The 106,783-nt window shown below is 39.8% G+C and overlaps 1 protein-coding gene across 1 annotated transcript; it reads right to left on the bottom strand.

Moving 5' to 3' along the window:
* Positions 1-4,528: 4,528 nt before the first annotated feature.
* Positions 4,529-64,847, bottom strand: grin3a (glutamate receptor, ionotropic, N-methyl-D-aspartate 3A; the record flags this gene model as incomplete). The annotated part of the gene is made up of 10 exons (XM_080509933.1): positions 4,529-5,093; positions 15,088-15,158; positions 16,474-16,635; positions 22,468-22,619; positions 24,083-24,198; positions 28,654-28,799; positions 29,278-29,661; positions 30,256-30,925; positions 51,565-52,292; positions 64,107-64,847. 10 exons carry the CDS (start codon positions 64,845-64,847, stop codon positions 4,529-4,531), a joined length of 3,735 nt encoding a protein of 1,244 aa, XP_080366059.1.
* Between the last annotated feature and the right edge of the window lie 41,936 nt (positions 64,848-106,783).

The raw sequence follows: 106,783 nt of genomic DNA, 5'->3' as shown, positions 1-106,783 counted from the left end.
CTGGCGCACACTGGAATAGCTTTTAACCATTTATCCTATCTATATATATTGAAAGTTAAACAAAAGTGTTTTTATTTATTTTTTTTGCTTTTCAGTATTCAACAAGGTACAGAAACTGAAGATACTTATTTAAAACGTATTCATTTAAAAGTTGGAGCAAAAACATTATAGAAATACATCAATTGGATTGCAAATGTCTCCGTTATGTCTGTTTACTAATGTGCATCCAGCTGTATTATTGGGATGTGGCGGGGGAAGATTAGCTGGAGCCCGGTGTCGCTCAGTCTGATGTCTCCAATGATTTACTTATTAGTTCCGTCAAAGTTCACTTATTCATGTGAAGATGCTCTATAATCCACTTATCAACATGCAGACAGCTGTCATGATGGTAAAACAAAGTTTATTTAGAGCCACAGCGGCGCTACAGTGGATACAGACTAATGTGAACGTCTCAAAGAGGATGACATCTGTCGTGGTTGCTACGATTAATGTGAGGCTCCTCCATTGAACTGGAGTTTTAGTGAAACGACCATCTTTGAAACTACAGTGAAAATGAAACAAGACTTGAGCTTGAATAATGTTGTGACCTCAATGCCACGTTTCGGTTTCCACCATCACTTCGGTTTAGTATTAAGTTTGTGAGGGCATCCTGATTTCTGACCACTTGCCAGAAAAATCTAAACCACCCGGGTGTATGGGCCAAATCTTTTCCCTTTTAGGACACCTGAGGTAATTTTATCCACTGAATGGTTATTTGTCTTAACATATGTATAGTTTCATGCTTCAGCACATTTAAAATGGTGTTAGTCACATTGATTCTTTGAGGCACACTCGGCATGGCTCTGTTGGTATAGCAGTTGTCTCCCAATGGGAAGGTTGCAGGTTTGATTCCCATCTCCACCTCTACATGCCAATGTGTCTTTGGACACTGAAATCCAAAGTGCTCCCATTGGAGTGACAGTGCCTTGCATGCAGCCTTCATTGGTGTGTGTGAATGTTTGAGTGAATTGGTGTATGTGATGAACCATGTAAAGCTTTGGGGCTGCTCATGCAGCTGAAAGGCACTGTACAAGTGAAGTCCATTTTTACCATTTAGAACATATCAGTGGAGACAACGCATGCCCTGCAAGATGCTCATCCACCATTTAGGGACAGTTTTGAGGTTGAGTATTTGAAACCTCCAACCTTGGGATTAGATGACACTCTGCTCTACCAACTAAACCACAGTCGTATGGGCAATATATAAACTTTAGTGTTTAGAGTGGGGTGGTTTCCTCGAGGTTGGAGAAGGGAGCTTGTGAGCAGAAGCTTGTAGTTTAATCTGCCGGCACATTTTCACTGTTCCCTTGAAAAAGATCATATCCGACTTGTACCTGACAACAGCACTGCTGCAATGTCTTCTAACCATCTGAGTAGGGGTCCACCAATACCAATATTGAGTCCGATACTGCACTGAGTACTTGTAACAGATCCCCGATACAACCCATCGAGTAGTACAGGATGTAATCTGTCGTTAATGTCAGCAGCAGGTCGACGAGAGCATGAGCAATGTCCCTGGTTTGGGTGTAGATTACTGGAGCCTTCAAGGAGGAAGAGCACAAGGCGTTGACGCAGAGGCTGTGCCGAGGTGGTTCACCGTAACGTACAACCTTTGCATTTGCGTATGTAGCATGAACTAGGTTCAATGGCATTTTTGATCAGTACTCGTATCGGCACTCCGCAAGTAGATAAAGGTTAGTACTTGTACTCGCCCTATAAAAAAAAGTGGTATCCGTGCATCCCTACTTATGAGCATGGGAGTGGTGGACCTGGTAAAAGATTTCAGTGGGGAAGGTGAAATCCACCACTTATCCACACACTAATCGGAGGCTGTCCACTACTCCTCAGTGAAGGCTTGGAATTCACAAGCCAAGTCGGGTATTTGACAAATAAAGAAGAACGTTCTTTTTAAATGGTTACAAACAAGGTGTCCGAAATTCAAATTTATATTCTTGCACCTGCTAAACAAGTCAAGAGAAAAACAAAATATTCTTTTGTAAACCTGTTCTACGGTACACCTCCAAAAAGTAAATATGATAATGACAGTGTTGTTTTTTTTGTTTTGCATTCAGTGAGGCAGTCCGTTCCACTCTATATCACACCCCCGTCTGCCTGCACATGCCGCACAGATGCGTGATTAGGCCGGGCACAGATGTGGTAAAAACCAGGTTGTTATTTAGGTCTTCTGTTGATTCATCTCGCATCGACTCCGGTGATGTTTGTGTCACCGCCGAGCGAGGCGTACACGCGCGGAGACACAAAGGAAGCTGACAGCTCAGCCAGTGCACTTGCTCTTTTGCTCTGTCAGGTATTCATTTCAGCTGTGACAGCCTGCGCTTACCCTGCAGACACACTCACTAAATAGATAGGGCCTGTTTGTATTTGTGTGTGTGAGTGTGTGCGCGGCAGTATTTGACCATGCCGCGTGTTCATAAAATATCATCGCTGGCTGCTCTGAGTACGCCTCCCTGTCCAAATTGCTGTCCCCTAGCAGTATGAGTGAAGAATAGCACAACAAGCAACCATCAATTCACGGTGCAGAGCAGGTCTCTGAGTGGTTTCCTTATTTCTGTAGCTGCGGGATGTTTCATAATGGAATCTATTAAGATGGGTGGACATAAGTAACAGAAGGTGGATCTCAATGAATCTCAACTTGGGGAAAAAAAACAAATTCAACAAATGAGTCCTCGATACGGTTTGATTGGTGTACCCTGGATGTCAGCCCATTGTTCTCCAGGTCTTATTGACTCTGCTTTGTCTCCATTACAAGAGGTGAGAACTTGTTAGCGATCTGTGACAGGAAATCCCTTAAATCCTGTTGAAATCGGCAAGCTTCCAGTCTTCATTTCTGTCACTTGGCAGAAAACTCATTTCGTTGATTGGAACAAATGGCGTTAAGGCTTTTAGAGAAAACCCTGTTTGAGAAAAACTGCTTTGTGTGACTAAAGGTGTCAAGGCTGGAAAAACACTGCAATTAAAAATTGAATTGAGTTGCAACAGTGCACAGCACTCCTATGGTGGCTCTCTCTATATATGTATATATAAAAAAATATCGTGCAAAGAAAAGAGGTAACATTTTTTTAATTAAAAAAACATGTCCAAATTAAAAAAACTAAAAGATGTAAGTAAACAGGTCTCATCACAGAGGAGCTGTTTTAGTGTGTTTATCTAATTAATTAACATACCAGAGTTAGATAATGGTCTCGGTTCAGGTTTGCGTTCACTTCAACGGTATTCCTATGTTTGGTGTATTTTAGAACCAGCATATTCTCAAGAGGCTGGGCAATAAAAAGAGTTCCGTTTTGGTTCCCTGACTAAAAGACAGTGAAGTCTCTTGGATTGATTATCATTTTATGCATTACTTCTTCAGCGTGTTTGTTGTTGTAAGTGCAGGATGAAAACCCCTTTGGACCATTACTCAAGCTCTGACAAGTTAAACAATGACACCCCAAGTGCATCAGTGAAGTGAAGGACAAAGTGATACAGTGAATCGTATGATCGTAAAATTGTGTATTGTCCTATAACCCACCACACGAAGACAACCAGGTGTTCTTTGTGAATGTAAAGGTGTCTTGCGAAAGCTTTATATCTTTGTGGTGTTGCTGAATTATTATTATTATTTTATTGTGTTGTTGTTATGAAAGCAGCCCCACCAACCTTTCAAGGCTCATTTGAAAGAAAAACAAAAAGCCCCAAGCCAAAGCAAATGCATTCGCAATAGCCAGAAACATAGGGGTATCTATGGTAAGTTCAACCGATCACCCGCAGGTCTAGGATTTTTCTTTCAGTTGAGAAATCTAGTCAAAAAGGTACAAGGTTTCTGCAAGACCCAAGGACATGATAATTGAACTGGCCAGGTTCAACCTCAGGTCACTTTACACTCGCAATGAGTCTCAACAGACTCAGGTAATTTAGTCCAGTAAGCTTAAATACCAAAGAGTCCTGGTGTCTATGATCAAGCTTATCGTCATGGCAAGCAAATCTGTACCCTTGAAGCGACGAGGCTTAGAGGAAAGGTATGAGAGGGGCAAAAGGAAGCGGTAAGCAGAAAAGGAATGCAAAAAGAGAGAAAAAAATTAAGGGATCCAAATGGGATGGGAAAGCGAAAGAAAATGGAAGAAGAGAAGTGGAGAAGGGAAAAAAGGTTGCACGGCTCTTCAGTGACTCAATAAGCTAGCAAGGGTCTCAGAACTGATTTGGGTTGAAATCTCAGGTTCACCCGAGTCCGGAAATTCGCATCTATTTAAAAGTGACCTCATAAGAAAATGTCCATCTTGGAGGTACAGAGCAGGATCTGATTTCTGTAGAACATTTCGTTCCAGCATTCACAGTGAATCCTGAGTCTAAAGGAGATCCTGCTGCCGGACATCTGTGAGAGCTCCAATCCCGAACTCATTCGAAGGTCCCTTCTTTCAGGATCCAGAGGAGGTTTTGGAAGCTCGTTCCAAGTCTTGGCAGGTTCCTCCAAACATAACAGTGGACACGAGCTTCAGAACTCTGGGAGTGTGTTTATATGTTGGTTAGTCTGCTGGTGGGGCTGAGTATACTGAGCAAACTGGTTGGACTGGTGTGTGGTGGGCTGACTGGGTGCAGTCTGGTTTGCTTGCTGGTTTTCTGATTGGTACTGTTCTAGCTCTCTCTTCCGTCTTATGGCTGACTGCAGCTGCTGCTTGATTGCCACGATTTGACCCTCCAGTTCTGACAGTTCCTGAACCAGGGTGTTGTTTCCCAAACTCAGGCCAGGACCACAGTCACCAACTCCCAGAGCCCGGCACTGTGCTACACTCTGTCCAGGACCCCCCTGTCCTTGGCCCAACGCCCGTCCCAGTAGGTCAGAGCGACCGTTGGAGGTGGTCACCGTGGGTAAATGTTTCTCCAACATGGGAAGAGAATAAGGATGAGGGAGGGGTGACGGGGGCGGTGGAGGTGGGAGGTCCTGGGAGGAAGGATGTTCCAGGTCATTCTGCATCTCCTGTGGTACCACCCTTCGCCTGTTACAGTGGGACGATTCTGCAGGATTCCACGACGTGGACTGGTTGTTTCCCTCATTGCACCTGATGAGATGAGACAATTCAACAAATATTATGAGTAGTTCCACTTCATCGGCCAGAGAACAAACAAACCAAGGATTTGGACTAACACTGCATGTTTGAAAATAAAGCATTTAAAATGTAGATTCTTTCAAATCACATGAAATGACTCGAGGACTTTTATTCATTATTAGTGCACATATTTTACATACAGCAGAGTTGATGTTTTTCAGGACTGAAAAAGCTTCACACAACACTGCTTTTATTATCTGCCACCAACAACATGCCACTCAGTCGCTGATGATCTGAGCTTAACTGCATTTGCATTATGACAGACAAGCAGCAGTACTTCCCTGTCAACCTTGGGGATTCAACACTGTGAATGGCATCATGTATTTTTTGTGTGGTAAATAAAACCAAATTATCCTAAAAATTATATGTAAAGTGTGAATATTAGGCAAACTGCACTTGATATTGCAAATACATGTAGTGCACAACTACTCCTGTATATTCGCTCACTGACATGTATTTTTGCAACATCCACAGGCTACAGATTGAGCACACAAGGCAACATGTAATTTCAAGGGAAGCAAGCAAGTGACCAGCACTATGATTGACCTCAAACAACATTGTGCCAGATTATTACTGGTACTAACTCCTCTCGAGATCCATAGACAAACTCTTTATCATGCTTGTTATTTCAGTATTCATATGTATATATTTTTAAATCTGTTAGATATACTTTTAGAAATATTATTGTTTTACGATTTCAGGTGACTCAACTGTAAAAGTACCAATTCCCAGGAGAATATGGACTGGGAGTCATGTCAGGGTTCATGTTGTTTGTTGTGTCTTGTTTGTGAACTCTGCCTCTCATTTCAGGCTCCTTGGTTTTCCTTCCTAGTGTTTGATTGCTGTTTCCCGCCCTGATTTCTTTCACCTGTGCCTGATTGTGTGATTGCCATCACCTGGCGGCTTGAGTATAAAGTGGGCTTTTCTTGTCTGCTCTGGTTGTCAGGCCGTCTGTGTGTCTCTGTGCTCCTGAGCTTTAGTCCTCCTGTCTCTGTGTTCCATTAGTTTATGCTCCCTTACTCCCTCATCTGGAAGATCTTGGATTTTTTTGGTTTCTGGATTCTTCTTTTTCGCCTGGCAATAAAATAACTTTAACCATCAACAACGGCAGTGTCTGTCATTCTGAGTCCTCATCCCCCGACCCAAACGTAACAACTCATGACACTCTGGAAGCCACTGTTGTTTTTAGTCTATTTGTAAATGTGCAGAAGAACTATTTGGTGGTGCACATGCGTAGTAGCAGTCGTTTTCAAAAAGTAGTCTTTTCCACCATTTCCAAGGAGTGGGAGCATTTTTGAAAAGTTCCAATTCACAAGTGGTTTTTTTTTTAAAACAATACATACAACCACCTTTATGGTGGAAATGTACACCCAAAATGTAATGAAGCGTCTCCATTTTTCACTGTTTTTATTTAAACGGGTCTGAAATGAAGCCAAGTTCAACCCTGTAATGATTTCTTTTAATCAGGATTTTGTCTGAGAAAATAATCTGAAAAACCATTTCCCAGTTTGTTTGTTGTACTGGTCACCTTTATCAAATATCAGCAGAATATTAAACCTACAGTTGACAGTCAGCTCATTATTCTTCCTTTCTTGTTTATCAATTGGCTGTAAGAATATATTTTAGACTTAAAAAAGAAAAAGAAAAAACTCAAACCATTTGTAGACTTTGTTTGAATTTCACCCAGTCAATGGGAAAGCTTGTTTCTTCAATGTTCAACTGTGAAGTTGCTAATATGATTCATTTCTCCAGGCTTATTATCCAATCAACACCACAGGAAAATCACCAGCAAAGAAAAGATTTTGTTGGTATAACCCACCTACTCAGGTCTGCTGCTCATTCCACAAATGTGTGTTGCTCAGAAATTAAGCACCATTTAAACAACTTTCTTTCCAAATGTATCAGATGTATTGACAAGAAGTGTTGTTTCAATAATGAAACGGATATTTCCTTAGTATTTGATTTTGAACACACTGGTCAAAACAAGACATTTGTCTTAGCATAGCAATCGTCTCCAAAACTTGTAACTTTTGTTCCGGGCCAGCCACTTGGTTCATAAGACACCGAACACCAAGTAAGTTTCATTAAAATTTTAATTATTGGACCTCCAGTACATGCAGGTCAGAGACAAAAATGAAGAGGGGTATAAGAAGCCCACAGTAGAAATCACATTTCTGTCCAATTACTTCCCTCAGGCACCAGCACTGAACTTTGTAACCCTGTCCCATGTAGCCAGGAGTCCTACCTTCACCTTCAAGCTAATGAGTGCCAGGAGCAGGATCATGGATTTTACACAGCGAAGTTGCCGTTTCACCCACCATCACCAATATCACATCACCAATGTTATGTCCATTTCTCTCGTCATTTGAGAAATCTTTTTTTTCTCTCTTTATGTATCCGTCTCCACCAATTAGTGATGAATAAGCTGCATGATCCACAATCAAGGCCATTTTACAGCGTATGCAAACCACATATAAAAAAATATGGATTCAAAGCTGCTTCACAAAAGGTTTCATGATCGTGTGTGTGTGAGTGTGTGTGTGTGTGTGTGTGTGTGTGTGTGTTATGAACAATGGCCAAGCACTGAATATGGTAATAAAGTGGTTTTGCACGGGAGAGGTTTATTGAAAACCAACCTGCATATATATCAATGTGTTGGAGGACGGGCAAACAAATTCAACCAAATTTCTATTGGATGCAGAGTTGTTGAACAACCATGTGTGATCTTTGATTAACCCTCTTCGGCAATAAACCACATTTTTGGCCCCCGAGACTGACTTTTTATTTATTAATTTTTTTTTTTTATGTTGCAGGACATGTTTCTGCTCAAAATGATCCAGGTTTGAATGAAGTCTGACCCATTTCAGGAAGCAAAGCTGCATGTGACATGATGACCACACCTGCTGCCTAATAAGCATATTGATATGCTACACCTGTGAGGGGGATGGATTATCTCAGCAAAGGAGAAGCGTTCACTCACACGGCTACGCTTATAAGTAGCCGGGTTTTTCCAAAAAGGGATTTTTTTCCCCCCTTCTACGTTTACAAAAAAAAAATCTTAATTTACACAGACCTGCATGTACACCTGGCTCAGTGCTCCTATGAGCATCCCAAACCTGTAAGTGGCAAGCAAGAAGCATGAAGCCATGATAGCCAATCAGAATCCTGGAAAGAAAAAACAGGACATCATGAATTGTGACATAAATATCCGCCTACCCGCCTTTAGATGCAACCAGAGACATGGATTTTATACAGATCTCCATTGTGGCTGGAGCTTTCAGGAATCATCATTTGTGGTGAGTCGTAGCTGTGTTTATATGTAAATGTGTGGCCCAAACGTAGAGAAATATCACAGTTTTTTCAGATACCCAGGTACGTGTAAACGTGGCGTTAGACACATTTCTCAAGATAAATAAGTCTTCTTTGTACACAGAAAAAGTCTCAGATCTTTGAGTTCAGTTCGTGAAAAACAGGAGCAAAAACGATAATGTTGCATTCATGTTTGCAAAACAACACAATATGTTTTCTTTTCCTTCCTGAAACAGAAACTTCTCAAATCCACAGGCACAAATCTACAGGCCGAGAAATAGCCAGGAATCTATTAAAGAAGCCAAGAAGAGGAATTCCCATCATATGAAGTGAAGATTGTAACCGAGGAGCTTTCCGAATCAAAGGTATTTTCACTGGTGATGAAAAAAGAAATGACAAGACGACTCCATTGACATCCTCCAGACATCAAAAGAGACTTAAGACTAAAGGGTGACGCGTCAGAATATAGAAACCTAAAAAAAAAAAGAGTTTAAAGTGATACGCGCATTTGACAAGAGGGCACCTGTGCTTGCATCATGGCTGCAGTGAAATGGAGAGCGCTTTGAAATGCGGTTAACGTTATCAGATCTCTTAAGCCTCGAGGCTGGAGATCATCACTCCAGCTTTCACCGAGTGCAGGAGTGCTGCCCGTTAGTGGAGCGGCTGACTCAGACTGACTCAGGCTCTGTGACTAAGACGAGGCTTCGTTACAGGAGTAAGATGATCTCAGGTAGGTTCCAAGGAGGTGTCGCATAATCCAGATTGAAAAGGAAGTGCTGGCTGGGAGTTTTGTGTGTATTTCTGGGAGAGTAAAGCTTTTTTTTAAAACACATTCCAAATACAAGTGTGCAGACTTTAACCTTCAACTAATGATAGTACTTGTGTTGTTTTTCATTTTGTGGCGGCTCTCAGAAGTGTCACGCAAATAAACTATTCCTGTTATTAGGGCTTCACAGATTTAACTCCCTCAGTTCCAGTTAAAAATTACCACAAACCTTCATAACTGACATTTGTACATCAAGGCTTTTTTGTTCTGAATGCCATTTTCCATAAACATGATGCACATGATCCAATATTGACTCAATTACACGACTGATTTGAAATCCATATCTCGACATCCCTCTGTCAATCTGAAGATAGTGAGAAGAAGCATACAAACACAGTTTAATAATATATGTAACCTAAAAATAGGTGTGATGATAATAAGGACCCATTTACATGACATGAATGGATACGTATTGATTTTGCGTTATTGTTTCGGAAAGGTTTCACAAATACACAGCAACATTTTGAAAATGGTGTCTGCTTCCAAGTAAATGGTAGAAATGCTGAAAATGATGTAGTTTTCATGCAGGGCCCGAGTGGGCGCTGTTAGTTGCTTTAGTAATGCAACAACACACACATGCGCACAGACTACAACACACTATATACATTAACAATAATGAGTACACAGACATTTGAATGGACAGACCGTGAAGTTGGATTTACTGGTGACACTCAACTATAACTGTAAAACTACCAAGTCCCTTGACAATATGGACCGTGGTGTGCATGTGCAGTAGCTGCGTTTTCGCTGTGGAGATGGAGCCCAAGCATCTTCAAAAACTTGTTATCTTCCGACAACCATCGTTGTATAAACAGACATCCAAAACGCAACCAAAATTTTTTGCTTTTACTTGATAAAGTTATTTTAAACAGTGCCCAAGAGCATGTTGTTTGTTTTATGTTCAGGCTCAAGTGGACATTTCTGAGTATTTAGCAGAATCACTTTTGACCTTCTTGGTGGAGTTGAGTTGGACTCCTAATAAATATTTTTTGTGTTCCCTAAATGCCATCAGCCCTCAAGCTTAACTGAAATTAGTCTAATTTCTAACTAAAACTGATGTCCTTTCTCCCATCAGGCATTCATACTTTAAATGGCAAATGTACTTGAGCACACTCAAGCACTCATGGGCACGTTTGGTCTTAAAATGACATGTTGGCTCTTAACTTCTGTTTTTTTCTAGTTAAAGTGATGAGGATGCATCATCCCTTATGTACATAGATGTGTTGCTTGGTAACAACAAGAGGTTTTGCTTTATCAGAAGCTGAAAAGAAACCAATCCGATTGGGTTCTTTCTTACACAATGTATTCAGCCGTGAGCCAAACTTTGCACAAAAGAGAACAATTTTTTGTGGAAAAGAGATAGAAAAATATCTCTTTACCTCCTGTGTTTTAACTTTACTTTAATAATAAAGATCAGGTCCGGGCGCTTTTATTTTCTATTTTCTGAATGTGACGTTGATAATGTAAAAAAAAAAAACCAAAAAACATTTGACATCTGCCAGTGGTACCTGCAGTGCATTGGCCCATGAGAGATAATGATGTCAAAGTCAGAGAGAGAAATATGAGTCGTGATGATGTTAAAAACACCCAAATATAAATAATTTTTACCTTCCAATGTTAGCACGTCCTTCATCATTATTTACCCAAACAGTGACGTTTTTTTCACGACACTAAAGAACGTATGGTGCTGCGTGGTATTTGTGTGAACTGGATAGAAATCTCATTACTGTGCTCGTTTCACTGACTTGAAGAGGTTTCTCTGTTTTCACCACAAAAACAAACACACCCCTTTGATTCCCACTTTGTGTGAGTCAATACACACAGCTGCAGGACAGCCTCTGTTGTTTCCTCGTCATGGACAGGGAGGTAATTTAGTTTTCTGCTGTGGGTTAGATACGTACCTCTGCTCCTTTTATTCAGAGAAATCAGATCCTGGCTCACCCTGTCAATTACAGCTTTCAGATTCTTCTGTACAATTTCCAGTTCCTCACATTTCAGGGTCACTGGATTCCTCTCATTACGATGTTCCCAATCCCTCAGTCAAATATTAATAAACATTGATTTCCTTCATACGCAGTGATTTGACAGATGTCCTTGCAACACCTTGCACTCAACAAACATCAAATCCAGCTCTAATAAAAGTCAGAACTTCCAATAATTACGGCAACTTTTTGGGCCTCGTGTCAACAACTGCACCTTCTAACTACTATTTCCCAGTCCATCTGTCAGTACAGATGTTAATTTCAGCAGTGACAACAAGGCCAAGAAGCAGCGAGCAGCACAGTGGGCCCTTCAGCACCAGCGCACCTCGTTCAAGTGTCATTGAACAGGATGTTGAACTGCACCAGCTCCGGGACTCACTCCTGTACTCCTCTGAATGACCTCTTCACCACAGAGAGAGAAACTCATTGAGGTATCCAATTACAGTACTGGACTTTGGTATTTTGAAAAGATTCACTTAGAAATTCCAGGTTTAATTAGAATTGGCTTTTTGTTGAGATTGTGGTCATATCTTTTAGTAATTGTTTTGTGTGGAAATATAGACATTTTCATAATGCACACTTTCCACCACGACAAAGAAACATACGTTAAAGTTTCAGTTTAAAAGATATTATGGCACGAGTTTACTGAGTTTATGTACACCAAGAATATCACCAAAGTCAGTCAGTGAATCGACCACATTATACTTTGCACAGTGATGTTTATCATTTGTGACATGCACACATGATCATTCAACTTCATCATTAGCATCCAATGGACTGAATTAGTCACATTTGCAACCCTCATGTTTATTGAGCATTTAGACTCTTCCATAGTCTTTTAATATGTTTAATAATAGATTTGTTTCTTGTATCAACCAGATGTGCCTTGCCATTGTGATTTTTCTCAAAAGTCTGTGCCTGAAGTATCACCTGATGATATTATATGAGACAGAGTTCAGACAGAGGGGAGCAATACAACATTCCATTTACATGAACTCTGATCAGATCATAAACTTCATGAAACTACATCCTCAAAGCTTCAATCAGATAGCAGATGGTAGAGTGGCTGTCTCCCAATAGGAAGGAAGGTACGATTCGCATCTCCACCTGTCCACATGTGAAAGTATTCTTGAGCAAGACATCCCCAAACCGCTCCCAATTGATGGAGTAGGTACCTTACACAGGAGCCGCCTCCATTGGTGTGTGTCTGTGTGAATGAGTGAATGTGACTAACAACATGAACTGTTTTGGGAATGCACTATAGAAGTTAAATTTATTCACCATTTCCATCAACCTTAATCTCCATGACTTGTGGTTCATGTCACCACAACCTCTGATTGGGAAAGAGTTCGCTGACAGGTTGACATCATTGCTTAGCATCTCCATTCATCTGAACCATGTCGCAATACAACACAAATGTGTACTGGAGAAACATATTGAGGAAATAACTTTTCCTTACATCTAGCATTTTGTCAGGGTAATGAAGAATATAATCAATCATTACTAATTATCAAAGCTTCAAAGTGATCAGTATTAAGAAAAGAAATCATTGGACTTGTATCCATTTCTCCATCAAATAGACCACCACCGCTGAATTATAGCTGCTATTATTGATCTACTGGATGTGACAGACAATGTCCTCCTCCCATACATGTGTGTCTCTTCCAGAGCTTCATGAGGGGAAAACACTCTATCCTAAATGACTTGATCCTAATTGGCCATCCAAGAGAGTTTCCAGGGTTTTGCAGACTGTGCTCTTAATTCTCACAGACAGACACTTCTCTGATGCCTTTAGGTTTTTCTTTTTCTAAGTCCTCGTTAACACAGCTCGTAGAAGAAATAAGCTGTGGCTCCATCCTCAGTAGTTGCTGCAGATTTAATTTTCTGTTTGGCGACAAACTGCTGACATTCTAACACAGTAAATGTACCGCAGTGGCAGGGACTGATATAGGTACTTTTTGGTACAATTTATGGTTAAAAGCTTGAGTTGCAAGATCCTGTTTGTACCAAAGGGGAGATCGGGCCATTTCAGTGAAAGCCTTGCAAACTGACACTTTTTGACTCCTGATGTTCCTGTTGACAATGGCACGGTAATAATTTGTGACTCTGAGGCATGGAGCACAGGCATGACGCAGAGGAGCTCGACTGAATGAGCATAATTATACAAAAAGAGGCAATCTATCCTCATTACCAAAGGTATCCCTCAGCAGGACTGTGTGTGATCTCCACGCACTGCTTCACCTGAGCAAAGCAGGGATGGAAGTGAAATTACGACAGAATTTTTCATTCAGCATCGGGAAGCAAAAAAGGTTTAGTTGCTCAGCAAATGCTTGGAGTTTGTTTTGATTTTCCTTTTGCCCTTCTGCTCTTCGACTCTGCTTACCAGATATGGCATGTGTTCTTGTTATGACCACAACTGAGATAATTTATGATCATTAGAGTGTTGCACCCATATGAGCCAATTCAGTGGTCCTTAGGTCTTTTGCAATAACTTCCTGTTTTATTGTGTACCTGGACACTCTTCACATGTTGTTGTGATTCACTTCCTGTTTTCTCTGTCACCACAGCTGCAGCTCATTACTGATCAGTCTGCTCTTTACACTCACCCGGCTTTTGTTGTTTGATGTCATTCCAGCATCTCCCCTTGTGGAGTTGAGATTCTCTGTTTTGTTGCTTGCCCTTTGGATTTTGACTGAGTTGTGGATTTTTGTACCTTTGTTTCATGCACAAATCCCTGTGTATTTCCCTTGAGTCAAATAACTACTGGGTCGTATGGCGATACAGTGGTAAGTGGTCCTGCCTTGCTTATACCTTCACAAGATGTCACATGTTTTTAACGTACACACTCGAAACTTTCTTTGAATAAAAGGAAAAATCACTCTCTCATTGTACATTTTGGACAATCCCACACCCTTAAAATCAATATAAATCTACTAAATGAGGGTTAAACCAAAGGAAAAGCATGGTATCTAAAGTGTGCAAAAAAGTGGAGCTTCACAGTGAACTATCATCGTGACTATGAAGGTTTATGTAACTGATCTGGACAAAGGGCACCCTCGAAACTTTTGGAGCGCTCATGATATACTGAATCTCCCGCTGCTCCCAACAATGCTCCGTGACGTCAGGGCGAGATTATACTCTTAATTTCTCTCACTGATAATTGGCTTCCATCAGGATGACCGTCCTATTTAGTTTCTGATTAAAAGAAAAAAAGAAAAAAAAATGTTCCCTGACTGCCACGCGGATGTTAATTGGTGTCACTTTTTCCTCAACCTAATAATTTAGCCAATGGGCCATTTATGGCTGGAAAATTGGCTTCCAGCTAGAACAACTTCAGTGCATTTTAAATGTGGACGAATGTTACACCGCATGCACTCAGGAGTGATCCGTAACCATACTCAAGAATTCAGCATGACTTCTTTCTTAAATGGAGGCAGTAGTCGTTGGATGAAACTTGTAATGCGGTTATATGAAGGTGTATAATTTCATTAAAAGGGCTCATTGGTATTTTATCCCACTTTAAGGAGTAAGCCTCTAAAACTATTACCTCAAGCAGTCAGAAATGAGAAGCAAAGCTGTTCCTTGTGTGTCTTTGCATGACAAAAGTTGTAATGAGCCTAAAGTCTGGAGTCAGATGTAGTAAAGCATGGACTTGAATTACAACACATATAAGCTCAGTTCACATTCAGTTCAGACAATGAGGGATGGGATTTTGCTTCAACTCCTAATCCTAAAAAGGATAACATCACGTGTTAATGGTTTACACTGAGAGACTGCTCTGCTTGATTTTCTGGTACTGAAGGCAGCAAATGACAAGAAAGAACAATACCTTTTATCAGGTTTGGTAACAGTCGGTAGTTTGTCGTCGTTGAAGACTGAGTTGAGGGCTCGATGTAATCTCTGGAAAACAAACAACACACCATTTTGCATATGATAGATATTTGCTTTATAACATAAGCAAAATTAACAAACACAAATGAATGTTCAAAACCTTCAATATTTGATTTTAACCTGAAATTTTGTCTTTTAATCCACATTGTCTTTGTAATTTTAACTGCTGAGACAGAGAAAGCTTTATTCATTGATCTGCTTCATGCGCTGCTTTGTGATTAGCACGTTGACACCAATAATAACAGCTTCTGCATCTACTTCAATGTTCTATAGTCTATATGTCTGATCCAATTGAAAATGCATGAATTTGTGAGACAAGTGCAGGCACGACAGAAGAATTGCTGACAGAGTGAGCAGTAATCATAAACGGCATGGGAGTCAAATGAAGCACTGGTACAGTGACAGATATGCAGTGTGAGGATCTCAGACTTAAGTCAACAAGCAGCCTCATATTTGAGAATTACCTCTCTCTGCTTAATCCTTTCCAGGACAACAAGGTCTGCAAGAAGGCAGCCAGTCCATAAACTCTGCTTTATGGAGTAGTTGTGAGTTTGGCCACCAACAATATGAATTATCATTTAGGAAATCAACTTCACAATACTCCGAGGGTGCATCTTATTTGGAATAATTTGATAAGAATTTAAGTTATTTTGAATACCGACAGCGAGTTAGAAATATAGTACATTGAGAAGTGAGGCTCTGTGTTGGCTTAAAATGCAACTGATCCTCAGTAAGTGACCAACTTCTATTGGTTTTCAATTAATCATGGTTACATGTGACAAGTCAGTTTATAATTCATTTAAAAATTTAAGATAAATCCAAGTTGTGATTTTATAGGTCATTTTTATGAATAGTCACTGGTCAGAGAGGATCTTTGATGTGTTCCTTGGAAACAACAGTTTGTCACTTACTAATAAGTTGTAAAACAATATGGACATGTTTAGTAAAATAAAGTTCTTTGCAGTAAATAATTCTTTTGCACATGTGTGAGTAAATGGACAATAACAACAATGTTTGCCTCCAGAGGGTCAAGACTCTGAGTCCATATGGTCCTGGGACTTGGGAATTTTATAGTTGAGTCACCTAGAATAGTAATCCAACTTTGTCATCTGATTATAAAAAGGTTTGTGTACTTAATAACAGGTTTGTTGATAGTTATAGTTTGTTTTCTGTGTGCACGTGTGGTTTCATTACAAAAACCAACAACAGCACATACTAGTGGTCCAACATGAAAACTACATTGTTTTTAGTGTGCGTGTGCGTGTGCGTGTGCGTGTGTGTGCGCGTGTGTGTGTGTGCGTGTCAGCGTCAGCTGGGTGAGTACCTGGCTGGTGTGCAGCCAGTATTTGAAGCGTGGCTCTTTGACTCTCGGGATCACCAGCTTGTACACGATGTGTTCTGCTATTGTGGTCAGCAGAGATAAGGCCACTCCCACACACAGCATCACAAATAGTCCGGAGAAATGCTTTATTCCCATCTGCAGCGTCTGGAAACACAAACAGCCGGTGAATGACAGAACAAAGTGAAGAATGGAGAGACTGAAGGAAAAAAAAGAGCAGAGTGATACAAAGACTTAAGAAATAAGATATGCATATTATTGGCTTCGAATTAGGAGTAGATGCATTAAAAAAAAAAAAAAATCTGTTTCTGAAGTGTAGAGCTCCTGACATTGTACTGCGTGGTTAGGGTGAGCTACTTAATAACAGGTTTGTTTTTTCTTGTTTTTATTCAAATTGCCATGGGTCTTTTTATGTTGCACAATCCCCACAACACAATATTTTTTTTTTGTTTATTTGATAGAAACCCAATTCAAAAAAGGTTGGAACAGTGTGTTAATGAATTCAAATAGAAAGATATGATTTGCAAATCTTATTTACAGAAGATCAACAAAACACCGTCATTGATGAAAGATATACAATGAACAATATTGGCTCATTTCGAATTTGATGACCGTGACAAAAAAGTTGGAAAGGGTTAAAAAAAGTTCCAAAAATATGTGTTGTTAATGGGGGGGAAATACAGCTGCAGGAAAGTTTTTCACCTGGATAGGTTAATGTGCAAAAGGTGAGGGCATTTTCAAGACTGGAGGTCTCTCACAAGGAAAGAATTTTATGAATTTATAAACTGTTTGAGAAACATTTTTGAAAATCATGAGAATAAAGTGAAATCAAAGGAACTGACAGATCCCACCAACTACATAATTTTATATTAATGATCTAAAACGAACAATTTTGGATCTGTCTAGGAGTAACCAGGTTAAGGTTATTATTGATCAAAGGGCTTTTGGAAGACATAAGGATGATTTTGGTCTAAAAACCAGTGCATTGGCTTGTATTACATCCAGTCATCATTGTTTCTGAACACAATTCATTGTACAATCCAGTACTGCAGATTAAAGCAATATCATGTCAAGCACAGCAGCACCCCCCCCCCCCCCCCCCCCCCCCCAAAAAAAAGGTGTGTTTGTGCCAAAGCTTGTTTAAAATGGACTGATGCCAAATAGGAAAATGCTGAGATTACCTACAATTTTTAATTGCCTTTTGTTTTCACATGCACTCGGTTTGGTGGACTAAAGAAGTAAGGGAGCATTCAGTTTGTCATCAGCACAAAGTTCAAAATGCTGCACCCATGAGTATGGCATTGCATTGGTGAATACGGCTCGTCCATCTTAAACATCAGCAAAAGAAACATCAAGGCCTGAAAATATATCAAGGGTTAACAACAGTTTCTCCTTTCCACGAGTCTCTTTCAGTGGCGGTTTCATGAATTATAGAAAGAGATTGCTCGAGCACACAGTGCATCCTTCCTTGAGCCAGTGCATTTATGATTAGTGTCACTTTATAATTCTCTCATTTCGTTATTATTATCCATGAATTGCGTGTACCCACTGTTGCACTGGCCACAGACAGAAGTTCTTACTCTCTATTATATCAGATAATTTGGCTGACCTCCCAGGAATTATTGGCTCCCATTGTTTTTCAAATAAAAACAGCTGTCACAGAAGCGGCACTCAGAAATGAATTACAGATATATTATATGAATATTCTGCTAATGCTGGAGATCTTTCCTTTAATTGGTGATTTCCCATTGATTGATGGAAATGAAAATAATCGGCATACAGAGGCTGAAGTGACAGACTAATGAGGCGGCAGGAGAATCCATTGTACAGGAAACTTTATCGTAACAATTCAGAATGGTGCTCAGTATTTAACGTGGTCTCCCCATGCTTGTTGCCTGAGGTGATGAATGGGGTCCTGGGGGATCTCCTCTCCAACCCAGACCACGACTTCTCTGAGCTCCACAACGGCCTGAGATGCAACCTTGCAGCACCATATGGACTGAAACATAAAGTCTCAGCGATGTTCTGTTAGATTTGGCTTCATCATTATCAATTCTATCGTCCTGCAGGAGCTGCCTTCATACTCTCTCCACATGAGGCTGCGAACCAGGAGGAACCTGGGCCACTAAGCTACAGGACGTTGGGGCTCTCAGACAACCTTGATGATGACTGTGTGGTCAGAGACACTGGTTTGGCCGGCTGGAGGTAAGTCTCTGAGCCTCTGTCAATGCTTCTTTTCTTCCTCTTTGCACAAATGCAAAAACACGGATGCTGACCATGAGTAAAGCATCTTGTATGCATGTCCAGCTCTCCTATGATCTCGTTCAGATACTTGTGCATGCTCTGTAAGGTCCAGGTACAGCAACCTAGTGCCATCCAACCCCACGCCCCTCCTGTTACCATTTCAACAATTGTGAATGAGAGTGAAGTTTCATTTGAAGAATAAAGGTTCACATTTATTTATGTTTTGCATGGGGGAAAAAACAAGTTGCCGTTTTACTAAATTAAAAAGCTGCAGGACCAAATATTGGTTTGCTAATGGCTAAAATGGAAGTGGAACTAAGTAGATATAAAGGACTCACTCTACAGGGATAGAAAAAAACAATACTATTTTGTTGTTTGGTGAAGATATAACATTGCTGTTCATCGTGTTACATTTCTGCTTACAGACCCCCTATATACTCCATAATTGTTCAAGTCTGATTGAATCAAAGCCCTATTGACAACATTTCAAGTGAAATGTTTTGAAAACAATGTCCATTTACGCGGAAATAGCAGAAATGCTAAAAAAATAAAATAAATAAATCATATAGGGCCACGAGTGAGTGCTGTTGTTTATTTTCTACTCTACTCACGCATGTGCAGAAGAAATATTTCTTATAGCCATGGTGTGCATGTGCAGTCGCAGCGTTTCAGAAAAGTGTTTTTTTTCCTTCTACACAGAGATAGACTTGGAGTGCTTTCAAAAAGTCCTGTTTTCCACAAAGATAGTGCCACATTGCGAGCATTTTTTGTCTGTTGTTTAATTGTGCTTTCAGCATAACTGGTCCCCCAAATCCTATTGAATGTTTTTCTATTTTCACTTGAAACTGATGAAACTGTTGAAACTGGTGTCCAACAAATACCATTATATTCAAAGTGATTGAAGTGAAGCCTGCACTGTTGTCTGAACGACCATTGTCAGCTCTGTCACTCAGTGGAAATGAGAAACTTTTTTTTCCCCACCTCCTAGACTTGAAAAGTGCAATACCCTCACTTACATCTTAATTTGGACTTGTTCCTGCTCTGAATGTGTCTGTTAAAAAAAAAAAAAAAAAGAAGATACAATTTTTTCCCCAGTACTGGATGATGATCTGCATGAGTGCCAATCTACAAGTTTGATGTGATGCTTTTCTTAAATGACCACTTGTTGCCGTAACTGCAGATGTTGCCTCTTCTCTCACGAGGATCTATTTACTGCTGCGTACGGGACGGCCTGGGATGCAGGAGCAGCTGCAGTGATTGCATTATAAAGTCATGCTGAAAAAGAATACATGATGGATTCAATTTATCACCGGAACTTGGCAGGCGAGCCATAATGACATTTTCGGTAGTGTTGTTAGGGGTGAGGACCCGGGATTTCTGGAAAGTCTGACAATGGCAACAGGAGTTTTCATATTTTGTGGGAATTTACTGAGATAGCAGGGGGGGGGGGATGAAAATTCCAGTGGCATTATCCTTTTATAGTCAAGCTTACTGAAACTACATGACGTTAATCTAATCTAATTCTGCAGCTCCTGCTCCAGTGCATAAAAAGTAGCTTGTGTGCATGAGCCCATAGCGGCGTTCATTACTTTAAGGACTTTACCTTTCCTGAGCACAACGAACCAGTGCCACCAATTTCACTTTCAGTAATTTCTCAGAGCTTTTACATTTCACAATGCAACTATGTACATTTGCAACAAAAATGTATGAATAGCCTCTTTGTAGCCTCTTCCGCTCATGACATTCATCCATTTTTTTCAAACAATTTCTTTAATGTTAAGTGTGGCTGGCTTAATGTGAGCTAATTGAATAATGTGTATTGACTTTATCACATAAAATAGGATCAACTTCTCTTTGGGGGGCTGACAGAGAGCCGGCCACATGCCAGAGAGTTTGGCCGCCTCTCCAAAACCAATCCATCAGATTTTTCATCTTTTCTGAATCGCCGGGCTCGCTGCTGGTAGTGTAGCAGTCATTCATCGGAATAAAAGATTGCTTAAAAAATGCTGAGCCGGACCTAACTGAGTCAGCCTTAAAGGCAATTCATAAAGCTTCCGTCACATGCTTTCTTGCTTGTACGCAGTGTGATGATGCTGGGGAATGCAAATGTCTTCACACATGTAACATTTTAATATCAGATTAGCCCAATGCAGTTAAATCAATAGCTGAGGAAGTAAATTAATTATTAGCGTCCAAAAGTTAAAGATAAACTGAACAAAAATGACTCTTTTCATATTTCTATTATGTAATTATTCACTTTTTTTATGCTTCAGTTTATGTTTCAATAAACATTTTTTATGTTTCCTTTGTTAATTTTTTTCTCTATTGACAGATTGATCTTTATTTGTAAGCCGGAAAGGAATTGCTCCATTTGGGATGAATTATGTGTGTGAACTGAAAATACCCTCCACAGTGGAGGGAAGGGTAAAACGAGCCACCACACTCTGTCCCGCTAACCATAAATAAAAAAAGTGATACTGTGGCCACAAACCAAGAAAGTATAGTTCATGCCACTCAATCCATCTTGGACAAAAGCACTTGGAAAAACTGGGAGGCAAAGCCAGTGTTTGTCACGCTCGATGAAATAACCACAGTCCTGAATTCATAATCTTGCATCTTAATTAAAATAACAATGCTTTGAACATTCTTTCATTTCAATTAAAAAAAAAAAAAAAAGGTTATACATTTTAAAAATGTGATCTTCATGCATACAGTGCAAGTACCTTCAACAGGTCATTTCTAAAAGGTTTAAACATGCTAGTATTTGAAACTTTTATTTTGCAGTGACATAAACAAATATAAATTACACAGTTCCCTCCATCTACCAACAATATCTCTGATAAGGGACTTAGAAGGGCATGCATGGTCATTACGCCGGTTTCGACAAGAAGCTTGAATATTTCCAGACTCACTGCAGGCAGAGCATGGCATGATGCCGCAAAATGAAATGTACCTGGAGCAATTTAAATGTCGGCGGTGGCAGATAGCATCTATAACACGTCTGGGTTGCTGCACATTGGAAAACGATTCGCTTCGCTGACACTGATTCTGCAGCGCGGCAATGTAACCACTTGTGCTCATGTCATGGAGACTCATAAGATGGTAATTTACATTTATGATTAGACACCGAGGTGACGCTGTCATTCAAAGGCACACACCATGACTGCTTATTAATTAGACATCATCATGAGGGGTTATGTTGCCTGTCACATGGCAGCTAAGACAGTAAATAAAAGAAATTAGTGATCTACAAATGTTAAGAGGAGCGGAGGGATGAAGGTGCAGTCTGGCCTTATTCAGAAGCAGCTTTTAGGAGTTTCTAAAGTCACAGCTAGAAGGAGAGAAAGCCAGGTCGGTAAAAGCACTAAGTGCTCTGTAATGGCAGGAACGACTGGACCACAGGGGGTCTGGACTGGCTAGGACAGAAGTTATGGGGGGCACGGCTTCAGCAGGTAGGGTCAGAGGTCAGGGTTTGAATTAGAAAGCAGCAATTACTGTACATGGAGGTTGTAAAGGGCAGGAAAATCATTTCCAGAGGAGAAATGGTGGCCCAAGAAGCTATATCTATAGCGCTCGCTGAGCTTTGGAGAAGAGAAATATCTTCCCTTCTTGTTAAGTGACAGTAAAGCTATCAGGCAGGTTCAGTAATGAATTTTTAACAACAATTATTTCCAGGCTATAATCAGAAATGGCATAATAAGACGAACCTTCCACCCAGGCGCACTCTGCTCTTACCTCAGTCACAGCAAAGCTGCGCTTCCCGCAGGGTACAACCTTGTACCATTTGTCATGCAGCATGTCCATGAAGCCATCTGACTTGTACTGACTAACAAGCTCTGAGATGTTGGATGTGAGCGGAGAGTTCTGAGGGAGGCCAATGCCATAGCCTGTCAAACAGAAAACACACACAAACATGCAAATGAGAATCTATGGAGTGATTATTCTTCTGTCATGACAGCAGAGAGATTCTTGTTTTGTTTTTTTGTTTTTTCACTTCACCTTCATGCTGCTACTATAATCTTTTCCCGGCTCATAGCTGTGGGGGGAAAAAGGCTGCCGAGCAAAAACACGGTAGTCTTGACAGTTTAGCTGTTTCCTTTAAAAAAAAAAAAAAAACCAAGATTCCTTTTAAGACAAAGTAGACACTTTACGTTGTCAGTATATTGTATATACCCCAGAATGTCTTGCCAGGAAAGTGTGACAAATTCTGCAATAGCCAATTACAAGAGTACCTCGCCTTGGTAGGAAGCACACTGATTGATTTGTATTGTATCCAGGAGGCTTAAGGGTGCATTAAGTAATTAACAACAACGCAGGAATCTGGGGGCTACGGTGGCCTGTAATGGAAGCAACCACCATGGGAACATTTTCCCAGTGGGAGGAAGAGGCCCGCTAAATGGACCAGAGATTAACAGTAGACGGTGGCGAATGTAAGCTTTTGAAAGCCAAAAAGATTAGTGACAGCAGAAGCGATGAGTGATTGATATTGTTAAAATTTAGGGCCGTGCTAAAACCGCTTATGGTCAGTCTAGAAAGGAGCTATTATTAAAAACCAAAACATAACCTTTGTGTTAATACTACTGTAACACTAGAGTGATGTGAAATAAGGCTGATGTTTCCGTTACTTGATCTGGAAAAGAAAAAAAACGAAACGAAACAAACAAAAGTTGGAGATTTGGCACCCTGTGCTTCATTCTTTAAAAAAACAAACAAACAAACAAAAAACTATTCCTGATCACAAACTGACAAAACTTGCTGAAAGCATCAAATGGCAGTCTTTGCTGGACTATTGATTCTGACCAAATGATCAGAGAAGACTTTTAATATCAAGAGGTCATAATATATTGACAACAATCAAAGCAGCAAAAAATATCACTGCACATACAAACTGCAAAAAAGCAGTGGTCCATTGAATTGTTTAGGAGATTACTCAATGGAGATTTCACTTTTAAAGGGAGCTCCCGTATACCACCTTGCAAGTATTACATGACGTCGCCCATGATGGGGCAGTGCATCGTTTGAGAGTATGTGCTGCCCTCTGGGTACTGTAGACTGGAGAAGCTTCATTTATTTACTTCCTGAAAACATTGTTGGCATAGAAAGATGATGTGCAGTTAAACTTCTGTCAAACTCAGTCATACCCAAGTTCATGAAGTCCATGAGGCTCAGAGATGCGGATATTAATATAAAACGAGTATCTTTTACACCAGACCTCACTCCTCGTCTGAGAGTTTACATTACACCGCCATTTAAAAAGTAACTTGTTTGTTTACTTAGCCTCTAGTCCTTTTTCACCATGACTCACTTTTTTAGTCGGTTTATTTTGGCATGCAGTTTGCATTTGTCTTACCTTCTATTGCAAAGGGTTTTCCAACTGTCAGCGTTTTACAGTCGGCATCTATGGAGACCTCATAGTCCAGCAGAGCTTTGTCCATGATGAATGCATCCAGTTTCTGAGGATCAGCCCTGTAAACGGCAACAGTAACAACAACAGAAAGATGACAGCTGCAAATGTAGCAGGAAGAAGTCACCCCAGTTCAGGGACTTGTGGTAATGGCAAACTGTGGTTTTATAACTTAAGTGTTGTGTTCAGCTGAAACGCGGTGAAGGGTTCTTGACCTTGCCAGTGAGAGCTCATCTGTTTTGTTCACAGGCCTTTGTAGCATTCATCTCAAACAGCATGCCGCACTAATTAAACATTTTCCTGTGCGCACAATTTTGCAAGCACTCCTCAGGCTAATCAGAATGGAATAAATACTCTACACTGCATAACTGAGTAAAACTTAATGAAAATCAACTGTATGGTATTCCATATTGTCTATAGGATGTTCAAACAATTGACTCTAAATCCTGAAACTGGACGGGTGAAGAGAAAAGAACAAACTAATACTAATCCAGGTCATTGTGGTCACCAAAAGCATTTCATTTTGTTTTACTGTTTTAGCTAGCCATCTGTTTGACATAAAATATTAACCTCCACAACCCAGAGAGACTGCACTGGACTTCATTTTGGCTCATAACTCGTGATTTCTTTTGCTGAGGCTTATTTCTTCTGCTTCTGTCCTCAGGGCACTTATGTGACCTTCAAGAGTGAGCACAAACGGGAAAAAGTTTAGTTTAAGTCCATCTCGGGTGTGTCGGCATTGAGTCTAGACTTGAGAGGAGTAATCTGGAATCGGAAGTAAATATACCCCCCTTTATCTAACTTAAGGTGCTGGGGGCAAATCCTTTCTGACAATGTGACGATGGCAGAATACATTGCCAGTCAATCACAGGGCAAACACAGAGAGACAGTGATGGATTCACACCCGCATTCAGGACCCAATTACACAACATTTCAAGTGAAAACTCATCACTTTTGCATTTTTGTTTCAGAAATGTTTTGCGTTTACATGGCAACATTTTGAAAACGATGTCGATTTACATGGAAACCACAGAAACGCTGAAAACGATGTTGTTTTCATGTTGTGCCACTCATTGGTTGCCGGTGATTGTTTTGTCATGACACCACACACACGCGCAGAGAAAACTATACACAATAAACAACAATGGTGAGCACACAGACATTCCTATGGACAGATGACACGGTTGGATTGAAGTCCGAAGAGACTATGGACTGGGAGTCATGACACTCTGGAGGCCGTTGTGTTTGTTAATGTCCATCAACTCGCACATGTGCAGAACTTTTTATATTATAGCACACAAATGGTGTGTCCACTCTATGCGGAGACGGAACCGGAGTGTTTTCAGAGAGTTGCCTCTACCCGGTAACGGAGTCAGTGAAAAGTTGTGTTCTCAGTGGCGCTGAGCACTGTTGTTTGCATGGAAGTTTTGCAATTTCACTTTTTGTGAATTTGTCCTGTCAACAGAGCCTATAAGACAATAAACTTCATGTGTTCGGACTGTGGGAGGGGGAGCACTTGGAGAAACATTCAAAGTCCACCAAAAAAAAGTCTTTGCTGTGAGGCAAGTCAGGCTAAAAATGACACCCATTAGTGATTTATCATTTAGATTTAAATTTTCAAAGCAAAGACTAGCACATAGTTTAACTTTTCAGCCATTTAAAAGTCACGTTGACACCAGCAGCATATAACCAAGGTGGAATGAATATCTTTGCTTTTAGCTTCGAGGCAATTTTACAGAGCTCCTCACAGTCACTGCAGTGGGATGTCAATGATTCAACAAATTCCCCCACCAACCTCTTTGCCTTGCCTGAACCTCATATTTCTCATGCTGGCCCTCTCTGTGTATTCCACTGGCCACCAGCCAGTGGAATTAACGCCTGCCCTCCCAGCATTTGCCAATTTATTCGTATTCCTCACGAGTCAGTTATATGGAGGTGAGATAGGAAGTGCAACACTCTCAGTGAAGCTTTTACAAATCAACTCTAAAACATCTTTCATCTCAACAAAAGCCTACTGGGATACAAATGCTACAAAGGCCATCTCTAGATATGCTTTCTCCCTCTTAACTTGCGATCAAGGACAGTTTTTGAAATCTATCAGTCTTCTACACACTGACTGTGTTCCTTACCACTGCTTGAATTAAGGCTGCAGTGCATAACCTTGGACTATCCACACGGCCGTATGTATTTAACCACGTAATAACTAAATACTGTATGATTAAAACATGATGCATTTTTTATTTTTTTGCATCAACTGCCTTAAATAATACATTAAAAAACAAGTATTTTCATCCCAATGGTGTGAATTGCAAACATGATGTGGCTATTTTTAATTGATGACTTTCTGATGGAGTCAAGAGCACAGAGTGGGCACACAGGTGAAAAACCATTGTGGAGGAACAACATGAATTGATCATGACATCGGATCTGCAAATTGTTGCCAAAGATGTGGTTCACCTGATATCGTACAGTCAAGGAGATTATTTTATCTCTGTAATGACCACAACGCTCTGATTCTCAGTTTTTTGCTTGGAATGGTAATTGAACCCTCGAGCTGATGGCAAAGAAAAGTAAAACCAATTATTCGTGGCTGGAGATGATTAGATATTTAGATTACTTGATTTTGGTTACCCTCACTAAAACTGGGCCCCTCACACATTTGACTCACAAGGCACAACGCAGAATGCCACAAGTAACAGCTTTCAGCATTTAACATTTAGTCTAAAACAAATTGACATATGTGAACCACTCAACATGTAAAATAAATGTTGAATGTTTAGCATACTTCAATTTGTCCAGCACTCGAGGAGGGAGTCACCTGCCAAAAAAAAAAAAAGTATCTCTATACTACGTGAGCCCCTTGAGATTTCACACTGCTGCTGAGGAATTGTTTTGTGGATAGAGGCTGAATTTTTCCTAAAGAACCTGTGGCACAATATATACTGAGAAAAGACGGTCGCAGCCTTGTCTCCACATCGACGGAAGGCGAAGGGAGCTTCAGCACTACTCTCCTGCCTCGTGGTGAGAAGTTGCTTGTTATTAGTCAGGAAGATAAAGCTCCATGAGTTTCATTGTATCACACATGGCAACATCATGGGTACAGTCCACAAGCTGATGCTCAGAAGACGCTCACTGATGCAACGATGACTTTGAACAATTAATTAAAAGTCTATTACAGATTGACCTCCAAAGGCCAGTCAAAGTGGGTTTACTAAGGTCCTGTTTTCGCAATGGTTTTAAGTGAAAACGCAAAAACCTTTGTTGCATTTTGTCTGTTTACGCAACAGTGCTCAGAGTCCCTGAAAATGGAGTGTTTTGAAAATGGCTCCCAAAGTGGAACTTTGCAAAAAGGCTGCAACTCTGTGGAAACGAGGAAAAATGTAACTATAAAAACAATGGCATCCTCCATAGTGTCATGACTCGTAGTCCATATTCAAATGGGACTCAATAGTTTTATTGTTGAGTCACCTGGAATAGCAATCCAATGTGGTCATCATATGAATGTCCTTGTACCCACTATTGTTAATGTTTATGGTAGATTGTTCTCTGTGCATCATTTCAAAATGCTGCCATGTAAACGGGAAACCAATTTGAAACGAAAACACAAAAACAATGCATTTTTTGTTTGTAAACGTCATGTAAATGGTGTCAAAAAATGTAAATATGCTGGTACTGAAATGGCAATAAGGATTTCTTGCAATGACCTCAATCAAATCTGTACTTTTCATAGTTTTGTGAAGGGTTCACAAAATCCTCCAAATATCCTAGTGCCACCGGTGAACTATGCAGTGGTGTCATAATGTAAAAATCTAATGTCAATATAATGTCATAATATAAAAGTGACCAATGGGCATATGGTTTTTTGTAAAATCATGGAAGTGATCTTTAATGCCTGGTCCCTAATAGAGTAAATCATCATCACGCTTGAATACTCTCTGGTTGCCAAGTTGTTACTTTTCTAAAGATTAAGTTTTGTCCTTTCAACTTCACTGTGTTTACATCAGTGTTTATGAGCTCAGTAAAAAGAAGAAAAAAAAATCTTGTTTTATCCATTTCAAATATGTCCTACCAGACTAGGCCTGCATTCCAGCTGCCTTTTCGCACTATATTCTGCTATGCTCCGCGGGGATGCCAGTTGAATGTTGAAGCGGCTTAGGATGACAGCAGTGGCAGGGTAAAGAGGAGGGTGAGATCTGAATGCGAACAGGCATGCTTGTGGTGGGGAATGACAGCAGCAGGGATATATATATTTTTTTTTCTTTCTTTCTTTCACCCCCTTAAATTTTTGACTTTCCTTTGGTACACCCCTTCGCATTTCTTCTCCCCCTTATGTACACACAAAGAAGCTGATTTTCAGGAATCATCATACCAAGAGAAAGCAAATATCTGGGTCAATATGAGGAGAAAAAACCAACATGAATCAGTAAAGAGTGTTGGGTGTACAAAATGTGTTTCATGCATACCTACATGTTTTTCCACATGGCTACATGTGAACCGTAAACGTTGTACTAGCTTACTTGAGATTATTTATCCCATCCGGTGTTGCAGGGACATTGTATCTCCTCATGTACTCGTGCATTTCGGGGAAACTCTTCTTGACGTAGTCCTCTGCACTGCTTTCTCTCACTGTAGCAAATCTGAATCCCTGAGAGGGATGGTGCAACTGCAGGAAAGCAGAATGAAAACCCAGACGTTACCTTTACCTTCTGCATTACAGAGCTATATTATTGATACCAACATTTCAGCTTATTGCTTCTCATTTCCTTCAGTCCTGAACTCTACTTTGTTTCCTTTCTTTACTTTAGCCTCGTGATTCATTATTTCTCATTATACAATGATTTGGGTGACTTGGCATCAATATCAATTAGCCTTATCCAATTTACAAATTCAAAAGTAGTTTGATTAAAGATTGCTGAATAGATGTTTTAAAGAAAACAACGATTTGTAGGAACTACACAAACAGCTAAAACCTGAGCACTAATTTGTTGTTTGTAAACTGCGACAAGCAAATTGAACACTGATGAAATTCAAGCCCCCAAAGCCACATATTTACATCACACTGTATATTTATAATTCAATCAGCAAGTTTTTAACTTCAAACCACATGTTTGTCCAGCGTTGCATCTTTCTGCCTGTACTACCTTTGGATCATGTATCCCTGACAGCTGTTCATAGGTCTTTTCCCCGACCATGACAGCAGCCAGGTTGGCGGTGTAGGTGGACAGACAGAACAGACAGAAGATGGCCCAAAGGTTCATCAGCAGACGACCCGTCCAGCACTTTGGGGGCTTGATGGCGACCGTTCTCCCAAAGAGGATGGCATAGCAGACGTTGAGTGCAGAGGAGAAAGAGAAGACCCGATCCCGATTGCGTCCGCGCGGCGTCATGCCGAACGGGCTGTGCCACTCGTACAGGGTGAGGAAGACGGCGGTGACGTGGAGGGAGACGAAGATGCCGAGCCACATGGACCAGTGGAGAGGCCACATGAAGGCACCAATGGGGGCAGCTGTGTCTCGAGTGCGGACCTAATCAGCAGAGGATAAAAGATCAGAAAACTTGTATGCTGCCAAGCACAGGGCATGGAATCTTTAATAAATTAAATTGTTGTTCTGGACATTTTGCAATTCAAAAAAAAAAATTTCAACCAGGTAAATTCCTTATATTATTTTCTATTACATTGCTCCTAAAAAGGGTGCTGATGCTGTACCTATGTTGTTAAAGGTAAAAAAAAAAAAAACATTAAATAAGAAAAAAATGGATGTCTAATAAAGTATCAAGTAAAATCTACTGCCATAAGAAGCTGGAAGAAAAAGACAAGGAAAACTACAATCACTATGCAGTGACATTACCTTTAGCAATTGTGGGTTGCCCCATAAAGCTGTATTTTCACCTGGCCAATCCCACATTTGGAAATTGCATCAGAATTCAATAACTTAGGGGCTTGCAGTAATAAAACGCTGCAATATTGACACTGACCACCTGAATACCAGGAGAAGAGAGGGGAGTTGAGGCTAGTGACACACAGTGCACTTCACTGGACCACAGAGTGACATAAATTGGGAGTAAGAAGTACATGGAAGAAACTCTAATGAGGTTTGCAAGAGAAGAGCAATACTGACCAGGATTCCCAGGCTGGTGGAGAAGAAGGGTGAGGTGAAGTCAATGACTTGACTTCGGGCTGAATTAATGCTAAAGGAAGTCACTGCCAGATGTGCGGCACCACTGAGCAGATCACCCACCAATCCTGTCCAGCGCCCATTCTTGAACCCTCCATATTTCCCATCTCCAACAATGTAGAGGTCAAAAGAAAAGCCCATGTCCTCTGCCAGTTTCTCCAACAGGTCAACGCAGTACCCATAGCAACATTTCTTAAGTTCTGTGGGGACGGATCCATTAGATCCTCCCAAGTTCTGGAACAGTCCTTCCAAAACTGAAGAGTCGTTGGTGAGCGGATCGAGGCACAGCTGGCCCGCGGGACACATACCATCTCCGTCCACCTCGCGAGTGAATACAAACGGGTGCTCCACCAGTGTTACCACTCGCATGTGCAACCGGGTGGGTCGGCGCCAGTCCCCTCCGCCCCCAGATCCAATATGGCTTGGCCAGGCCCCTTGGTCCATCAGAACTCTGCCTCTGCGCCAGCGTCCAAGGCGGGTCCAGGTTGGCTGGCCCAGAGGATCCAGCTGGAGGGACCAGATGTAGTGATGGGACTCGGAGATGACGTTCTGGCCACGACTGTCTCTGGATATAAAACCACTCTGGCCCTCAAAGGACGTGTTGGCTAGAAATCTGAGGGAGACGAGGGGAAAGAGAAAACAAGACATGTCAGGAGTAAAAGAGATGAGAGCGGCAGTTCCTCATAAGCTATATCTTGTGAATTCATGAGAAAGACCAAACATTATTGTTGAGGAGGGAGTTAGGTCTGGGAAGTAGCGTAGTGACAGCCAAAACAAGGCGATTTGGTAAAGGTTACTGAAACACCGAGTCTGGGTTGTGATCCTTTCAGAAATGCTCTAAGTTGCTCTTTGCAAAGTTCTGTTTTTTTTTTTTTTTTTTTTTTTTTTTAAATCACTTATGGGGCACGGCCCAGCTTCAAGGGTTTGTTGGTAGAGTGGCCATCTCTCAATAGGAAAGTTGCAGGTTCAATTCCCTGTCTCCCCCTGTCCACACAGAACCCCAAACGGCACACACTGGATGGACTGAGAACCTTGCATGGCAGCTGCTTTCACTGGTGTGTGAATGTGATTAACAGTGCAAAGCTTTTTGGGGACCATTCAAACAGTATTACATCCCTATATAAGTGAAAGCATGTGGTCTTCATATATATATATATATATATATATATATATATATATATATATATATATATATATATATATATATATATATATATATATATATATATATATATATATATATATTTGCTAGTTTAAGTTGGTGGGGTTTTTTTCTTTGTAAGAGTCACATTAATCAACTAAACTTTTCTAAGTTGATGTTGAAGTCAAAAGTTAACTTTATGCTTACATTGATGAATTTGATACTGAAGTTCGCATCAGTAAACTTTCAAAAACTGTTGACTTTTCAGTAGTGTCTATTATTGCTTAAATGTAAAGTTATTACTTCAAATAATTACTTTAATGTTAAAAGCAACTTTTGGCTATTGCCTGAATTCATTATCTTGTTGACAAACTTTCTTAATGCATCCTCTAAACTGTAAATGGATTTCACTTACGTTGCACTATTTCCCTGCTTCAGCAGTCCCTGATGCACTTTACACTGAAAGTCACATTCACCCATTCACACACACACTAATCGTGACAGCTGGCCTGCGAGGCACTCAGTCCGTTCATTGGGAACAAATTGGTGTTCAGTTTCCTGGACAAGGGCATTTTGCAAAGTCGACGTGGGGATCAAACCTGCGACTTGGTGACTGAGAGAAGCCACTCTTCCACGTGACCCACATGAAGAGAATGAAGAATGAAGTAGTGCGGACCCACCACGAGTTCAACACCTTTGTCACAACTTAGACCCATATTTGAGACGTACAAGCTTGATTGCTGGCAATTGAACTTCTTGTTTATTATTTCAGACAAAAATTCTGAATATATAACCCCCCCAAAAAATCAAATAAATGCTTTATCTTTGTAGACACAGAAGAAGCTTATAGTACATGCGGGTGTCCGTGTGTCTGTGACGGCATAAGACGGATCACAATTCAGTGATCAGGCCTGCTCTCTCACTGAGCCATGCTACTGGCTGGCTGAGAGAGTCAGATACCAGGGCAGATGCACACACTCGCCCCTCCACGCACACACTGAAACGGGCTCACACTTCAATGGGATAGGTTCCGTTTGGAAGTGAGACGGAGCTCAGGCACTCGCTCTGTGCAGGTAGACACACACACGTCTTCGATATGCCCTCAGGAGGTAACGATGTAACTGATGTGACCTTTTTCCAAAACTGCTCCATCGTGTCACCTTGCTCACTGGAAAATTCCATTTTGCACAAGCTTGTCGACTTTCCAACATCTTTAACAGTCTTTAAGCCAAGCTGACAGCCCTAGCATGCAGTCTGAAGGTCAATGTCTTCAGTATAGCTTGTAAACGTTACAGTACCTGGAGAACGTGTCTCTCTCCTTCAATTGCAGAGTGTAAGTGACTCGAACTCGCACTCTCCTGACAGTACACAGCTCGCTCCGTTTTAATGGTGAAATGTCACGTTTCAGTAAAAGGTCACATATAAGCTTGAACATATGGTTCGCGAATTGTTGAAATTCTAAGACAGTCATACACGAACAAAGTGCATCAGAAATCAGCTGAATTCTGTAAGTGTCTGTGTTTAACCTAATGTTTTTTTTTCCTTCATATATCCCATTTTTCATACTGAAGCTGGAGGCAGGCAGGAAACAGCGAGTAGAAAACTCAGAGTTAGACTGCTGCTTCTCCGATCAGCTAATCAGAGGTCCAAGGACACTCATCACATCTGGGCTCGATCCTGATTGGCTCTGCTCATTAATGCACTTTTCAGTCCAGGTTATAGTAGTTGAACTCACTCGGCCTGTTTTGTGGGAACGTTCAATATCTTTGAAACCGAGAGTTCTGAGCTTATTTGCGTTTCTCTCTGTCTGGCAAAAAGTACAGCAGCCTGGACACGTTTCACAAAGCACAAGTCACCATAATAAATGAAGTATCCATAATATACGAGCAAGTAGTGATGCAATGTGATGACAAAAGCCAAAGTATAGGAGCTGTAAAGGCTGAAGCAATAATACAAAAGCTGCAGCACTGATGCTAAATCTTTCAACACAAATGTTTTACCATCACAAAAAATACACAATCCACAGAGACAGAGAGGGCTGTTAGAGTGGACAGGCTTCAGAATGATTGGTTTATCTTAAGAACATTATTTATTTGTATAAAGTACATGTAATATTCAGTGACATTGTACATTTGTATGATTCATGTATTTATGAAACCTTTTGTCAGTCATCTTGTCAGCCTTTATTCATGACTTCATGTTGGAGCACTTTTACCTTGTTTTTACATGTTTTTACATATATTATATATGCTGTTGCTGTTTTAGCTTGTATTACTTTTGAGGTTTGTGTATAGTTGGTAGTAACTGATGTTCTCTTCTGTTTTCTTAGGTTAAACACAATTTATAATTTATGTACCACTGAGCACAGAGCAACAAACATGACATTGAACTTTGAATTGTGGCCACAAATGAATATTTTGTGAACTTGAATTAGTATTTACTGTCAACACAAAACGTATGCCCTTGGATACTCCTGCATATCCAGAAATTACATCTAAAATTCAACTTTAAATTGTGGCCACAAAGAACTAGTTCGTATTCTCAAATTAGCACTTACTGGCCAAAGATTAATATTTAATGCCCTCAAAATACGATTTTGTGGCCACAAAATATGCATTTTTGGCCACGATTTAAACTTTGATTTCAGATGTGATGTCTGGGGCTCCATATGAAGGAGTATCCAGGGGTACAAGTTTTTGTCTTGACAGTAGATGTGTTTTCATGCAGTTTCAGTTGTGAACTAAGTGAGCAATGTTTGGCCCTCTGCAGTGGAATGTCAACATCACTGCCGCTTCACATTAGTCATACTGATTATGATTCAGTATTGCAAGAAGGCCTTTACAGATTTAATTGAAATTCAACTCAAAGGTCCATTTGAGTTCAATTATAATGTGATTGATTGGGATATCATTGTGGCTTGAGATTCTTGCTCATGTACGATATGAAAAATATCTCAAAGAATTACCTGTAGCCTCATGTGGAAAGCATTGGTGTAAAGCTCAATCAGTTGGCATTGTACTCGCGTTATTTTATCTAAAAACCTTTTTTTTACTATCACATCAAAAGATGTAAACAAAATGCTTAAATCCTCTGTGATTTATATTCTGCCATATAATTTCCACAACAATGCTGTTGGCTGGGCTCTGTGCCATTCCATGTGGGAACATTGTGCTGGCTTTATTCCACAGTCAAAAATAGCTTATAAAATGTATATAGAGGTCAAAACGGCAACAAGGGCTGCTCCTCCATTGTGCACATCGAAGAGTGCGTTGCTTCTGCGTCCCGACATGTGGGGTTTTTGGTTTGTTTTGAGCAGGTCTGTCAATCTAATAGTAATTCATGGGGCCACATACCTTTTAATTCGATCTCAAATGGGTAGGACCAGTAAAATGAAAGCTTAATAAACTATAAATAAACACTATTGGATTTTTTGCCACATTTAAATGCAACAGTGAAAAAAGTGAATTTGATGTTTGTCCAAAAACTGACCAAATGGAAATGTGTAAATCCAACCTCATGCTACTTTTGTCCCTTACAATGTAAAAAGATTGTCCTCTATTTACTGCTGGCATATTTTGAAATCATGTTTGTCATATAGTTACTCTTCATGTTTGACATAACACAGCTGGCCTCTCCGGGTGCACAGTTTCTGCAGCCTTCAACACAACTTTACAAATTTAGACTTGCACTATGGTTTTGATGTCGATGCAACATCAACTAACAACAAGGTCAATTTTACTGTTGAATATGACCTCTTGAATTACATACTCAGTATGTGAATACTCGGTAAATAAATTGGAAACAGGGAAAATATGCATTTTCACATATGAAGGGACTCGTGATGACATTATTTTGGACTCCAGGCTACATATTTGACACTCTGTGCTGTATCTGGAGTTCAAACAGCAATTAGTTGATCAAAACTTGCTTGTTTAGCGTATGCAGAGCTGGGGTGTCAAACATGAGACCTGAACCACGTTCAAATCTCTCATCAAGACCCACCTGTTCAGAACTGCTTTAGAGGTATGCGACAAATTTCTTTTTATGATGTGTTTTATGACTTGTTTTATGATCTTTGTCTGTTTTAATGTTTGCTAATAAAGTAACTCTGTGTGTTTTGAAAAGTGCTCTATAAATGAAAAGTGTTGTTATTATGAAGCCCGTGTGCCAAAATTGGCCTGCAAGAGGTTCCGATCCAGCCCGCCAAACCACCAAGAAAATTGTAAAGAATTAAAATAAAACATTGATTTTTATAAATTCTTTTTACAACAAACGCAACACTGAGAACCTGAGATCATCGTGTCCAAACTAGAATTAGCTTTAAAACCACCGTTAGGGAAAAAAACATGCAAGAGTTTTTTTTTTAGGGAATTTCTTTGTTTTGCACCTGAATCATATCATTTAAAATGGTTTCATGTTGACATTGTATTCCGTGGTTATTGTTTAGTTTTGCAAAAATCTAGACATTTTCTTCACATATACGCTGTGCCACAACAAATAAATGCTTTTAATTTAGACGTTGTTCTGACACTATTTTACTGGTCTGGCCCACTTGACGTGGCCCCTGAACTGAAATGCATTTGACACCCCTGCTGCTGAGAACTTGATTAACTTTCTCATACATGACCTGCGGTAATGTTAAAAGCTAAATTCTGACTTAATTTTATCAGGATCAAATGTAACCTGTACACTATAACACATTACCATTAATGATTGACTTAAATTGGGACCACTGATAAGTGAAGTGACCAACACTGATGACCTATTTTTGATTGAATTTTTTCACATGTAAATGGGTATTATGGGTTTTCTTTCTTTTCTTTTCTTTTCTTTGCTTTAGAGGGAGGGTATTAATGTCAGGATTTGAGGTCTAAATTGTAACTACTGGGTAAAACTGTCTCAAACTGCAGCTCTCATGGGAAGTTATGGGTCTACTGTGGTCAGTATCGATCACAAGTTGTCCGAGGGAGAAAAGGCAGTGAACCGGGGAAAGATGACGACATGGAAGGCCACGGCTCATTCATGCATGGTGGAAGTGTAGACTAAACCGTCTGGACGATCTGACACACTCAAATATCTGCCTGGATTCATACTCAAGACATTGAAAACAACAAACTTTTTGAAAACGACTTCAGAAGTGGAACTTCTCAAAATGGCTTTTTTGAAATGCTGTGACTGCACATGCTCACCATGGCTGTAGTTTTTCCTCAAATGCACAAGTAGATGGACAATAACAACCATCGCAGAATCCATGGTGGCACAACTCCCAGTCCCTATTTTCCTGGTAGTTCTACAGTTGAGTCACTGTAATAGCAAACTAACTTGGTTGTCTGTCCATACGAATGTCCGTGAACTCTACATTGTTACTGCTTATAGTGCATTGTTTTCTTCACATGTGTGTGGTTTCATTAAAAAAAACTAACAGCACCATCTTTCCTTGTGTATTTGTCAAAAATGACCTTGGGAACGACCCCAAAATGCTAAAGATGTTTTGGTCTGTTTAAAAAGTACCAGATAGGGTGAAATCCATTTTGACTGATAGAAATGTTGGTTTAAAATCATAAACGGCGAGATGTTCAAAGTTTTGAAATGGCCTAATGCCTCAACAGTTTATTCATTGACTCGTCACAAAAACTACACACAGCTCAGCTGTCACACAGGTTCGGTCCACTTTGAATTAATAGTTTGAAATTGCTTCAGAGGAGCTCGAATGTCGCTTTTGTCCAGCATACTGATGACTCGTCCAAGGCCGGGGGCCTGTTGATGTATATGCGATCTTGGCAGGGTCACTAAACATCCGTGGCTCTAAAGTAAAAAGTGAGAGTTGAACTTTTTATACAATACGACATGATTCATTTCCACCTCGTGGAATGATAAAATGATGGCATTTTGAAGCAGAGGAGTCTTGAAGGTATTTTAAGGCGGGGAATGACGTTTGGATGAATCACATCTTTTACACAGCGATACTAACTCAATGTCATGCCCGCCTTTTGTGTTCTCGCCTCATGCATCACCTAAACAAGGTTTGGAGCATAATATTGGGTAGAACCTCACAGATGTGTCTGTTTTCACATCGGCTCCTCGGCACGCAGAATGAAAGGGAACGGGAGTGCACTTAAATCATCATCTTATATTACTTTGAAAAAAATATTCATCAACAGCATTGCATGTTTTTAAGTTGGTATCAAAACATCATGTCCTTAAAAACCGAAATACAGAAAGAAGTGAATGCAGCTGCCTTTTAGGTGACATTAACGTGTCTGCCGAGAGCATTCGTCCTTGTTAAACCAATCCCCGCCTAAAGCAAACAGAACGTGTTTTACTTACTCTGGTTCAGGGACTATAAGCCTCAGTGGGGACATTTATCATATAGCATTTTCTATCTTATTATAGCTCATCTTCCTGGCACATCAGGGTACTCTCCTTTACTTTGATGGGCATGCATCACTTTAAAATGATTTTTATCGAGAGGGATTGTCTCCAGTGGAGTAAAAAAAAAAGAAAAAAGAATTGGATAACCAGGTGAAATGTGCCCCTGCCAGCACATCTTATCTGCTCATACAGGACTTTTACCCCCTAAAGTTTATCTCTGTATTTGTGTCTACAAAGGTTACATATAGTGTTGATGTGAAAAATCCTTAAAAACATCTCAGATTTTGCTTTCTGCTTTATTTCCGCCTCCATCTCCTTCCTTCTCCCCTCTGCCTCTTTGCTGTTCTATCTGCTGCCAGGAGTGTAATTATATGGTACACTCATCACATGTAGGTGCAGGTTTGATGTCTGCAGAATGCATCCAAATCCCAGATTTATATAAAGTGGACCCTTTAGTCACAGTATGTGAAATACTCAAACATGTGCCACCTGGTTTTGTGCTTATTGAGTCAAATGTGAGCCTTACCTGCGTCTTAGTCTTTTGAAATGCACCTGCTTGTGTGACATTCCGGTGGAAATGTTTAGTTCTTGCAGCTTAGTGACTGAATTCAAAAATAAAAAATGACTCTCTAATCCAATTAATTACTATGAAATGAAGGCAGTGTGTCACTTTTCTGCTCACAAAATCTACCCTCCAAACCACAGCTTTTACAATCGTAGTGACTAGAATTAGGTGAGGCAAGCCTGGGAAACTCTGGCTTCCTGTGCACGTGGAGGTGTGTGCATGAAGCTTAGGAGCAGACTTTACCTGATGATTCATCCTAAAAGTGCATGAAATAAGTCCAACTATGTGTCTGTCTGCCTTGACGTACGATGAACAGCAAGCTGTCTGTCCTGCAGTGAACCTCCTGACCAATCCTACTGTACTGATGCTGCCGGCTTGGAAGAGACTGTAAATGTTGGGAGTCACATCATTGATTTTGTCACGCTCTCTTTGATTCAGGGATGTTTGCACATATGCACGCCCCCGTCAGACGCCGTACTGAAGCAGACCAACTTCTTCTTAAGAGCAGCAAGAAAAGTCTCACACGTGTGGCAGAGATGTGCTGTAACCCGTGGTGATTGAGGTATTGTACGGGGAAAGAAATGGGGTGATGTAATGTGCTATGTTGCCTAAAAGGAACGAGAAAGTCTATATTTCAGGGAAGGGATGATGCAATGGACGGATGGATCACACACTGGGCATTCATCCAAAAGGCTGAGGAAGGGTCCAGTAAGGATATTAACATGGAAATTCATTTAGAAGTAAAGCAAAGCGGGGGAAAAAAAAAATCTTAAATTGGTTATTAGCCTGAAACTAATTCCTTCAGTCATATTGGTTATGATAGTAAACCAGTGCTGCATTAAAAAGAGAACAAAATGTAAGATTATGAGCAAAGCTCAGATCTTCCACTTCTGTATTAAAACAGATTTTTCTGTTACACACTCCTATAAATATTCTTCTGATTATTTTCACACAGATATCTGTACTTTAACATTCTTTACATACTGTTTTACAGATGATGACTTTATATAACCAATCAGAGGGGAAGTGACATATAACTGAAAAGTCGAGAGTCCAGTCTGTGTCCATTTTCTTATACAGAGTATTAATTTAATTTAAATCGAGTGTAAAAAATGTAATTGCATAAAGTCAATTGTAGCCTCGGGTACATACTTCTCTACTTAAAAGGTTCAGTGCCGTATTTCATTTGAAATAAATGTTACTTACTTTTTACTTAAGCACACTGAACCAGCACCAGCATTTTATGCTTGTATTTGTACTTCTACTTAAGTGAAGAATGTTTTATTATGTTATGAGACAAAAACTACAAATCTGGGGTACAATCTTCATGAAAGACAATACTGCCACCTCAAAAAAAGATCACAAAGGCCTCATTTACACAACTATCTTTCAAGTAAAAATGTATTGTTTGGGTTTTTGTTTCGGTAAGGATTGGCATTTCCACTGCCATTGTTTTGAAAACAATGTCTGTTTACACATAAATGACAGTTGCGAGTACGCCAAGCCACTACTGGGTGCTGTTGGCTGTTTTTGTAATGAAACCACACACAGAGATCGATAGGCTATAAACATTTACATTGATAAACACAAAGACATTCTTATGGACAGACAATGAAATTGGTTTGTGACTAATGGTGACAGTGAAAATTATTAAATGATCAAGTCCCAGGAGAATATGGACTGGGAGTCATGACACACTCGAAGCCACCATTTGTTGTGATTGTCCATATACTCACACATGGGCAGAATAACTATTTACTATGGCCATGGTGCACATGTACAGTAGCAGCATTTCAGAAAAGTTGTATTATGCCCCATTTACATGTGGTTGGAAAGTTTTCAAAAAGTTTTCAGTAGGTCCGAGCTCCATTGTCATGTAAACAGACACCCAAAACACAACTTTTTCAGTTGGATTATGACTTTGACATAATGGAGACCTTGTGTTTTTTGCAGAAAAAATGGCTCAATGTGACACTGTTGAGTTAAAATGTCTGAAAACTAAGTAGCTCCTAATTTAACCTAACTTACTCAAGCGAAGCTTTAAATGGGTGCCAACATGCTCGCTGGCTGCTACAATATATGCTGTAACCTAAAATAGTTTTCAGGCTAAAGTGTCAAAATGTAATGCAATTACACACAAAAACAAGCAGCTGCACTTTCAAGAGCAAACTTGTGAGAGTTATCATTAGTTAGCATGTATTTGTCAGCATGAGCTTTGTCAAGTTAGCAATTAGAAGGAAAAAAAAACTTGGAGTTTGTCATTTTTCTTAATTCAAAAATTTTTTGCCACTCAAATCAAACTTGACTCGTGACTTAGACGGCACACAAATAAAAACATGTTTAGTTTGTTCATTTGTTGTCCAACTTTGTCAAATTATCCATTTACGTCAGTGTCAACTAACAACCCACCTAGTAGAAAACGGAAACTTGTGTTACTGTGATATGGATTTGAAAGAATTCTGGAAACTCTCAGCCCCATTATGATTTTTTTTTGCTATAAGAGAAAGTGCATTAATGTTACGACATACAGTATTTCCTCGCAATACTCAATACAGTGTGGCTCACAGTTTTCCAGTATAATACAAAACCTGGGCCGTTTGTTTGCATGTGTCCAGCAACATTTACCAAAGTGGTTTCTCTACTGATTAAAAACTGGTGAAGATATCAACTTGTGCCGAGGACACATCCTTTAGCACTACACAAAAGTGTTTGTGTCATCAAGTGCTTTAAAATGCCTCTGTCAATGGTTCATTTCCTAATGTGCGTCGGCCGCTAATATTTTCCAGACAACTTTGCTATTTGAGACAAACGCACAGGCTGTTGGCTTAAAATGAGGCCACTTTTGTCAACCACCGTTTGAAATAAATCACCCGCTGTTTGGAAAATGACTACGAACGTGGAGTGGTAATTCTGCCCCTGTCATTATTGTAAACTGTGAACGTGCAGTTTTGCAAATTACAAATGAGGGGATGAAACAACAGAATTGTGGGGCTTTTCAGAGTTAAGCAAACCATTCCAAAAAGGAAAAAATAGCATGTAATATTTGATTTCAGCATTAATTCACATATCGTAACATGAACATGGTGCCAAGGCTGTGTGGTGCTCTGCACAGTTTTCTCGAGTGTCTCTGTCGCACTGTTAGTTTCTCATAATGCTCAGTGATGAGCCTTAGAAGACTATTCTCAAAGGACTGAATGGATGACAGAAGAATAAAAAAGCACAGATCATTGAAGACTCGGTAAACCAAACTCAGTGGTAAGCAGAGGAAAACAAGATCTGAGACGAGGAGTTTATCCACAAGCCTGATCTCTGCTTGATCTTTCTCGGTTCAAAGCAAACGCACAGAGAAACGAGGAATTCAAGTAATAATGAATAAATCAACTACACAGCCGAGCTGAATATCCAGCAGCAACCGATTAGGGCTATTTAAAACAGAGAATATGTAATCATCTGTCGTCTCATAATGCAATGCTAATCTTTCCACGTTATTAGATAATCTTTGGTTCATTTTCATCGATACATTATTCATGTCCGTACATTCAGTCTCAATATATTCTGAAATTTTAATTTTCCTTGGTGTTGAGAATCGGCAAGGACTTTCTTCAAACGAGAACCGAATGAATCCGGCTTCCACACACTCACGCCTGTTTCACTCCACTTTCCAACGCAACTGGATAAGTAGTTTAACATCTCCTGAGCAAATTAAGTGAATCGTTCACAGAGAAGAAACACATCCCATGGCCAGTGTTGACTTTTTAGGCATATTGGAACAAACACAAAACAGCGCCTATGGATAATGGTGGTATTATCAAACAAATGACACGTGGAATTTGACATTTTGTGATCATTTTAAGTTGGATAAATGAAGGAGGAAAAAAAAAAACACAGATCAGTCACGCAGGAAAAGTAGCATCAGGGATTACATCAGGTGATTTTAATGAGTTGAAACTTCTTCTCAAATCTCCGGTCTTTGCTCTTCGTGTTCAGTGTCATCAAGCTGGTATCCAAAGAGCTTGTCAGGGTCTTAACATATAAGACGTGATTGATGCCTGTAAGTCTGTCGAAGGATTTTAAAATAACTCCAAACTTCCAATCTCCACTGAGCTTTATAAGTTGCAAGTGAAAGTTGGATAAGTCGAGTGCATTTGAGGTGTATTTTTGCATTCAAATATAAAACTGGGTGCATTTTGATTAATGAGTTGGATTTTCCTCTCACCTCATGTATTCTGTATTTTCTGTCCCTATGGACCCGGGGCATCTGAAACCTGATCGGTACCTTTTTAATCAGCCTTAAAGGAGGGGGTCTGTCACAACTCTGGAGCTGCACGATGTACTTTTGCCCCTCTGCAGTGTCTCTGTGCCGCTTTAAAAAACTATGTAGAAAATACACTTTTGGATCAACATCTAAAATGAAATAAACTCTTATCTCGCAATGTAAGGACACAAACGTAACTTGAATAAAACAAAAGTTTAATTATTTGTGAATTAAATCAGAAGTAGTAGTAAAACGGTAGTTTTATTTCATCCCACACTGAATTTAATGCAAACACAAGTGTAATGGTCAACAATAAACTGGCCAGTAAATGGACAATCACTTCAATTACCACAGCTTTTTTTATTTTTTTTTGAGCATTCTAGTATCGTACCGGATATTGCTTTTAGTGTCGGTGCACCGTAGTTCAATTGTCACATGAGTCTTCATCCTTCTGCCTGTCAACACTTTTCCTCGTTTGTCCTCAATTTAACAAAACTCATATCTCATATTCTGCATTGTTTGTTTACGCATGCTTATTGATTATTGAGAGCTATGGACAAGTGTGAATAGATGATGCTAGAATGATTTTTATCTTGCATTTTTTTTTGCCAACTGAAAATTCACCACGATCCACTTTTGGGTTTCAATCCACCAGTTAAAAATCGTCTTAATTTTTCCACTTCTCTGTTTGCTGCTCGCCATGAATAAATTCAAATAAAGAAAAAGTCCACAGAACAGCTGTATGTAGTGGGAGTTGGGTTTTTTTTGCATTCACTGCTAAAAATGTTGGTTTTTCTGTACTTTTGATTCAAACAACAAAAGATCATTTTGGCACACTTCTGAGCTAAAACAGCTTAAGGGTTCAAAAATAGATAAAAAGAAAAGGATGTCAGCAATTCTCAGTTCTCAGAATCCATATATGCAGGATAAGCTACAGTTTGGTAAATAATTCAAAACTGTATAATCATTACTTTAATGGTTGAGTCCAAAATAAAATGAGAAATAATTACAGAAAATGTCTCTTTCAGTCATAAAGTTGCTCATCTCGAGACTAGGTTATGTTAATACGTTCATATTTTGTTCTTGATTTCCTCCATTTGACAATCACAAATTCTGATGGTATTTTCACAAAATAAACCATTTCCCTACCCCATTCATGATTTGTCTATTTTTAATGTCATTGATATTTTTTTCCTGAATCTCATCCAGTAGTTTCAGAGCTTTAATTATTGTGAACAGCAGCTTTCTTTAAAGTAGGCTTCCTCTTTCTTGGTCATTGCACTGGAACTCGCTTAGCATCAAGCGATTTTATTCTGTGTTGACTCACATGAACCACTGAGTCAGCATAAGTCCCCGCCCCTGTGAATGGTTGATGGTTTTGATGGCCCACGACTCGGCTGCAGCCCAGTCCATAATAATCTTGCAATACATTCCCTGGAGGGCGGTTAACCTGCCCAGTCTGAGAACGGCCGCAGCCTCTCCATGGCTCATCTGTCACTTGGTCTCTGGCTTTAACACGACATCAGTCTCCCTCCAGGTTGATTCATCAGCAGGGACCTGATCCTACGATCTGACAAATATCTCACCGTACCAGATCTCTCTAAAAATGACAGAAAATGGCAACAGGTTTTATATAGAAAAAAAGAAAACGCCACTGGGTGTGTAAGCTGTAGGGCGGGGATTTAGAAAATGGGCTGAAATGCTTGGACTGATGACCGCAGTGGCTGTCAAACCTGATTCCAGAGTTTCCCTGGACCAATGTGCACTTTCAAGCCCCGTTTACTTAAGTTTTCATTTCAGAAATAAATTGCATTTACATTGAAATGTTTTGGAAATGATGTAAATGGCAGACACACTAAAAAATACTGTAATTTGCATTGTGAGTTCACAGACATTCGTATGGACAGACGACAAACTCGGATTATTACCAAGTCCCAGAAGGTTAAGTTTTTCCTTGTCATGTCAACTGAATTTCAGCTTCATCCAGAAGTCAGACAAGAGGTGGTGGATCACATTTTAGAGGAGATAATCGTCCTTTTGTTTCATGAATGTGTTCAGATTGAAAATATCTACACATGAATAGTTCCTGTGTTAACTCGGTACCGCTGTCACACTGGCATTTGTATGTAATGGTGGACTTTGGCCGAGTGCTTTTCACACTTGCACATATTTAATGTGAGAAATCCATGTTGGTTGTAAGAGACCTGATTTTGAGTTTGTCATGAAGTCACAGCGTTTGCCAGTTTTGTCAGACGTGCTTGCATGCTTGCTTTTCTGCTGTTCAGAGACATTTGTGAACTGTGTTTCAAGGCTTTTAGGCTGGCATTTAAATTATTGTCTGACTTTAAGAATATAATCCTCTCAATTCACATGTTTTACATGTCATCCTGTTGTAACACGCCTGATTCAGTTAAGTGGATATTTTTTTTATTGAACTCTGCATAACCCGATTCAATTAAATGAGGTGCAATGGAGCAGGAAGGCACCTAAATGATGCAAGGCAGGGATCCTCCAGGAAAATGGCTGAGAAACATTGCATTGGACTATTGTCTTTTGAGGAGGAAAAGAACTCTGCCAAGATGCTAAATTTCTCCTCTTTTCCATTTAACCCCAAAAAGGAGAAAATCTTCACTTGCCAAGTGTTTAAAATTTTTTGTCTTCCTGTATAAGCAGGTCATAAATAATCTTTTTACATTTTCATATGCAAGAACCCATAACGCTTGTGAACGAGCAAACAAGGCCAAAAGAAAGTTAATTGATTCACGCTGCACAACACCAGCTCTTTATTAGTTAGAAATGAGTGACACAGCGGATATCTTTACAATTGGAACATCTCGCTATTAATTACACCAGACCTCTAATGGTGCCTGGTCCGTTATTCCTATTCTTCATGTGTTTAAAGCCTCCCAACAAATTCGGACTCGTCCCACGCTCTCATTTGGAAAAATTATGATAATTTCATGTGAGCATATGTCAAACCTCATTCACCTTAATTCTGGTAATTATGATAATAATGACCTGGATAAGGTGCGTTTGTATGATTGCTGTATCAGTGATGGCTTCCGAATTGCAGTTTCTCCTCAGCTTAGTGATTTTCATGACTGTATCTGCACTGTGCCATTTAAGGAGGGTGAGTTTGAGATTTTTTTTAAATCAGAGCCGCTTAACAGAATTTTGTCCACCAAAGGAATAAACATCGGTGTGGTCTTCATCCTAATAAAGACAATTGTCACAATAGTTTTTCAGCCTAAGAGCCACCTGACGGAGCGCAACGAGCTTCATGCCAGCTTGAATCAGCCTCGCCACCTTTACACAAAGTGTCAGCAGTGAGAGCGCAGTGTGAAGTTTGCATGCAAGCTGAGAAGTCAAAATGAATAATCAAAAGTGAGGGATGACTGGCCACTTTAAGAAGCAAAATCAATGAAAGCACCATCAAACTTGATTAAATAAGCAAGTGACAGTCACTGCCACTAAGTTGACACCAATTTGTTTAATTGCTTGTGTTGAGAATATGTTTTGGAAAAAAAAGGTGTAGCTCCCTTGAACAAGTCAAAGTAACACAAACGTGAAGAAAAGGGGCCATTTTGAGTCACGAGTTGATTTGTCTGGCATGTTACTGGATTATGGGAGGAATAGACTACCTGGAGAAACTGTGCAGGCAGAAGCCCCCTTTAATTATAATATTTTACAGTGAGGAACATCTGTTATTTGGGGGGGGGGGGGGGGTGTCTGTTCACATGACAACGGTGATCGCAGCCACTGAAAACACAATGTTTAGTTGTAGTTTTAACCTTTAGCCTGTATTTTTATAGTTGAGTCACCCTGACTTGCAATCCAGCTTTGTTGTCTGTCCATACAAATGTCTGTGCACTCACCGTCGCTAATGTTCATAGTTTAATGTTGTCTGCACGCAATTGTGTAGAAGAACAGGTGGTGGAAATAAAGCCTCGACATGTCCTTGATCTATGAAATACACAGAGGGGAAAACCAACCCCAAAATGCATTTAGTCTACAATTACTACTTTTTTCACCAGGTTTCACTTTGATTGCTCAGATATATTTTGAAGAAATTGGTAGAATTAAACTTCCAAGTATTCCACTTTCATTTGCAGCAGGGGTGACAAATTAACTTTGCTTCAGGAGTCGCATACAGCACAATTTTGAACAAGTGGGATGGACCAGTAAATAATGGCATTATAATCTCCATGTGCTTAATAACTTACAAATCGCACTGGATTTTTGTTTTATTTATTTGACCTTCATTTACTCAAGTAAGAATTTATTCTTATTAACAACTATTTACATTTTCAAAGGCATGGAACATTTGATCGCGTGTTGCTAGAACTGAAAAATATATCTGACCAGATCATATTAGATGGATGAATGAATGATGATGAATGAATGATTTATTTCTGGGCAAACGTAAAGATTCTTTGTGCATTCAGGTCATAGTGCTTTTTAGTTAACACATACATAATTTTTTGTTCTGTAACCAAAATGAGCTCTTTCCTTTTCTCCTCAATAGAGATTTTTACCACCAAAATACAACTGGGCACTGTAACTGCTTTTCGACAAGGCTGCAGGAGCAACCGATCAATTTATCCTCCAACTGTGCGGGGGAGATGACGCACACACACACAAATAGTACAACTCAGCTGCAATACAGACAGGAAAAATTATGATTTTGGGACAATAGGCACTCAGCAAATGGTTAGTGTCTGGTTCTGCCGACTTGTTGTGAAATGACTGTCTCAGTTTCGACCAGGTTTAATGTGCACAGTCGTCTGATTGCAGCTGCGGCCACAGACACTTCCAGGACTGTCAAAATGTTGAGTGACGTACAGGCTCAGGTGTCTCATTAGAGACAGAATCATCTTTGGTTGGTTAACAAATCATTACTGTTGTAAAATTAATTTGTCTTGTGTGTTGTTGATTCGTGCTGACCTGGCCTGTAGTGGTACACCTCACACCTGCCATACATAAGACACAATACACAGAATGTGCCTACTGGCAATAACTTCTAACACCATTTACACACCATGAGCAGAAAACTTCATAAATGTAAAACTATCTGATGATAAAAGTGAGAGAACAGCTTTTAGAAATAATGATTTCACACCTTTACAACAATAAACTGAGAGCACTGCTGATGGATCAGTGGAAGAGTGTCAGAGGAATCTGACCTCCAATAAGAAGTAACACTGCAAGGGTTGACTTTAGCCAAAAGATTCGTCAGCCATTTTCATTTAACCTATACTTTAGAAATGAATAAACCCTTTTAATACCGAATCAATATGGACTTTTCAGACAGTTTAAATCTGGGGTGTCAAACACATTTAAGTCCAGATGTCACATACAGCCCAAATGTATCTTAAGTGGGCCAGACCGGTAAAAAATAGTGCTGTGATAACCTTTAAAATTAAATGTTAAAGTTTTTCTTCATTGTTGAGGAGAGTAAATATGATGAGTGTCTATATTTTCATAAAATTAAACATTGACCACCAAAAATTATGACTCATCATAAAGTCCATTTTAATGATCAATGCAAAATAAAGCGTAATTTAAAAAAAAAAAAAAACCAAAAAATACCCCTCTCCTGCAGCTGTTGCATACAACATGACTTTGATCCTACATTGCATTTTATCAGCGCACGCCTCAGTGTTGTGTTGTGTCCACAAGAAATGCATACAAAAAATAACAATAAATGCTTGAGGTCCAGATTTGGCCCAACGCCCTTATGGAAACACCTCGGAATTAAGTTGTTGCAATTTCTAGAAACCCATTACCAAAGCTGAGTAAATGTTTCTTAAAATACTTTTCTTAATTTATACATCAAAACTATAATATTTTTATAATATTCAATATTGGTATTGGGCCGTTGAGTCTCAAATATATTTTTGTTGTACTACTTTGTTGCTCTCTTTCATAGATGTGTTGGTAGAACCCCGTATATACCTTTTTTTTTTACTGTTGCAATCATCCAACAATGAAGTGTAATTTCTATTCTTGCTTATTTTCAAAAGACAGCTGGCTTTTATTTCTTTATTTGTTTTTTTGTTTTTTTTTGGTTTGCTGGAGGAAAATTGAATTTTTGATTCATTCCGCTTCCTCCATCTGCCTCCAATTGTGGCCTTAGTTTAGTTCTGAGCAAGAATATGAGCATTTACACTGTTCAATTACTCTCGATTTGTTTCCTTGCAGTGAGCTGTTTTTACATTTGTCACATAAGGATAGTTTGAACATTCAATATGCTGTCATTTCTCCCATAACCTTTTTGGAGAGTGCAGGGCTTTCTGCTTATTTGCGTTGTATATTTTTATTTCAGAGAACCTATTGCAGAAAAAGAAAAGTCGCTGTAATTTTAGACCCGTCATGTCTGAGTGAAATAATTTTGTTGCAGATATACATCATAACCCATGTCCAATTACTTTTGGCCTATTGATTTGCATGTTAGAAATTCATAGAACAGGTCAATTTGATAAAATAAACTTTTAACTGATTTTGTTCTTCATAGCTGATGGCTATTCTTGTCTAAGTTTTTGCCTTCTTGACTTCTTCCCTTGTATTTGGAGACATTATTTTACCACTGACATAGAAAACTTTATGGATCGTAACAAACTTTACAGTATCAGGGCACTTTTCCATAACCAAAATATCCAACAGCAGTCAGGCAAACAGTCCTGATATTGCTTTATTTTTGCCACACCCGCTGTTCAACCATACATCACACCCACCCCCAGGCCACCTCTAGCCCCCGAGCCCTCCATCATTGTGTGGAATATTTTGACCAAATGGATGTTTTGTACTTTGCCAATGTTGTTTGCTGCCAAAGAAAATGTGTTTAGTAGATAACAACGAAAGGGCGTGGAGAGAAATGGGAAAAAAAAGCACAAGCAGACAAATGATCATTTGCAGAATCTTGAAAAGCATTAGAAAACATTAATATTGTCTCAGTTTGTAAACTAAAAACTCAAGAGAAGAAACCGTACAACAGATGCTCACAGGTGATGCTGCATTTGAAATCCACAGAAAGGATGGACCAGGTACATGAAACAAATAGAAAAGGTGAGCAGTGTTCTTTCAAAATCCGATTAAAGATATATGTTTTTGAAAAGTAGACGTGAACTGACACAATTGTGGGGCAGCACAGATAACCACATTTCATTCTGTGTGGAACAGAAGTTAATAGTAACAGATGATGATGACCGTGACTCCATTTATCTTTAATCTTTGTAACCTGATGAGACATGCGGAAATTGGAGAAAGAACAATAAGTCAGCATCTATTAACCTCTGTAACATTAATGTGTTAAGGCAGGTCAAATCTTGCTAAAGCTTTTCCGGAAAAAAAGAAAGTGAATTACAAATACGGGGAATGACATTTCCGAAAAGAAAACTTAATCTTGTCCGGATACATACAAACATTTGTGCTTATCTCTCCTCCAGCCTCCACAGCTGATTCTAGTTTACCATATTCCACTTCCTTTTCAGATTTTCCTGAGCCAGGTATGTGGCAGACTTTTTCCAAATCCCCTGCATGTAACAGCTCGGATTAGCGGTCGGGAATTAAACCCCATCAGGTAAATCCTCTGCCTTCACAGGGTCAGTGACGGGGCACTAGTAGAACAAAAGGTCATGCACAAGAAAGGCTTTTTTTGTTCACCGCATGTCAAACAGTCCCAAAATATCCCTCACTAGCCCTCCTTTTTTGTGTGTCAAAACCTGAAGTAGTAATAAGGCTTTTGACAGCCTCTCTGAACACACCCTGCTGTAATGATCATTTTCACTTTGCTGATTCAGGTTTTTGAAGAGATTCTCAGTAGGAAAGGTCAAACTCTGCTTGTAAGGCAGCGGTGTGTGATATCACACACCTCTTGTTGCTCATATCTGAGCAGCAGCATCGTTTGGCAGCAGATTACAGCACTGGTGCTACACTCACTTTATCACACATGATCATTCCACCACTCTGCTGTAGGTATTGGGTATGTATAAAACACTGGTTACTTGTGCATGAACAGTCCAAGAAGGATGTATATGAATGGCTTGTCTCTTTGGAAATCCTCGTACTCATTCCAATGGGATTGTGATCGAACATGTAAGTGAAGGTAAGATTTATAGAAATGGTAAAAGCTGATAGTTATATATTTATAACTATCAGTTTTTTTGCTGACTATTTAAATCCATATTTGATTCATTGAATTTGAAAGTGGCTCTAATCACTAAGGTGCCCTTGAGCAAGGTCTATAACTCCTACCTAACAGTTCCTTAATGACAAGCGGATCAAATATAATTGTTTAAAATGTCCAAGTAGGCTGATTTTGAAAGAGGCAGAGATTATCTCTTTGCTATCGTATTGTAATCTATTGTGGAGAATAAAATATGTGATTTCTATGAAGAGGAGATTGTGGTGGATGGATGGCTCAGATAAAGATGCAATAACTGAAACGCAATGAAAATAATAACATGAAAAATTGCTTCAAACATCTTAAATCCAACAAAAATGGTTTTCATCTTATTTTGTCCAAACATCAACTCCTGGCGTAAGTGACTTATTATTTCAGTACCTATGACAACGAACCATGTCTAGATGTTGACAGTCAGCCAAATCCTCATCAGCTTGATCATTAGGCTGTTTTTTTTTTTTTTATGGAAATTAAATGGTGATGTTAGAAGGATTGATGTAAGTGAACTTGAATGAAAACCCTTTTCTCAATTACAAACTTGAAAGTTGTTCCTGGAATGTTTTGGTGAATGTGGCACTAAATTCTAAAACTAAAAGTGCTTTGAAATTCAAACATATGCAAAACTGGTAACTTAAACAAAGTATGCAGAAAAAAGCAACTCAAGTTGAGGTGCTGAAGCATTCAAAATGCACAGTTTGCAAAATGGTGTCAGAATAATAATTTTCTTCATTCCTTACCTTGCCAAGTACTCCCCCGAGCTGCCGTTGCTGTGTTGTACATCCATACAGTTGGTCGTCCCAGGTATGAGTGCCAACGCAGGATTCTCCTGGGCTGCACTGCCCACCGCTCGTGCAACCACCTCCAGTGAGTCATGAACATACTGATCCAGAGACGGGGATCCCATCACCCCGTGAGCCAGTAGCCCCAGAGGTAACCCCTCTGTTCTCAGCTCCGCCACATTCTGGCTGTCCCCCAAGACCCAGTGAAACTCCGGCAGCGCCATTCGCGCGGCCACCGTCCACAAGCGCCGCACCTCGCGGATGTCGCACCCAAAAGTTACCACTCCCGTTGTGGAAGAAGGTTCTCTCAGACCCTCCAGCTGCCGCATCAGGGCTTGCTGCTGGTCCGATTTTGCGGCGGAGGTGGGCGAAGATGAAGAAGATGAAGCAACGGGGGATGAATAGCCTGAAGGGGACAATGATCCCTGAGCGCCCACTGGGATACCTGTTGCCGAGGTGAGTAATGAAGACAAAGGCGAGGCTGAGACGTTGGCCGTCAGATTGACGAGGGAGCCCAGATGGAAGCGGGTGTTGTTCTTGATGAGGAGGAGGAAGTCGCTAATGTTCCATTCTTGGCAGAGGAGCACACTGATGTCCCACCAGCCGTTCATCATCAGCAGGGAGTAGAGGAGACGGGATGGCGGGGCCTCCACGGTTCGCATCGCCATTTGGAAATGGAGGTTATTCTGAGAGGAGAACAGGTGCAGTTGAATAGGTGGAAGTGATGGAAGACACAGGGTGGAAGGTTTGACAATCACAGGACAAGAAAAGAAAAAGACGAGTGGGGAACGTGAAAGGAAACAATACAGAAAAGAGAAAAATGAGTTGAGGATATCAAATGGATGGGAAACATTTTAGGAAAGCGTATTGGACAAATGGGCAGTGAAACAAAGAGGCGATGTGGAGGGTGAAGAGTTGGTGAGGGTCAGTAGAATTTCATAGAGGGCAGGGAGATAGAAGGGGAGATGAAACATTAGAGAATAGATTTTATAGTGAAGGATATTGTGAGAAATGGCAAAATAATGGTAACCGAGGAGTGTGGGGGTCGGGGTGTAATAGTGAGGAAGACAATGGAAGGTTGGGAATGAATAAAAATAAGTTTGGACACCAGGGAGGCAATAGAGGGAGGAAAATATGGAAAGGACAGAAGGAAAGAAAAAGAGGTTTATAAATCTAACTGTATTACTTTCTGTCTTAGAATTCAATTTGTTCCTGGAGAACAAACACCGTCTGCTGGATATAATGGATTTCAAACTCCATTTACCCTCTTCCATGAATATCATTATTCACATCATGAGAAATACTCTACATCTATTTTGATGTGTAGTCACTTTCTTTCTTTTTTTCATTTAGCATTATCTTGAACCTAAATGTGGCTCAACAGGCTATTTGACATACTCAGTTCCATGTAGTTAAATTCACATTTGTGATTCATAAATTCATGACCTGATTGATGAGTCCTGGACAGTTCAATGAAGCATCACACTGGTGTGTGGGATTCCCACTCAGACGAGCAGTAATGGAAGTGTGGGTAAAAGTGTAGGTAATTGATGAATAACAGGCATCATTTTGCTTAATTTGGACCCTTTTGTTACCATTTCAATTGCGTTTTTTTGGCGGTTTTTTTTTTCCAGTACAGCCGATGTTTTCACTTGGTTGACTGCAAAAGAATTGCACTGAAAATTGGGCCTTTCAGATTGTATTACCTCATGATTACATCTTATCAGGGTATCTTTGCAAAGATGTCTGACTACAAATGCCACCGCTATGGTGTTTCCTCTTGTATTTTTCTCGTATTTCTCTGATGCCTGATTCAGTCATTGGAAGAAGATGCTGAAAACTTTGAGAATTGTAGCAGTCAATGTCCGGGAACACTGTCGTCCAGTGATTCTGAGAAACTACTGGTGATACACATACAAATCTTCAAACATCGTTTCACCAAGAAACACTTTATAGTTACTGTCTGACCAGCTGGAGGGTATGAATTGGGTTGGCTGTAGAAACATTTCTGGTTGTTCTCCACTTAAAAGTTAAATTGCGATACCTCATTTACATAAGCTGCTTGGGGGCAAAAGTCTTGGGGACGCCATATAAACCATCTCTGCTGAGATTAAAGCGTGTGTATTACCTTGAGCAGCACTCTGTCTTTAAGTGATCAAATTCAAAATATTCCCGTCTGCCTTTTTCCATCTCTTCAGAATTTACAGGTTATGCCTACATTTAACACAACACTCAATAAAATACTTTTCAATGCCATTTTCACATCAAGTCTGAGAACAGTAGTTCACTTCTTGTTTTTCAGCTGCATTCACTCATAGTGAAAAGTGTCCAGTCTCCAGTTTATCTTAACAATATAATGAAGCCATATAAATCCTCCAATCTTCATCAACAGACACCTGAATCATCCCACCATAAACCCTCAGCGCTATGAGTACTAGAACCTCCCCGTCTTCGCCAAAACTCTGGAATAACTTCAATTATAAAATTTGGTGAATTTGACTGCGAGTAGTTTCAATTCCAGTTTTAATTATGGTTGAACTTTTTGATATTTCTCTGCGGTAGGATGACCTTGATTGTCTTTGACAGGCAGCTTATAACAACATTCACATATTGTAATAATCTGCTGCATTTTGTAGTAAATGGCAGTTGATGTACAGTACTATACAGTAGTGATGGATGAACATTTAGAGCAGGGGTGTCAGATATAAGGCTCATGGGCCACTAAACTGGTCCACCAAACCACCAAGCAAATTGTAAAAAAAAAACATAAGCAGTAGCAGACGCAACACAACACTGAGAGCTGAGCTAAGATATTGGTGATGCTGCCATGAAAGCATCAAAGTCATGTTGTGAGGGTGACTTTCTCAGCAAATGCATAATAAGACACCTACAGGAGAGGTCTTTTGGGACATTTCATTGTATTTTACAGCAGAAGGTTTCATTGAAATTGGCTTTATGTTGAGAGTGTAGTAATTGTTGGTATTAGTTGTGTCCTTCTGCAGGAATAAAGATATCTTCATTATATACATAGCAAATAAAGACCCTGAAGTTTAAACTTAAAGGATATTATGACAATATTATGACAATATATAACAAAACTACATCAGAATTAGGTGAAAAAGTTTACATATTAGCTCCATCGGGTGAAACTACCAATATACTTTACAGATTACTTCCAGTAGCTCTTTAATCAAGTGTTACATACAGAATTCTTCACTCCACTGTAAATGATCGGAAATCTAAAGCTTCCTGTATGTGAGGACATAAACCTGTCACGCCATAAAAGTGGCTGGCAGTAATGGCAGATTGGTGTGCTGACTCTCTCTCAGTGCCAACGTAATAACACAAGTGCAAACGACACGTATTATCATGCATCACGCTCAGCATCTTAGTAAGCCACAAGATCAGAGCAGATATGTTTCAAAGTTGACACAATTGTCGCTGTAACACTTTAGATAAAACCAAATAAGACACATTTGTCTGACTCTGTATACCTTGTCATATCCAGTTCTGTACTGGCTCTAAATGCTATCAATCAGTTTCTGTTTGTTTGTTGCATGCACACACACAAAAAAAAATTACACACACCTAAAAGCCTCAGAGCAACTCATTTTAATTGACTTTATAACTATTACACAAGCTTTGTACTTAAAGTCCATTAGATTAATATACTGGCTAATTTCATTTATCCCATTAATCACTTTGCCCAATAGCCATGCAAATACCACATTATTCATCTGCTTATTGCACATGCGTGGGTGGATTATTGTTGCGGCAAACGCACCAACAAAAGCAAAAGTGCATGTTTTATTTCGGATTTAGAAGTCCTGTGTCAGGGAAGGGAATGCTAATGCGGTCCACAGGGCATCAGGCCCTCACCTCCGCTCATCCCCAAAGCAGGATTGGAGGATTTATTCTCCACTGCAGCCCCTCTTGCACTGTGATCTCCATAAATCTTTAACCCTCTCTTTGTTCCTCAAGTAAATAAACATGAACAGAAATCAGTAGGAAGTGTAGCTGCCTTCTCTCGAACACGAGGCATTTCGCTGTTGGCACGTAGGGGAAATCCCAGCTCTGTTGTCACCACGCTCTTTCATCACTCCACTCCCTTCAAAAATCACTCTCCCCCCCCTTGTGATTTGCACATCCAGAAAGCCTTTGCTGTCGATTGTTGTGCGAAGGAAATACCTGCAATGCATACTGTATGGTAAAACTGCAGATGCCATCGGAATCGGTGGGAATGAGCCGGTGGAGAAATCAAATAAACCCTTAATGGCCTGGTTATTGATTGCACTTTGATTAGATGATTCATTGTGGGGGACAGTGTGAAAACTGATTAAAATGAGTTTCTCTTTTTACTTTAGTTGATTACAGAAGTTTTCCTCACTGAACAGCAGCCAGCTTGCAGATTACTGTGTGTCCTGAGGGGTGTCGCTATCACTCTGTTTATTGTAAAAAGTCCCTGAACCCCTAAGTCCATAAAAACACAAGGCCCCATTTCCATAACAACAATGACAGTGAAAATACTTTTGCATTTTTGTTTCAGAAAGTTTTGCTTTTACATGGCAATGTTTTGGAAATGGCAGAAACATTGAAAACAATGTAGTTGTCAAGTGACTGCTCTTGTTTCAATGGAACCGCTGTATACATGAACAATGGCGAGTACATGGACATTCGTATGGACAGATCACCAAGTTGGATAACTATTTCAGGTGACTCTCAACTATAAAACTGCCAAGGCCGAAGAGAATATGGACTGGGAGTCTGCAAATATTGTTGTTATTGTCCATCTGCTGCATGTGCAGAATAATTATTTACTATGGTCATGGTGCAAATGCCTAGTAGCAGAGTTTTTTAAAAGTTGCATTTTCAGCCCTCTACATAGTTGTGTTATTCCCCTGTTGCCACGGAGATGGATTTGGAAAAGTTTCACATTGTCGTGTCGGACATCAAAAACTCAATAAAAGATTTCCTTTGTCACTTGAAATTGTAAATGGGGCCAAACACGACCTCCTCATGTCATTACCACTGATGAAATAAGTAAGCCAGTAACGAGCAGCAGACCACCACAACTAGAACCAGAAATAAAACATTGGTTTTTTTTGCGAAAATAGTTGTAATTTCATGTTTCATACAAAAAAATTGTGAAAATAAGCCAGGCACTTGACGGCACATGGTAAAAGATATAACTACCATCAGCTTAGTATTTAGTGTCAGTTAGTATTTTGGAAGCATTTCGATGACAAGTTCAATTGAAAACTAGAACAGGAACTCGGAACAGAGCACATTCCCTAACCAGCACCACAATTGTTTGTGGAACTGAGTTGGAGTCGCTTGCATGTTAGCTGTTATCACATAACAATGCTAACTTGCCTGTCGGATAGTAACATCAATGTGCGAAAAGCTGAGAGGGGGTACATAGATAAACCACTACCTGAGTCAAGGTGCTCACACCGATAACTGTAACACGAGGAGAGGTACAGAGTTAGTACTGCAGCTCCCGTGCCGAACTCCTTACTGACGGCGCACTGTGGAATTCCAGTGTCCACAATGGAGTAAATATCATACCTGGTTGATCCCAAAATGTAATTGATTGATCTTTAGATAATGACAAATCATCTCTGAAGATTTAATTCAATTAGGGTCAGTAGCATTTTGGGGTTCAGCATCTTGCTCAAGGACACTTGATTGGCTCTACTAACTGAGCCATGCAGCCCAAAATAAAAACACACAGACAAAAATATAACGTTTGCCCCGTTTGTTGGCGAAGGTAATAATCTCCCTGGGCTGGACCCTACAGCCTTCAGACCCCCAAAGACCACAAGCCAGTAGGACCACTAATCTAACCCCCCTGAAAGCCCGACTATAATTATGGAAGGTCAATGAGAAACTCCAATAATATCCAAGAAAAAGTCATTCTATTGCTGTTTTCTATTTGCCATCAACCTTGTAATTCCTGGTTGTTTTTTCTATGGCTGAAGATTTAAGTGATTAAAAGTTACATTTTCAAGATGGCTGCACACAGTGTAACATTCTCGCTCCCGGATTGTTCTATTCTTGTGTTTACTGCAAGTTCATTTTCTTGCAAACGCATACAAACAGATCTGGACACGGTTTCTGTTTACAGCTGCTTTTTCAGAGGAACTCATTCCCTCCTTTAAAATATCTGCATACTGATGGGAATTTGAAAGTAATATATGTGAGGAAATATCTACTGATTAGTGTGTTCTACAAGGGATCTTATGAGTGTAGAAGAAATTCCTTTTGTGTGTATCCTTGTACTCACAAGTGTTTTATTTTTATTTTATTATTGTCATTTCCTTCCAAATATCCTCAAAAAATATTTCTTCTGAGCTTCTGCTTTCATCCTTCATTCCCACAGCTCTCTGCCCTTTGGACAGAACTCATCGTAAGGTGTGAAGAATCAAAGAAGTCTGAGCTATTTGTGTGTTTTGAGAAAACACAGCGAGTATCTCATACACTCGGATATATCTGCTATGTGGAGCATCTTGATGGTTAAAATGCCAACTGTGTGAAATACACAACTAGAAACAACATGGTAAAATACTCAAATCACTCCTGGGAAATACTACACATTGAACTTGCTATAAATCAATCGGAACCTGTCTTTTTTTTAATGTGTGATCTGCAGGTCGTCATTTAAAGCATGCAAATTAGACAAATTCTGCTCAGTGGTATTTATTGTGACCCAATTCTGAGGACGACTTTGCTGCTGTGATGAAGTTGTGTGAAAGCCAATAACGGATTAACACTTTTTTTTTTTTTACTTAATTCTAAACGCACTGCAAAATAAGTCACTTTGTGTGTTGAAAAATGTGACCAGACAGCCACACTTCATGCATCATTGGTGACACTGATGTTAGTTATACTTGTTAAAGCCTGTGTGTTTCTGCATTCAAACATTCTTATTATCATTGAAATATAAATACCTGTTGTACTCTAAAAAAGCGACAGAAAAAAACTTCAAGGTTTGCAAGAATAACATCCAGTGCCTGGTGTTACATAAGATAACCTTGAATCCAGTTTTTTACTTAAGTAGAACAAAACACAATTCTACGGCTCTCGAGGATTTTCAATTGTTTTTACTTCCTCCTTATCGCATTTCAGAGGGAATTCTTTTGTTTTACGTTTCCTGGATTGACCTCTTTTATGGTTTATGATAGTTTGAGAGCTGCTGTCTCTCTATATTGGCTCAGCTGTTAAGGTCTTTCACTAATATCTTATTGATTTTGAATCAATTCCTATCTATCTATCTATCTATCTATCTATCTATCTATCTATCTATCTATCTATCTATCTATCTATCTATCTATCTATCTATCTATCTATCTATCTATCTATCTATCTATCTATCTATCTATCTATCTATCTATCTATCTATCTATCTATCTATCTATCTATCTATCTATCTATCTATCTATCTATCTATCATTTTTGCTCACTTATGGATATTGAAAGCTTTTATTGATTTTTTTTAATTCATAATTTCTTTATAAAGATTGATTAACTCAGTGTTATTGTGCTGTGTTCATGCTTTGTTGGCAGCCTTAAAGGGCATAATATAGTCATGCCTCTGCTGTCTGGTGGCAGTTTAGTCAGTTTAATTAAACTTTCAGTTTTTAATTTTCTCTTTGATTTCTCGTTCCTCTTGCTCAGAACTTTTCCGGTCTGTAAAACATTCCAACTGGTCATAATTACAACACTGTGTCGCAGCCAAGTGCTTCAGCCATTTACATGCAATCTATTTCCTCTGGTAGCTTCTTTCAGTTTCTCAATGCACCATCTTGTGGTCCACATTTGTATTGCAACACTAATTTTGCTAGTGCAAGTTGTAAAACTTGCTGATTTCAAGATATAAAGTAAATTTGGCTTATGACATGAGATGAGATGACATCAGCATTATTATAGTATTTTGTCTTACTCAGTTTCTGATTATTTGAGTATGTATTAATCAACATTTAATAATGATTTTAAATGTTGCAGCTTTGAATGAAAAATTAAGGCTCAGTCTGGTTTTGTCTATATTTTGGTAGTTAATCTCAGCTATTCACAATTTATTCCTTTAGAAAAGCACAATAATGCAGATTTTTGAGTATCTTTTTCCAACTATCTGATGTTCTGCATAATGAGAGAATTAGTTATAAAACTGACATACAGACAGCTCCACTAATGTGTAACAGAAGTATTTTAATAATACAGATAGGTGCATATCATATTAAAACCCTAACTTCCTCTAAAACTGCAATTAGAAAGTAGCTTCATTGCAACACACACTATAATAGGCTTCTACAATACAACACGTTAAAAATTACACCAGGGATTTCTAACAGTACAGGTTTCTGCCATTGCAATCAATACAATGTAAAGTCAGGGTCACTTTTCTGACAATTAAGAGTTGTTAACAGCCCCAACAAATATTGACCATATTTGTTTGAAGGACCTAATACGTCACATTAAAATCAAAGATTAAAATAAAATCAGAAAACATTCCTGTCCTTTCAAATGAACCTGTATAAAAAGTGATTCACAAGTGAGACACTGTGTAAAATACACAAACAATTACGTTTAGCTGTTAATACATCCATCTATCTTCTATATGCAGAGTGTTTTATATTGTGGTACTTTAATCAATTAATCTACAAAACTATCAAAACACCTTGTTTATTTAAACCTTTACCAAATGACTCACAACCTGCAGGGTAACTTGTGAGGGGGGCGAGTTGCAAGCAGAGATAGTTGCTTTTGATTGTTTCCCGCACACCCCCAGGACAGCCTTCACTGGTTCTGCACCAATATATGTATTGTGTATGTTTGGAGAACATGCAAACTCCTCAAAGCCCAGAGTTCAACTCAGGATATTCCAAAAGTGCGAATTACTGCACAGCCAGTACACCTCCTCTGGTTGCAGACACTCTGGCCCTTTCTTCCCCTGCTGGATGATGTTTGCCACATTTTTCTGTCTGCGATGACACTCCCCATTTACTTGTGTCACAAATAGCCCAGTGCATATACCCTGTGACATAATGAGGATATTTGCAGCACGTTTAATGCAAAGAGCATACGTTTGCACATAATTGGATTAGGGAGCAACAGATATTTGCATATACGCTTCGAGCTGTTACTGAAGATGCTCTATCTTAATTTTCCACAAGCTCCAGCGTCATCAGCCGGCACACGGGACAGATTTCCACTAAAAACTAAGTCCTCATATCAGAAACCAGCTGGCCCTTCCTTTCTCCAAGTTCTCCTCAGTTCTCGCTCTTTTATATGTAAAATTCTCGACCCTGCTCCGCTATCACCAGCAACTCCCAGTCCAGCTCCTTTACTCTGAGGTCACTTTATCCTTCACTCCATTAGCTCCGTGTTCTCGCGCAGCCTCATCATTTTGACACTTGCATAACAAACTGCGGGAAGATCACATTATCAAAGGTTTCTCGACGATTCGCCGAATTAAACAAATTTTCACTTTGCCTAATCTTGACCATGAACTCCGAGGAATTATGAAATGAGCCAAAGGTCAAATAAAGTTAGCAGAAATAAGGACTAATGAGATCCTCTCAAAACATTCAGAAACTTCTGACATTTTGAAAACTCTGTTTTGGAGAAATTGCTGTCAGCCTTCAGTCGGGATTTGCTTGTGAAACGAGATTGAGTCAGACGAGAGTCAAGCCATTTCTGTAAAACGTCTCACGAGCGCTGCACACTATAGGGCTGTTTGCCAGCCCCCCTTTCACGACCTTACATCCACCCATCCGCCAGTCATTCGTTCTTTATCTGTTTCTTTGTCTGCTCTGTTTATACCCATTATTTTGCTTCAAGGGACTGATTCTGACTTTAAACACCTGCTAACTGCTTACGAGGAAATGCCTCCTCGTGCGTTGTGGAGGAAATTAGACATTACCCTGAAAACACACACAAACACTCCTATAGCCCAGCAGGTGGCAAGGATCCCAGAAACCTTCAGTCCAACTAATAGATTTGGACGTGTTTGGACGTGTGTGTTTGTGTGTGTGTGTGTGTGTTTGTGTGTGTGTGTGTGTGTGTGTGTTGGGGGGGGTGTTGGATGGAAGTTCTTAAACACAAAACCTATGAGATTATAGCTGTGTATCACATGAAACACGTCGCTCTCATTGATATCTAAAACTGCCTTGTTAGTGCCACCCAATTACAGAGGTTCACAGTGTATAGTTGCACTAAATCATCTTGTTGTGAGAGCAATTTCTACCTGCGCACACATAAACTCAGCAGGTGTTCCCTCCACAGACTGAATATTTATGAACCATCTCACTTACAAATTTAGAGTGTTTACATTTTAAACTAATTCTGTAATTCCTGCTACAAAACTTCTCCAATAACCTTTATCGGTTCATTTAGTACAAGAGTCAATTTTCCAGCTCATATTGGTTGATTTCTATTGCATAACATTACCATAACAGCTGCCTTGACTTAAAAACAACCCACATTAGAGCTCCAAGATTGTTTTTTGAAGGCACTATCAATAATTTATACTGTATCTGGAAGCTTTACATCGGTTCTACAGTCTGTCTGTCCAACACATTTCAAAATGCAGCATGAAATGGAAAGATAGAGGGCTGTAAATGAAACACTCCACTTACATTCTCGAAACACACCTATACAGGTTGTCAATAAAAGGTTAGATATTAGAAAAATCTAACCTTTTCAATGTTTTCATGCCTAGCAGGTACTTTTAGCACGAGGGGAGGAAATGTTTCAACCTTATTGTAAATGCAGAGACTCCTATTGTTCATTCTTTCAATGAGGATTCTCTTCCTCAACTGGCCGAATGACACACGTGTTATCCTGGTTGCCGCATTTCTGCCTGGATGGCTTTTTTTCTGTACATTGCAGATATATAGTGAGTCAGAGAAGAGCAGACATTTCACTGGAGAAACAGAGTGCTGCTCACTCACAGCGTCCCTGAAGTCTCCTAATGAGCATCAGAATATACAGCATAGTTCATTAAATCCATCTGAGGGAGCAGGTAATAGACCTATTTATTTTTTCTTTGTTTAATGGCACTGTTATGTCACTGTCACATATCAACATAACTCTCCGAGTTGAGGTATGTTGATCCATCTCATTTATTCCAATTTGAAATGTTTCAAAAGTCCATGCCACATTGACGGACAAATTCAATGCTCACTATGGCATTAGTACATAAAAAATATTCTCATGAGGCAAATATTGATGCCAGGCGAACAGAATGGAATCAAATGATTGAAATGTTTACAACACACATACTGTACTGCTGTGAGAATGGAGTTATCAATATTAGGACCAAATTGTAAATCAAACAGCAAATTAAGTGCCTTAAAGTGTAGATGTTTGTAGATGTTAGAGTCAGTAGGATATGGATGAACTTCAAACTAAATGTTTACATAATTACAAGGGAATGGTTGTGAATGTCCAGTATATACAAGAAGGCAAGGCTTGATTTGTTTTTGCAGTCCTGAGGATAAAATCTGATTGGGGATCTTTAAGTTAACCAAGACATGGAACGACTATTTTTTTTTTTTTTTAATACTGACAGTCCTACATGGGAAAGAATGGGTAAAGGTAAGGCCTTCTCTCCAACTTCTCTTCAATTTACCCCACCTTCAGGTGAAAACCTAATGTGTAAATAGCTTCCACACCTCATATTATACAATGATTGTAAGCCAGATTTACTTAAACGGTTGATATCCAAACTATGACTCCTTCTGATGACTCTTGAAGTCTTTTCCTCTCCACGGGACTGAACTATGGCCTCATTCACACTCATTGGTGAGCTGATAATCCACAAAGCAATTGTTTATGCAGATAACCCTTGGGCCACGTGCTGCTGGGTGTTTTAAATCGTCAATCAAACATGTCACCTTGATGCAAAAGAAGAAAACGCTACACCCCTGTTCCTGCTCCGACTCCCCGTTCACAATTCAGCACCATGGACAGAGGCAGCTTCCCCTCTGCTCTTCCCATGGTTCATTTTTGTTTTTGTTTTTTGTTTTTGTTTGGGTTTTTTTTTGTGGGGGGTGGGGGGGGGGGGGGGGGGGGGGCTGTTTAGATGCAATTCAAGCGTTTGTCAAGTTTCATATTTCTTTGGTTTCCTTTCTGATGAAAAGCAAACCCTGCTTGGGTCACGGATGGTGCTGCACTTTAATTTGGGCAGTTTAAAGCAGAAGTGATTGAATCGATGTTGAACTTGAAACAAAGGATTTCCACTTTCATCTCGATGAAATCGAAACCCACACATGAGCAAATGGGTTTGACATCCAGGCCTCCATCTAAACTATTAGCTTCTTGAATTAATTGATTCTTATCAATAGTTAGGAATGGATCAGAGCTCAGGGCATTTTGCGGAAATTAAAGTGATCGATGTTGACGCTCGCCCACCTGCACAAACTGAGTCCAGTAAAGTGATCAACAGTTAACAAAAGTCCACATGTAGCTGGGAAATAACTTTTTTCTTTCATATTTACCTTACTCTGACGTGAGAACTCCCTCTGCACGACGCTTACAACCGGCACCTGAAGCGCAAACGAGACGAATTCCAACTTGACAAACTCGTCCCGGTTCCGTGGGAAGGCGATCATTGCGGAAACCCCCTGCACGACCACCGTGTGACACACGCTCTCCACGAATGACAACGGGTCCTCGTTTTCGGGGATGCCCGTAGAGGAGAAGGAAAAGGCGGGCAGCTCCCCCAGCGCGGACCCGACCGCCATGATGAGCTCCAGAGTTAGATTGTAAGGGAGCAAACCGGCCCGGTTCAGAGCCTCGGCTGCGAGCAGGACCGAGTCCCGGGGAGCAAACACGCGGTTCTCCCTGGACGTGTTGTCCTCGCGCTGTCTCGCCTGGCTTCTGCTCCGGTTTGCGCCCCGCTGACTGTTCGCGGCGACCCGCGTCCTCAGGCTGCCGTGTCCTGGCGCACCGGCACTTGTTTTAACCTGCTTTACAAACTCCGGCTGCGGCTCCCCTGCCAAAGCCCCCTCCGCGTCCCAGTCCTTAGAACCGCTGCCAGCAGTGGGGGGGATCAGACGAGGCTGTACGTGCAAAGCCCCTACCCGAACCGTGTGGCCGATCCGTTTCAGCACCTGGCACGGCTGTGGGTGTGGGGAGGCGCACGGCGCGAGGAACACCAGGGCGCACAGCAGGAAACACATCGGCGGCGAGGCACCGGTGCCTGGTCGGGCTGCCGTGACATCCGTTATCACCACCATCATCCCCACCGACCTCAACAGCCCCGCTCCAGAACTGTGCCGGATGCCCCGTCCGACCGCGCCAAACACTGGGGCCGCTCCGTAGGTCCCCTTTCTGGCCCCGCGCCTGTGGCCCTGCTGTGCTGCTCAGACCGGCTGCAGCCCCAGCTCCCGGTCCCGGTCCCGGTCCTCCTTCCCCTGCTCCAGCCCCGGATCCGGATCCAGCTCGCGGCAAAGTTGTGCGTTTCTGCTCGGACGCGGACAACAGGCTGCTGAGGCGCAAGATCGGGCACGAGCCGCGCACAAGCAAACAATGATCCCCAAAAGTGCTGCTTTTCATCTCAAAAGATTTTCATCATTCAAACCTTTCGATTACTAAAACAAACCTTGAATCAAAGGAGTGGAAAAAAAATCCACATATTCCAGTGGTAGAAGGAATACCAGGCACAGTGAAGGCATTGGCAAACCCAGAGGAAGGAAATGTCGGGAAAAATGGTTAATGCGCATCAAACACATTCCAAAACAGTGCAATCCACCTCTGGAAGGAAGAAAAAAATGTGATGGCTTTTAAGGCTTCGAACAAAACAAAACCATCCCATTATCATCCATGGCGCACGAACCAAGAAAACACTTCTTCCCGGTGCTGAAGATTTTTTTTTTTTTTAAGAAAAAAAAAATGTTTTCCCCCTTGTTAAAACACCCAAGTCAAAGCTTCCCAAAGCGCACGCGCTGCTTGGCTCAAGCCAACCTGTGTACTGAAACTTGTAGTGGAGAGACCTCCGGCACGAGAGCGCACTGTGTCCGCACACGTTCCAAGGAGATTTAACCCCGTCCTCACCTCGCCCACAACTTACCCCGGTTTACACTGTGAGGGGGCATATTTTAAGACGTCATCAAGAGTCAGACACCCACATTTAAAGCACAATCAGTCAGAGGGTGCTTGAGATGCATATAGGTGGAAATATAGCGGAGGTGGTTAACCTGTAACTTGCAACAATAATTAGATTTCAATTTTTTCGCCTAAATGGCAGCTTATCGCCACATTGTTTTGATTTAAATACAGGAAATCCAGAATTGAACTAAAGTACATGGTTTATGACTGAGGCACATGGGCACCACGTGTGTATGGGCGAACAATGAACAGCCAACATGGGGTCCTGATGGGCAAACCAAGAGTGCCCCATATGGGTTTGCTTATGTGGGCTTCCTTTATGGTCCTTGTTAGGTCAATAATGGGAAATGTTTCCAAATTGGTCAACCTACCACATAGCTACCTGCAATGGAAAAGTGGAAGTTCCTCTATGGCATTGAGTCTGAGGCCATTATGGCACCCAAGGACAAACCAACTGTTTCTGCCCATGTACTACTAACATAGGTCCAATGCACAAATGTTGGCAGATCAAAAACAAAATTAATGTTATTATGGCTTTGTTCTATTTAAAATTGTTACATGTTGTCACATTATTGGCCATATTAGTTGGGTTCAGCACCTTGCTTAGCAGAACTACTAAATGTTACCCTACAAAATGAATGTTTCAAAGTGGAAAATGAGAAAGACTGGGACTCTGAGAAAAATGTACACAGAGCAACCGTTGTTCGTAATTCTTACTGAGCAAACTCAAATGAACCTATGCCTTTTCCCTCAATATTTGTGCTAATTTTGCATGTGGCCCTCTGGGAAAATTCGTTGTCCACACCCTGAGTTAATGTGTGTCAGTCTTACTGGTAAGAGGTGTCAGCTGTCACCATTTCTATAGCTTAAAAAGAGATATGAAATTACTTTCTCGATTTATAAATAACGACGTTTATAGGGACCAGCATCCAAAAACATGCATGTGAGGCTAACTAATGATTGCAAATTGCCCCTAAGTGTGAATGTGTGTGGTTGTCTGATCCTGCGATGGGCTGATCACCTGTTCAAAGTGTTTCGGGTATTTTTATAATTGCAGTACTTGCGTGTTTAGTGTCCTCATTGGGACAATACTGTGAATGATAAGATCAGTATAGCATTGTATCATATTATATTTTCTGTATGTCTCTGGTTGGTGTTTCGTCATGCCCACGGACAACAGTTATTGCTGTGTGCTTCAGTAAGCATTGACGACAACAGAAAAGTTTGCACAACTTGCATCAACACGAGAGGAAAGATGTTAAACGAAAACAAAAAGCTCCCTTGACGTGAATAGTGTCGACATCACATCCTGATACAAAAAACCCACCCTAAACCAATCATCATCACTGTATTTTCTAACTTACCATGCCTTTAATTAACCAGTTTTCTTGGAACCCGCACATTCAGATGAACATTTATTCCAACAATAACCAATTCATAATTGTACTCGGACGTCTTCATCTTATCTGAATAACACTGTTCCATCCTTCCCTGATGCCAGATTGCTGAAAGATTCTCCAACATTTTGTGTATTGAAGGCTTTTAGCTGCTCTCGCCAATGACAAAGCCTTGATAGTTTGGCATGATAAATAGTGTTGCTATCTGAAATGCTCAAACCAATTGCTATTTAATAGTTTTGCAAGAAAAATAACTTGTATTTAAAAGAGCTAATGGATATAAAAAGAAAATTGTGAATTTATTGTCTTCAGCAGCATAATATGTCTTCTCTGTACATAGTGTGTGTATTGAAGCTGTTGCATGAATCATTTTTACTCTGTCTACCCTCGGTTTTTTTTTTTTTTTTACAACATCACTGGCACATTTTTGCACCGGAAAAATGATGAAAATGTTTCACACAACTGCTCCCATCTTTAATTCTACAAAATTTGGCAGCCCAATGTATTTGGATTACACTGACTCAAATCACCATGAACTGTTTCTGATATCAAAATTAAGTACGATGAGAAAATCACTTGACACAAGACAAATACCTCTTTAGGTCTTTGCTCTCTGTGTGACTGAATCCTCAGTGGACTGAATGAATCGCGGGGACTTGAAGCTTAAACTTAAAGCTTGTTTTCACCGCTTCAGCAATCTCAAAGCATTTCATATGTCCCATAATATTCACCCATTCATACACATACACTTTCACCCTCATGATGACAAATGCTCTTCAAGGTACTCGGGTGTTCTCCAACTTGTTTTTTTTTTTTTAATCTTGCCTGAAGACAACAGAAGTAGAAGTGGAGATGTGAATAAAATCTTGGGATTGAGGAACAACATACCAGTGGTTAGACATGAACTCTGTAAGTTTGGATCACATTTGATCACTTTTGTTTCTCGTAATCTTTTAGAAAAGGTTGGATAATTTCATCGACTGTTTTGACTTGCCTCATCCGACCTTACCAGTCCATATCTTTTGTTGAAGATGAAGGATTTGTTTTGGTTGTGTGTTTATGTACCTAAGGTAAATAAAATGCATTTGTATTGCGCTATTCAGCCACAAGGCAATACACAGTGTTATATCAGGAAATGAAGGAAATGCTGTAAAACAAGGTGTTTAAAAATCTTAATAAAGAATCTTAAACTGAAGTGATGAATATGATGAAATCATTTGTACAAAGACATAGAAAAAGCCATATGGAGAATAAATAAATTAAATACTCACTTCAATTTAGAGATTTTGCAGCTTGTAAAAATATACCAGAAAAAAAGAATCATCGAGTTAGCCAACGCCAGTTGGCAACATGCTTGAGTTTTTTTTTTTCTCTACCGTGAAAGAAAAGACAAAGCCAACATTTAGCTGAAAAGAGAGAAAGTATGATGGACAAAGCGGGCCTTGTTAAAGAACCAGAGCAGTAGATTATTTGACTTAATTTCAGTATGTTTCCATGAGAAATCATGATTTAAAAAAAAACAAGAATACTTGGAATGTATAAATGGATTATTATACTAATGAATTAAGATGACAGCTTAAGCCATATTGACCAACCATATGTGTGACAGTTGCAGGTCTTTATATAAAGACTTATTAATGTGACAGTGTTAACCTTAAATGCAGTAAATCCTTCCCAATTCCCCAAAGCATGCTCCACCCAGATGATGATAATTAATTCAGGGCTCCTATGGGGTGGTGTTTGGAGCTCATCATCATGATGTGACACCGTGCACATGTTGTTGTCACTTTGAGGCAACCACAGTGTCACGTTGCACATGCTCATACATTTCAAAGGCAAGTAACCTTTAATGTAATGTGGTTCAAGCTTTTTTTTATCATGGAGTTTCATCCCCCTGCACTTTGAAAACTTTTTTTTCTTTTCCAGATGATATCAGACAGCTACCGGCTCCTAATTGAGTTGGTCATTCCCCCCACGGGCACCACGTCGTGAAACTACTTCACTACTGAAGGAGTGAATGTGTTACTGATGTATGTCCTGTTCCTGTGACCACCCAAAGGTCGGAGGTCTCCGGCGAGCCAATTGGCAGCCACATTTTAAACGGCGACCTGGATTAATGATTGGTTAATAGTCTGATTTAGATTGATGATTGGCTAATGGTCCGGCTTGAAAATGAGCAGCGCGCCTTCCGGGATATTGGAAGATCAATGACCCAGATTGATCCCAAATGGGCTGACCTCAAAGGCTTGGAGTGGGAAGGAAAGAGAGGGTGAGAGAGAGGGATGGAAGAGAGAGGGAGGAGGAGGTGAAATGTGATAAGAGGGATTTTGACAGGAAGAGAGCATGAGGTGGTGACTGTGGGGGACAGGAGGGGAAAGAAGCAGAGGTTATGATGAGAGAGGCAGCAGTAGGTGGGAGAGATGGATAAGAGGAGATTGATAGGAGAGTGAGAAGTGCATGCTGTAAGGACTGCAGGAGAGAGACAAAAACAGGTAAATAACAAAAGAATATGAGACAGTGCAAAACACATCAGCTGCAGCCTTTTTTTTTGGTTTTGCGACTAGAAATGAAAGAAAAAGACATTTTTATCAAGGATGATGGAAAAACTAACAGAGGAGGTAAAAAGACCCTAAATTGCACTGAGAGATACATTCAAGGTGAGATTTAATAGTGTATTTAAAAGGCATCACCGCCGTGGCATTCTGTATTGCGCGTTGAAGGAGGGTATCAGACAGCCATATGCTGTGTGGGGCTTTCTAAAAGGCTTCGGTCGGAGCGTTAATTCTAATTCCAGCTCCTGATGAAAAGACAGTTCAATCACACAAACGCTGGAGATTACCTCCGCCACTTGAACTCAGCTCAGTGGAGGAAATTCCCACTTTTAAAATTTTCAGCACACTCGATTGGCCTGGTTTCCTCACCAGTCAGCCACTGGAATAGATTTCTTTTTTTCCTTTTTTTTTTTTTTTTTTTTTTTTTACATTTTATGAGTGATGAGAGTAGTGCAGCTCAAATTCACAAGTGCTGAGTCCAGAGGGTTTCTCCATTTCATGACCGTACAAATCTTAAAAATAATCCAATAATAAAACACCTGGTCACTGTCACCGAAGTAGTTTTGTAACAAAACAAACCACTTTACTGGAGTGAGGCCGACAGGCTTTTTGCATTAGCATGCTGTGATGTTTTATTTTTTACCTCATCCAGGTTGCATTAGCATTATTGAGGTTGATACAGCATATTTCCAGAAATTATCCCTGTGAAACGATAACAAATATGTACAATTGGATTATTATTTTACATATTGTGTGTGACAATGAACACAGTGAAGTCACTGCAGATCCATTTATGGAGGATGTTTGCTACCAGCCTTATTGAAGATCCACAAAGTACACAGTCTTATCTTAATGCGAGGTTTTACTCATGTAGCCTGATACATTTCAACTCCAAATCCTTAACACCTTTTGGAATTCAATAAAGTGACTTTGCCGTACCTGCTAGTAATTCAAAGTTAGATTGCATTCTAGCTTGATAAAATTAACATGTTATGCTCTCCACTTATTCATTTTTCTATCACCATTTCATCTTGAAAAAAAATACAATTAATTCCAATAAGAAAGAATGTGTACAAGGAGAATCCCTGATTCCCCTTTATAAGTTTGACTTCCTTTGGATGAAGAAATAGTGATAGATCAGTGGATCTATGACGACTGGGTTGTCAAACACATTTTGATTCAGGGGCCACATGCAGTCCAATTTTATCTTGAGTGAGCTGGACCAGCAGAATAGTGCCAAAACAACCTTTACATTTCAAATTTAAGAAAAAGAAAGAGGGAAAAAAAGGTTTCTTGACATGGCGTGTATGTGAAGAATGTGTCTATATTTGTGCGAAACCAAATAATTACAGTAGAACACTATTACAATTCTTGCACATGAGTGCAATTTTAATGATACCCCCTGGTGCAACATAAAGCGAAATGACCAAGAGCCTTCTCCTATCACAGTTGCATGTTTTTTTGAACAGGCAGTCCCTTTTCTTTTTGAGAGATTAAACAATTTTATTGAGACTAGATTGTGAAGCATATTGAGGCTCTCTGGGGAGGTGCTCCTCTAACCTACCTACTTATCTACATCCTTTCTTCTCTACTGTCAGTTTTTGTTTTCCTTTCCCCTTCAGGCTCCTCTGATCTCACATGCTCGTCCACCTGCCTGCTCGGTACACTTGTAATCCTGCCCTCTCTTTTGTCCCTGTCTGAATTTCTACTTGACCCCCCCCATTCCCTCTGTCTGGTTGAATATTCATCCACATTCCCACATCTGCTTTGGTTGTCTGATTTTCTGACCATGTCCCTCACCTGTCTGCCCTCCTCCTGATGGGTCCACTTGTCTTTCTTCCTGTCTGTCTGTCTGTCTCCTCTGTCAGCACCAGCGCACAGCCTGTCTCTCGCTCTGCTTCCCCACCCATCTGCCTGTCTGATCCTCCGCGACTCCACCTGCTCTACGGCGGACTCTGTTGACCCTTACACCTGCCAACCGAATTCCTCCTCGGTTCAGTACTCCCTTCTGTAGCAGGACACATGCATAGATGAAACACGAACTCAAGGAAGGAAAAGAAGCACAGAAACGTCTGGCTCATTGATTTACAAGTCATGGGATTTACATTTAATATTCAATTCTGAAAACTGTAATATAGCCCAACACTTGGTTTTGTAATCCTGCAGGTTGGTGTAATGAGTTTGTTCATGCACCCAAAAGTGCTCCAAGTCATATATAAAAAAAAAAAAAAATGCAGTATTTCAGAGCCAGCACAATGTTTTACCTTTGTAATGTCGGTATACATAATTTATAAATGTATTTTATGATTCGCCAAATGCAATTGCTTTGTCTGTCTGAACAAACTAAGCTATACTTAAAACAACACCAATGCTACCACCAACATCACCACCAACTTGAACATTTTCGTAGTCTGTTCTGGGAGAGAAAATGTGACTTAATAATAATTAGCAATAAATAGCAATCATATATTAAAAAAAAAAAGTGGCACCCCGCCAATAAAAGTTTGTGTGTATTCTTCAGATGTGTTTAATGATGAGTTGGAACAATCCCCTCCTGTGAGTCAGCGAGATTTACAGTACATTAGGATAAACAACATCAGGGTTACTGAAAGGAAGCACGTAATACCAACTTGGCGCTGCACAATCGCTACAGCACAGTCCACATTTTCCGTCCCACTCCATTGTGACTCCATCCCTCAATGTCCTGCGGTAATGTCCTCCGCTTTGCTTCATGGTCCTGTGACTTAAAGTCCCTTCAGACAAGCCAAACAGGGGAAAGTACTTGATTTCTCTGTTTACAGTGCCGCCTGACACGTTTAGCACTCTTTGAGCTTCAGAAGGGTACGGAGGTCTGGGTACATCATCATTAGTGTTCAGGTGGGGTGATTGCAGCCTTTTCTGCTGGGGCATTAAAGAACAACCTGCCCTTGGAGTCTGACTAAGACATAACTGTTTGTATTACCTGGCTTCAAGTGGGGAAGCTCAGTTGAGCAGAGATGGCGCGTGCAAATGCCTCATTTTAATTATTTAACCCCGTCATCGGTCGGCTGTCTCATCTTCAAACTGTTGTCATAACTTCAGAGGTTTTTTTCTGCTTACTCAATCTTTTATTTTTAAACATATAAAACTCCCTTGCTGTTCGTAAGAATTTTTTTGTTTTCCGTCATGCCATTACTGATCACACGTTGAGCCACAGATGTGCAAACTTAACTGAATGGATTTTGTCAAGCAAGACTGATGGTGTTAGAAGGCTCAACCAAAATGACACAAAAATCCATAATTATGTGAAGCCATGAAGTGAATATTAAAGGTAATTCAGTCGAAATATGACTTGTAATCTGGATTAGAAGAGGTGAGACTCTTTTTCGCTTGCGCATCCTCAGTTCAAAATAAAAATAAAGGGTAGAATTAAATACATTCCCCAAATTGTTCACAGCGACAAAGCGGTGCAATTTCAAAAAGCAACCTCCAGCTTGGTAACAAGCACAATGGGGAGTGTGTTAAAATACACCAGGGTTTCGTTCACATTCCCAGTGAAGTGGAATGTGCAAAGGTGGGAGAAGTCAACATTCATACTTCCTGAAGTGGATGTCCCGATGATTAATGTAATAGATTTCGAGGAAACTAGCTGCTGTTCAGCTATCATGTAGTGTAATATCATAGTAGGGAAGAGCGACCCAGCTGAAAACTGTCATTGTTTTCACCAGGAGTAGGCTGGTTAGAGGGATATTGCAGTGTGTTCTCAACATTTAGGCAGAATTTCTTTCTTGTTTTATGTCCAGTGACCTTTCTATGATTGGTCAGAAATTAGAATTGGGCATATTTACTGTGTCAAAGCAAATCCAACAACACCTAGGTTTACTCTTTTGTGCAGAAAATCTGTGTATTCTCGTGAGTATGAAAACTCCGGGCTACTTTTTGAGTGTCTCCACCTTTTTGCTCTTTTCACTCATGTCTCATTGGATCTTTGATCTGTGTCTACACTGGTGTTATTGAATCTATTGTCAAATTCTCAGCGAGAACACGACTGAGGTGACATAACGACTGTTTAAACACAGCAGCACAAAGTCCACTCTTCAAAGGTGCAACGCTCACGCAGAAGCTCCGGAGTCCAGGAGCATGTTTACATCTATATAAAGATAACTGTGTGGGAAATACAGCATTTATAGCAGACTGAAGTCAAAGTTTATGCATTCAGAAGTAACAAAAATGTGGCTTATATAAAATGTCTTTTGAATCTGACCTCCTGGGCCTCTAGGAAGTGTGATGCATGTTCAGTTGGACTGATAGCGAGACTGAGGTGACCGGTTCCAAAAGTCAAGCGTATTTCACTTTTTAAAAAAATGTCATTTTCCCCTTAAGATAACTCGCTTATCCAGCCAACCATTGTCCTGCTGGGTGAGAGAATGCTGTCCAGCATGTCTGGATGTGGCGTTTGGCTGAAAACAACTCTCTTTCATTAGAGACTGAAAATATTCAGGACTGCCAGTGTGGAGGTTCCAGTGGTAGCCATTACTGCCCGAGCCAAAGCCGTAACACCACCACCGCTGTGATTGACAGATGAGCTGGTGTGGTTTGGCCCATGAGCCGATCCCGTTGCCTCCACATGTCCTCATTTCTGTCATTGCAACAGAGGTTGTTTCAAGTTTACAGAACTATTTTCCAATGTGTGCAGGTTTCAAACTGTCTTTAGTAGCAGATCCTTTGAGATTATGATCAGGGGTTTTGCTTTTTGTTTTCTGAGCATCCACATCACTGTCTGTTTTGTCAACCGGGCTTTGATGATTCTCCGATAGATATTTGTGTTGTTCTGGCTGTTATCACCTCATAATGAGACGAAATACATCTCTGTCTAAATGGCAGCATTCATTCCACTGTAAAGTCTGATGTGACCCCTTTTGTGTGGATGTTAGCCGCTAAATATCACATAAACAAACATTTAGGGAGAAATTCAGCCTTTTAATCTAGACACAGCGTGTGCAAAACGCGACAGTGTCACATTGGGTCAATATCAACAGAAGCTTAGAAGATGAGGAAGCAGAGGTAGATGAAGGGAGAGGAGGATACAAAATGAAGAGGAGTAAAGTAGAGAATATAAAGAAAGAGGAAGATGGGGTCAAGAGGGAGAGGGTGAAGAAGAGGAAAAGGACAGAAATGTAGAAGAGGAATGAAAGGAAAGTAAGGAAGCAGTATGGAGGAAGAAAATCAAGCTAGAACAGGAAGAAAAAGAGGAGTAAAGAAGAGAAACAAAGGAAGAACGATCAGGAAAAGAAGAAAATGAGAAGGCATAAAGGAAGGCAAAGAAGGGAAATGACCTGAATACAAATAGAGATGGAACAAAAAAAGGAGGAAGAAGAGAAGGATAAAAAAGAAGACAAATAATGAGGAAGAGGAAAAAGGGATAGGAAGATGATGAAAAAATACAAAGAAAAGGGGGAAGGAAAGAAAAAAGGATGAATAAAGAAAGGAAGAAGATGTATTGAACAAAGAAGGGGTTGAGGAGGAGAGAAGAAGAGGACGAGTTAAGAGGAGGAAGAGGAAAGAAGGCAAAGTAAAGAAGGTGGTGAATAGAAGTGTAAGAAGAGAAAAAAAGGATAGGAGGAAGAAGACAGGATTTGGAGAGGAGGATGAAGAAAAAAATGCACAGAAGAGGATGATGGAAGAGAAGGAAAAAAGAGGTAGTGAGAGGAAGAAGAGAAGGATGAATTAATAATGAAAGAGAGTACACGAGTAACTAAGAAGAGGTAGAGAAAGAAGAGAAGAAAAATAGAGGTGTGAGAAACATCTATACAGTTTATGAATGCTCCTAATGACAGCTTCACAAATCGACCGGTTAGATCACAAACACAACAGCAAGACTATAATGTTAAATAAACCTTTTTTTTCCCCCCTGTCCTAACCTGATGCTTAATTTGTGCTCATTCTCCGATAAAAAAGGGCGATTGAGTAACGAGCGCACTTTTCAGTAAATGCCATTGAGCTGTCAATAAATTTAAGCAATCACTTAAGGGAAATAGTGAACGAATAGTAAATGAAGGTAAAAGAGAAGCTATTATTTTGAAACCAATACAGGAAATCAAAGGTGTGATTACCGCTCAACGTTTCCCACGTGAGGAAAATCAACAGCCACCTGCGGTGATAGTTTCAGGCCAGATTGACGGGATCCTACTGCACAGCATGGAATCGGAAAAGGGATTCTCAGAGGTTTATGAAAGGTAAATTCATCTTGTTTGCATTTCTCTTTGGATCCCCAGTTTGATCGTGGTGTTGCTTGAAGCCCAATTTATGTCTCACAGTTTAGTAGATAATAACACACAATAAGCATATATATATATTGTGTTAACACATTTAAGTGAAAAGTTGACCAACTTGTCTTTTATACACATTAAATATTCTATATTTTTACTTTCCCCCTGATTTTCTTTATTTAAATTCCCCATTTGGTTTCAGAGAGTCCACTACTTGGTATGAGGCAAACAGCTTCCAGTATTGGTTTTCGGTGTTAAGGGTTAATACACTGTAGATTCGTGAGAGATGAGATCTCTGCTTTACTTAAGATTTGAAAATCCATTTATTTTACGAGTTTTCGTCCAGTCTGCTGGTGAAGTAGCTCTAATCACTATGCAGGGGAGACAAATTTGATCCATCCCTGCAGTAAAAATAACAAAGCAGAAAGGAGGCGTCTCCTGCCCAGCAAATTAACAGTGTTTTATTTGTTTAGTGTGATAGTACTACTACAGTGTTTATTTATTCATACTAAACCTCATTCACCCTTCATTCATTTTTTTTTTTGGGGGGGGGATTCTACACACATAGTAAAGATGCCCTGGGTCACCTTATTGCTTCCTATTCATTCAAATTATTTTATATTGCTGTAGCCTGAAGATTGACTCCACAAAAAGCACATTTTAAAATCAATAGTGGGATTTTTCATGTATTTGTTTGACAATATATGTAACTAAATGACCTCAAAGTGAGTTTAGAAGCTTTCAAACAGGAACAATTGTGCATGCTCTGTGGAGAATGTGACGGGAATGTGATTATACCTGCACGCGGCTATTTGTGTATATGGTGGTTCAGGGTGTCGTGAAGTTTGTACAGAGTTTGACTGCATTCAGCTGATGAATGTGGAAGATTTTGCTCAACTGGAGAGCTTGAAGTTTCACAGTTAGAAATGGACTCCACAGTGAAGACCTCTTTTTTAGGAACTGAATATATTTAAAAATTCATTGCTTTTAGAGGTTTTAATGAGGGGATCGTTGCCAGTTTTGGAGATTTTAAGGGTTGATTCTTGCTACTCTGTGGAATATCAGATCAGACATGCCATTAAGCACTTTTTTGGGAGTTTTCATACCTTTCTGAATCCTCTCGTGGAAAGGGCGTGTGTTTGTTTGATAATGCTTGTGAATCTGTCATCTTAGTTTTCACTAATTGATACAAAATGCCTTCAAATCCTCAAAGATATTTGGAGATTTTGATTTAAAATGTAATCCAGCATGAATTTGAATAAAGCATTGATGTCTTTACTGAATAATAAAATCCAACATTTATGAGCCATCAGATTCTAAGTGTGTTGTTGTAGCTGTAAAATAAATAAGGCTGTGTTATTAAGACACACATTGAATCATGACTGATGGGTCTTGTGTTTCTCTCATGGATACCACCGCTGATCCATTCGTCCATTCCTGCCTCATGCCTTGTTGGTATATTTTACAACTGAACTGATGTTTAGACTCCCTGAATGCTTCCAGTTTCTTGGTGAGTCTTTGCAATGAAAAATGTCGTCATGGTTTTAGCAAGTGTGACGGCTGTAAACATGTCATCCGCTCCAACCGAGGGAGAATTGTGACTGCTATTTTACTGAAGTGGAGACATTCTACATCAATTTTTTTTTAAACTGTGCACACAGTTCATATTTTCTATCTTGAAAATACTCAAACACAGTAATTTCAATCGACACATGATTTACGTGCTTAAAGTGACCATCATCGTGTTTGACACGGATCCAGTTTTGCAAACCCGGACTCACGCGCACCCGTAAAGCTCACTACGAAATCCGACCAGTTACCCACAATTACTGTTATGTGAAATCTGCAGCCACCTGTAAATACTAACTCGACCCTTGACCCAAAACAGGATTAAACATGATTTTTGAGACAATGAGATGTTCTCAAAAATTTTTGCAAAATTTCATCCAATATAGAAGTAACCAGAGCAACAACACAACAGGGAATTTGATAAGGCAGTGAAAGGTTTGTATACCCCCCCCCCCAAAAAAAAGACTGTGTGATTTGTTTTTTTTAAAGCTAGAAACTTTTAAGTTTTTTTTTCTATGCACTCATTTGCTACGTCTGCATTCTGTTCATTTTTAAACGTTGAATTTATGCATTTCTATTTTTCATGTGTTCCAGTTTTCATGTGTGTTGCAGTTAAGTTTTGCATAAAACATAATTCTTGAACACATATTCTGCTGAGACTTTGTCTCTAATCAGTTCCCTTTTTGAAGGTGAAAACAGAGCTTGACCAGCCTCTAAATTAAATGATCCAGTACCTGTGTTGTGGTATCACTCCACTGTAACTGTCGAAGTACTGGGGACTGCTTCGTTCACAGCCTCCATATTCAGAATGAACGGCAGGGATGCAAAGTGTGATACCCTCAGAAATTATCATTGTGACTTAAAATTTTACAGCTCTGCTCTGCCAAGGTCAAGTATTCATACCACAAACCAAGAAAAGCAGTTTAAATTTGTCTCTTTTTTCCACTATGCAATTTTTGAAGCCACTCGCATCAGATATTCAAACAGCAGCAGTTCCCCGTATATTCATTCACCTGAGCTCAAACTCATTGACTTATCAATAAGTGTGCAGCATTTACTGATAAAAAGAAGCCAGATTTTCAAGAGGCTGAGGTGTTCGGGCACAAGAATTCATGTAGAGTGCTTCACATTGGAACTACCTTTCATGAATAGAAATGTGAATCAACACTATTTTCTAAGTGGAGAACTATCTCCATGAACTCTTTGCTTCAAATAACCGTTTTATGTGCGCTATCACTCTGTGATGAATATGCTTGTGAAAGGGAATAAAAGATAAGAATATTTGCATAAGTAATAACTTCAGCTTCTTTACACAAACTCTGATAATAACACCCTTTTATCAATTTTCTGAAAATGGCAAGGTCTAATTGGTGGACTCTGGGTCAAGAGCACCAACCACAACTCTGAACGTGCAACTGAGATTATGGAGGCGGCGTAGTGCTGCAGTCGCATCAATACTTTTCTACTTTCTACCAAGAAATAGTTGCTCAAGTGCAATCAAAGCATGAGTAGCAACAAAAGAAAATGTCAACGAGGGTCAGGCTGAACAGCATGTTGAGGTCATTGTGAGTCACTTTTGTAATCGTGAGGTAAAGTTCCAGGTTCTACCCTGTTGTTGGATGAAGCGTTTTTGTGGAGGGTTTGGATGTTGTGTATGTCTGCAATGCATAGCTTCTATATACTTTTATGCAACTTCCTAGTTGAGTTTTGTGACAGAGTGCGGTGCAGAATAAGTGTGTCTGCCCGAGAAAGGTAGTCTCAAGAGGCTCCAGTTACACTCTGGCCCACCAGAGTGTGTGTAGACAGCCTCATGTATTCAACACATTCGTGTAAAATACCTGTAGTCTTAATCAAGACAATGGGCATAATCTACCAAAGATTTAGGCTGGTGAACTGGTGGCCTGTAGCAACCCCATTTTCAAAGTAAAGTTAAATTAAGCACATTTGACCCACTTCACTATATTATTAATTATTATCTTTATTAATGTGTCTGCTATGTTATTCTAAGGCTGGATATCAAGCGCATTTTAGTTCAGGGGCTATATACATCCCATTTTCATTTTGAATGAGCCGAGTGGTTAAAATAATCTGATAATAATCTTTAAAATTCAACATTCAAGATTTTCTTTGTTCTGGCACGGAGTATACGTGATGAAAATGTCTATAATTTAGACAGCCAAACTATAACTAGAAATGACTACAATCTCAAGATAAAACCAATTTAATGAAACTTTGCAATGCAAAATGCAGAGAAATGTACGAGAAACGTCACATAAAGCAGTTGCATCAAGCATGCTTTCACAAACTCACCTCGACTGCAAATTTGTGACTCATGCTAGTTTGCTGTCTTTTATGCCAGCATCATTATTTCAGCTTGATTCTCAGTGTTGTGTTGTGTCTGTTACTCTTAGGAAATATGTTCAAAACCGTGTGTGTTTTTGAAATGTTTACAATTTGTTTGGTGGTTTGGCGGGCCGGATTGACGCTTCTTTTGGGACATTTTGGTCCACAGGCCTTATCTTTGACACTCTTATTCTTTGATAAAAGTATCACATCCATGCATGTTGAATCTAACCATACACTACTCCATCATTTTCCTGAAATCCTTGTCAGTTGTGCTCAGTCATTATTTGGATCTATTAGGAGTAGGACTAAAGTATTTGTGCTCAAGAAGTTGATCAAAGTTGCGTCTCCCTGACCCATCTCGTCATTTGTTGGTAACTGTCTGAGAAACAATAGACTTGTACTAAAGTATCAAATAAAAATTTGGGGCTGCACCAATCTCTTAAGTGTGGAAGAACCCACTGTACATATTGATGGTGGATATCGAAGACATATGGATGGGTGGATATTCAGTTAGAAGGTGATGAAATTGTCAATTTGTCAATAACGTATCTAATAAGCTGTGACTCAGGGATTTTTTTTTCTTCGTTTTTTCAATCCCAAGGTGTCCTCTTCATGTTTTATAGTGCCCTTGGAAAAACTACCGAATCTCACATTGTTCACAATGGTATGCGAGAGCCTTGAAAACCGATGTGTGTCAGCATGTGACTGGTTGGACATGATGGATCATGTAAAGTGCATTAAAACTGCTGAAGTAGTTCATATGCGCTGTTAAATTTAAAGTCCATTTAATAAATTGGAGTGGCTGCAGGGGTGGACAAATGTTTAAAAAAACATATATTGGAGGAGGGTCAGACTTTTTTTTTTTTCTCCAAGTCATCTTTGCTGCATACCAATCGGTGTTAAACTCCAACAATCCTTCACTCCGAAGCTCTTTTATCTCACCGACAGGCAGTCTCTGTTAGCTCCTCCTTTGGACCTCGCCCCAGATTTCAAACCCCAGATTCGGCAGAGGAGAACAATACCGTTGTATTCTGTTGGCTACCCCAAGGACGACATGGCGCCATACAGACGGAGAGGTTGTGCCATCTCCTCTGCACCGTCTTTGTTCAGCCTCTTTCTCCCCTCACATTTCACAGTTTCTCTGTTTTCCACAGCTCCCATTTTCATCACTTAGTCAAAATGGACAAAACGTCAATGAGTGCAGGGAGCAAAGACGGACAAAAACAGAAAAATCATACGGCTAAATAATCAGAAACTAATCATCCCCGAAACGTTGATGAATGCAGAATTGTGAATTGTATGCAAGTAGTTTGAGAATACTTTTTTGAATGGGGTACTGCAGTACCCTATTCAAGCAATATAGCAGATCTGAACAAGGAAAAAACAAAGAATAAATGAAGACATGAATAATAATAATATATTTATTTTGTATTGTGCTTTTCAGGACACTCGCACATTTTACAAGGCAAAAGATGAAAAGAAACGGCTTGTATGATAAGCAAGTGTAAAAATGTGAAGCAGTTAAATGTTAAAAGCGATTTTGAACAGGTGAGATTTTGAGATTAAAGCAATTCTCGACTGTTGAAGCCCAGTTTACACAATTTCAAGGGAACGCACAACAGTTTTTTTTTTGTTTCAGACAAGTTTAACGTTCACAAAGCAACATTTTGAAAACTATGCAGTGAGCACATAGGGCCACTGTTGGGTGACTTTGGTTTTTGTAATGAAATGACATGTTAGCAGAGAAAAATAAGCTATAAACATTAACACTGGCAAGTATACTGACATTCGTATGCACAAATGAAGAAGTTTGATTGCTATTATTGTGACTCTCAACTATAAAACTACCAAGCCCCAGGAGAGTCTGTCCATTTTCAAAAGCTTTCCAAAGTTGCATTTTTAGTGGCACCGAGCCCCATTGTCAAGGAAACGAAAACCCAAATGCAATGACAGTTTTGTAGGGTTTTTTTTTTTCCCCCTTGAAAATGTTGTTGTGTAAACTGGGTTCAAGTTCCTGAACCACTTACTATTTTGCTTTTTATTTGTTCCTCAGTCGGGATACAATTTTTTATTAGTAAAAGCCACGAAAAAAGTGCCTCACCTCCATGTGAGACCTGCCAATTTACATGCAGCAAGAGTAAAAGAGTTGCTAGCAGTAAATAATTACTCAGTAAGCAGCAGATATTATTTGGCAGAATTCACATTTTTTGTAAGCTGTTAAGCTCTCAACACAGTTGGAAGTGAGGCGCATCTTCACATTTAGCTTTTATTCCTATTATACTTATGGTTGTTCACTTTGTCTTATTTAAAAGTTTAGATTTGCCTTTATCTCATTTACATGCAGTTAAAATATATTTGTTTTCATTGAATAAACACTTTTCTTCATAATTTTATAAGATTAGTCAACAAAGTAAATTCATGTCCTCCACCCTGTTATTTTTCCCCAGAAATGTCAGTCTGTCTATCCATAGTAGTTTTGTTGAACACCAGAATGCTCAGTGATGGTGAACATGGTATCTAAAATGGGAGTAAAGTCTTCGCTATGATAAGAAATTGATGATAAATCTGTCAACCTGTTAGCAGACATAAGCGTTGACATTTTTAACGTATTATCACCCACATTAGCATCTCCTCTTAAGGGGCTGAACGCTTCACGAAAGTTAAAAGCTTGCAGGAAATGGTTTAAATCTCTTTGATTTAACGACGATAAGAGGCACTTCATGCGTCTCTGACTGGTGCAGAGGCGAAGTGGCGTGTTGGGGTGTGTGGGGGAAAGTGAGCAGAGTGATTCATTTCCTTCCTTCCATTTAGACTGCAGGGATGTTCGGGTGCCTGAATGGAGTCAAAGATTATCTTTTAAAGTCAAGTCAAGTCCAGGCAGGGCGTTTGGCTGTGACCCATTTCTTGCCCCCCCCCGCCCATAATTTGGCTATTTATGGTGGTCCAGACATGGGCCACAAGATCATGTGATGCATATAGCTAAAATATTACATTAAAATCACAAACAATCCTAAACTAAGTAGATGTGCTGAGCAAATGTATATTACTTCATCAGTCTTCTGTAATACTGTGAGCAACTGGCAGGGTGCTGGAGCTGAGCCCAGCTGACTATGGATTCACTCACTCACCTTCCCTCCTATAGAGATTTTTTGCAGTCATCCATGAAACTCAAGTGCATGTTTATGGGAGGAAATTGAAGTACATGTGAAATCCTACACATTGTTAGAAAATGCAAACTGTTCACTGATGGGGCACTGGTCTAATGATTGTCAGTCACTAGTTTACAGTGTTTTTATGAGTATTGCCAGTAAAATGTCTTATAATCAGTTATCATCTTTGGTTCGATTGGTTGTGTTCTTAAAACAAGAAATGCTTTTCTTTGAAGTTTTAAATGAGTATCACTTTTATGCTGAACATATCCAAAGGTATTAGCCGTTACTGTAACACAGAGGGCAAACAAGCATACCTGCGTATTACATGTGGCGGCATTGTATTGGTTTTCAAATACTACATTTGTATTAAAGCACAGTTCACAAGACGTTTGAAGTGAAAACACATAATTTTTTAGCTTAGATTTGGAAAGGTTTTGCATTTACGCAGTAAAGTTATGATGCCTGATGACATAGAAAATGACAGAAATGCTGAAAATGATGTAGTTGGCATACCAGGTCACGGGGTTGTTTAGAAAGGGGGCCGGTCCGATCCAGTATCGGTATGGGGTTCCGATACCAATGTAATTCACGGACCGGAAATTTCCAATCCAACCTGCGGAGATTTCCGGTCTATGAGCCACGTCTGTGTTAGATGTTGGAGGGAGACAAGGACATGAAAAGGCATCTCATAGTGTTGTGGTATATTTGTCTGTTATCTGTTGTCTGTCAATCTACCTTGCTATATATCGACCCTCGGTTCTCGTGTTGTGATGGATGTTAAATCACTCGATTGTTCTCCTAGGATACATGCTGTATTTTCTTTTCATTAGATGTCTGCCATCCAAATCAGCCTGAGATATATGCTGTCTCATCCAAAAATGCCACCTTGTGATTCATACTGTGTTGGGTAATTGCTTCTGCAAACATCAGCAATACATAATCGATACCCCTCACTCATCTCAGCGAGATGCTCATTACATCAGCTCATGTGCATTTCCATTCGTCGGGCAGATGACACTGGCGGAGACAAGAGAATGCTAATCTTGACAGAAACCAGAAGCCATCATCCCGATGACACTAATGCAACGCTGACGTTGGCATCCTTTCACTCACTGACGTGTCACTCTCCATTTTAAGAGGGACTGAACTCCTCATCCCACTTGAATGCTAAGTAAAAACTCTGAAATGCATATCATCATCTGATGAGTGAAATGATCATGTATGCCATGCTGAGGGGTAAGGTCGAGCCCTTCCCGTCTTCACATGAATTGGAGATAGTTTTAAGAGTGTGTGAACAGAAAAATCAAACAATTCAGTTAAACTTTTTTTTTTTTAATTTTCATTGACAAATTAAAACTTCAATCTGTAGGATAAACGCTGTTTGACTCATCAGATTGCACTGACAAAAATAGAAATTTCATCCACAATTTATTTGTCTTGTTTTGGGTTGAATGTAGTCAAAAAACAATTCTTAAATAAATTGGCGCGACTGGAAGAAGATTAAAGTAACATGTTTTTATGTCTGAAAATGGCGTGTGGTTACGTGTGATTATTGTGGCTCTCAAAACAGCACAAAGTGAGTGCAGAGTAATACATAAGCTACTATAAGCACTTTATAGTTTTAACCATGGTGTTTTGCTGCTGCCCAAGCTGGGGCATGAGGATCTTCTTTGATTGCTTCATGCTGGGAGGTACACGGTAACAGTTCAGATTGGAGTTTTCAACACTGGTTCCTCAATATAGTGCAAAGTATTGGAAATCCTTGAAAATGTATCCAAACTGTGATTTGATGACATTGCAAATGATGTTTACTTTTGGCTATCTAAAGTCAGACGTAATGTTTTTTTTTTTTACCCCCAAAATTAACAGGCATTTTATCATTATTCCCTTCAGATGTACTGATGAAGATAGGATAATCAAATCCAAACATGTCACGGGTTCTATATGTTGTAAAAACTTAGAGAAAATACAAAAATAAATAAATGCATGTTGAACTTAATTGAACTTAGCAATATTTAGTGTTGGGTGAATGGGTGCACATTGTGAACAGCACAGTTGTGAGTTTAGTAAGAATTTTAACACATTTTCTGCATAGTCATATTCAGTTTATGATTTCATGATGGCATGAATCAGACGATGAGATTGTATTGCACAAAAGTTGGATTCAACAGTCTGATTTGATGTTTACAGTTGGCGGTGCCTAAAAGTGGAAATAAACGATGGTTAAAAAGGAAAGGAAGGCATCGCTGGAAATATTGTACTGGGACACCTCACCATCAGCCTTACTTTTGTGTTGCTGGAGAAAAAACAAGGAAATATTACATTTTATTATTTTTGTAGAGCTGTGAAAGTAATCACTGGTGACGTCAAGCAAGGAAATGACTGGAATGAATCAACAGCATCAAGTGATGACTAATTTGGAGGGATGTGTAAATGTATGTAATTTCCAGTTACACACAGATAACACTTGAATCTTCAAGTAGACATGAATAGAGAACTATTTGGTAAAAAAACTATTTTTTACTTAGTCAGCACATTGTGGTACGTAGCAGAACTGTAATTAAAAGAGACAGGTTTTACATTTACCTCAACTGATCTGTAAAAAAAAGTCAGGAAAACTCTTGCTCTAAAATAATTCTAATTCACTTCTGAATTGCTTGTCAAACTGGAAAGAGCCATAAAGGAAGATAAACAGTGTGTTTCAAGGACTTTGCAATGTAAGTGCATGGAGAGGAAAATTAGGATGGGGCCTGTCAGCCATACTAAACGGCAGAGATTGTTTGTGGAAGATGATGGATCACTTGTCACGACAGAGGGTTGTACTGTATGGAGGGGATCGCAGCCAGCTTAGTGAATTCACATTAAATCTGAAAACGATCTCAAATATAAATATTCAGTTAGTTTCTTTGATTCCACATCGTCAAAATACATGCCTGAGTTGATTCTGTCTGGTTTTGTTTATTCTCAATTGTGCTCAGCAAACAAAGATCAATATGGCTCTCTGCAATTGTCCAACATTGTTCTGGCACCTTTTTATACAGTAGATCAATGATAAAGTTGTAAATTATACAAGTGAATGCTTGCAGGACAGACCAGTTTTCAGGAGGAAAAAAAATGAGAACATAGGGTGAGTGGGCAGGGTAATATGGCTCTTTCTATCTGGAGTGTATGCTTCTGATTGAGAGGTCACTTGAGAAAAGCATGAAGGTCACTATGCCACTAGCATGTTGATTATGGTGGGAAATATATGGGTATAGGGGCTCACCGCTGCCTGGAGATAGGAGAGTTTCAGTGCCTTTGCAGAGCTGCCAAAGGAGGGAATCTGTGAAGGGCATGACACAGGAGATTTTAAGGAGGGATCAGGCTTGAATACACGACACCGCAGCATACCGGTATTTTAGGAGGGGTACAGATGGCCGATTATTGTTGCTTAAACAAGGAAATGGGCAAAGACACTGGTACAGGTCTCTAATATTTGAGAAAGCTTATAATGTTCTCACCAACTCCTGTGGCTTTTTTTTTTAGCAGGATGCTTTACCATATCAAAAATAAAAATCACATTAATGTTAAATAGCTCATGAATCAATGAGCACTGGAAAGACGATGAATATCAACTAAAAAAATGGTGACCGTTGGCCAACTTCTCTATATGGATCGAGACTGAAGACACTGGTTCTTATTTGAATCACATTAACAGTTGCAATAATAATGCAGGTGATTGGAAAGCAGGCACACAGGTTCGCTGAAGGATTTGGACTCAGGGATGTGAGCAAATGGACGAATGTGAGGCGTTATACCATCACGTAGTATCACTTGAATTGAGAACCCAGTTCAGTTGATTGAATAAAACCCAGCCATCATCTTTTGTGCCCGCTACATTGGGAGATGGATTACACTCACTGGTGGCAACAATTGGCCATCAGTTCAGCCCATATAGGCACCGGGCTACTGCTGCACACATGGCCCAATGTTTTGATTGTGCAAAGACGCCTCAGAGACGATCTGTCTTAAACAGGCAAAGCTTAAAATACAATGTGCCAGCTTGTGCCTGTGACTACTATTGATGCAAAAATGATGAAAAAATTGTTTGGAGAGTTTGTTTTGGTAAATGTGTCATGTATTCAAATTTTTTTTTTTTTCTAGTAAGTAGGGTTAGTTTTAATTGGTGACTCTGAATTACCAATCGGTGGTAATATGGTTGTTTCTATGTTTGTCCTGTGATGGACTGGCAATATGTCCAGGGTGTACACTTGGTATGCCCCATTTCAGCTGTGATTGCTTCCAGCGTGCTGCGCCATTGATTTGGAGCTGTACAGAAGATGACTGAAAGGATGGATGGTATGGAAGTTGAATGAGTGCACTGGTGGACCGGAGGCATTTCACTGTATTTTGCACCAGAAGGATTCATTAAAATTGGCTGTATATTGAGATCGTAGTACATTTTTGTAGTTACTGTTTTTCCAAATATGTAGACATTTTCATCCGTGCCACAAAAAACCCACCAAAAAAACGCCTTTATTGTTTATTATGGCATTAAGTAGGGCAGTAGTATGTTGCTCTTGAGCTAAAATGTGTTTGACACCCCAGGCTTAGGGAATCAGATTGTACCATGGGCAGAAAAAACCCCCACAAAAATTATAATTAAGGACCTAATGTTCTTTTTTTCTTGGCACTTTCTAACTCAAAATGCATCCTTTCCACTATACCCAGCAGTTGCAATGGTGACTTGGAGATCATGTGATGACACTGTGGTGGTGTCTGGAGATTTGTTTTTGCGTGAAACAATCTGCACTTAGTTGGAATGTGATGAGACTGGTGGTGCTGGACTAAACTGGCAGGAGTCTGAATTCTGCACCACTTGCAAATTATTTTCTTTACTGTGTGATGATTTATTTCAAATATTTTGGTGTTCTAATTAAACCCCTTGCCAGACTCGTAGGCACCAACCCCTTCACTTTGCAGACTGGCCAGCTCCTGGCATTAAAGACACTAATAAAGACATCAATACCAAGGAAAACAGCAGACCCTAAATGAAAGAGGTTTCACATGAGACTCATTAAGGGAGTTCTTTATGTGGACGCTCTGATTGTAACTGCACATATTTCAAGGTTCTGCTTGTGCTTAACAACGTAGCCGGTGTTTCAGAGCGACTCCTTCCTTCAAAAGTCAATGATTTATGTTGCATTTTTTTATATTTTTATATTGCGTAGACGGAGGAAGACCCTGCATAAACAAGGTCACCATGGCTTTAGGTTACAGCTGCAATCCACATTTTGTTTGTCTTACAACATGTTCACAGGGCATGGTACACTCATATGTGCCTCATTAGAATAAAGTAATTTAGCTGCCTCCCAGACAGCTTTCACAGCTTACATGCAGCTTATCATTCAACAGTGCCTTCCTGTTGTTTACCTCATCATTTAGCAGTTTCCCAAGCACGTCTGCGGGACCCCCCCCCCCAAAAAAAAAAATTTAAAAATCTATTTTCAGTTAAACCTACATCCCATTGACTTGATATCTGGCTCGGAGTCACTCACATAAACTGCTCTCAGCCGGCTGATGGCTGAGACGACACAATACTCGAGCGGGGGTGAGACTTTAGCAAGTTAAAGTTATTGATTTGGGATTGTGTCTAATGACGTGTGTGTCCGTCCATGCAGGTAGTAGGTGTGTGTGAATCTGTGCTCACTCATGTGTGCATCTATTTTTTTCGTGGAAACAACTTTGTGTAATGAAGCGAAATTGGGCTCGAAAATTGACTTTGCAGCCAACGATTCAAAGGCAGCGGTGCAATCGCTCTTCAGTAAATAGTGTGCTGAGTAAATCTTAGAAATGCACAATTTTGTGCTGTCATGTGAAGAAAAGGTAACATTTTGGTGTTGACAAGTAACATGCATTAGGAAGCTTACAGGGATGAGTGTTTCACACATGATTTCCAGTTAAACTTCTCTCTGTGGTTCAGTCTGAGATATAAATTCACAAACTGATTATTTCCACAGGGATATTACTTGGGTATTTCTTAGACATTGTGTTGAGTCTGTAGTGCGAGTAATGCCATTTTACCAGAATTCAGCAGACCCATTAATTGAATAATCTCTTGGTGCAAGTAAACAGTCTGAGACAGCTGTGTTAGTTTTAGCTGATTGGCTCATGTTTATTATCAATGACAATCTAACTGAATAAATGTCTACTCATTGTCATTGACAGAAAAGTCTGACATACAGTGTCGGTCACGTTCAACCAAGGAAACACATCTAATTCACATACAGCGCACAAGAACACAATGGCAGTGTTGGTTGAGCTTAAAGCTGCAATAATACCAGACACTTATGTATAATGTTGTAATATTTGTCAAATTACATTTCTGTGCAAGCAGGTGAACCAACAGGACCATCTGGTGATCAAATCTTATGTAGAACTCCTAATGTTCAGAGAAATGTTCTTGAATCGGTTCCAGGGAATTCTTCGACTTGGCCTAGAGACCCGAGACTTTGAAGGTTGAGCTCACTATCTAAATTGTACCGAGTACCGGTACTCTTCTAGATGGAGACATATGATAATGTATCTGCTATTTTCTGAACCTCCTCTCCAGCTTTGTGGGTGACAGCCCCTGATGTCCTCATTACTTCTGGAATCCATTTGGACTTCAAGTGCCATGTCTTTTCCTGTAATGTTTTCTGGTCGAGTCTGAGACTGAACTTTAGAAAGAGGCAAGAAACTACAAGAAGAACCGCGCTAAAATGTAGAAATGTGTTTTAATTCCTCGTCATGCTCAGAAATGTGTCCAAAGCAAGCAGACAAAACCAGGCAAGAAAAAGCGCTGTCACGCGGAGTAAATAAACCAGTAGTGTTAGAAGTAAAGAAAGAAAGCTTTTAAAGAAACAATTATGCTGACTTGGGGCTTGAAAAATAATCTGGCAACTGTGTCAGGCCACAGAGTGATCTGAACCTGATAGAACTTGAGACAAATAATATAAATTTTTTTTTTATTTCTGTTGCAAGTCTTCCAAAACAACCACAATATACATTTCCCTAATTACGGCATGTAATGAGCATCGCCATTGGTCAAATAACTTCAAATATCTTGTAATGTGAACAGCAGTAGGAAGGGTTGGTGTTTTTGGCATGAGGAAAAACTGCTGCTGAGTGAAAGATGGTTGTAGGAAGGATGAAAGGGGCTCATACAGCTTAGAAATTCCAGTGAAAGTCGTTGACTACTTTTTGAGGGAACCTTATTGTTCATCTACAAAAGACCTCAGCGTTAGAACGGGTCCCGATGTGGCCCTTAAGCTCTGCTTGCTGGGACATCTGGAATCTTGGCTTTAATGCATCTAAAATGATCACTTTTCTGGCATAATAGACAATCATTACATTGCCAATTGTGTCGAGCACCCTGGCAATTGTTAACGCACAAAATTAGAATTTTGCAATGGGGAAAAAAGTTTAATGAAAAAAAAAAAAGTTTTTCATTTACTTTTAGAGAAATGTACCGGTAATCATGATATCCAGACCAAGATGGGGAAAGATAGTGATGCAGAACAGTAACGGTTCATAAAAACCATGTTTAAAAAAAAAAAAAAAAAAGATTTTTAATCAAGAGATAATTCTTACTGAGCAAAATTCAAGTCAACTTGTCTCGGCTCTCAGTAGTTTCCCACCCCTGACTCCACAGTATCGACACTTGGTTGAAATGAACGGTTGTAAAATCACATTAACGATCAACAACCCAGACTTGAATCCAATTCAAATTCTAAAACCCTCAAATGTTTGAATAGAGTACACTTCACACCATTGTTATGGGGGCTGTTGCCAAAATGAAAAAGTTTGCTCATTTGTAATATGTTGAAAATGTAAATTTTTCATTCCAAATATCTCCGTGTTGCAAAAACTGTTCGGACACCAGAAGGCTCCCAATCACATAATATTGTTTGCCTCAGCTGCCAAACACGACAAAAAAAGAAGTACATTTTCGACACCATAAAGTTCCTTTCATGTGACCGTAGGCTTGTAGCTCTTGTTTAACAGCTACTTGACTTAAATCAATTACGCGTAAAATATTACAAATAGCTCAATTATAATTATTTTGAAATATATTGCCAATCGTTTTGCCTCCTCAAATAAGGAGCATCACAGAATAAGCAGTACAATCCTGCACAGTATTTCATATTAATCCAACTACCTATGGACTATAAGCTACAAAGATAAACTTTCATGACATGTATCTGTAATGTTTTTACCTGTACATTTAATAAAAGCATTAAGACACAAATAGTTCTGTGAATCTGCACTGTAAGTGATGCTATCAATAATGAAATTAATGAGCCTTCCAGTTGAACAGTGTGTAATGAAGTCAAGCCGGTGCTGTCAGAGGAGCTTTCTCAAGCGGCATGTTGGAGACTTATTGTCGAGGAATAATAGCTGTTGGCAGGAGTTACTTCCTGTAGTGTTCTCTGTCACAGAGGAGCTGAAAATAGCTCTTATTGGAAATACTCTGTTTGTTGGCTCATGGATTAAGGAGGAAAAGTTCAGAATAAGATACTGAGATTTGGTGGCTGATGTACCAAAAGTGACATTGGTCAATGACTTAATAAGATACAAAATACAGTATAACCTTTCAACTGGCATTCAAGCTGCAAAGATTTAAATGGATGTGAATGGTTTGTGGGCGAGAACTGATTTGATTTTCACATGTTTAGCTTCAGTAACCTCTCTGTCGACTCAAATTACACCCATTTCTCTGGAAACCGATGTTGAGGCGATGATCTCGCAAAGCCTTGGAAAATATAATAAAATCACTAATTGCATCGCTTAACTGTGCAAATTTCTCTTCAACTTGAGCACAAAGACGAGTGACATTTACAGACGAATGACCCGTTCAAATGTCAGTCACCAGGTGAGACAGAAAAGGCATTTGATTGGGCTGCATTGCGCCACTCGTATTAAAGTCAAATTTGCACTTAAGTAGATGAATTTTTGCAGGAAAATGTAGAAAGTAGCAGTGAACAGTCTGTCAGATATCTCACCCCTCTCTGTTCTCAGCAGTCTTGAAGAGTCCTTTGACAAAGCAGGTCAGAGTGCTTGTTTACAGTTGTGTGTGAATGCACACTGAATTCAGGCTTTAAGCCCCTCATTCAAGCGACCCGCTTTGCAGCCAAAGGAAAACTGCCTTCAGCAGCGTTTTGACTTCAAAGACTTGAGGGGTTTTTGTGCAAGAGCCTCTTCATGCATGAAACAACCAATTTCACATTATCGTTTTTCCACCGAAGTGCATGTGTACCGGTCTATTGTTATTGTCTGTCCTCCACGTTCGATTCTCCGATCACTCGCAATTTTGATATGAGAATCAAATCTCAGAGATGCGCATTTCGGAGTCCTTGAATGCACTGGGCACAGTTTTCAAGCTGACGTGAGTAAGTTAAAATGACACCCGAAACTATCAAAGGTACAGGGTGATGGATTAAGTTGAGGTAAAACTTTACGTTGGTTTTTGTACTCAAGTAAAACAATATCGGCTGGATTTTGAAACCACAAGTGGAGTCCTTCATGTAAAAACGATAAATAGCTGCCAACAAACCAGACCGCTCTCTGCATATGAAGTAAACATTGCCAGTAAATGAGTTGAGACATTTCTTTTATAATGAGGGGTGCAATATCTGGCTTTAATCCTCAGGGGCAAGGAAAATGTTAACAAATTCAAAATAACAGAATAATTAATGTGTATTTTACAGTACGGTGAACCCATTTTTACTGTGTTTGGGGAAGTCTACCACTGTGCCGGTAGAAAAAAGGGGTCATTTGAAGGTTGAAGCAGCCTCACGAGGATGGTTGTTGCAGGCTGTTAAAAGGTAGCTGTTACAAATATGTGCGGCAGATCAGGTTGCTACGCTGTGACCAAAAAATGAACAAAGAATCAAAATCTGTCTGGAATGCTTTAAAGAAAAAAAAAAAATCTTGTCGAAATAGCTGAAAAACAGAAGTAAAGCAGAACCGCTTTTCAAGTCAAGTGCATATTATCATTGTGACACTCCAAGCAGTTCATTAATCTTAATCCATTTGTCGAGTTTACTCAGGGAATTTTCTAATTAATGAAGTAAAGCTTCAATCCAGTGATACAAAAACTGTTTTCTGTTTGACTCTAAATTGAACTTCAGGACTTTGTGAGGCAAACTTGAACCATGGAGTTTTAACTCTGTAACTTCTGTGTAACCAAATCGGCTGCTTCGTGAGCTTTCAGAGCCCACGGCTTGTCATGGTGACACCTTTTATGTCTCCCCTTTCAGCCGAACATGACATCCGCTTCACCCAGCCATGCATTTAGTCAGACAATTCTCAATCTTGTCATTTCTGATCTGTCCATGAGTCGCCCTCAGAGAGTTGGCTGCCCTTGCCAGTCACACGGTCCTTCCAGCAGGCCAATGAATTGAAAAGTATTTCTAAATGTGTAGAAACTCTTGTGTTCGGTGAGGTTTTAAAGTGTTGCTTTAATGTTTTTCCTCTTTCCACCATTGGAGAAAGACTGAGAGCAGTCACATGTATTTGGACCTTTCAAATTGATTAGGATTTATGTTATTTGGCTAGATTTCTATGATTTATAACATATAACCAATGGCCCAAGTTATAGTATCTTACCATGTGTCCAGTTTGGATTTGTAGCCATTCTTGTCAATGAAGCATGATTGTCAATTCTTATATCAAAATCAGCATTTTCACAGCAAAGAATATTTTTTACTTCAATGAACAGATGAATGATCCAAATGTGTGTCAACATTTTGGAAATGAAAATATTTTATTGGTCATAGGTCCTAGATATTCTGCAGATATAATTCTTCAGCATTTTGGAAAGAAAATCCATCCGAATTCCTCCACTCTGCCCGGGCATTTGAACACGTTAGGATGAGTCAGAATTATCAACCAATCAAAGGCCACCTTTCAAAAGGTATAGAGCACATGGTAACGTTTTACCTATCACGTTGCTCATTACTGGGCGTAATACAAACCAGAAGTCAGTCGCGAGTTGTTTACTTGAGCCGATAATTCGCTATATTTTGGTGAAAAAAGAGTAGCGAAAAAAGTAGTGATGGCCATTGCACATATATTAGATGGCTTTGAGCAACACGGCGGCTATTTTTTTGTCCTTTTTGTCCGAAAAATGACAGCTGGACGGCTGGCTGCCTAAAACTATGTCAAGTAAATTAATGTCATTGCCATCTTCCTATTACTTTTGGAATGAAACCACACACATACGCAGAGAACAATGCGTTATAAACCTATAAATGTTAACAATACCGAGTGCACGGACTTTGGTATGGACAGACAACAAATTTGGATTCCTTTTATCTGTGACTCAACTATAAAACTACCAAGTTCCAGGAGAATATGGACTGGGAATCACGACACTCTGGAGGCCGCCATCGTCATTGTCCATCTCCTTGCACATGTGCAGAACAACTATTTACTATAGCCGTGGTGCATATGTGCAGCAGCAGAACTTTTAAAAAGTTGTTCCATGGCCATGTGTGTCAGTCCGTCATTTAGAAGCAGATAAAAAAAAATCTAAAATTCACTGCAACTGAAGTTAACTCTCATGACCATGGAAAAGATGAGCAGCCATGCATCCACTTACTTTTAGTCTCTTCAAAAAGGTGTAGGGAGACATACAACTTGGAATGTTTTCTGACATGAAAAGGGTATCAATCATGTTAATATTGTATGTATTGGCTACTAAAAAAAAAATGGATGTAAACATGCTCAAAGCTGAAATCCTGCACTTATAGCACTTATCAGTTCTTTGATCAAATACACTGTCAAACGCTGACATTTCTGCAAACATTAAAATATGTATGGATGCTTATATTCAGTTCCAACCCCGTTTACGATAACGCAAACCACCATAAATTAACACACCTCTCCTTATAACCGCATGTCAACAAAGGAAAGTGATGCGTTTCAACTGGAGTGAAAGGTATTTCCTGTTCAAAGGTCTCAGCTTTCAATTTAGCTTTCCAGTCATGTGCCTGGTCCAGGATGTTCCACCCAGCGGTGCCTACTTCATCTGCTTGACATGTAATAAATATTACACAGGGGGAGACAGATCATGGTCTCCAATAATCACCTGCTGGCCCAAACCAAAGCATACAGTGAATTCATCAGCTATAACCTCACCTTCAACTGTAATTCTCTTGGTGAAGACAAGCAGACATTTTATAAATGGCATTTCAGGTTCACTGCGCCGATAAAAGTGGACAACTGGCACTTGAGCTTCCTAATGTCATGCCATAATACTGATCTGCTGCATTGATGTAACCAGTTATGGAAATAGGGCAGGTAATTAATCAGGGAGTAATTCCTTCAGAAGCTTTCCCCACGTGGTTGGTATCTTAAAGAAATTAGCAGTTCCATTAGTTGTAACAAATTTTATTTTCTCATTTAGTTAATATGTAAAGATATGCAATGGAGTGCTTCAAAATCTAATCAGGCCATCCACTTTATCAAGGGAGCCCGTGGTGTCGGCACCAAGTTTCTTTTCTTTATTGCTCTGCAGATTTTATGTTAAATATTCATTGTCTTTTTGAAATACTGTAAACGATGAGCGCCGGAAGCCAATTCGACAAAGCTACCCCAGACACGCTTGCTGGGATGACGTGGCATGCACAATAAGTGCAACTGTGCTGATGGGTCCGTCCGATGCACGTTTGCAGAGGTTTTGGCATTTCCAGGAAAGTTGTTTCCACCTGCAAACATTCCGAGCTAATCTGAAAACACAAACCGCCAGTAAGCAGGTCAGAGTGTGTCGATGTTCGCCGAACAAAACCCTCAGTATCAGCTGGTCGCTCTGTGAAATCAACTAAATAATCCAATCATATTTTGGACCGCTCTTATTTCGAAGAGGCGCTGGAGTCAGCGTTTAGTTCGTTTCTCCAACTTTTCTGTATTTTCTGTTTGGTGGAAGCAGGGGGATTACTGGCTCGGCAGGGGGGCCCCCCTCGCTGTGGTATTACACTACAAGCTGGCCTGAAATGATCTGCCGCTCTCTTACCGCCGCTTTTTCTGAATCCCTGTTCCCCATTTCTGTATGTCATTCTGGCTGTCTGTCTCTGCCCGTCCATGAAATTTATGCTGCCATTTCTCTTTTACAACCCATTAGTATCTTATACTTTATACTCTCTCTTCCTCGTCATCGCCACCCTCCCCTTTTCATCCATGCACCATTTCCACTTCTTCTCTTCTGATAAGGCCACATAAGCATGCTCCGCTATTGCCATGTGCCCTCATCCATTCATCTGTCCATCCATCCATTGGTATATAAGCCGGAGCAAGTAATGGCAGTGAAGGAGGAAGGTTAATCTTCTGTCTCCACTCTTGTCACTCTTTGATTGACTAAATGTGTCTACTGCAGTAATGGAGTTGTCACAAACTTACAGAGTCTTAATGAGGCAGCAATTAACCAGCAGTCAGAGTTCTCATGTGTCTGTGTACACGGACAAGGATGAGGCAATTTAAATTGTGCACCACCGTGTCCACAAGTGCCTTTGTGACATTGAGTGTTGGATGTTTCTTCGTAGTTTCATGCGCGTGTCAGCAGATACATGCACGCGTGTGTGTTTGTGTGGCTGCTATCATTTCAGACACTTCCAGATACATGGTATTCATCCATCATTGCAACAGTTTCAATTACGAAGACACTTTGGCAGAGTAATCCATTACAGATTTCACATCTTGTTATTTCTGCTCAATGATATGTGGGAATTTCAGAGTGAAGCTCACCAAGGCAAGACGCAGTCGAGATAAATGTCACATAGTTTTCTCATAATTAAGCAGAATGCTAAAGAAAGACAAACTGAGTAAGTGTCGCTCTGGTTTGCACTCTTGGGAACATAATTTCTTGATTGCCACATGATTCCCACATGCTGACTAGTCTTTTCAGTATGGAGTTAGCATGTTCATCATGTCGCGATCCTCTGGCATCCATCCATCCATCCATCCATCCATCCATCCATCCATCCATCCATCCATCCATCCATCCATCCATCCATCCATCCATCCATCCATCCATCCATCTATCCATCTTCTATCCCGCTTATCCAGACCCCACAACCTTCTCGCTGTGAGGCGAGAGTACTTACCACTGCGCCACCCCTCTAGCCTCCTCCTTGAGTTAATTATTGGGTTAATTGAGGGCCCTAAAGTGTCCGTAGAGTCAATAATACATAATTCAAGCACGGCTGCAAGTAACGATCATTTTGCTAACCACTTATTTTAACAATTAATCCAATTTTTTTTTTTTACATTTCTGTTTAGCCTTCATTTACTCAGGTTTGTTATTGAGAACATATTTTCATTAAAAAAAAAAGAGCACAAGAGAATTTTGCATTTTATTCAATTTCTGGAAAAATAGAGCTCAGGTAGAAGATAACCTTGTCTCAAAAAGTGCTGTAAATATTCCTCAGAATATAAAGTGTGCACTGAAAGTGCAATTTGAAATGCGTACGTTATACTACTCCCGCACTTTGGATAACTGTTTTCATAAGGTTTTTTTCTCTACTGATTTATTTCTTTGCTCTTGTTGCCGTCGCCATCTCACAGTGCATTGGTGCACCTGATGCAAAACAAGGTCAACTATGGGCTGTTGACTGCTCCTCCTGCTGTGCTGGCAAATTACAGCCACATGTGGACACTATGGCAACTCTGGTAGTTGTGAGAACAGAGGGGTGTAAGTAATAATAAAAAAAAAAAAGGTAAAGATAATTAAATTAGTTGACAACTGTTTTAATAATCGATTTTAATTGATCACTTGTTTCAACCCTATTTCTAAGTGTATGATGTGAGTTGCAATTACTTTGGTCCAATAACTTCAAATACCTTTGAAAAAGGAGCAGCCAAATAGACCAGTTATGTCGTTTAGCATACACTGGTCTAATCTTCTGTATTAAAACAGGTCACACGAGACAATAAATTACTTCATTTTTTGGTGGTTTAGTTAAGAATATCATGAGCTGTGAGTTGCCAGTGTCTGCTCAAATGCATTAGATTACTTCCTTTATTCTTCTAATAATGCAAGTTGTGGCAATGTTAGGAACAAAAATACTCAGGTAAAGTTTACCAACTTGTTTTGCCTGGTTGAGTTACGTCTCTGACTTTCAATACAATTTTCTTTTCTGCAGCGTGACGGTGAAACTTGAGTAATACTTTTCCTACACGTGCACGGCCTCTTTCTTCTTCCCTTGTATGTTTCTCTCCCTTTCCCTCTCCCAGTTCCACTGTCGCGCTCCCTCGTCTATTCATTGGCTTTGAAAGCCTGTTGATCCATAACATAAAAGACAACCCTCCGAGAGCTCATGCATTAATGAAAAAATGGTGATAAAGTCCCAGTTCTTTTCCACGTCGTGGAGCTGTATTCTTCCCTCGCCTCTGAGCTAAATGAACCTTGGTGGGTCTTTAATGTGGCATCTATTGGTTTTTACTTTACATCTCTGAAACACAGGCCTTGAAACTCACCACCTCTCTCTTTAATTTGCCGTCAGTCATCCCTTTTTTTCCCCCCGCGCGGCTCTGCTTCCAATTTGTACTAAAACGGTTCTGAATCATTGCCATTATACCCACTCACGCTCAAGTGCATAGTTTTGTTTAATTTATTCTGCAAACAGTTGTGACAGAAGTGGGACGCTGATAACAGGGTAATTTTTCTGGCCATTGACTCATCTTGGCACTCCTTTTTATTTGAAGGTCTGCACTTAATAACTCAGTAAGATATTCACCCACAAATTAAGATCATGTGTAATTACATTCTGTCCGCCCAGGTATGAATTTATATATATGGCACTGTCAGACAGTTATTTGGGTGTTCTGTCTATTTTTATGCAAGTTTGTCTAAATATGACGAATATTGCTTCGATGTTTCATGGAAACGCTTGAAGTAATTTTCCAAATTCAACATAAAATAAGAAATACTTACTGAACAGGAAAATGGTTTTATTATGGTGGTCTGAGTTTACAGCCACTATTTATTCATTAATAGTTTTTACTTGATTGATAAATGCCTCTGGATGTAATTGTAAAGCAGTACAAATTGAGACTATAGATCAACTCGGACGACCAATATAGGCATTATGGATCTGCACAGTATTACAAACAATATTTAAAGCAAATAATGGTAGGGACATAGGATATGTTAAGAACTTCTTTTCACACTTTTTTCTAGAAGTATATGCATATCTTCGGACATAACTGAATTAAATGCAAGCAATAGAGTTTGCAAAGTATAGCATTGGTGTTAAATTTAGCAGTTCTTTCTTGGTTGTATTTTATGTGTATATTTTTGAGCTGCATGTAATGCCTTTAATTTTGATTACTTTTCTTCCGATGTTTGGTTGTTTTGTTATCATGATGTCAGACTGATTCTAGTGCAGAAGCCACATACAATTTGACTTGATGTGAGCTCGGCCAGTAAAATCAGAGCATAATAACCTTTTATATTTAATGTTTTCTTTTGTTGAAGTGCAAATAGAGATGGATATATTATTGAATACATTTACATGCATTTCAAAATCTTAAAGAAAACACAAAATTTAATATATTGATAATTTTTAAGAAAAATGACAGTGAAAATATTTCACATTTCTTCACACTCTGTAACGTCTCATGGCCAGATTGGACCAGTTGTGGCCAATATGGAGTGAATTTGATAAATATAGGTTAAAACCTTTACTTGAGCGCAAACGCTATGTTAACTGTGTATTTATGTCTTTGAAAACACCATCCATTGATGTCTACACCCAACTAAAGGCAGTGTATGGAGAGTTTGCACATCTTAACCTGGATTCTGTGCTTTTCGGCGTATGAAGATACGATTAGGTAATAATTTCACAGGAATAACTCGTAGTCACATCTGTACTGCTCATCAGGCAATGGTCCCCACAAATATGGCACCATTTATGTCATGAGACTCTTATGTGGTACATGTGTAAGATTTAGTGTCAAGAAACCATTATTGCAACAAAGAAATAATCAGTTTGGATCTAGTCCACATTCGAACAGTTCAGATTCATGGTGAGTGTGAAATGCCCTGCTCTATTGGAAAAAGTGTGTTGGCAGAAGTCGATACTTGTCGAAGACTATTTTACAAAGAGAAATGTGGAGACCTGAAAGCTACCTTGGTCAAGCAGAAACGAATGAATTGCAGCATCTGACTATGTGTAATTGAAAAAAGAAGTTTGATTTCTCATTGAAGAATAGTGTACAAAACTGTATATTCGTGAAAGCACAGTATTACTTGTTTGTGTCAGAGAAATGTTGAGACTCAGCTCAACATCTGTAGTTTGTGACTTATTGAGTTCACCCAATAAACAAGGAACTGTTCATTACATGGTCAAAGCAAGACCATTAACATCATTAATCACTGATCCATTAGTGAGCAGAGCAAGCCATCTTACTAAGTAGTGTTTTTCACAAATGGCAATAAAATTTTGCAATACAGAAGAAGTCTTAAAATAATGTGGTGATCACCGTAAGATACCACAAGTGATGTATTTTCACTTTCACATTCCAGTCCAACATTTCCTGACTAACTTCACCTCTTGCTATAATAGACATGGTTTATCTTTTTTTTTCAAGGTTTTCTTTTTCTTCCTTCTCAGTTCTCCAAGTAATAAACAGTGTACGCTTCATGCTATCCTACATGTATGTTACTCAGACGCCATTTACACAACACTATTTTCAAGTGAAAACAGAAAACTTCTGTTGCAATTTGGGGGGGGGGGGGGGGGGGGGGGGGGTTCTGTCTCCATGACAGCCATGCGACAACGGTGCTCGGAGTCACTGAAAACACAACCTTTCTGAAACGCTGCTTCTGCGCATGTGGCTGTAGTATGGTTCTTCGGCACGTGTGTGAGCCGATGGACAATAACAATGTTTGCCTCCACAGTGTCATGAGTCCCATTCCATGTTCTCCTGGGACTTCGGATTTTCGTAGTTTAGAGGCACACCCAATATTAATCCAATCCTGTCGTCTGTTCATATGAATGTTCGTGAACTCCCATTGTTGTTGTTTATGCTGTATTGGTCTCTGCATACACGTGTGCGGTTTCATCACAAAAACAGCAGCACTCACCAGTGGCCTTATATGCTAGATACATGGTTTTCAGTGTTTCTGCCGTTTCCATGTAAACATGCATTGTTTTCAAAACGTAGTTTGGTAAACAGGAAACTTCTCCGAAACAAAAATGCATTTTCATTTACAATGTAAAAAGTTTGAGTAAATCGCGATCAAATTGTGCGGTTTTCTCTGATTACTGGAAGATAATTACTAAGAATGAGCAGAAATGATAAAGGAGGCAGCAAAACGGCAATTATAGAAAGTCAAGTTAAATCTTTCTTTACTGAAGGGACAAGTAAACAAAGAGACTACAGTGTGGGGTTCATTGTGTCTCATCTGGATGTATGTCTGGCCAGCTCCTGCTGGCTCTGGCCTCTCATTCAATGCAAATTGTTACAATACTGCAATATTATTTGAGCGGCGGCTGGGTCGCCCTGATAACGCTTCACTTCTCCTCTGCTCACCAGCTCCGTTTTTAATCCATGATATGTGTTCTACAGAGTCGGTTCTCTTTGTTCTTCTACCGTTTCCACCATCTGTGTACTATCCATCTCTGCGTTTGTGCGTGTCAGACTTTCATCTCCTCTCACCTGCTCTCCTCGACTCCCTCCGTTATCCTGCTGCCATCACAAGGAGAGGATGGAGCCCCGCTGGTTTTCAAAGAATTTATGGAGCTTTTCAAAGCGTATCACACAATTTCAGATCCTCGCTTCTTAACATGGATCCATTTTTAGCAATGAACGTCCCAGAGGGAGTTAAACACGTAGCCCCCCACGGAGCAATGGTCTGACAATGGAGTGTCATGTCTCACTGCAAATTCCTAATTCAGGGAGTATTCGGGGAACTCTTCCCAGTATGACATGAAAGTCTTGCACTTTTTTAGTTTAAAGTACATTTTGGAACCAGCCTTTCAAAAATATTCAGAATTTATATGTTCCCAGTACACACATAGTGGCAAATAAACTGCTGCGTCTGCACTCTTGAGTCAAATCCTAAAAAAGTAGTCCAACATTGAAACAATAAAACAAAACGACAATAAAATATCATCCTTTGTTAACTGGAAGAGTGCCCTATGACCCTGAAATGGATAAAGTAAATTTAGTAAATTTTTGGATGATCAATGCTGCAAACACCAAAATAACAGGAACAAAAACCCCAAAACTTAAAACAGGTTAAAAACTCTCCCAGTTGCGATAAGCAATCAAGCCAATCTTTCATCAAATGTGTTTCAGGGCATGATAGTGCATGATATGATGGCAGGAGTTGGAAGACATTGCACAAGAGCAAATCTCAACCAATGGATGAAATCCACTGAAATATGTTTTCTCAAATCATAAAAACATGTTAATCATCAGCTTACAGAATCTATTGAAGTTGCATTAATGTTTGTACTGAATGAGGAGGACGGGAAGCTTTCCTTGAGTGTAATGACAAGGGCAAATGTCCCCGTACCACTGATTAAACTCAGCGTCAGTTAAACAGTTTCCTCCGGCGGGACACACACACACACACACACACACACACACACACACACACACACACACACACACACACACACACACACACACACACACACACACACACACACACACACACACACACACACACACACACACTTAGACACAGGCTCTCAGGGTGTTAGACTTGTCTACTTCAGCTTGCTTCCCCATGACAGTCTGAAGTGATGCCGGGTTGTCAAGAGAGTTGTCTGTACTCAGAGAGAAGAGAGACAGTGATAGAGACGCATCCACTGCATGTCCATTGTGTCTTGAGGGGTCCCAAAGTTTCCATTAAACTTCGGGAGACAGATGTGAGGGAAGGTTTTTTTTCAGGTCACGAGATAAGGTTAATGACAGCTGGGTGAGCTCTGAAGTCGCAGGGAAACCATTACACTTAAAACCTTTTTGTTACTGACAACTTGAGGCTCATAAGTGTGCGTGAAAGTTAGTCAACCAGGTGAATGTCACCTTATTATACTCGCTTATATTTTCTGAGACATTATGGTTTTCAGTCCTTGACATTTTGAATGTTGGAATGGCTTTACAGGAGTTCATGTAAATGTGTTTCCAGTCATTGGTGCCATGTTTTTTCCCCAGAGATGGCCTTCTTTTTTATAAATAGGTTGCAAATTTAAACATTTGTGAGAGTGGCTGTTGAGTTACGTGGCTATTTCCTTGTTTGCATGTGAAGTGAGGATTGAGTGATTTAACGGTACATTAAAACACACACACACAATCATCACAGCCTAACAAGGAGGTTTCTGGTCATGAAAGAACATATCCAGAGTGAGAACATTCAAACACAGCACAGAAATGCCTCATCAATCAACGGATTCAAGTGTGTATCCCAAATTCACTGACTGAATTAAAATAAGCTTCTTGTGCTGTTCTGCATGACCCTCATTAACAATTTATCGTGTTGATCAGTACAAGCATTACAACTACTTACAGTGAAATGCATGTTTGAAGAATGTTCATTATCCATCCACTTCTACACCGCCGTATCCAGTTCTGGGTCAATCTCAGCTGACTGTGTGCGAGGCAGGGCAGACCTGCGATAAGTCACTGGAAAATCACAAGGCAAACACAATCACACACTTATGATTAACCTCAAGTACATGTCTTTAAACTGTAAGAGGAAACCAGAGTATATGGAAAGAAATCCTGAAGGCTCCATTCACGTGGCAATGTTTCAAGTGAAACATCAACCTTTTTGCATTTTCGTTTTCAGAAAACTTTTGCGGTTACATTGCAACATTTTGAAAATGATGTCGATTTACACAGAAACGGCATAAGCGCTGAAATCTTTTTGTGTGTTTGGCCACTAGTGGGTGCCCTTAGTTGTTTTTGTGCACAGGCAACAGTACATACAACAATGGCAAGTACAAGGGCATTCGTATGAAGAGATGGTGAAGCTATATTGCTCGTACAGGTGGCGCTCGACTATAAACTACCAGTTCAGGAATATGGACTGGGAGTCATGACACTCTAGAGGCCGCCATTGCTGTTATTGTCCATTACTCACGCATGTGCAGAATAATTATTTACTATGGTGGTGCAGCATTTGCGGAGTAGTAATAGCGTTTCCATGGAGACAGTTGGACCATTTTCAAAAAGTTGTTTTTTAGTGAGCACTATTGTCATTGTCGACCCAAAACGCAACAAAACGTTCCCGTGTTTTATTGAAAACGATGTTGTGTAAACAAAGCCTCACGTGCATGTCATACTTGTAGGGTATTCACTTAATGAATAATCTTGTTAGTTTAGCTTTATTACGTCAATTTATTCACTTCATCACACACCTTTAAGTATCACTTCTTTCTTTTTAATGTTTGAAGCAAGATGTTTTTTGTGGGTGTTTTCAAACAAAATCCTTGAGAATTAATATTCATATGTTGCTCAAGCACTTGTTTCACTGAAGGATATTTGGAAAACCTTTCCATGAGCTGTGTTTTTCCACTAATGATGTGATTTCATTTGAGCATGGGGGCTGGCTTCAGACTTGGCCAGAAGCATATGTGGAACCTGGCAGGATGAGCCGTTAACTGTGGGACTGACAGTAACTGATATGCACACCGTGCGCCTGTCGAGGTGCCAGGACAATGTAGTCAGACTGACCTTTGCGTGGAGATTTTCTTGTAATAATAATGACTTCATCTTTCACAATTATGAGTTCATTTCTTGGTAATTGGGTGTGAAGGATGCTGTGATAATTCTAAACTGTTGTGCCATCGAGTCGCTGTTACCCAACTCTTAATTGTGTTTTTGCTTCCACTAAATTGGAGCTTATTGGTGCCAGGAGTTGTGCTGTAGAGAGAAAAAATAACCACTGCAGACCTCAGGTGCCATAATGACGACATTCCCCTTAGACATACGCCCTGCTATTCAAATCCAAATGGTACGTTTGTATAGTGAAAGGTTTCAGAGTAGAAAAACGAGAACGAATCTCGCCATTTAGAACTTAGTGATGATTCATGAACTTACTGCTGTGTATCTACTCGAGCAAATAACGGTGTGCAAATTTGAGACTTCAACCCATCAAACTTCAGCTCATCGGTGCACGCATCGTGATGTATGTTCTTGTGACATGTGACAATGAAGGAAGTTTGACGTGGCACAGATACGACCTTATCTTTTACCACACAGTATTTATTTGGGTTTTTTCTCAGGACGTTGATGCGACATGTGCCAGCTTGGTATATGCATTACTTTTTGATGAAGTGATCAAGTAATTACTGGTCACCTAATTACCACAATGCCTCTAACCGTTCCACAATACAAACCCTCGTTTCGAATTATGTCCATACAAACTGCACTGCTTCCGTCTCTTGATTATCATGTTTGGAGTTCGCTAAATTGCACCGCATTAACTTTGTAATGGATTTTACAGCAATGCTTATTGCTGGTTTTCACAGCCAGTAGAACAAGTTAGTGTGGCTACCATCTGGATGTAATGGCAGAGCGAATGCAGGTGCTTGGAAGTCCAACTCCTATCAGTGTGATTATGTTTTCTGTTCTATTATTACAACTACAAGTACAGTAGCAATCAATGCCATGGGCTGGTCACATATTAGGCTTTGACCTTTTGATTTACCCATTATCATATAGATTGTTTGTGTTTTACATTCATACAGAAGTGTAGAGAAACCTTTTCAACCCCCACCAAACAGGTAATATGGATTTGCATCAAATTCCTGTGACACATTCGATTGTCATACAAAAAAGATGCTACCACCTTGTCCTTGTGGCATCACTTGTTTATGCAGGTGATATCACTAATGCCCATTTCTATGATAATTTGGTCACGTTTCGGTCACGGTTCTCAAATCATGCCTCACATAGGCTAAACATATTCTGCTAACAGAATCTATATTAGACTACGATCTGATTCTCTGCAGGTTCTTCTCGATTGTCAATCCCTGAGACCAACCCGGACACTGTTGGATCCCCAAATAACTCCTGTGTAGGATGTACTGGTACCAGGTCTCTGCTTCAGGGGTTTGGCCCCCTAAGTCTGATGAGTATTACTCAAAGTTCATAGGGGGGTGTTTAAGCTGGTGACAGAGATTTGTCAAGCTTCTCACAGCTTTCTCTGACTGAGTAGCTCTCAAGTCAAATTTTAAACCTGCCACACCAGGTCCGTGTACTCATCAAATTCTTAGTGTATTGTTCTCTGCGTGCATGTTTGTGTGGTTTCATTATGAAAAAAGAGAGCCAACTCATGGCCTGGCAAACTAACTACATATTTTTTAGGGGTTCTGCTGCTTCCATGTAAACATACAGAATTTTGGAAACATTGCTGTGTAAACGTAAAACACAAAAGCACAAACATTGTGTTTTCACTTAAACGATGTAAGGACCAATGATATTGTTTAATTAGTGTGAGTAAACTTTCCGTTACATTAGGAAAAAACAACTTTTATTGTCAGTCAAAAAGTGAATGTCCAGAATGTTCTGCATCAATTTAAATCGAAATATTTCTCACAAATTATTGAGCAGAGAAAACAGGAGTTTTTTAGTCAAAGTGCTTCTGAACACATACCCTTCCTCTGTGTAGTTTTCCTGTTTCTATGTTTTAATTACCTCAATTGAAGTTGCTTACTTATGAGCATTTATCTGATAAGAATCTTGTTCTTCAGCAGAAAAGTTTTGGTAGTGATTTTTATGTGCTGAGAGATCAATATTTATTTTGCTTGAGTCCTGAAAATCAT

Source organism: Blennius ocellaris (assembly GCF_963422515.1).
Source record: "Blennius ocellaris genome assembly, chromosome: 15".
NCBI lineage: Eukaryota > Metazoa > Chordata > Actinopteri > Blenniiformes > Blenniidae > Blennius > Blennius ocellaris.
This window is presented reverse-complemented; position numbering and strand designations above follow the sequence as displayed.